At 43.0% G+C, this 143,418-nt stretch overlaps 7 protein-coding genes across 18 annotated transcripts in view; 4 read left to right on the forward strand and 3 right to left on the reverse strand.

The window, feature by feature from the left end:
• The first annotated feature begins 1,305 nt into the window (after nt 1-1,305).
• On the forward strand, nt 1,306-27,935 carry LOC110533497 (uncharacterized). 3 transcript variants are annotated; one of them, XM_036989888.2, is made up of 7 exons: nt 1,306-1,812; nt 5,211-5,439; nt 5,611-5,793; nt 5,962-6,030; nt 18,845-18,973; nt 26,979-27,089; nt 27,511-27,935. In XM_036989888.2, exons 2-7 carry the CDS (start codon nt 5,219-5,221, stop codon nt 27,560-27,562), a joined length of 765 nt encoding a protein of 254 aa, XP_036845783.1. In that variant the 5' UTR covers nt 1,306-1,812; nt 5,211-5,218; the 3' UTR covers nt 27,563-27,935. The 3 variants fall into 3 exon arrangements, with proteins under 3 accessions (XP_036845783.1, XP_036845784.1, XP_090042263.1); XM_036989889.2 differs by having other exon boundaries at nt 18,848-18,973; XM_090186137.1 differs by having other exon boundaries at nt 27,465-27,930.
• Nucleotides 27,936-28,245: 310 nt separating this feature from the next.
• hnrnpl (heterogeneous nuclear ribonucleoprotein L) lies at nt 28,246-42,222 on the forward strand. Of its 7 annotated transcripts, none has more exons than XM_036989890.2 (14): nt 28,246-29,813; nt 30,617-30,735; nt 30,881-31,118; nt 33,186-33,271; nt 33,573-33,669; nt 33,782-33,854; nt 39,268-39,303; nt 39,569-39,637; nt 39,764-40,044; nt 40,604-40,725; nt 40,811-41,012; nt 41,165-41,222; nt 41,344-41,499; nt 41,833-42,222. In XM_036989890.2, exons 1-14 carry the CDS (start codon nt 29,733-29,735, stop codon nt 41,889-41,891), a joined length of 1,677 nt encoding a protein of 558 aa, XP_036845785.1. In that variant the 5' UTR covers nt 28,246-29,732; the 3' UTR covers nt 41,892-42,222. The 7 variants fall into 7 exon arrangements, with proteins under 7 accessions (XP_036845785.1, XP_036845788.1, XP_036845786.1 ...); XM_036989893.2 differs by having other exon boundaries at nt 41,344-41,451; XM_036989891.2 differs by having other exon boundaries at nt 41,356-41,499.
• On the reverse strand, nt 42,078-79,960 carry LOC110533498 (cation channel sperm-associated auxiliary subunit gamma). Its single transcript, XM_021617763.3, has 30 exons — nt 79,847-79,960; nt 79,162-79,421; nt 79,007-79,060; nt 78,772-78,919; nt 78,491-78,614; nt 77,910-77,982; nt 77,478-77,633; nt 72,851-73,022; nt 69,720-69,857; nt 69,412-69,477; nt 68,934-69,056; nt 68,750-68,797; nt 59,925-60,054; nt 55,114-55,228; nt 54,801-54,962; nt 53,888-54,006; nt 53,569-53,782; nt 53,120-53,182; nt 52,793-52,994; nt 52,489-52,601; nt 52,088-52,168; nt 51,784-51,840; nt 51,313-51,469; nt 50,829-50,892; nt 50,572-50,670; nt 50,323-50,424; nt 43,110-43,202; nt 42,909-43,008; nt 42,584-42,710; nt 42,078-42,331 (listed from the first exon to the last, which is right to left on the reverse strand). Exons 2-30 carry the CDS (start codon nt 79,417-79,419, stop codon nt 42,240-42,242), a joined length of 3,450 nt encoding a protein of 1,149 aa, XP_021473438.3. The 5' UTR covers nt 79,420-79,421; nt 79,847-79,960; the 3' UTR covers nt 42,078-42,239.
• A 1,271-nt stretch (nt 79,961-81,231) lies between these two features.
• LOC110533499 (interferon regulatory factor 2-binding protein 1) lies at nt 81,232-84,296 on the forward strand. The gene is made up of 2 exons (XM_021617765.3): nt 81,232-83,275; nt 83,376-84,296. The coding sequence occupies exon 1, from the start codon at nt 81,479-81,481 to the stop codon at nt 83,258-83,260; it is 1,782 nt and encodes a 593-aa protein (XP_021473440.1). The 5' UTR covers nt 81,232-81,478; the 3' UTR covers nt 83,261-83,275; nt 83,376-84,296.
• Nucleotides 83,880-105,546, reverse strand: LOC110533500 (calcium uptake protein 2, mitochondrial). Its single transcript, XM_021617766.3, has 12 exons — nt 105,280-105,546; nt 96,719-96,848; nt 96,496-96,527; nt 96,281-96,356; nt 96,041-96,088; nt 93,119-93,201; nt 90,022-90,081; nt 89,664-89,761; nt 89,182-89,353; nt 88,766-88,874; nt 88,127-88,284; nt 83,880-86,831 (listed from the first exon to the last, which is right to left on the reverse strand). The coding sequence occupies exons 1-12, from the start codon at nt 105,466-105,468 to the stop codon at nt 86,730-86,732; spliced, it is 1,257 nt and encodes a 418-aa protein (XP_021473441.1). The 5' UTR covers nt 105,469-105,546; the 3' UTR covers nt 83,880-86,729.
• A 15,318-nt stretch (nt 105,547-120,864) lies between these two features.
• Nucleotides 120,865-131,088, forward strand: LOC110533501 (beta-galactosidase-1-like protein 2). Of its 2 annotated transcripts, XR_016483614.1 has the most exons (20): nt 120,886-121,104; nt 121,537-121,722; nt 122,414-122,482; nt 123,041-123,136; nt 123,637-123,745; nt 123,868-123,960; nt 124,173-124,254; nt 124,383-124,447; nt 124,624-124,708; nt 125,055-125,192; nt 125,392-125,472; nt 125,670-125,776; nt 125,999-126,145; nt 126,338-126,409; nt 126,539-126,617; nt 126,721-126,808; nt 127,043-127,154; nt 128,509-128,727; nt 129,797-129,913; nt 130,106-131,088. XR_016483614.1 is itself a non-coding variant. In XM_021617767.3 (19 exons), exons 1-19 carry the CDS (start codon nt 121,013-121,015, stop codon nt 130,190-130,192), a joined length of 1,905 nt encoding a protein of 634 aa, XP_021473442.2. In that variant the 5' UTR covers nt 120,865-121,012; the 3' UTR covers nt 130,193-131,088. The 2 variants fall into 2 exon arrangements, 1 of the variants encoding a protein (XP_021473442.2); XM_021617767.3 differs by lacking the exon at nt 128,509-128,727 and having other exon boundaries at nt 120,865-121,104.
• LOC110533502 (galactosylgalactosylxylosylprotein 3-beta-glucuronosyltransferase 1) overlaps nt 130,584-143,418 on the reverse strand; it is a 52,713-nt gene continuing 39,878 nt past the window's right edge. Inside the window, exons 3-7 of one of the 3 annotated variants that reach the window (XM_021617769.3) lie at nt 135,333-135,475; nt 133,905-134,425; nt 133,267-133,563; nt 132,392-132,495; nt 130,584-131,604 (exon numbers count right to left, since the gene is read on the reverse strand). In XM_021617769.3, the coding sequence (XP_021473444.1) occupies nt 132,409-132,495; nt 133,267-133,563; nt 133,905-134,425; nt 135,333-135,444 (1,017 nt within the window). In that variant the 5' untranslated portion in view covers nt 135,445-135,475 and the 3' untranslated portion in view covers nt 130,584-131,604; nt 132,392-132,408. Of the gene's footprint in view, nt 132,496-133,266; nt 133,564-133,904; nt 134,426-135,332; nt 135,476-143,418 lie in introns of all 3 variants that reach the window. The other 2 variants (XM_021617768.3, XM_036989898.2) reach the window with 2 other exon arrangements.

The raw sequence follows: 143,418 nt of genomic DNA on the forward strand, positions 1-143,418 counted from the left end.
TCTTGGACGGGCACTTCTATTGCAGCACCCAAGGGGATAGAATTTACAAAGTCTACCATTAAACTTGGAGGTGAGCAATGTCCCCATGAGTGACAGAACACTGAGCCAATCACGGCGCAACGCTCCATATTTTCTGCTGGCTTGCCCCACCACCACCACAGAAAGCACTGAGCTAGGTTGTGACACCTGCATTTTGGAGCTGCCTTAGTCAAGAAAACAAAAAAGAAACCATGTTTGTATGCGGCTTTATTAACTCAAATATATATATTTGTTGCAAACAGATATGTGACACATATTAATGCCAAAATAACATGCGAAACAGGCAAGTGCTAGAAATGTTGGGCTCAAAACTGGTGGGTCTCTGCCCCACCTGCCCTGAATGACGGGTCGCCACTGAATGTAATATAACTGAGAGTCTTTTTATTTAATTTTTTAGTTAACCTTCATTTAACTAGGCAAGTCAGTTAAGAACATTCGTATTTACAATGGCGGCCTACCAAACGGCAAAAGGCCTCATGCGGGGGCTGGGATTAAAAATAAATCATAAAATATAAACGTAGGACAAAACACACATCACGACAAGAGAGACAACACAACACTACATAAAGAGAGACCTAAAGACAACAACATAGCATGGTAGAAACAGAACATGGCAACAACATGGTACAAACATTATTGGGCACAGACAACAGTGCAAAGGGCAAAAAGGTAGAAACAACAATACATCACGCAAAGCAGCTACAACTGTCAGTAAGAGTGTCCATGAGTCTTTGAATTAAGAGATTGAGATAAAACTGTCCAGTTTGAGTGTTTGTTGCAGCTCATCCCAGTCGCTAGCTGCAGCGAACTGAAAAGATGTGCGACCCAGGGATGAGTGTGCTTTGGGGAACTTTAACAGAATGTGACTGGCAGAACGGGTGTTGTATGTGGAGGATGAGGGCTGTAGTAGATATCTCAGATAGGGAGGAGGGGGGCCTAAGAGGGTTTTATAAATAAGCATCAACCAGTGGGTCTTGCAACGGGTATACAGAGATGACCAGTTTACGGACGAGTATAGAGTGCAGTGATGTGTCCTATAAGGAGCATTGGTGGCAAATCTGATGGCCAAATGGTAGAGAACATCTAGGCGCTCGAGAGCATACCTGCCGATCTATAAATTATGTCTCCATGATCTAGCATGGGTAGGATGGTCAACTGAATCGGGATTAGTTTGGCAGCTGGGTGAAAGAGGTGTGATTACGATAGAGGAAACCAAGTCTAGATTTAACTTTAGCCTGTGGTTTTGATATGTGCTGCGAGAAGGACAGTGCACCTTCTAGCCATACTCCCAAGTACTTGTATGAGGTGACTACCTCAAGCTCGAGTCATGTTCAAGGGCTGGGCTGGAGCCAGACCCAATTTTGTAAAATGTTTCATTCATCCATCCACCTGTTTATTTTAATAGTCCATTTTGTTTACTTGTGGAATAGTCCATTCAACGTTAATGTATAATTGGCGTGTGACGTGTCAATAGTATTTACCATGACTAGTAGTCGTCACTCGTTCCAATTTTTTTTTTTTTCCCATAAATTTTTACACCAATTTTGAGTTTGTATCTGTATCTAGTGGAAACCGTGCATAGTGTTTGTAGGAACCAATGGGATGTTACTATTGAGGAAATCCCTCCTCCTTGAAACCGAAAGAAGAAGCGCTCTCCGGTTGGCCAGGGAAGGCTGGCGGTATTTCCTTCTCTGGGCTATCTGTAAAACGTGCTGCTGCTCTATGTGAAGAGCTAACAGCTAGGTCAATACGGGAAAGGTGGACCTGGAAAAGGTGAGTGCCCGGATTGATTTGTAACTACGCTAAGGAAATAAAGACGACATTAATTAAATGTATAAACTCTTGAAAAGTATCACATTTTCTTACTCGTGTTTTCATCTGACGTCTGAGGCCAACCGGGAAACGGTGTTCATTCACTCGCTGAGTTGAGGCGGCTAGTGTTAGCATAGCTATCTGCATCAAGTGAATATGGCAGCCATTGAATATGGTGGTCCAAGCTGCGTTTTCGACAAATTGTTTTAAATCACATTTAGGATATCAAACATGCTTGGGGTAAATATAAAGCAGTCTGTGTTTTATATCGTGATATTTATCCTACTTGTATAGCCTTATTTGGTGAACAAAGTCGTATGAAACCAATGTGCGGCCTATCATTTCTAACAAGCGCAGTACGCGCACTTTTTGTACGGCACACACTGGTGCTAGCAAGCGAGCTAATTGTGTGCATTGGTCCCGGCTTAATTACACATTTACCCATAGTAACTAATTACTGTTACTTGTAATACATTAGTTACAGTTGTTAGTTAACGTTATGTGGTTATCAAAAAGTACATGTCTGGCTGACCAGCTAGTTACTCAAAGTCCGCCCACAAGGCCTGAGAACTAGGCCAACATTTTTCGCTGCTAGAGAGGAGTTCCCACATTTATCCATAATGTGTCTCCATAATGACAATTCTAATACAACTGGTAAAATGAATTTACCTGGTTCTCAGCATTTTGCCCTTTCTGATATTGGTTCGTCACATAAATTATTTAATCTGAACGATATGAATGGTTAAGAAAACATTGTGAAATGGTGTAACAAGGCACATTGCTTTAAAATTGATTTTTAAACTGGAGTATAAAAACCGAAAAGCCCCAACAGTTTGGTTTTATTAAATAAAACATTTTACATTCATGTGGCTGCAGGCAGCTTGATTTTTATTTTTCCCCAGTCATAATCCCTCGAGCTAGGTGGCTCTCGTCCCTCTTTCCTTTCCATCGTGAGTCCAGTACATCAAGTTTTATTATACTATTATTCGGTCGCTACTACGACAATTTTATAGCCAGTAATGAAGTTAATCTGTTCCTCTCTTTCCTGGCTTCAACTTTCTAGCCAATGTTGGCTAGCTAGTGCTACATACAGGGCTTGAGGCAAACTTTTTTTTCACCATCATCCCAAAGTGCAATTTAAAACGTCCCGAACTGAAGATGACCAGTACCAGATTTAAAAAAATGTTTACTGGTAGCCTACTACTGAAATTGATAAATGGGTATGTCAACTGAGCCAACAATTGACATTAAAAGGATTGCCCCTAAAAAGACCAACATTGGAATAATACTTAAATCTATTTTGCATAATTGTACACAATTAGACTACATGTAAAAGTATAGCCTAGGTTTTATTGGCTACTTGCAGCCTCATGTCCACAGTGACGCTTACATGAGGGATATGCCAGAAATGTAACCAAACTTGAGACTTTTAATTACATACATACAGGCTAAACAGCGGTCATGTTTTAAAATTATAATGTAGGATAATTCACATTAACGTCTAAAGTCTTGGTTCTGGTGATGTCATTGAGGCACAGGTTCTTCAGATCAAATGGTCACAAGCTGAGAGAAAGGCCGGCGCACATCGCCCACTTTGCAATCTGAGCGAAGGCAGTCGGCATTCACAATCGTAGTCATTTTAGTAACCCTTGTTGCATCTGTAGATCTCCCCTCTTTCAAAAATTTGAATGGCTATTTTAAACTCTGCAACATTGAAACTACACGTGTGTGAGGTGCTTTTTGTATTTAGGAACATTTGTCCATCGCCTACTCCTGTGTGTGCATTGCTGTGCTTGTAATGTGTAGAAATAATAGTTGATATCAACATTTTAAGCTAAACTTTCTGATCTGTTGCATCAGCCTCATTGCTTTTTTAAAATGTGTTTTATGTACAGTAGGCCTAGTTGAATGAATTTTGGATCTATCGTCCCAGGGCTGTCATTGAGTCTGTTTGGACCATCCCTGACTATATAACATACCCAGAGAGAAAGAACAATATTCAATCCTCTCTGGAACTGTTGGATGATTATTTCTCATTTTATCTCCCCTGCTGTGTAGGCTCTAGTAATGATTGGTAGGACTCTGGGTGGTCAGGAAGCAACTTGTGCTGCTTTTCTCGAATACTTGACTCTGCTGCAGATCTTTCTCAACACACACAGCCCTCCGCACCACTCATTCTTAGCAACCACCTGCCTCACTTCCTGATAGTCAGTAGTAGCAGGGCACAGATAAAATAAATAATAATTTGATGCCATGATGGCCGCACTGGAATTTTGACGTAGCTCAAAAACCCGCGACCAATACATTTTCACCCACCCGCAACATACTTTTCAAAGTAGCCTAATTTGGCGGGAAAGCTGCTGATATAGCAACCCTGTTTGGGTTTGATTCAAACCTACTGGCAGCACACAAATAGTGATCAATTTGGTGTGTGTGACCTTTATTTAACTAGGCAAGTCAGTTGAGAACAAATTATTATTTACAATGACGGCCTACACCGGCCAAACCTGGACAACGCTGAGCCAATTGTGCGCCGCCCAATGGGACTCCCAATCACGGCAGTTGTGATACAGCCTGGGTTCAAACCAGGGTGCCTGAAGTGACGCCTCTAGCACTGAGATGCAGTGCCTTCGACCGCTAATCCACTCGGGAGCCTTTGCACGTGGCCCGATTTGTAATTCCTGTGGTAAATTTGGGTTGACTTTGCATATCCTTCTGGGGCTAGTTAGGGGCCATCAGTAAATTTGTGTACATGGGACAATAACATTCCAAATAGCTCCAAATTTTAATGCCTTAACCTCAAACCAACTAAATTGCAGAAATTCTTAAACAAATATTGAAAGCGTTTGAGAACTAAAAGGTGTGCAACATGAAAATATAATTTACTGTGTAATTTATTGACGGTCCCTGACTAGCCCCAGCGATTCAAAGTAAAAACCAACTTAGCCAAACCAACTTAGCCACGGTTGCACACCAGCAACTCATGCCACCTGCAAACACACACATCAAACTAACACACATCATTTCTTAATTAGCCAAATCTAAATCAAGACATCAGGCTGTCTACAGCCACACAAATTTGTTTTTTTATTTAATAAGAGGCCAAGTGCGGTTGCCTTTTAATGTTAGCTAATGTTGTAGCTAGCTAGCTCATCTTGATTTTGCCTCTTTGTAGCGTGCGCTGAAACTATTTCATTGTTGACAGGGTGTTCCCATAACATGGGCTTCTGGATAAATTCAATATTTTCATAAAATGATAAGTTGGTGATTATTTCCTACCCACTTCAAAAGGCCATGCTAGTTTTGGAGATCTGCATGGGGCTTCAATGTCTGTTTGCCACTCCTTTATCTGGTTTCAGATTTTAAGATGTCCTACTCGTCATCACGAAGCTCCTCGCGCAACACTGACTGCAAGGTGTATGTAGGTGATCTAGGCAACGGTGCTGCCAAGGGGGAGTTGGAACGGGCGTTCAGCTACTATGGACCTTTGCGCAGTGTCTGGGTGGCCAGGAACCCACCTGGTTTTGCCTTTGTCGAGTACGAAGATCCCAGAGATGCTGAGGATGCGACAAAGGGCATGGATGGCAAGTGAGTACACGTGCGGTTGAATTGCTTACAGCAGCAGCACAGTATTGATTGGATTCAAAGGGCTCAATCTATGACACTTGGTCTTCAACATTAAATATTTTTTCACATTTTTTTCCCCCCAGTTGTATGCCCCAAAATGCTGTCTATTCTTAAACCATTGTCATGTTTCAGAGTGCTCTGTGGTGCCCGCATAAGAGTGGAGTTGTCAACGGGTATGTCTCGCAAGTCACGCCACGACCGCCCCAGCCGCCGGCATTTCGACCCCAACGACCGCTGCTACCAATGTGGCGAGAATGGCCATTATGCATATGACTGCTATCGCTTTAGCAAGAGGGGTGGTGGCCGCCGCAGCAGGTAGTGTAGAGGCGGTCTTCCCCACTGTTATTGGAATGTTACTTTTGTTGAATGACATTCAACAACATGGTGGCTCCAAGAGAATGTACTTTTTTGTGGAGGCATCATACATGTCTTTAAATGCTACACCTTTCTACTGCACATATTTGATCAATGATCCTCTCGCAGGTCCCGCTCACGGTCAAGGTCCAGGGGAAGGCGTTACCGCTCACGCAGCCGAAGCAACGGCCGCGACCGGTGAGTGGTTCTGTGTGTCAAAAGGACCCCTGCAAGTTGACTCTAAGGGTCAAACTATCTTTTGAAAGACTTGGTCTCTTTATTTGATCAGTTCTTGTTCTAGCCGAACTCGAACCTGTCTGAAATTCGAAGAAACCTACCTGACTGATTCAGATCAGTCTTCTCTTAATTGCTGTTAATAGCTTTGAGTTCCCTTATCTCCTGCCACTAGGTGTTATAAATCCCCATCATACTCAAAGTGCAAAAACAGGTAAGACTTAATCTACTGCAGAAATTGGTGAACATATTTTTCTCTTTATTGTATTTTTTTCTGACTTAGTTTGTAGCTATCATCCCAACTAGAGTGCCTTCGGGAAGTGTTCACACCCCTTGATTTTTCTAGGTTGTGGGATTAAAATAGATTTGTCTTTTGTCAACGATCTACACAATAATCTGTTAAAGTGGAAGAAACTTGTCACGAGAATTATGTTCTCAATGTTCATAAACTACTTCAATTAAACTACTGTCTGCAACTCAGAATTTGTAAGATTCTGGTTGAATGAAACAGACTGAGGCTCAGCTATGATAGTCAAAATGTTTATTCACGAGAGCGCTAGTCCGTTGTACAAAACCATTCATTTTGTACTGGCTCCTTACGCACTTACATTCACACACAAACAGTAGGTATCCTATGCACATACTGTATCGCTACCCAGCCAACAAAGATTAGGGAGACCTTGAGAAGTACTCCCTGTCCTCTCCCAAATCTCTAGCTAGGTCGGCACCGAATTTTGCTCAGGCAGTCTAAGATACTATAAAGACATATTGTACAGATATATTGTTTTACCCTAATTCTGACTAAAACTACACTCGCATATATATATATATATATATATAACATTTTACTGACTAAAACTGCACTAGAACATCAGATAATAATTGTATGATTCTAATCAATTTCATACATTTAAATCACTAACAATCCACCCTTAATGACTAAATAATACACACTAATACATCAAACACTATATGGAGACATAAATGGTATCCAAGAATATTTCAAACCAATACATGTATGTATGTATATTTGATATTCATCAATGACTGTTATAGGCCTATATCAAATTAATTGTAATAAAAATCCTATCTTCATAAAAAAAAGTCTACACATTAAAAATAGTCTCATCCAACATAGGCTCCTCGTAGTTAAAATAAACAGAGCCATCTCCTAGGCCTGCAGGCCTGTATTTGTCATCCCACTGACCAGAGCTCGGAATCGGTCCGTACCTCACCATCTGTTGCGTCACTGACCTCTCCAGAGTCCTGGTGATCAAACCTCTCATACACGGAATCAACAACATCCACACAGAACCAACACACTCATACAGGTGAAAGTTGCCCACAACAGTGATGATGACATTTTTCCATTTCCCAAACATACTGTCAAACCAATTTGTAAGAGAATTATCCACCCCAGAGTTCTCTGCTAATTTGTGAGCCAATGTGGTTAAACCAGCCAGGGCCTTGGTCACTGATCCGTCTGGAGCTGTATTATCAAAAAATAAACGTACAACAATGAACCCCAATCATTCTACCTACCCGCCCTTTTCTGCCAATTAACATATCGAGAGTCAGTCTATTTTACCAGGCCATGAGGGAAGTGGCGGATAATTGGTCAGGGAACCCCTTTACTGCATCCCCAGTATCATTCATAAATCTCTGATTATAGTAGATGTCATTAATCCAATCCACATTTTTATTTATTGTCCACCACCAAAATAATGTAGTGGTAAAGCCTTCACCTATTTGCTTCATTTGGAACTTCCCTGAGGATGCCAATAGCATCCATCTAAACTCCCATCCTGGTCAAAACTCCTGTGCCTACTTTAGCCTCCTATAACTGGCCTCTGACTAACTCGAACTGGTTGGACCAATAACCCCGGGGCGCAAGTTCCTGACCACCCTTTTTGGTAGTTTCTGTCGTATGCGTCCTTTGCTGGTACGAGCAGGTGCTGTGAGGTTAAGAATTGTCTCCTGTACTTCCAAACCTAAGTCAGTCACATTAACGATTACCTTTCAGCCATTAAAATCATCTAAGTTGTCAGTGCCATTCTTGTATCTATAACACTGGTACTCATCCGGAGTTCAAGTGAACCGAGGTGGTTTGGCCGAGTACGTCAATCTGGCCAACCCAATCCCTGTAAAGTTATTTGCTTTCCTAGGGAATTGCTTAATGTTTACCTTAAATCCTACATCTTGTTCTTCTTTGACTCCTTATTCTGTAAGACACTCATCGGTGTATTATAGTTTGTCTTTTACTTTTTATCAATGACAATGGTGTCCTATAATTAATACCCGCGGTGGTGGATCTGGATGTATCGGAGAGGTTTCAAAGACTAGGATGCAGCTCAGAGACCCTACTCTTCCCAAAAACCGCCAACCCTCTCCTGCCCTTAGTTGGTCTGCTAGGTACCACCCCATACTCACACTTCTAGGATCACCCACAGTGATGAACGGTCGGGATAGGAATTCTTCGTTAAGGAGGTCACCCCCGGAACCTGTTGGTACTTGGTTCTTCTCCTAACTCTGTGTGTGTGTGTGATCATGTGTACATTCTTGCAGTGGGTAACGTGGACCCAAGTGACTCAGCTATTCTAGTGGAAAAGGCAGTGGTTTAACTTCTTGCGACTCAAACCCGGATCCGGGAGCGTAATCATCGCCTCAAACTAATTAGCATAACGCAGCGGACATAAATCTTCCTATTCATGAAAATCACAAATGAAAAATATTGCCACACAGCTTAGCCTTTTGTTAATCACACTGTCATCTCAGATTTTCATAATATGCTTTACAGCCAATGCTAGACAAGCATTTGTGTAAGTTTATCATGGCATAATGCTATGCTAGGCTCTGCTAGCAGCAGGCAACATTTTCACGAAAATAAGAAAAGCAATCAAATTAAATAATTTACCTTTGAAGAACTTCGGATGTTTTCACTCAGGAGACTCTCAGTTAGATAGCAAATGTTCCTTTTTTCCAAAAATATTATTTTTGTAGGCGAAATAGCTCCCGTTTGTTCTTCACAATTGGCTGAGAAATCGACCGGAAAATGCGGTCACCACAACGCCAAACTTTTTTCCTAATTAGCTCCATAATATCGACGGAAACATGGCAAACGTTGTTTAGAATCAATCCTCACGGTGTTTTTCACATATCTATTCGATAATATATCCGTCGGGACAATTGGTTTCTCAATTGAAGCGGTTGGAATAATGGCTACCTCAGTACTTTATGCAAGATTTTCTGCGGGAGCCATCATCCTTCAACATAAATGCGTAAAAAGACGTCACAATGCTGTAGACGCCTTGGGGAATACGTAGAAAGCGTAAGCTCATTCGTAGCCCATTCACAGCTATATAAGGAGTCATTGGTATGAAACGCTTTCAAAAAATGCGGCACTTCCTGATTGGATTTTTATCTGGGTTTCGCCTGTAACATCAGTTCTGTTGCACTCACAGACAGTATCTTCGCAGTTTTGGAAACGTCAGAGTTTTCTATCCAAAGCTGTCAATTATACGAGCATCTTGTCGTGACAAAATATCCCGTTTAAAACGGGAACGTTTTTTATCCAAATGAAAATACTGCCCCCTAGTCACAAAAGGTTAACAGAACCTGGTATGGGCCTTCCCAACGGGGCTGCATAAGTCTACCATTAATCCAAGGCTATGCCATTTCTTTCTTCTCATTGGTTCAAGTTACAAATAAACTCGTTCATAATTATCAATTACACAATTTACCTTGAAATCAGTTTTACAAATGTACAATAAATTCATTATCCAAATGGCCCTCCCATGAGGCTGATCAGACCACAAAGGAAAGCCATGATAGAGGTCAAAAGTCATACCACCTTTTTATAGTCGTGTTTCCTACTATATTATACAAATTAATGAAAAACCAAACATTTTCTACATGTATCCCAGGTTTCCAGAACATTCCCTTTATCAAAAGAATTCACGTGTTTAATTAACTCAGAAAATAAAACTTATAATATTCCATATGTGTGTGTATACCCCTTTTTAACCTTTCTGATCTCCCCATCCCGGATCCGGGTTCGTGAATACAGACTCAAGCTCATTACCATAACGCAACGTTAACTATTCATGAAAATCGCAAATGAAATGAAATAAATATGCCATCTCTCAAGCTTAGCCTTTTGTTAACAACACTGTCATCTCAGATTTTCAAAATATGCTTCTCAACCATTGCAAAACAAGCATTTGTGTAACAGTATTGATGGCTAACGTAGCATTTAGCATTAGCATTCAGCTGGCAACATTTACACAAAAAAACAGAAAAGCATTCAAAAAAATCATTTACCTTTGAAGAACTTCAGATGTTTTCAATGAGGAGACTCTCAGATAGCAAATGTTCAGTTTTTCCTGAAAGATTATTTGTTTAGGACAAATCGCTCCGTTTTCTGCGTCACGTTTAGCTATGAAAAAACCCCTGTATCCAGGATTGTGTAAATCTATCAGCAAGCTCATTAGCATAACACAACGTTAACTATTTATGAAAATCGCAAATGAAATGAAATAAATATGCCATCTCTCAAGCTTAGCCTTTTGTAAACAACACTGTCATCTCAGATTTTCAAAATATGCTTCTCAACCATAGGAAAACAATCATTTGTGTAAAAGTAGCTAGCTAGAGTTAGCATTTCGCGTTAGCATTTAGCGTTAGCATTAGCGTTAGCATCCAGCACGCAACATTAACAAAAACATAAAAGCCTTCAAATAAAATCATTTACCTTTGAAGAACTTCTGATGTTTTCAATGAGGATACTCTCAGTTAGATAGCAGATGCTCAGTTTTTCCAAAAAGATTCCTTGTGTATTAGAAATAGCTCCGTTTTATACATCACATTTGGCTACCAAAAAAAATCCATAAATTCAGTCCTCAAAACGCAAACTTTTTTCCAAATTAACTCCATAATATCGACTGAAAACATGGCAAACGTTTTTTAGAATCAAGCCTCAAGGTGTTTTTCACATATCTCTTCATTGATACATCGTTCTTGGATACATGCTTTCTCTCCTGAATCCCAGGAGAAAATGACCGCACCTGAAGATTACGCACAAATTTAGACAAAGGACACCGGGCGGACCTCTGGAAAATGTAGTCTCTTATGGCCAATCTTCCAATGATATGCCTACAAATACGTCACAATGCTGCTAAGACCTTGGGCGAACGACAGAAAGTGTAGGCTCATTCCTTGCGCAATCACAGCCATATAAGGAGAGAATGGAAAACAGAGCTTCAGAAATTCTGCTAATTCCTGGGTGATGCATCATCTTGGTTTCGCCTGTAGAATGAGTTCTGGGGCACTTACAGACAAAATCTTTGCAGATTCTGAAACTTCAGAGTGTTTTCTTTCCAAAACTGTCAAGAATATGCATAGTCGAGCATCTTTTCGTGACAAAATATCGCGCTTAAAACGGGAACGTTTTTTATCCAAAAATGAAATAGCGCCCCTAGAGCTCTAAGAGGTTAAGATAGACTATGAAAAATGGAAATCTCCTCAAACCCAAAGACAACCCCCAGGTTCTAAACAAACAAAACATTTCCAGGCCATTTCAATTTGGTAGAAATATGCCTCGATCTCATCAAAAGAAAGACAAGCACTCCTTTTCACAGAAAAAAACCCATGGTCAGCATTCATTCAGAAACGCAAACAAAACCTAATAATAGTGATATCTTCTCATTGTACTACCTCCAACCATTAGTTTTAAATTTCATCAATGGTTATATGTACTTAATTGAGCATGCTCCCTTGGATACAATACTGTACTTTAAATCTATGAAATTCCCCTACTACTTGACTAGTTTAGCCCAAGCTTGCTTTGCAACATTAAAACCCATTCAGTCTGTCTGCTAACAAGTCTCTCAAAATGCTTGACATGAATACCCTGCCATTAGACCCACACAACTGTGATTAATGTGCACTGTCCCTGTAAAATAAAATGAACTCAACCTGCAATCCACTTTACTGACCTGACATTGTTCCACGTAATGGAAACAGATTATAATGTTAGAATACCTTAACACCAGTGAAATTGAACAGGAAGTTATCAAACCAAGAATCAATAACCTAAACAAGCGAACCAATAACCAGAAACTATCACAACTTGTACGATTCAACTATTCAGACCTGAATCTCTTACAGCCAAATATTGCCCAGTGAGCGCGACTAACTCCTCTTCTAACCAACTCCAGTGGACAAAAATATAACCTCTCCTCCAACAACATTCTGCCTTACCGCTATCGTACGATTAAAACTAAACTTTACAACTGTCCCTTCTTTTTCGGCTTCACACTTATGAAATGTCCAATACTTAAAAGTAACAATTAAGTCACCAAATGTATAACCTACATCAGTCAATCCATAAGAATAATAACACAATTCGATGGGCATAACTCTATCGCAATTATCTCTCCGCTATTATTTAGAATTCATTAAATTTGGGTAACTGTCGCTTCTATGATCCAGTAATTTAAATACGACTCCATTCTCAATAGTTATTCCAGCAGATCATTTAGGCAACAGACACCGTATTACATCGCCTCGCTATTATTTAGAATGAATTCATCTCTCAATTTAACCTAAACAAGCTATTAAAACGTTCCGTTTATCTTAAACGAACATAAACAACCATATCTTTCCAGGCAAAACATGTCAATCGTTGAATTACAATCAGAAACCCAAATTGTAGTCTTGGTGCATAGGCTGAGATGTGAACCCGAGTCTCCCGTGGTGTAGGTAAGAATTCTACCGCTGGACCACCAATACTATTGACATTTTTATTTTATTTTTTATTTTACCTTTATTTAACCAGGTAGGCAAGTTGAGAACAAGTTCTCATTTACAATTGCGACCTGGCCAAGATAAAGCAAAGCAGTTCGACAGATACAACGACACAGAGTTACACATGGAGTAAAACAAACATACAGTCAATAATACAGTATAAACAAGTCTATACAATGTGAGCAAATGAGGTGAGAAGGGAGGTAAAGGCAAAAAAGGCCATGGTGGCAAGGTAAATACAATATAGCAAGTAAAACACTGGAATGGTAGTTTTGCAATGGAAGAATGTGCAAAGTAAAAATAATGGGGTGCAAAGGAGCAAAATAAATAAATTTATTAAATACAGTTGGGAAAGAGGTAGTTGTTTGGGCTAAATTATAGGTGGGCTATGTACGGGTGCAGTAATCTGTGAGCTGCTCTGACAGTTGGTGCTTAAAGCTAGTGAGGGAGATAAGTGTTTCCAGTTTCAGAGATTTTTGTAGTTCGTTCCAGTCATTGGCAGCAGAGAACTGGAAAGAGAGGCGGCCAAAGAAAGAATTGGTTTTGGGGGTGACTAGAGAGATATGCCTGCTGGAGCGTGTGCTACAGGTGGGAGATGCTATGGTGACCAGTGAGCTGAGATAAGGGGGGACTTTACCTAGCAGGGTCTTGTAGATGACATGGAGCCAGTGGGTTTGGCGACGAGTATGAAGCGAGGGCCAGCCAACGAGAGCGTACAGGTCGCAATGGTGGGTAGTATTTGGGGCTTTGGTGACAAAACGGATTGCACTGTGATAGACTGCATCCAATTTGTTGAGTAGGGTATTGGAGGCTATTTTGTAAATGACATCGCCAAATGGATGGTCCGTTTTACAAGGGTATGTTTGGCAGCATGAGTGAAGGATGCTTTGTTGCGAAATAGGAAGCCAATTCTAGATTTAACTTTGGATTGGAGATGTTTGATATGGGTCTGGAAGGAGAGTTTACAGTCTAACCAGACACCTAAGTATTTGTAGTTGTCCACGTATTCTAAGTTAGAGCCGTCCAGAGTAGTAATGTTGGACAGGCGGGTAGGTACAGGTAGCGATCGGTTGAAGAGCATGCATTTAGTTTTACTTGTATTTAAGAGCAATTGGAGGCCACGGAAGGAGAGTTGTATGGCATTGAAGCTTGCCTGGAGGGTTGTTAACACAATGTCCAAAGAAGGGCCAGAAGTATACAGAATGGTGTCGTCTGCGTAGAGGTGGATCAGAGACTCACCAGCAGCAAGAGCGACCTCATTGATGAATACAGAGAAGAGAGTCGGTCCAAGAATTGAACCCTGTGGCACCCCCATAGAGACTGCCAGAGGTCCGGACAACAGACCCTCCGATTTGACACACTGAACTCTATCAGAGAAGTAGTTGGTGAACCAGGCGAGGCAATCATTTGAGAAACCAAGGCTGTCGAGTCTGCCGATGAGGATGTGGTGATTGACAGAGTCGAAAGCCTTGGCCAGATCAATGAATACGGCTGCACAGTAATGTTTCTTATCGATGGCGGTTAAGATATCGTTTAGGACCTTGAGCGTGGCTGAGGTGCACCCATGACCAGCTCTGGAACCAGATTGCATAGCAGAAGGTATGGTGAGATTCGGAATGGTCGGTAATCTGTTTGTTGACTTGGCTTTCAAAGACCTTAGAAAGGCATGGTAGGATAGATATAGGTCTGTAGCAGTTTGGGTCAAGAGTGTCCCCCCCTTTGAAGAGGGGGATGACCGCAGCTGCTTTCCAATCTTTGGGAATCTCAGACGACACGAAAGAGAGGTTGAACAGGCTAGTAATAGGGGTGGCAACAATTTCGGCAGATAATTTTAGAAAGAAAGGGTCCAGATTGTCTAGCCCGGCTTTTGTAGGGGTCCAGATTTTGCAGCTCTTTCAGAACATCAGCTGAATGGATTTGGGAGAAGGAGAAATGGGGAAGGCTTGGGCGAGTTGCTGTTGGGGGTGCAGTGCTGTTGACAGGGGTAGGAGTAGCCAGGTGGAAAGCATGGCCAGCAGTAGAAAAATGCTTATTGAAATTTTCAATTATGGTGGATTTATCAGTGGTGACAGTGTTTCCTATCTTCAGTGCAGTGGGCAGCTGGGAGGAGGTGTTCTTATTCTCCATGGACTTTACAGTGTCCCAGAACCTTTTTGAGTTAGTGTTGCAAGAAGCAAATTTCTGCTTGAAAAAGCTAGCCTTGGCTTTTCTAACTGCCTGTGTATAATGGTTTCTAGCTTCCCTGAACAGCTGCATATCACGGGGGCTGTTCGATGCTAATGCAGAACGCCATAGGATGTTTTTGTGTTGGTTAAGGGCAGTCAGGTCTGGGGAGAACCAAGGGCTATATCTGTTCCTGGTTCTAAATTTCTTGAATGGGGCATGTTTATTTAAGATGGTTAGGAAGGCATTTAAAAAAAATATCCAGGCATCCTCTACTGACGGGATGAGGTCAATATCCTTCCAGGATACCCCGGCCAGGTCGATTAGAAAGGCCTGCTCGCTGAAGTGTTTCAGGGAGCGTTTTACAGTGATGAGAGGAGGTTGTTTGACCGCTGACCCATTACGGATGCAGGCAATGAGGCAGTGATCGCTGAGATCTTTGTTGAAGACAGCAGAGGTGTATTTAGAGGGGAAGTTGGTTAGGATGATATCTATGAGGGTGCCCGTGTTTAAGGCTTTGGGGAGGTAGCTGGTAGGTTCATTGATAATTTGTGTGAGATTGAGGGCATCAAGTTTAGATTGTAGGATGGCTGGGGTGTTAAGCATGTTCCAGTTTAGGTTGCCTAGCAGCACGAGCTCTGAAGATAGATGGGGGCAATCAGTTCACATATGGTGTCCAGAGCACAGCTGGGGGCAGAGGGTGGTCTATAGCAGGCGGCAACGGTGAGAGACTTGTTTTTAGAGAGGTGGTTTTTTAAAAGTAGAAGTTCAAATTGTTTGGGTACAGACCTGGATAGTAAGCCTGCAGAGTTCTGTCCATCTTTGCAGTAGATTGCAACACCGCCCCCTTTGGCAGTTCTATCTTGTCTGAAAATGTTGCAGTTTGGAATTAAAATTTCTGAATTTTTGGTGGTCTTCCTAAGCCAGGATTCAGACACAGCTAGAACATCTGGGTTGGCAGAGTGTGCTAAAGCAGTGAATAGAACAAACTTAGGGAGGAGGCTTCTAATGTTAACATGCATGAAACCAAGGCTATTACGGTTACAGAAGTCGTCAAAAGAGAGCGCCTGGGGAATCGGAGTGGAGCTAGGCACTGCAGGGCCTGGATTCACCTCTACATCGCCAGAGGAACATAGGAGGAGTAGAATAAGGGTGCGGCTAAAAGCAATAAGAATTGGTCGTCTAGAACGTCTGGAACAGAGTAAAAGGAGGTTTCTGGGGGCGATAAAATAGCATCACGGTATAATGTACAGACAAAGGTAAGGTAGGATGTGAATACAGTGGAGGTAAACCTAGGTACTGAGTGATGAAGAGAGAGATATTGTCTCTAGAAACATCATTGAAACCAGGAGATGTCATTGCATGTGTGGGTGGTGGAACTAATAGGTTGGATAAGGTATAGTGAGCAGGACTAGAGACTCTACAGTAAAATAAGCCAATAAACACTAACCAGAACAGCAATGGACAAGACATATGTCAATATGGAGAGTTAAGGAGAGTCATGCTTAGTCGAGTGATCAAAAGGGTCCAGTGAGTGGAGAGGTTGGTTGAGGGTCACGGCGATTTAGACAGCTGGCCAGGCCATCGGGGACGCAAATGACGGGGGAGCAAATATCCCTATTTCTACTGAGGCAATTCCCAGAATATAGCCCTAATTTAAAGGTCCAAGTGTTTCCCCAGCGAGGATTCTCCTCTCTCTCGTTGTCTCTGCCTCTTTTTCCCTGTATATCCCCTTATCTTTTCCTTTCCTCTCTTGGCCCTTGTCACTCTATCTCCTACTCAGAATTTAGGAATAATTACTATTATGACTTTTGATAAGTTATTAGGTCTCACACGCACATCATTTCCCCCCCTGCTGATATCCTTCTTGTAACTTTCTCTCACCCTCTCTACGCTTGCCTTCTTACCTTTTCCGGGATTCAGACAGCCAGGTATTTAACCCTCGACCTGCTGTTTCCCTAGACTATCTACACACGTCTTATGTATCTACCTTATCATTCATTCAAATGTTTCTACATCTCAAATTCGTACTTTCTCCATTTTGGGCATTAGATTTACCTCTCATCCCCGGTTAATTCCTGGACCTCCTTTGAGGATTTACTGCCCATCGTTAGTAAAACCTTGTAGTTACTATGCTTATTCTCACAATCTATGTATTTCTATGACCTATGTATCTGCTCTTTTCCCGTTATCCAATTACTATAGTTGCTCTCCTGCACAATCTGTGTGTCTCTTTAATCTTTTACTCAAATGCTATCGTCCTTTACTATTGTGAATTCTCTTAACCTGTGTGTTTTTCCTTTCTTGAAACTTTATCTATAGGTGTCTTTCGATCGGACATTAGGTCTCACCCGTATACTAACTATAAGCTATTTTCCAGGGATCGTAAATGCCTATTTGCCTACTGCCTATTTTCTGTTCCTTGTTATTTTGACATTAATATCTCATATCTCACGCCGCTGTATTAGGCTTCCCTCCGTCGTTGGATAACCAGATCTAGATGTGCGTAGATCTGACTCTCCCCTTCCTGCTATCTCCTTTCAGTTAGTTTACATAGGTAGTGTCCACTGATAGTCTTTGTGGTAGCCACTGATACCTCGTGTCATTATGGACCTAGTTTATATTGGTACTGCAGATACCTCGTGTCATTACGGACCTAGTTTACGTTGGTATCGTGTCATTACGGACCTTCTGTTGCCTAGGTGGCTCTACACCCAATTCCTATTTTCCAATTGCCTAAAATACTACCTACCTATATCAGGGTTCTGTACACAAAATTCTAAAAATAGGTCACCGGGTAAGAATGCCCTTTGGGAATTTTAAAATCAACTACACACCTTTTATAGTCCTCAATAGTCCTTGCCGATGACAAGCATACCCATAACATGATGCAGCCACCACTATGCTTGAAAATATGAAGTGGTACTCTGTGATGTGTTGAGTTGGATTCGTCCTGAAGATTACGCTTTGTATTCAGGACATGAAATTAGTTTCTCTGCCACGTCTTTTGCAAGTTTTACTTTAGTGCCTTATTGCTAACATGATGCATGTTTTGGAATATTTTTTTATTTTGTGTAGGCTTCCTTTTCACTGTCCATTAGGATAGTATTGTGGAGTAACTACAATGTTGATCCATCCTCAGTTTTTGCCCATCACAGCCATAAAACTCAACTGTTTGGCCTCATGGTGAAGTCCCTAAGCGGTTTCCTTCCTTTCCGGCAATTGTGTATCTTTGTAGTGACGGGGTGTATTGATACACCATCCAAAGTGTAATTAAGGACTTCTCCATGCTCAACGGGTTATTCAATGTCTGCTTTTATTTTTTTTACCCATCTACCAATAGGTGCCCTTTGCGAGGCATTGGAAAAACTCCTTGGTCTTTGTGGTTGATCTGTTTGAAATTCTACGCTATTATTGGGTGTTTTTTTTAACAGCTGAGGTAGTCATTAAAAAAAACATGGTACACACTAATTTCACAGTGAGTCCATGCAATATATTATGTGAATTGTTAACCACATTTTCTTTCTCCAGAACCTATTTAGGCTTGCCATTAACAGGGTTGAATACCTATTGACTCATACTATTATTTTTTATTAATAATAAAAACATGATTCCACTTCGACATGGGTTATTGTGTGTAGGTCAGAGATACAGCCTGAATTTAATATGGATTAAATTGCAATTGTAACACAAAGTAGATCAAGTCAAGGAGTTTAATTAAAGGCACTATAGGCACCCAACCCTTAGTTTGCTTATAGTGGATAGAGCGGCTTTGAATAGATAACATGATGAGGGTATTGTCTTTGCACAGTAGATCTGGGTCCCCAGCACGTTCCAAGTCCAGAAGTCCAGTGCGCAGGTCGTCCAGAAGTCCAGTGCGCAGGTCGTCCAGAAGTCCAGTGCGCAGGTCGTCCAGAAGTCCAGTGCGCAGAGCAGCAAGGTAAGGCTCACATACACGATAGTCAGTAATGAAGTGGTCTTTCAACATGGTAGGCCCATCGTCCAGCTCTTACTGAGACAGATTATGCAACTGAAAGTAATGACTGATAAAAAATTGATTGTAAGTACTACTTTCATTTTGTGTAGTGTCGCCACTGCCCCCTTTAAGGGGTTTTCATCAATGTTGAAAACCAACCTATATTGCACCCAAGGCTGTACTGTCATGGCAGAGGCAGCTTACTGGTGAAATCTATTCCTTGGGAGAATAATATAGGACTTTGGCACGTTTTAAAGTAGACCTAATCTACAATCTGACTAGAAGACCGGATAATTGCTATATGTTGAATGTATGCCAATAACCAAGTTTCCATTCAACAATTTTTTTGAGTAAAGTACCTGTTGGATAAACAAAACCCTGATGGAAACTAAAGTTGTTAAATGTCGGCAAAACAAAATACGCTAGACGGGGGTGGATATTTTGTTGTTGGTGATTAGATTATGCGGTGAATTGAGGCGTAAACAATTTCTTGTGCAATTGTTTCAGATTGTCTTATGGTCACGTACAGAGTTGCAGGTGTGATTGCAGGGTACAATGAAAATATTAGGCTTTGAGCTTCAACATGCAGGACTAGTGAAATAAAATAATGTAAATGGTTATAAAATGAACTATATAAATAACACTATACATAATAATAACTGAGGCAGTGATGAATGAATGTGTCCATTAGGGTGGAGGCAGAGTAAATGCTGTTGGTGGGGTGGAATGACCATAGGTGGAGCAGGAGAGAAATGTCCATGGCGGGAGAGCTGACTAGGGGTGGCTATTCAGCAGCCTGAGGGTAGAAACTATTGGCCAGTGGTTCGGTTTTTAGCATCATACTCCTGTACTGCCTGCATCTGAGTGATGAAGCGGGGAGAACAGGGCGTGGGCTGGTGTCCCTGATGGTCTTCCTGTGGCACCTGGTGTTGTAGGTGTCCTGTAGGGCACCCAATGGTGCGTTCGGCTGCACGTATCACCCTCTGAAGAGCCTTGCGGTCCACAGCGGTGGAGTTGCTGTACCAGGCTGTGATACAGTCCAACAGTATGATCTCTGGTACGCCTGTAGAAAACTGAGGGTCCTCAGGGACAGGCCGGGGGTGGCCCCTTAAGAAGTCCAGGACTCAGTGGCAAAGGGAGGAGTTCAGACCCAGGGTTTTGAGCTTTGTAACAAGTCTGGTTTGTATACTCCAGAATGTTATGAAGAGTGATCAGATGAATTGCAATTCATTGCAAAGTCCCTCTTTGCTATGCAAATGAACTAAATCCCCCAAAACATTATTTACTTTTTTAAACTAGGGAAGTCAGTTAAGAACAAATTATTATTTTCAATGATGGCCTAGGAACAGTGTGTTAACTGCCTTGTTCAGGGGCAGAATGACAGATTTGCAACCTTTCGGTTACTAGTCCAACGCTCTAATCACTAGGCTACCTGCCGCCCCATTATAGGGCACTATGGTATTGAAGACCGAGCTGTAGTCAATGAACATTTTAACATGCATTTATTTTGTCCAAGTGGGTAAGGGCAGTGTGCAGGGCAATGGCGTTGTCTGTGGAACTGTCAGGGCGGTAGGCAAATTTGAAAGGGTCGAGGAGGGAGGAAGCGATATGGTCTTTGACTAGCCTCTCGAAGCACTGATGGCGGAAGTGCGTGCTACTGGTCGGTAGTCATTCAGTTGGTTCACTTTCCTTCTCTTGTGCACAGGTATGATAGTGGACATCTTGAAGCAGGTGGGTGTAGAGGTAGACCGATTATGATTTTGTTGGTGGTTCCTTTTAACATGAGTCTTCAATATTCCCAGTTAAGAAGTTTTAGGTTGTAGTTATAGGACTATTTCTCTATATACCATTTGTATTTCATATACCTTTGACTATTGGATGTTCTTATAGGCACTATAGTATTGCCAGCCTAGTCTCGAGTTGATGGGCTAGAGGTCATAAACAGCGCAATGCTTGAAGCACAGCGAAGAGCTGCTGGCAAACGCAGGAAAGTGCTGTTTGAACGAATGCTTACGAGCCTGCTGCTACCTACCACTGATCAGACTGCTCTCAAATCATAGGCTTAATATGGTCAAATCCGGAAAACATTTCGAAAACAATGTTTATTCTTTCAGTAAAATACGGAACCGTTCCGTATTTTATCGAACTGGTGGTATCCCTAAGTCTAAATATTGCTGTTACATTGCACAACCTTCAATGCTATGTCATAATTATGTAAAATTCTGGCAAATTCATTACGGTCTTTGTTACAGTTTGCAATGAGCCAGGTGGCCCAAACTGCTGCATATACCCTGACTCTGCTTGCACAGAACAAGAGAAGTGGCACCTAGTTGGCACCTAGTTAAAATAATATTGCCTGCTAACATGAATTTAACTAAATATGCAGGTAATAAAAATATGCTTGTGTATTGATTTTAAGAAATACATTGAGGTTTGCAACGACCGTGCTTTTTTCGAATGTGCTTGTTTAATCATCACCCGTTTGGCCAAGTAGGCTGTGATTCAATAAATGAACATGCTCCGCATTGATTATATTTTATTTTACCTTTATTTAACTAGGCTAGTCAGTTAAGAACAAATTCTTATTTTCGATGACAGCCTAGGAACAGTTAACTGCCTTGTTCAGGGGCAGAATGACAGATTTGTACCATGTCAGCTCTGGGATTTGAACTTGCAACCTTTCGGTTACTTGTCCAACGCTCTAAGCACTAGGCTACACTGCCGCCCCAATGCAACGCAGGACAAGCTAGATAACTAACTACACATGGTTGATATTACTAGTTTAACTAGTGAATATGATCGTTTAAAAAAAAAAAATTAATAAGAAGTTTAATGCTAGCTTGCAACTTACCTTGGCTTCTTACTGCACTTGCATAACAGGTGGTCAGCCTGCCACGCAGTCTCCTCGTGGAGTGCAATGTAATCGGAATCCAAAAAATGCCTATTACCGATTTGTTATGAAAACTTGAAATCAGCCCTGATTAATCGGTCGATCTCTAGTATAGAGGCCTGCGCTAGGGGCAGATTGAAAATGTCAGAACATAACAGCCAGCTCATTTACACATGCTGAGGGCACGACTGGAGATGCCTTCTGGGCTGGCAGCCTGTTTTGAAAGACTTATGTCCTCAGGAGAGACTGAGTATGTAGCCCACGTTTTCAACGTGGGCTCTCCTCGGCAGCTCAGGGTCATTGTGCTCAAATCTTGAGAAAAATGTTTACCTTGTGGGTGGCATTGGTGACTGTGATTTTGCTGGCTTTCTTTTTGTAATCTGTTTGTTAGAAGTTCCTGCCACATACGCCTTGTATCCGACCCGCTGAATTGCTCCTCCACTTTGTCTCTACTTGTTTCGCCATGATCAATCTGCGTAAGTCAATTATTGCCCTGTTTTATAAGCAGCATCTGTTTCCCTACAAGGGTATCCATACATTGTTTTTTTTGGCTATCAATCAGTGGTTTTTGATTCAGGTACGTTTTGAAAGATCCTATACGTAAGCATTAACTAAGCATTTTTTTTTATGGATCCGGTGACGGAGTCTGCATATTTGTTGACATATCCAGAGGCAACCCGGAACATATTCCAGTCCACGTAATCAAAACCTTCTTGGAGCATGAATTCTGATTGGTCGGACCAACGCTGTACCAACCTGATCATCGGAACTTCCCTCTAGAATCTTTGTAAGCGGGGAGAAGCAAGATGGGGTCATGGTTGGATTTTCCGAAAGGACGGGAGAGGGCCTTATACCTGTGTCAAAAGTGTGTAGCAATGGTCAAGAGTAGAATTTCCGTGAGTTAGACAGATGTGTTGGTAATAATTTGGGAGCACGGTTCTCAAATTACTTTTATTAAAGTCCCCTGCAACAGTGTACTCTGCCTCCGGGAATGCAGTCTCCAGTTTGTTCAGGGTCCAATGAAGACCTTTCAGATCCTTTTTGGTGTCGGCTTGGGGCGAGATGTACACACCTATGGCGATTAATCCTGGTGAACTCTCTCGACGATAAAAAGGACAACATTTTATGACCAAGTATTCCAAGTCGACGGAGCATAAACTCAAGTTCCCACCAACACACCATGTGTTGGTCATAAAGCAGAGCCCACCGCTCTTGCCAGAGAGCCCGCTTCCTATCTGCTCAAAACTGTAAAACATGCTGGTTGTATATCATCTGTCTGGATGTCGGAGGAAAGCAAAGCCTCAGAAAAAAAGTGTTGCAGGATCTGATGTCCCACTGGAAGGAGATCCTTGCTCTGGGTTTGGAAAGTTTGGTCATTAATGATTGAAAATTGGTGAGTATTATAATCAAATCAAAGTTTATTTCTCACGTGCGCCGAATACAACCGGTGTAGGTAGACCTTAGTGAAATGCTTACTTACAAGCCCTAACCAACAGTTGAGTAAACAGTGAAAGGCTTTATACAGGTGGTACCGGTACAGTCTGTGGAGGGGCACCGGTTAGTCGGGCTAATTGAGGTAATATGTACATGTAGGTATAGATGATAAACAGAGTAGCAGCAGCGTAAAAGAGGGGTTGGCGGGACACAATGCAAATAGGCCGGGTAGTAATTTGATTACCTGTTCAGGAGTGTTATGGCTTGGGGGTAAAAGTTGTTGAGAAGCCTTTTGGTCTTAGACTTGGTGTTTCCGGTACCGCTTGCCATGCAGCAGCATAGAGAGCAGTATGGCTGGGATCTTTGACAATTTTTAGGGCCTTCCTCTGACACCGCCTGGAATAAAGGTCCTGGATGGCAGGCAGCTTACCCCCACTGATGTGCTGGGCCGTAAGCACTAACCTCTGTGGTGCCTTGCGGGTCAGAGGCCGAGCATTTGCCGTACCAGGCAGTGACGCAATCAGTCAGGATGCTCTCAATGGTGCAGCTGTAGAACCTTTTGAGGATCTGAATACCCATGCCAAATCTTTTCAGTCTCCTGAGGGGGAATAGGCTTTGTCGTGCCCTCTTCATGACTGTCTTGGTGTGTTTGGACCATGTTAGTTTGTTGGTGATGTGGATACCAAGGACCTTGAAGCTTTCAACCTGCTCCACTAGAGCCCCTTCGATGAGAATGGGGGCGTGTTCGGTCCTCTTTTTCCTGTAGTCCACAATCATCTCCTTTGTCTTGATTACATTGAGGGATAGGTTGTTATTCTGGCACCACCCGGCCAGGTCTCAGACCTCCCTATAGGTTCTCGTCGTTGTCGGTGATCAGGCTTACCACTGTTGTGTCGTCTGCAAACTTAATTATGGTGTTGGAGTCGTGCTTGGTCATGCAGTCGTGGGTGAACAGGGAGTACAGGAGAGGACTGAGCACGCACCCCTGAAGGGCTCTGGTGTTGTGGATCAGCGTGGCAGATGTTGTTGCTACCTACCCTCACCACCTGGGGGGCGGCCCGTCAGGAAGTCCAGGATCCAGTTGCAGAGGGAGGTGTTTAGTCCCAGGATCCTTAGCTTAGTGATGAGCTTTGAGGGCATTATGGTGTTGAATGCTGAGCTGTCGTCAATTAATCTGTAATGGAAGACTAGTTGCCCAGCATCTTAGTGAGATTAAGACCCCGCCACGTCTGCCTCGCCGTTAGGTGTCTTTTCTGCCTACTCTCTGGTAGGACTCTCAAGCACCTCAGCTCCTCGCCTCGTCGTCAGGTGGACAGTGAGTACCCAGCGATTCGTATTCCAAAAGTTCTACCTGTGTGTGTGTGTGAATAGTAATGCACGAAACAAACTAAGGAAATTTGAGAAACACTAGAAAAAAACGAAGAATCCTGAAATGTTTTATCGAAGCTCAAGGCGCCCTCTTAGCCATTGTTGATAGAATAACAATTTTGCGGTAGTGTGGCGTGGTCCTCACTTAAACTTAAAAAAGCGTGCACACTATATTAGGCTACAGTTTCAATAAATTGTGATTAACTTCACAAGGTGGATGAAAGAGAGTACATCGTGATAAGCTTGATGCTCCTTTCCAATAGATGGGTCATCTGTGTTTGGCTGCCAATTGACCACTACAAATGATCTTGCTCTTATCCATAATCTCATGTAGCCTACCCTCTGCACTGTATCTGTAAACTGTTTGCTAGAGTACATGTTAAGACAAGTGTGCATTTGTTTATCGCAGACTTTTTGTGCAAAAACCATTGACAAAGTAAAAAAAATGGAATGGATAAAAAAAAAAAAAATTCAATAAATGAAAGTTGACAGTGCACTAAAAAAGCACTGTCATTACGCACAACCTTTTATTCACAAGAAGCCAGTTTGATGACAACACCTCTGTTGGTAAAATGCCAATATTATACACTGCTCAAAAAAATAAAGGGAACACTTAAACAACACAATGTAACTCCAAGTCAATCACACTTCTGTGAAATCAAACTGTCCAATTAGGAAGCAACACGGACAATACATTTCACATGCTGTTGTGCAAATGGAATAGACAACAGGTGGACATTATAGGCAATTAGCAAGACACCCCCAATAAAGGAGTGGTTCTGCAGGTGGTGACCACAGACCACTTCTCAGTTCCTATGCTTCCTGGCTGATGTTTTGGTCACTTGAATGCTGGCGGTGCTTTCACTCTAGTGGTAGCATGAGACGGAGTCTACAACCCACACAAGTGGCTCAGGTAGTGCAGCTCATCCAGGATGGCACATCAATGCGAGCTGTGGCAAGAAGGTTTGCTGTGTCTGTCAGCGTAGTGTCCAAAGCATGGAGGCGCTACCAGGAGACAGGCCAGTACATCAGGAGACGTGGAGGAGGGCAACAACCCAGCAGCAGGACCGCTACCTCCGCCTTTGTGCAAGGAGGAGCACTGCCAGAGCCCTGAAAAATGACCTCCAGCAGGCCACAAATGCGCATGTGTCTGCTCAAACGGTCAGAAACAGACTCCATGAGGGTGGTATGAGGGCCCGACGTCCACAGGTGGGGGTTGTGCTTACAGCCCAACACCGTGCAGGACGTTTAGCATTTGCCAGAGAACACCAAGATTGGCAAATTCGCCACTGGCGCCCTATGCTCTTCACAGATTAAAGCAGGTTCACACTGAGCACGTGACAGACATGACAGTCTGGAGACGCCGTGGAGAACGTTCTACTGCCTGCAACATCCTCCAGCATGACCGGTTTGGCGGTGGGTCAGTCATAATGTGGGGTGGCATTTCTTTGGGGGGCCGCACAGCCCTCCATGTGCTCGCCAGAGGTAGCCTGACTGCCATTAGGTACTGAGATGAGATCCTCAGACCCCTTGTGAGACCATATGCTGGTGCGGTTGGCCCTGGGTTCCTCCTAATGCAAGACAATGCTAGACCTCATGTGGCTGGAGTGTGTCAGCAGTTCCTGCAAGAGGAAGGCATTGATGCTATGGACTGGCCCGCCCGTTCCCCAGACCTGAATCCAATTGAGCACATCTGGGACATCATGTCTTGCTCCAGCCACCACGTTGCACCACAGACTGTCCAGGAGTTGGCGGATGCTTTAGTCCGGGTCTGGGAGGAGATCCCTCAGGAGACCATCCGTCATCTCATCAGGAGCATGCCCAGGTGTTGTAGGGAGGTCATACAGGCTCATGGAGGCCATACACACTACTGAGCCTCATTTTGACTTGTTTTAAGGACATTACATCAACGTTGGATCAGCCTGTACTGTAGTTTTCCACTTTAATTTTGAGTGTGACTCCAAATCCAGACCTCCATGGGTTGATAAATTTGATTTCCATTGATAATGTTTGTGTGATTTTGTTGTCAGCACATTCAACTATGTAAAGAAAAAAGTATTTAATAAGAATATTTCATTCATTCAGATCTAGGATGTTATTTTAGTGTTCCCTTTATTTTTTTGAGCAGTGTATTTGTGTAAATCTGACAATTTGAGGGAAACCTAGCTATTGCTTGAAGTGGAATGAAATTGCGTGCCAGTACAAAAAATAACCAGTATTGCAATGAGGATTTAGTCCCCTCCTTGCCTACTGACCACCATGCTGTTTCCTCTGCAGTCGCTCCCGATCTCGCTCCCGCTCCCGGTCCGTGTCCCGCCCCAGGGCTCGCAGCGTCTCCAGATCTCGCTCCCGGTCCAAGTCCCGCTCAGCCACCACCAAGAGGGACAGGTATTGAACTTCAATCTTCACACCCCTACACTTTTTTTCTGTCATGTGGCACTGACGTAAGACTTTTTTATTCATGCATGTGGTACTGAAGACAGTTAAATTCAACTGGTCAAAATGGATCACCTGTCTGAACTGGTTTTCCCGTCTTCTGCATCACCAATGTAGTCTCTTTCCAGTTTTTATCCCAGATTACTCGCTATTGTGTAGTAATTGGGATTTCCAGATCGTTCAACTATCAGTTTCTACCATTTTTGTCCCCTGTATCTAAACACAATGATATATTAAATTAGGATTAGTGGTTTGAGTGCTCTCCACACTGCCTGGTGCACTATGCTGAAGGAATAGCTATGCTAATGTTCTTGCTTTGTTTTTAAGGTCGTGCTCCACTGAAAATGCTAACGGTCTTCATCCCTTGTTTCAGTCGATCCAGGTCTCCGAGCCAGAGGAAAAGCCCCACTCCTGATGCTGACTGACCATGGGGGTGAGACCGCTCCCTGCACTCTCCTGTTCCGCTGTCCCCGTTTGCCTCGGGGCTTGAAGCCATTTTACACCTTTGTCTATGTATTTGATTTCTTTCTCCTGTCATTTTTTTAAAATTTATCCCTTGCTTTTCATCCTCTGGCTTTGGCATTATTTCATCTGTATGTACAAAGGATTCCCAAACTCCTTTTTCCATCATGTACATTTCAATAGCTCGTTTTACAGTATTTTTTTAAAATATTTTTTTTGCATTCTGTGCGTTTTACTTTTTTTTTATTTTTTATTTTAAGCTAAATGATTTGGGGTTTTATTTCATTTTCAATGTAAATGGCGGGATCTTTTTAATAAAATTAATCTTTACACTAACGTTAGTGATCTAATTCATGGTCCAAGTGGTTGCAACTACTCACCATTGACTCAAAGTATTTACAAATTTGGATGTAACTTTTCAATTAAATTATCTAATTGGGATCAGAATCATTATGAATCACATTTAAACAATAGCTGATGTCAGCGTATTTAGTAGTTGGATTCAATTTTCAGGCAAACTATGCAGACAGTTCAAAAAGAGCATGTTCAAATTGAAGGCTAATTGTTTAATTGAGATGTACATGGTGGTTTATGCTTGATTTCAATGTATAGTAATTTTGTAACCTCTTTTTGAAATATATGTCTAAATCAAATATTTGTATAATTTTGGGGTGGCAGGTAGCCTAGTGGTGAGAGCATTGGGCCAGTAACTGAATGGTTGCTAGATCGAATCCCCGAGCTGACGAGGTAAAAATCTGTTCTGCCCCAGAACAAGGCAGGGCTGCCCCAGAACAACCCACTGTTCCTAGGCCGTCATTGTAAATAAGAATGTGTTCTTAACTTCTTGATGTACCCATCCCGTTAGCGGGATCATTTTCGTCAACATCCACTGAATTGCAGAGCGCCAAATTCAAATTAAATTACTAAAAATATTTAATTTTCATGAAATCACAAGTGCAATATAGAAAAACACAGTTTAGCTTGTTGTTAATCCACCTGGTGTCAGATTTCAAAAAACCTTTCCCGCGAAAGCATATCAAGCGTTTATGCAAGTGTAACGGATGTGAAACGGCTAGCTTAGTTAGCGTGGGCGCTAAATAGCGTTTCAATCAGTGACGTCACTTGCTCTGAGACCTTGAAGTAGTAGTTCCCCTTGCTCTGCAAGGGCCGCGGCTTTTGTGGAGCGATGGGTAACGATGCTTCGAGGGTGACTGTTGATGTGTGCAGAAGGTCCCTAGTTCGCGCCCGGGTATGGGCGAGGGGACGGTCTAAATTTGTACTGTTACACAAGGACATCTCTTTCAGCAGACAAAACATTAAACAGCTAGCAGACAAGTAGATTGGTCACAAATCAGAAAAGCAATTAAATTAATCGCTTACCGTTGCTCTTCGGATGTTTGCACTCACGAGACTCCCAGTTACACAAATGTTCCTTTCGTTCCATAAATATTATTTTTATATCCAAAATACCTCCATTCGGTTGGCGTGTTATGTTCAGAAATCCAATATTTTGACAGTTTTGGAAACTTTAGAGTTTTCTATCATCTGACAATTATATGCATATTCTGGGCCTGAGAAATAGGCAGTTTCATTTGGGTACGTTTTTCATCCAAACTCCTATGATCAAGGATACAACATGTACTGACCAAATAATTGCAGATAATTTTACGATTTATTAGCTACTCTGAAGAGGTTTTCACAGGGAAACCTTTGCCCATCTCCCAGACAAACTGTACATTATAGCTAAATACTTTAGCCTTTGATTTGCAATCCTAAATGTGATTTTTTTTTGTTGTTAATGGTAGTGCTTGTATCCCCAGCTAACGTTCCATAGACATTGGTAAACACAACGTATTAATTATATGATGTGATATAACTTTGGCTAGCTACACTGAATAACACACATATTCAAGAGACTAGACATGCAACTTCTCAGTGTTCACCTCTTTCTATCAATGTTTCTACCGTCCAAACACTAGGGGAGGGAAAATGTATCACACACGCACGATTGGTCTGTTGTGAAAGATTGAAGGATCACTCTCACCACTAAGTGTGCTCGAGCTCCTTTGTTTTACGTTGTAGTTTTTCACTCGGCTTCACGATTTTCCATTTGAGGGTTTTGTCTGGGACAACATGGCCGCCGCAGCAGGTCGCTACTACAACGAGGGTGGCAGAGCAACGAAAAGACAGAAAACCGAAGACGGGATGACGACGGTAAGCATTGACTCGCGACTTCGTTAGGAAGGAAAGGTGCATGCATCAGTAAAACAAAAATAGCCAGCGTTTTGGAACTTCAAGTGTACAAAATAGGAGTGCTGAACATGAGCGAGCCTAAACTAGGCGGAACTAGTTAGCTATAGTAACGTTTCTGTAATTAGCTAGCAGAACTAGCCTCACAACCGGCGTTTTTGCTTGTTCAACCAAGCTTGTATATAAAATCATAAACTATTAAACGTTAACCATGTTAACTAGTTTTTTTTGTCAGATGTGCGGTTAATGAAGCTATGTTTCTAGTAAGCTAACGTTAGCGTTGTGTGATGAAGATTCAAGTTCAGGTTTGTCATCAGGCTCACCATCAATAAAACCAAGCGGAGATACTTGGTGACCGTTTTCATAAATTTAGTGCACTTGTTTCCTAGCATGTTCAAACACCGCAATGCATTTGGGCAGAACCTTGTGATGATATCACTTGTTTGTATGGGGTAACGTAGGCTATTTTGGGCCTACGTGGAATGTACGACAAGCGTTAGCCAGCTAACAATCTAATGGCAGGCAGCCATTCCACTCACTTATGCACGGGCTTGTCTTTTCAAGAAGACCAGGCTTTATGCAAAGCCCCCCACTACTCTATAAATTCAGTTTGTGTTGTTCATTATCAACCCCATCATTGTTTAGGATTTTTTGGTACCCTGGGGTTTTTGATTGGTATCACACCCTGGGGATGTGTATATTAGCGTGGTATTGTCATCTGTAGTTTTTAAAATGTTTAAATCTAACTTTTTTGTCTTGTTTGTAAGGAGGGCTATGATGACCCCCATAAAACGCTCCCTTCCCCGGTGGTCCACATCAGGGGCCTTGTTGATGGCATCATGGAAGCAGATCTAGTGGAAGCCCTGCAGGAGTTCGGGACCATCAGGTGACTGTCCAACACACTTGAACAAGCCTTTTCTTGGACTGGATAGATTTTAGATTTTGCATCATTGATGTATTTTCTTCCTGTAGCCTATTATTCTAATTGCAGTGCACAGAAACCAAATTATTCAATCTTCCATTCTCTTCAGTTATGTGGTCATGATGCCCAAGAAGCGCCAGGCCCTGGTGGAGTATGAGGACTTGAATGGATCCTGCAATGCTGTGACTTATGCAGCTGAGAACCAGGTCTACATTGCTGGGCACCCCTCCTTCATCAACTACTCCACCAGCCAGAAGATCTCCCGGCCCGGAGACCCAGACGACTCACGCAGCGTCAATAACGTGCTTCTGCTCACCATCATGAACCCTATCTACCCCATAACCTCGGTAACACACCCACCGTTATACAAGGCAGCTGTTTCATTGCTATGACAAGGCACCATTGTTTGGCTCACTGCAACACATTGTTTTACACACTGTTAAAGGTCCAATTCAGCCATTTTTTTGTCTCAATACCCAGAAATGATTTGATAAGAATGAAGTACCTTACAGCAAAGAGCAATTTCTCAAGCAAGAATTTCGCAAGGACTGTCAGAGTGGTCTAAGTGGGGAGGTCGAAAACTAGATGTTATTGGCAGAGTCTTTCTCATTAGTCTATTAACTAATTTACCACCAGGCAGGCAGGCCCCAACTCCATCCCAATAAAACAGGCTGACATTTTTGCCAGTATTTTCAAACAGCTCTTACAATAAAATGGCATTATATTATCATTTTCACAATTTCCCAGTATTATTCCAACCTCAGTGTGGAAATACATTGTAGAATAATAGTGAAGACATCAAAACTATCAAATAACACATGGAATCATGTAGTAACCAAAAAAGTGTTAAACAAAGCAAAATAGATTTTAGATTCTTCAAAGTAGCTTGCCTTTGACAGCTTTGCACATTCTTGGCATTCTCTCAACCAGCTTCACCTGGAATGCTTTTCCAACAGTCTTGAAGGAGTTCCCACATATGCTGAGCACTTTTTGGATGCTTTTACATCCCTCTGCTGTCCAACTCATCCCAAACCATTTCAATTGGTTTGAGATCCGGTGTATCAATCCGTCACTCTCCTTCTTGGTCAAATAGCCCTTACACAACCTGGAGGTGTGTTGGGTCATTGTCCTATTGAAAAACAAATGATAATCACAGTAAGTGCAAACCAGATGGGATGGTGTATCGATGTAGAATGCTGTGGTACCCATGCTGGTTCAGTGTGCCTTCAATTCTAAATATACCACAGACCGTGTCACCAGCAAAGCACCTCACACCACCTCCATGCTTCACGTTGGGAACCACACATGCGGCGATAATCCGTTCACCTACTCTCCGTCTCACAAAGACACAGCGGTTGGAACCAAGAAGCTCAAATTTGGACTCATCAGACCAAAGGACAGTTTTCCACTGGTCCATTGCTCGTGTTTCTTGGCCCAAGCAAGTCTTTGTATTTTGGCGTCATTTTAGTAGTGATTTCTTTGCAGCAATTCAACCATGAAGTCCTGATTCACACAGTCTCCTCTGGGGCGGCAGGTAGCCTAGTGGTTAGAGCGTCGGACTTGTAACTGAAAGGTGCAAGATCAAATCCTGACAAGGTAAAAATATGTCGTTCTGCCACTGAACAAGGCAGTTAACCCACTGTTCTGAGGCCGTCATTGAAAATAAGAATTTGTTCTTAACTGATTTGCCTAGTTAAATAAAATTTCATAAAAGTAGTCTGTTAATTGAGTTTATTTGGGCTACAATCTGAGGTGCAGTTAACTCTAGTGAACTTATCCTCTGCAGCAGAGGTAACTCTGGGTCTTCCTTTTCTGTGGCGGTCCTCATGCGAGCCACTTTCAAAGTGCTTGATGGTTTTTGTGACTCTTAAAATTTTACGCATTGACTGACCATGTCTTACAGTAATGATGGACTGTCGTTTGTCTTTGCTTATTTGCGCTGTTCTTGCCATAATATGGACTTGGTCTTTTACTAAATAGGGCTACCTTCTGTATACCACACCTACCTTGTCAAAACACAACTGATTGGCTCAAATGCATTAAGGAAGAAATTCCACAAATTAACAAGGCACTCCTGTTAATTGAAATGCATTCCAGGTGACTACCTCATGAAGCTGGTTTAGAGAATGCCAAGAGTATACAAAGCTGCCATCAAGGCAACTGGTGGCTAATTTGAAGAATCTCAAATATATTTTGATTTGTTTAACACTTTTTTTGCTTACTTCATGATTCCATATGTTATTTAATAGTTTTGATGTTCTCTATTGTTCTACAATGTAGAAAATAGTAAAAAGAAAAATCCTTGAATGAGTCGGTGTGTCAACTTTTGACTGGTACTGTATATAAAACACAGGAAAATCAAGTTTGACTGTACTGGGCCTTCAATCAAACTATTTTGGTTCTCTGTTCTGCAGGATGTGCTGTATACCGTCTGTAACAACTGTGGGCCTGTGCAAAGGATCGTCATCTTCAGGAAGAATGGAGTTCAGGCCATGGTGGAATATCCTTTGCTCAAAATCTCATTGTTCAAAAATGTGTATCGGACCTGGGATCTCATCACCACACAGGTTCACATTCCCTGCAGTCCAATTCACTCCACACTTGAAGCTTCTGTCAGCACCCCTGACAAGTCGTCTGCAGGTGGCAGCTAGTAAATATGTTTATTTGTTCTTGATATAGGTCTAATTGTGTAACAAGTGCTCGTTGTTTTCGTGAGCAGAGCTTTGAATGACAAGGTGAACATGTAATGTGTAAAGTAGGCAAATGCTTTTATTATCCATAGTTTCCTTCACTTCCCATACATTTGACTCTGTGCAAAGTGCCCAGAGGGCGAAAGCCTCTCTAAATGGGGCAGACATCTACTCTGGCTGCTGCACACTGAAGATTGAGTACGCCAAGGTGAGTGGTTACATGCTTATCTCCATTTGTCCATCCAAACACCGAGCTCATTTCACTGAAGGAACACCGCGATGGGCAAAATAATGAAATGTTTGAATGTCTGTCTTCACAGCCAACCCGCCTCAATGTGTTCAAGAACGACCAGGACACCTGGGACTACACAAACCCCAACCTGAGTGGCCAAGGTAAAACACACACGGCCCCTCAAGCCGTCCCCCTACCCTTCCTCTCCTCCTTTTGCTCTAATGACACTGTGGGATGGGTAGAGTCCCAGGCCTCCGGCTGTAGTGCCTTTGAACGCCCTGCTCCACGGTAACTTTGGCCACAACCACAGCGAGCAGCGGAAGCTGTTCAGAGGCACTACGTCTGTGATGCATCACCCTGTGTCCTCATGCTCTCTCAACACCACAGACGTGCAGTAAGGGCACGAGGAGTGACCTTGAGGGGCAGCCATTTTGCAGCACATGCTCCTGCATGTTGAATCGTCTGCATTGCAGACCACTGCATGCATTCATGGGTAAACTGATTAATTCCCTGTTATGCCACAGTGAAGAACCTGGGGTCTCATTGCACAGGTTCACATTCCCTGCAGTGCATGTCACACCTCACAATCTCACTTCCACACATCAAGCTCCTGTCAGCACCCAGCACCCACTGTGTTGCACCCTAGGCGTCTCACTTGGAATGCCCATGCATCCGTTAATCTTAAACATATTGGAGATTTTGTTTGCAAAATACAGTTCTGGTTATTTCTTCCTTTTGATTAGTCAATCACAGTTAAGGTCAGGTTTTGGCATTCAAATCTGTTCCTTGGGGCTTAAGTGTCTGTAGGTTTCTATTCTAGCCAGGGGGTTAGATAACCACTGACCCTGTAGTTGTCATGGACCAGGTTTCCCTGACATTGGGAGGGATGGGGCGGTTAAGTGAAATGTATAATCGACCCCAGAAATTAAACTCCTGTCAATTTGGTGAAAGCCTATGTTCTACCGGGGTAAAATTAAAATGCTCCGTCTGTGAAATCAGGAAGGAACGTGTCATAGCTACATGGTTCTCATCACTGGAGATAACACACGATCACATTTAATAAAAATAAAAAAACATTACCTGCTCTTCAGATCATCAAATCAGCCAGTCGGTTGTATTTGTATTTATTCTGGATCCCCATTAGCTGCTGCCAGGAAGAGTATGGGCATACATCTCTGTTTATATCGTCTCATGACAAAGTATATATTTATTTTAGATGGTACACTGTTTAGATTGAGTACAAGTTATTCAGCTCAGTGTCCCCTTGCAATCCACCCTGTGTCTGGGAAACATAGCATTATACTCTGCACTTGCTCTGGGCAGAGAGGAACTGCAAGTTGAACCCAGTGAGAGTCTCCTTAATTGATAGTAGTTTTGCCAATGTTACAGCTAGCTAGCTACTTCACATGAAAATGACTTTGTTATTGTGTGTAGCTACGTTTGCTAGTTAGCCAGCCAGTCAGCCCAGAGAGTTTTGTAGTCAGATTTCCACAATGATTTTCACATTGCTAACAACCTTATGACAAAATGAAACATTTCTTCAAAGATTTTTTCACATCAAATCAAACTGTCACCTGCGCTGAATACATGTGTAGTAGACCTTACGTGAAATGCTTACTTACAAGCCCTTAACCAACAGTGCAGTTCAAGAAAGAGTTACATTTATTTGTTAAATATTGTCTTAAGTAAATTTTTATATAAAGTAACACAAATTAACAATAGAAGCTATATACAGGGGGTACAGGTTAGTTGAGGTAATTTGTACATGTAGGTAGGGGTGAGGTGACTATGCAGCGTAAAAATAAATACATGGGGGGGTGTCGATGTAAATAATCCGGTGGCCATTTGATTAATTGTTCAGCAGTCTTATGGCTTGGGGGTAGCAGCTGTTAAGGAGCCTTTTGGTCTTAGACTTTGCGCTCTGTTACCACTTGCCGTGCGGTAGATGAGAGAACAGTCTATGACTTGGGTCTTTAACCATTTCTGGGGCTTTCCTCTGTCACCGCCTAGTATATAGGTCCTGGATATATTAGTGTTAACACTGTTAATCATAAGACTTAGTGGTTTGGGGTGGATTATCCCTTAATTTTATTTCATTAGGAACATTGCAGAGACATTTGTTCAATGGTATTTCTGGAACTTTCAAGAAGTCCAATTTACGACCTGTCAGTCAGTCGTTTACTCCATTTGTGGATGGATGTTTTGTATCCAAGTAGGGTTTCTTGTGGCATTCTGTCTCCATTTGGAGATGCTGTGGTGCCATGAGTCGAAAATAAAATCATAGAATTCCAGTGATGTATGATGCTTGGTAGATACATTGTTCTTTTAGTTCAACCTCTTAAAGTGCAGAATATTTGGCATCTAATGGGACATGGTGCAACAGCAGTATGTGATTTTTCCTTGCTTTTAGCCATATGCCCTGATCCCTTTCAGTTAAAAGGGAACACAATTTTAGTTGGAGTGGTAGTCCATTTAATCACCCTGGTGAGGTTATTTATTTATTATTATTTTTTTTTTTGTAGTTCAGATTCTCATATGAGCCACAATGAATTTGTCTTAGTAGTTTCATGTCCACCATGGCCACATCTTCATTTCAGACACTTGACACTGAGGTAACAGGTGAAAAAACACCTGTCCCATGTGTTTAGATGGTCCCTGTTAATGTGCAGGTGTTAAGGTGCGGCTGGCTGCCCCGTGAGAAAGAGGTGCTCCTCATTGTGTCCTCACTGTGCACACTCATACAGACTCCACTACAGCCCCCACCCACTGGTACTCCAAACCAACCAGCTCCTCAGTAAACATCGGACACAATGGGGGCAACAGACACTGGAATTCACACAACCTCAACTCTCAATACTTCCTACTCCCAATTTTCACCACCACTCTCCACTTCTGCAAGGAAAAAACATTTTACTCTTTATCCCACTGTTGGTTTGAGGAAAGTAGCCGTCCTGTTTTGATCATGGTAAGGGCCTGAGACACTCCCAAGAGTCAATTGTGAGCAGACACCCAGCATTAACCACCACCACAGACTGATCTAATAGATTTATAGCCATCCATCCTCTTACAAGTACAGCATATCTCATCTCCAGAATGCTGAAGATCTCACGTTTTGACAAAACACATTGTGTGATGGGGGCGGGAGTCTGGTGTGTGGCCGATAAGGCCACTCCTCCCAGCCCTCAGGATCTGACTGTCAGACACAACCACTTCAGTGAGCAACAGAGGAGTTTTCTAAACACACTCTAAACAGCCTAAGAAGGGAACAGATGACACTACATACTGAGACAATATACAGAGGCAGAGAGAGACCACTCTTTTCTCAAACTACCACTATGCCATCCCATCTCTTGACTTGGGTGTGTGGGCTTCCTTTTGCTATCACTCTCCCATCTTGTGCTGAACAACACAACACACCACCGAGCTGAATATTCACGGCAACGACACACCAAGCTGAATCGCCATGACAACACACCACGCAGACAATGCCATTCCAGATGATTTTACTGCCAAGCACTAGATGCCTTTCACTTCGCCATGGGGGGACCACCTCTATTGTACAAAAAAACAAACAAGCAGCACATGTGTGCCCACTTACATGAGAAGACGCACCCCACAAACTCAAAAGGGGACCACGAAGACACAAGCATCAAACACCCGTCAAGCATAGAGGCAGACTGATAGAAACTTCAGCATTTTCCCAAAGCTCTCTCTGCATTGATGGACTCAGGTGCTGTTTTTTCCCCTTTACCTTCCCCTCCCATTTCCCCTCTTTTCCGTGCTGTTCTTGTTGATTCTACTACGTTGTTTTTTTTCTTTCTGAACTGGCCCGTAAGTGATACCTCTAACGCCTCCCGTGTGATGCAGGTTTGGCTCTGTGTGTCTGACGACAAGACACGCCTCAATCAAACGGTGCAAATGTCCTCCGGCTTTGCGTTCAAAGCACGGTAAGCTGGAAATTGGCCTCAAATGGCAACCCATAAAAACAAAGCTACAGCAACTTGAAGCCAAGCATGGAAGATTGGTGGATGCTCTTTCTCTGGTGGTGGGGAAAGGTGGAAACTGTGAGTTGAAGCTGGAGTCACAGGTTTGGCGGGTAGGATCCTTGCTGAAGAGTGCCCCCCTACCTGCCCTCTGCATCCTGTGTTCTCCGTGTTTGGTGCTGTAAGTACATGTAAAGAGACATGACTGACCTGGTAACATAATGATTGTAATGTAAATGGTTTGTTGTGATTGACTTTGTCAACCCCATATGTGAATCGTTGACTTTTATCAAACTCATGCATCAAATTCCAGGTCTGGAATTTCCTCAGATTTCTGCTAGTGCTCTTTAAGATAGAAATGTGTAGTCTCACAGCAACATGGAAATATCTAGTTTTCCACATTGAGGCAGACCACGGTTAGATGTATAAGCTGATGTAGTTTGTAAAATCACAGTAAGCTGGACATTTTAGGACATTTCTTTGTTTGTTGTTGGGTAGTCCATGATATTATCCAGTTGACATCCCTAATTGATATCACCTATTAAATCCACTTGAATCAGTGTAGACGAAGGGGAGGAGACTGGTTAAAGAGGGATTTTTATGCCTTGAGACATGGATTGTGTATGTGCCATTCAGAGGGTGAATGGGCAAAACAAAATATTGGGGTATGTTGGGCTCCTGAGTCGCGCAGTGGTCTAAGGCACTGCATCTCAGTGCAAGAGGCGACACTACAGTACCTGGTTCGAATGCAGGCTGAATCACATTCGGCCATGATTGGGAGTCCTATAGGGCAGCGCACAATTGGCCCAGCATCATCCGGGTTTGGCCAGGATAGGCTGTTATTGTAAATAAGAATTTGTTCTTAACCGACTTGCCTAGTTAAATAAAGGTAAACATTTTATTTAAAAATTGCAGGTGCCAGGCGCACCAGTTTGTATGTGTCAAGAACTGCAATGCTGCAGGGTTTTTCACGCTCAATTTCCTGTGTGTACTAGGAATGCTCCACCACCTAAAGGACATCCATCCAACTTGACACAACTGTGGTAGTCAACATTGTCCAGCATCCCTGTGGAATGCTTGACACCTTGTAGAGTACATACCGACGAACTGAGGCTGTTCAACTCAATATTAGGAAAGTGTTCCTAATATTTTGTAAACTCAGTATATTCATTCACACAAAATAGGTCCAGCATTCCAGGCAATGGCAATATGACATTCCAGGCCTGGTTTTTGTTTTTCTGTCAACTGTATTTCAGACTTTGTGGCCCATGGGTGGGGTACCATGCATTTGTTGTCAGACTAGGAAACCCAACTCATGCTAGAATCAATCAGTTGTTTTGATGTCTACATTTAATAGCTCAATAAAGAGTATAATAATTCGGAATTAAAAATGTATCTTAATTCATGTAACCCGTTAGTGTTTCAATTTGTTTTTGCCACGGTTGTGCTCTAGTCTGCTTTCTTAGAACATCCTTCACAATATAATATTTTTCTAATAAATCTATTGAGCCTTTCTTTAGGTAGAAGAATATTTGTTTGGAGTTTGTACATCATTTGTTTTGGTTTTGACTATGTGTATGTACCTGTACAGATGCTGACGCTGAAGGCAATTGGAACAATTCACAAGGTGTGTGAGTTCGAATGGGAGTGGTTAAGAGTATCCATTCCATTTGCTGTGCTAATGTTAAATCCTCCTACAAATCTCCAGTATGTTACATTTTGTAGTTATGGTAACAAATACATATGATTTTCTTAACACGCTCAATATCTCTACCCAGCTTCTTGTGCATGTTAATCACAGCACTGACCCATAGTTTGTAGATGTGCCCCTTTTGACACACTGATAGACTGTCGAGTCAGGGGCTCACTTTATTGCTGTTTCTTACCCTCAGATCCCAATGCCAACCCCAACAAGCGTGTGAGACAGCCAGCGCTACTAGGAGACCATCCTCCAGAGTATGGTAGGCAGAGACGTTCATTGTACTATGAGCGTCACAGGTCAACTCTGTTGGGATGTCTAGAATGACTCCAGTAACGGTTTGAGTCGGTTTGCCCAATCACCTCTGTATATATTTTTCTTTCACAAGGCGGCCCAACCGGTGGTTATCACGGCTACCATGATGAAAGTGGCTACGGACCTCCTCCACACTACGAGGGTGGTCGCCGCATGGGGCCTCTGATGGGAGGGCGTGGCCGCGGACGTGGCGGCAGTTACGGGGGACCTGGGTATGGACATGGCCCACCTCCCCCTGGTGACTACAGCGCCCACGCTGACTCCCCCGTTGTCATGGTGTACGGCCTGGAGCCCGCAAAGATCAACGCCGACAGGGTCTTCAACGTCTTCTGTCTCTACGGCAATGTGGAGCGGGTGAGTTCAGATGGGAACGGCGCATTACTGAGGCGGAGGTTATAGACTCTTCAGGGTTATGTTCTTGCTGGGGGTATAGACTGGTGAAAACAAGGTTCTATGGTCATGTTGGAGGTGGGTAGTAGCAGTGGTGGAGAAAGTACTCAATTGTCGTACTTGAGTAAAAGTGAAATACCTTAATAGAAAATGACTTTAGTAGTATTCTACTTGGTGACTTTCACTTACGGACAGACAGGCACACTCAATTACGAATGCTGTATTTTTGTTTAGTGAGTCTGCCAGATCAGAGGAAGTAGGGATGACAACGCATAATATTGATAGGTGCGTGAATTGGACCATATTGCTGCCCTGCCTGAGCATTCAAAATTTAATTTTGGGTGTCCGGGTAAATGTATTGGAGGAAATCACATTTTCTTTAGGAATGTAGTGGAGTAAAAGTTGTCAAATATAAATAGTAAGGTACAAATATCCCCAAAAACAACTTTAAAAGTACTTAAGTATTTTTACACCACTGGATAGTAGGATAGGTTTTCTGAGCCCTGTCCCCCTCCGTCCTCAGGTGAAGTTCATGAAGAGTAAGCCGGGGGCAGCCATGGTGGAGATGGGTGACTGCTACGCTGTGGACCGCGCCATCAGCCACCTCAACAACAACTTCCTGTTTGAACAGAAGCTCAACGTCTGGTCAGTGCTGCTTTCAAACTCTGCATACACATTGATGTCCATAGAAACTGACTAGAAACACATTGATGCAACATGTTGTCCACAGTGTGTCCAAGCAGCAGGCCATCATGCCTGGTCAGTCCTACGAGCTGGAGGATGGCTCCAGCAGCTTCAAGGACTTCCATGGCTCCCGCAACAACCGCTTCACCTCCCCGGAGCAGGCGGCCAAGAACCGCATTCAGCACCCAAGCAACGTCCTGCACTTCTTCAACGGGCAGCCCGACATCTCCGTGGAGGTCTTCAACGGGGTAAGACAACTGGAGAGGATTGGGGGCTGGAAGCTTAGAATTGGGCTGTTGGTTCTCTTGGGAGGGTTGAACTTGACAAGTTTGGCTTACTTAGTTTGTGTGTGGGTGGAAAATGCATTTCTCATGAACAAACCCTTTATCTATCCTTTCAGGTCTGTGAGGAACTTGGTGTGAAGAACCCATCTAACATCAAACTCTTCACTGGAAAGAGTGAGTATTATGAACTTTATTTGCATGAATTATGTTGCATCTGGTCTTTTAAATTGGAGTGAGTTCCCATTGGTTTGATGTTGCAGTGTCAATAAATTGGAATGTGTGTCTCTCGCCTCGGGTGGCGCGACAGGTGAGCGGAGCTCATCCGGGCTGCTGGAGTGGGAATCTATAAACGACGCCATGGAGGCTCTGGCCATGATGAACCACTACCAGATGAAGAACCCCAGTAAGTACTCAGACTGCGATAACAACACCACAGCTAATGATACCAACGGTGAGCAAACACACAGTAACTAGTCTGTCATTCAGGAGTGACTTTCCCAAAAACATGATCTTTAGTACTAAGATCAGTCTGGGATTCATTTGAAGGCCCTGCACCACCCTACTGACAATGAGCCTTTTTAAAAGGCAATTTACCAAATGTTCACAGAGATCACATTCATGGTAAACGCTGCGGATGTTGACTCATGCATAAATGGAGGAACACTGATCTTGATGCAAAAAATTATTTGTTTTTGGGAATTCACCCCAGACTAGTTAATGAGAATGTATTATTCTGGCCCGACATCTCTCCACAGTTGGCTGACCTCCCCCCCCTTTCTTCCAGGTGGTCCGTACCCCTACACACTGAAGCTGTGTTTCTCAACCGCGCAGCATGCCAACTAGGCATGCCAACTGCCCCCCCCCCCCCCCCCCCCAACTCTGTGTCCATACATAGTGTATATTGCAGTCACGTCTTCACTCCAAGTCCCCTCTATGACCCAATGAATTGTAAACAAAATGTATGAGATTGACCAGCGTTTTCCTTTAACTTAAGTGATTATATTGAGGGCAAGATTTTTTACCAGAGTGTGTATTGTTTGATTTTTATTTTAAAACATTTGAATTTGTTCAGTACATTAGACCTCAGAACAAATAACCTTTTCCTATTATGAAACAAATTAAAATTCCATGTTAACACTGCCTCTTTTTTTAATAAAGTGAATGGTGAACTATGGTGCTATTTTTCTTCTTTCAATTAGTAGATGTTAGGCTTAAGCCCTGCCTTGAATCCCTGGATCTGTGAAATCCATCCCCTATACTAGGTGCCAGTGAGACATCGGATTCTGAAACACAGATGCCACCCTCTTCAGTACATAGCATCAGATACAAAACCATGAACAATGTCAGAAGAAAGACAGTTCACTCTTAGTCACATCCAAACAGAACAATTTGATCGCTGTAGGCGGTTGATTACTAATCCCATTCTCAAGGAGCATGCACTGTATCACTAACTTTGAGGTACGACTGTTTGCAGTCAACAACTAATCACTGAATATACAGGTCATTCTCAAAGATAAGGTTTTGGGGTGGTTTACCATGCGCTGCGTGGGTCCTGTGCTTGGTGGCATGGTAGGCTGCCTTTAACAGATTCTTCAAGCCTGGACCACAGCAGTTATACACAATGAAGCAGAAGAGGATTCCTACGATGGTGGCCAGAGTCATCTGGAGGAAGAAAGACAGGTCAACCAAATGTAATACTTGACAACAGTGCAGAAAGAGTTGTGGTTCTATTCTATTTGAGTCCAGGGTTACATCCCAAATTGCACCCTATTGCCTATTTAGTGCACTACTTCTGACCAGAGAAAGTTGTGCACTATATAGGGAATAGGGTACCATGTGGGATGCACACAGGGAACACACCAGCATGTAGAAAAGGCCTCTGCTGGGGTCCAATGGGAATCCATGCACATGGAGTATAAACCGCAACGCATAGTCACAGTACGTACTCAAATCTATACCCCTAAAGAAGAACACAAGGCACTGTTAATATGCAATCAGACCTTTTGTGTGCACCCATTGACAAAAGGTACACCCTATACACAGATGTAATGCAGAACTTACTTGTTTGAGACTTCGATGACAAAGTAATAGTCTGGTGCTTCCAGGCTCTGAGCCGCCATGTTGCCACAGGGAGATTTCCCCTGACACATCCACCTGCACATCAACAAGTAGCCCAGTCAGTGATCAGTATGTAGCCTGGTCCCAGACCCGATTGTGCTGTATAGCCAACTCACATTTTACTGCACCTATCCAGTGTATGTGACTATATACAGTGCATTCAGAAATTATTCAGAACCCTTGACTTTATCCACATTTAGGTAACTGCTGTATTTTAAAATTTATTACATACAATTTTCCTCAAATCTACACACAATACCACTTAATCACAAAGCAAACATTGTTGCTAACTTATTCAAAACAAAACTAAATACCCTATTTTAAGTATTCAGACACTTTGCTATGAGACTCAATTGAGCTCCGGTACATCCTTTTTCCATTGATCTTCCCTTGAGATGTTTCTACAACTTGGGAGTCCACCTGTGGTAAATTCAATTGATTGGACATGATCTGGAAAGACACACACGTCTGTCTATATAAGGTCCCACAGTTGACAATGCATGTCAGAGCAAAAACCAAGCCATGAGGTCGAAGGAATTGTCCATAGAGCATCGAGTCGAGGCACAGATCTGGGGAAGGGTACCAAAACTGCTGCATTATAGGTCCCCAAGAACACAGTGGCCTCCATTCTTAAATGGAAGAAGTTTGGAACCAACAAGACTCCCCAGACTAAGCAGTCGTGGGAGAAGGGCCTTGGTCAGGGAGGAGACCAAGAACCCAATGGTCAATCTGACAAAAAGTTTGGGCCTGAATGTCAAGCGTCACGTCTGGAGGAAACCTGGTACCATCCCTACGGTGAAGCATGGTTGTGGCAGCATCATGCTGTGGGGATGTTTTTCAGCAGCAAGGACTGTGACACTAGTCAGGATCGAGGGAAAGATGAGCGAGATACTTGATGAAAACCTGCTCCAGGGCATTCAGGACCTCAGACTGGGATGAAGGTTCACCTTCCAACAGGACAACGACCCTAAGCACACAGCCAAGACAATGCAGGAGTGGCTTCGAGACAAGTCTCTGAATGTCCTTGAGTGCCAGAGCCCGGACATAAACCTGATCGAACATCTCTGGAGACCTGAAAATAGTTGTGCAGCAAGGCTCCCCATCCAACCTCACAGAGCTTGAGAGGATCTGCAGTGAAGAATGGGAGAAACTCCCCAAAAAATATGTGCCAAGCTTGTAGCGTCATACCCAAGAAGACTTCAGTCTGTAATCGCTGCCAAAGGTGCTTCAACTATGTACCCAGCAAAGGGTCTGAATACTTAAGTAAATCTGATTAAGTTGTTTTATTTTTAATACATTTCTAAAAACCTGTTTTGATTTGTCCTATGGGGTATTATACAAAGATTTAGAAAAAAAAACAATTTAATAAATTTTAGAATAAGGCTGTAACGTAACAATGTGGGAAAAAATCAAGGGGTCTGAATACTTTCCAAATGCACTGTGAGTATGTATTTTTTTTTATGTAACCTTTATTTAACCAGGAAGGGCTCATTGAGATTTAAAATCTAATTTTCAAGAGCGTCCTGGCCAAGATAGGCAGCACCAAGTCATTACAAAAAATACAGACAAACAACATGAAAAACTATAAGTAATCACCATAGAATTCACAAGAGTATAACAAAATCAAAAACAGCAAATTAAAAACATTGACAGGTCAAGGAATCAGTCTCAAGATCATTCATCAGTGATTTAAAAATACCAATCGGGACAAGTTCTTCCAGTTTAAAAGTATTTTGTAAGGCGTTCCACGACGATGGCGCAGAGTACATAAAAGCCCTTTTACCAAATTCAGTTCGGACATTTGGAACAGTTAGCAGGATAAAGTCCAGCGAACGAAGAGAGTACCCACCACATTTCTGAACAATAAAAATGCCCAAATAAAAAGGTAGTAAACCCAAAATGGCTTTGTAAATCAAAGTATACCAGTGCCTGAGCCTACGAGTGACTAGAGATGGCCAGCCAACCCTGGTATACAAAGTGATGCGTGTGTGTGTATATATATATATATATATATATATACACACATATATATATATATATATATATACACACACATATATATATATATACACACACACTGCTCAAAAAAAATAAAGGGAACACTTAAACAACACAATGTAACTCCAAGTTAATCACACTTAAATCACACTTCTGTGAAATCAAAATGTCCACTTAGGAAGCAACACTGATTGACAATAAATTTCACATGCTGTTGTGCAAATGGAATAGACAACAGGTGGAAATTATAGGCAATTAGCAAGACACCCCCAATAAAGGAGTGGTTCTGCAGGTGATAACCACAGACCACTTCTCAGTTCCTATGCTTCCTGGCTGATGTTTTGGTCACTTTTGAATGCTGGCGGTGCTTTCACTCTAGTGGTAGCATGAGACGGAGTCTACAACCCACACAAGTGGCTCAGGTAGTGCAGCTCATCCAGGATGGCACATCAATGCGAGCTGTGGCAAGAAGGTTTGCTGTGTCTGTCAGCGTAGTGTCCAGAGTATGGAGGCTCTACCAGGAGACAGGCCAATACATCAGGAGACGTGGAGGAGGCCGTAGAAGGGCAACAACCCAGCAGCAGGACCGCTACCTCCGCCTTTGTGCAAGGAGGAGCAGGATTAGCACTGCCAGAGCCCTGCAAAATGACCTACAGAAGGCCACAAATGTGCATGTGTCTGCTCAAACGGTCAGAAACAGACTCCATGAGGGTGGTATGAGGGCCCGACGTCCACAGGTGGGGGTTGTGCTTTACAGTCCAACACCGTGCAGGACGTTTGGCATTTGTCAGAGAACACCAAGATTGGCAAATTCGCCACTGGCACCCTGTGCTCTTCACAGATGAAAGCAGGTTCACACTGAGCACATGTGACAGACATGACAGCCTTGAGACGCCGTGGAGAACGTTCTGCTGCCTGCAACATCCTCCAGCATGACCGGTTTGGCGGTGGGTCAGTCATGGTGTGGTGTGGCATTTCTTTGGGGGGCCGCACAGCCCTCCATGTGCTCGCCAGAGGTAGCCTGACTGCCATTAGGTACCGAGATGAGATCCCCAGACCCCTTGTGAGACCATATGCTGGTGCGGTTGGCCCTGGGTTCCTCCTAATGCAAGACAATGCTAGACCTCATGTGGCTGGAGTGTGTCAGCAGTTCCTGAAAGAGGAAGGCATTGATGCTATGGACTGGCCCGCCCGTTCCCCAGACCTGAATCCAATTGAGCACATCTGGGACATCATGTCTCGCTCCATCCACCAACGCCACGTTGCACCACAGACTGTCCAGGAGTTGGCGGATGCTTTAGTCCAGGTCTGGGAGGAGATCCCTCAGGAGACCATCCGCCACCTCATCAGGAGCATGCCCAGGCGTTGTAGGGAGGTCATAGAGGCTCGTGGAGGACACACACTACTGAGCCTCATTTTGACTTGTTTTAAGGACATTACATCAAAGTTGGATCAGCCTGTAGTGTGGTTTTCCACTTTAATTTTGAGTGTGACTCCAAATCCAGACCTCCATGGGTTGATAAATTTGATTTCCATTGATAATTTTTGCGTGATTTTATATGTATATATACACATATATATGTGTATGTATGTATATATATATATATATATGTGTGTATATGTATGTATTGGTGTATATATATGTGTGTGATATATATATATGTGTATATGTATGTATTGGTGTATATATATATATATATATATATATATATATATATATATATATGTGTGTAGATGTGTGTGTGTATATATATATATATATATATATATATATATATATATATATATGTGTGTAGATGTGTGTGTGTATATATATATATATATATATATATATATATATATATATATATATACACACACACATCTACACACATATATATATATATATATATATATATATATATATATATATATATATATATATATATATATATATATATATATACAGTGCCTTGCGAAAGTATTCGGCCCCCTTGAACTTTGCGACCTTTTGCCACATTTCAGGCTTCAAACAAAGATATAAAACTGTATTTTTTTGTGAAGAATCAACAACAAGTGGGACACAATCATGAAGTGGAACGACATTTATTGGATATTTCAAACTTTTTTAACAAATCAAAAACTGAAAAATTGGGCGTGCAAAATTATTCAGCCCCCTTAAGTTAATACTTTGTAGCGCCACCTTTTGCTGCGATTACAGCTGTAAGTCGCTTGGGGTATGTCTCTATCAGTTTTGCACATCGAGAGACTGAAATTTTTTCCCATTCCTCCTTGCAAAATAGCTCGAGCTCAGTGAGGTTGGATGGAGAGCATTTGTGAACAGCAGTTTTCAGTTCTTTCCACAGATTCTCGATTGGATTCAGGTCTGGACTTTGACTTGGCCATTCTAACACCTGGATATGTTTATTTTTGAACCATTCCATTGTAGATTTTGCTTTATGTTTTGGATCATTGTCTTGTTGGAAGACAAATCTCCGTCCCAGTCTCAGGTCTTTTGCAGACTCCATCAGGTTTTCTTCCAGAATGGTCCTGTATTTGGCTCCATCCATCTTCCCATCAATTTTAACCATCTTCCCTGTCCCTGCTGAAGAAAAGCAGGCCCAAACCATGATGCTGCCACCACCATGTTTGACAGTGGGGATGGTGTGTTCAGCTGTGTTGCTTTTACGCCAAACATAACGTTTTGCATTGTTGCCAAAAAGTTCAATTTTGGTTTCATCTGACCAGAGCACCTTCTTCCACATGTTTGGTGTGTCTCCCAGGTGGCTTGTGGCAAACTTTAAACAACACTTTTTATGGATATCTTTGGCTTTCTTCTTGCCACTCTTCCATAAAGGCCAGATTTGTGCAATATACGACTGATTGTCCCATGGACAGAGTCTCCCACCTCAGCTGTAGATCTCTGCAGTTCATCCAGAGTGATCATGGGCCTCTTGGCTGCATCTCTGATCAGTCTTCTCCTTGTATGAGCTGAAAGTTTAGAGGGACGGCCAGGTCTTGGTAGATTTTCAGTGGTTTGATACTCCTTCCATTTCAATATTATCGCTTGCACAGTGCTCCTTGGGATGTTTCAAGCTTGGGAAATCTTTTTGTATCCAAACCCGGCTTTAAACTTCTTCACAACAGTATCTCGGACCTGCCTGGTGTGTTCCTTGTTCTTCATGATGCTCTCTGCGCTTTTAACGGACTTCTGAGACTATCACTGTGCAGGTGCATTTATACAGAGACTTGATTACACACAGGTGGATTGTATTATCATCATTAGTCATTTAGGTCAACATTGGATCATTCAGAGATCATCACTGAACTTCTGGAGAGAGTTTGCTGCACTGAAAGTAAAGGGGCTGAATAATTTTGCACGCCCAATATTTCAGTTTTTGATTTGTTAAAAAAGTTTGAAATATCCAATAAATGTCGTTCCACTTCATGATTGTGTCCCACTTGTTGTTGATTCTTCACAAAAAAATACAGTTTTATATCTTTATGTTTGAAGCCTGAAATGTGGCAAAAGGTCGCAAAGTTCAAGGGGGCCGAATACTTTCGCAAGGCACTGTATATATATATATATATATATATATATACATTCTTCAAATAGTATGTCTCTGTGTGTGTGTGTGTATATATATATATGTATGTATATAGGTATGTGTGTATATATACAGTTGAAGTCGAGAGTTTACATTACACTTAGGTTGGAGTCATTAAAACTAGTTTTCAACAACTCCACAAATTTCTTGCTAACAAACTATAGTTTTGGCAAGTCGGTTAGGACATCTAATTTGTGCATGACACAAGTCATTTCTCCAACAACTGTTTACAGACAGATTATTTCACATATAATTCACTCTATCAATTCCAGTGTGTCAGAAGTTTACATACACTAAGTTGACTGTGCCTTTAAACAGCTTGGAAAATTCCAGAAAATTATGTCATGGCTTTAGAAGATTCTGATAGGCTAATTGACATCATTGAGTCAATTGGAGGTGTACCTGTGGATGTGTTTCAAGGCCTACCTTCAAACTCAGTGCCTCCTTGCTTGACATCATGTGAAAATCATAAGAAATCAGCCAAGACCTCAGAAAAATAATTGTAGACCTCCACAAGTCTGGTTCATCCTTGGGAGCAATTTCCAAACGCCTGAAGGTACCACGCTCATCTGTACAAACAATAGTACGCAAGCATAAACACCATGGGACCACACAGCCATCATACCGCTCAGGAACGAGAAGTGTCCTACCTCCTTGAGATTAACGTACTTCAGTGCGAAATGTGCAAATCACTCCCAGAACCACAGCAAAGGACCTTGTGAAGATTTCTGGAGCAAATAGGTACAAAAGTATCTATATCCAGAGTAAAACGAGTCCTATATCAACATAACCTGAAAGGCCGCTCAGCAAGGAAGAAGCCACTGCTCCAAAACCGCCACACAAAAGCCAGACTACGGTTTACAACTGCCCATGGAGACAAAGATCGTACTTTTTGGAGAAATGTCCTCTGGTCTGATGAAACAAAAATAGAACTGTTTGGCCATAATGACCATCGTTATGTTTGGAGGAAAAGGGGGGGGGGGGCTTGCAAGCCGAAGAACACCATCCCAACCGTGAAGCACGGGGGTGGCAGCATCATGTTGTGGGGGTGCTTTGCTGCAGGAGGGACTCGTGCACTTCACAAAATAGATGGCTTCATGAGGAAGGACAATTATATGGATATATTGAAGCAACATCTCAAGACATCAGTCAGGTAGTTAAAGCTTGGTCGCAAATGGGTCTTCCAAATGGACAATGACCCCAAGCATACTTCCAAAGCTGTGGCAAAATGGCTTAAGGACAACAAAGTCAAGGTATTGGAGTGTCCATCACAAAGCCCTGACCTCAATCCTATAGAAGATTTGTGGGCAGAACTGAAAAAGCGTGAGTGAGCAAGGACTACAAACCTGACTCAGTTACACCAGCTCTGTCAGGAGGAATGGGCCAAAATTCACCCAACTTATTGTGGGAAGCTTGTGGAAGACTACCTGAAACGATTGACCCAAGTTAAACAATTTAAAGGCAATGCTACCCAATACTTACTGAGTGTATGTAAACTTCTGACTCACTGGGAATGTGATGAAAGTAATAAAAGCTGAAATAATGTGTATATATGTGTAGGTGAGTGTTACCGAATCTTGTTTGTATTGCCATGCATGACCACGAATCCTTCCTTAGTGATATTAACACTGCTGTCCATGTCTTCAAACATCCAGACCAGTGTCCTCTGGGAGCTGTGGGACAGAGGGAAACCAGGGTGAATCACACACATATGCATCTCTATTGGTATCGTATTTTAAACCAACCTGGTCCTAATATATTAAAACACTACATTTGGTTCCTGTGTGTTTTCCTGTGTAGCTCCAGTGCAACTCCATTACCTGTAGTTGAGGCTGTTATACATAAGCACCTCCTCTGGAGTGTAGAGCCGGATGTGATCTTTCGAGTAAGCTCCTCCGCCAACCACCTTAAAGGTATAGCTGTAGTGTAACAATTAGAGACAGTATGATATCAAGCCATGGGCTTCAACAACAGCAATTAATGTATAGAAACCACAAAGACGTTTCTTTTTATGTCTTGAGTACAAAAAGGTAGCACAAGAGGGGATGAAATTAATATGAGGGGGGGGGGGGCTTACCTCCCGAGGAATCTCTCGGACTCTCCAGAGACCATGTCCTGGATCAAGAAGAAGGGATAGAACACTGCAGACAGAGACACAATGGAGGACATGTAAATTGGGTAGGTAGTTGACGGCAGGTAGCCTAGTAGTTAGAGCGTTGGGCCAGTAACCCAAAGGTTGCTGGATCGAATCCCTGAGCTGACAAGGTAAAAACCTGTCCTTCTGCCCAAGCAAGGCAGTTAACCCACTGTTCCCCTGGCGCTGAAGACGTGGATGTCGATTATTGCAGCACCTCTCTGATTCAGAGGGGTTGGGTTAAATGCAGAAGACACATTCCCTATTTAGAGGGGGCTTACATTATACATTTTCACTGCCGTGCTCCCCGCCGCACTAATGTACAAGATGTATGTGTGCAATTTAGATTTAGGTTGAGGGTCAAAACTTATGTCTTCGCAAACGTTGACTATTTCAAATCAGGTTTAGTTCAGGGTCATAGTCTCACGGTCTTCGTAGTAAAAGCAAGGCATGATGGGGTCGGGTTTGGGGCAGTTGAAGTAGCGCTTGTTGTTGTTGGCACACTGCTCCAGGGTGGTTGTGATGTCAAACGCCAGGCGGTTCCCGGGGGGGCAGCCAATGTAGATGGGCACCCTGTGCAGCCCCTAAGTGGTGGTGCAAAACAAAACGGAATATCAGTTACAGGTGGCAGAGACATGTATGCCTGGTCACACTATAGGGCTGAGCTGAGCTGTATTGGGCTAGCCTGGTAACACATCCACCATAGTTGCTGGAATTGTGATGGAAAGGATGACATGAAAGGAAAATAATCGAGCCATGTGAATTATGCATTAGATGGCATTGAATGGCCTATAGCACCAGTATTTTCAATGCATTGGGTTGTCTTGAAGTTGACCCTACTAAGTGAGTCTAACAAAATAGGACAGCATAGATGGAGTACAGACAACATAATACTGACTCTAAGGGCTATCCCCTGGTCTTTCTGTTGGTAGCACTTCATCTCCGAGCTGCTCACCTGCATTCACACATCAGAGAGAGAGAGAGAGAGAGCGAGAGAGAGCGAGAGAGAGAGCGAGAGAGCGAGCGAGAGCGAGAGCGAGAGAGAGAGAGAGAGAGAGAGAGAGAGAGAGAGAGAGAGAGACCTGGTGGATAGAAGACTCAACAACACTACTCATAAAACATCTCCAAACATTCAGAGTTGTAGCATTCCCTGTCAAATATATGAGCCATATTGTTCCAGGCCCTCGCCGTTCGCATCTCACCCTTAGCAGGAGGTTGAAAGCCAGGAGCCCCTCACCCGCCAGCACTTGACCGGGAAACAGCCCCCTGTCTTTCACAGTCACCTGGGAACGCGGAAGAACAAAATTTTGTTCTGTTATGGTAACACTATACAGTTTGTCCTGTTTGCTCAGTTGGTAGAGCACGCTAGGGTCGTGGGCCATGGGTTCGATTGCCACTGGGGCCACCGATGTGAAAATGTATGCATGCTCTGGATAAAAGTGTCTGCTAAATGGCAAATATTATATTACACTGAGCTGTGAGCACACTTCCACTGTGATCAACTGAAAATATGTGAAAATGAAGCTGTGTGAGAAATATGTTGTAGGTTGTAAAAGTCAAGGACATACTGAGGTATCTTAGGCTTGGTTTCTGTATGTGTTACCTTATATAACACGGCCCCTCTGTTGAAGAGCTCGTTCCTGGTCACAGACACATGGATGTAGCGGTTGTTGGATACCTCAGCTGAGAGCCAGATGTAGTTGATGTCACTGAGCTCTTTAAGGTACGACAATCATTAGAGACACACAACAAATGACGTAAAACATCACAGGAACGCCAACAGAATGCTCTTAAACAGTTCATTAGTATGTTGAAATGATTTTCACTGGTGTATGACTTGAGTACAAACAGCATTCACTTTCTTTTAAATATAGCCTAATGAACATGAGCCCATTCTCTGCTCCCACCTCTGGGTTTCTCCTCCACAGAGAGGTGTTTGGCTGAGCCGCAGGCGATGTAGATGGAGAAGGAGAAGGAGGAGACCCGGTCCAGGTACACCATGTCTGGGAAGGTGATCTCCGAACTCATGTAGGCCCGGGAGTAGCCCCCAATCTCCACGTTGAAGCCTGTGGACGACACGCCGTTGCTAGCCATGTAGAAGTAGTAGTCCTGGAGAGCCAAGAGGACATGATTGGTATTAAGGGTTAAAAGGAAACTTTCATGTGGAGTGACAGATGGTGTATATATGTGTGTGTTTTCTGTGCAGGGTCAAACTCTTAGAAGAAGAATCTGACCGCATATATAACTTTGTCCTTCCACCAGCGCCAGGTTGGGTTATGGACGGGATCGCCAATGTCCTGGAAAGAGGTAAAGTCAATCAAGTCAGTATCGTTAAATCCTTCACAAAAGCAATGCCTCCTCTGGCAATCACAACAGCACTGAGGTGAGGGATTTCACCAGCCTGATGGGAGGTGGTAATTTTACACTGGAGCTTGAGGAAGGAGAATGAAGGAGTAGGACACAATCCCAAATCGGCCCCTCGATTCTTCACTCTATGCACTTGTGGAGATCTGAGGTAGATAATGGTCAAATGTTTTTTAACCCTTATTTTACCAGGTAAGTTGACGGAGATGACTTTCTCATTTGTAGGACCTGGGGAAATCCTCGCATCTCCACAAGTGAATTGGGGTCGATTTGGGATTGGGCGTGGTATGGAGCAGACAGACGGCTGATGTAGGCCTACCATGATGTAGTCCGAGTGCAGTTGGAGCAGGTGGTGCAGCAGGCCCTGGTAGGTGGCCAGGGAGGCAGTGGTCTGGAGGCCCAAGGAGGTGGGCACCAGGGGGGGCCGGGTCAGGTATTGCTGGATGCGGTTGTAGGGCTCTGGGTGGGGCAGGTCTGCCATGTGCTCCCAGAAGAAGGGGCAGGTGAGGGGAAAAGAGAAGGCACTGAACGACCTGGGGGGAGAGGGGAAAGGGCGGGAGAAAGGAAAATATAAAAGGAAAGGAAAATATATATATATATATATATGTCAGTAGAAAACCCAGATAAAGGAACAGTACTCCAAGTGGTGGACTTTGCGGGGGGTGGTCGAGAAGTGGCTATAGGAAAGTATCTCTGGCACAGGCAGCTCCCTCTTCACCACAGAACCCTTTCCCTTAGAGTCCACTGTGTAAACCACCTAATGAGAGGAAAGAGAGACGAGAGAGAGGGTTTACCGTCAACCTCCCACAGGTGGAATTATACAACATCTACACTGAGAAAACTAAACATTAGGAACACCTGCTATTTCCATTGCAAAGACTGACCAGGTGAAAGCTATGATCCCTTATTGATGTCACCTGTTAAATCTGTGTAGATGAAGGGGAGAAGACAGGTTAAAAGAAGGAGTTTTCAGCCTCCAGACAATTGAGACGTGTGCCATTCACAGGATGAATTGACAAGACAAAAGATTTAAGTGCCTTTGAAAAGGGTATGGTAGTAGGTGCCAGGTGCACCGGTTAGAGTGTCAAAAACTGCAACGCACTCAGGTTTTTCACATTCAGCAGTTTCCCGTGTGTTTCAAGAATGGTCCACCACCAAAAGGACATCCAGCAAACTTGACACAACTGTGTCAAGCATTGGAGTCAATATGGGCCAGCTTCCCTGTGGAATGCTTGATACCTTGTAGAGTCCATTCCAGACAAATTGAGGCTGTTCTGAGGGCAAAAGGGGATGCAACTCAATATTAGGAAGGTGTTCCTAATGTTCTGTACACGCAGTGTATATTCTCATGAAAACAAATAGGCGTAGTGCACACTCAGATTGTACAAGTGATGTACAACCTATTTTATATAACAACTGTGATCAAACCTTAAGACTGCCACAACTGTCTGATTCTACCACAATACACTTGTCAATCTGGTTAATCATACACATCCCTATGAGACTGATACACAATCCACGTTTATAAATTGATAATAGTTATAGGGTTACCTCCTGCAACTGTTTGTCCCAGTCGTAGAAGACAGTGAGAAGGCTGTGGGTCATGGAGTAGGAGCTGTCGCCCTTCAGAGCCTGCAGGCTAGAGAAGGCCTGCCAGCCCAGGGAGGGGCGCACTCGCATTACCTGGTCCACGCCCTCCTGCCCCCACCACAGCTGAAACACACACACGTGCACACAAACAAACATGCTCACACACACTGATTTTATATTGTCACAAATGAGTGTTTCATTTCACAAAAGTTTTTAACACAAATACACGTAATTTCACAATGAATGAGCAAAAAAGTACTACACACGGATATACCTCTTCGGTCTCTGTGACGAAGGCGAACTCTCCGTGGTAGGACAGAGTGAAGTACTTAATCATCTGATCCAGAGGGAAGCCATTAAAGAACAGGTAGCTCATCCCCTGGTCTTGACTGTTGAGAACCACAGACAAACGATAGACAAAGACTTTCTGCAAATATGACCTACCTTCATGCAAGCATCATGTACAATTGAAGTCGGAAGTTTACATACACCTTAGCCAAATACATTTAAACTCAGTTTTTCACAATTCCTGACATTTAATCCTAGTAAAAATTCCCTGTTTTAGGTCAGTTAGGATCACCACTTTATTTTAAGAATGTGAAATGTCAGAATAACAGTAGAGAGAAAAATGTATTTCAGCTTTTATTTCTTTCATCACATTTCCAGTGGGACAGAAGTTTACATACACTCAATTAGTATTTGGTAGCATTGCCTTTAAATGGTTTAACTTGAGTCAAACATTTCAGGTAGCCTTCCACAAGCTTCCCACAATATGTTGAGTGAATTTTGGCCCATTCCTCCTGACAGAGCTGGTGTAACTTAGTCAGGTTTGTATGCCTCCTTGCTCGCACACGCTTTTTCAGTTCTACCCACAAATGTTCTATAAGATTGAGGTCAGGGCTTTGTGATGGCCCCTCCAATACCTTGACTTTGTTGTCCTTAAGCCATTTTGCCACAACTTTGGAAGTATGCTTGGGGTCATTGTCCAACCAAGCTTTAACTTCCTGACTGATGTCTTGAGATGTGTTGGGGATAAATCAGAATTAGTTGGGTAACATAGATAAGATGTTTTATTTTCATTATATGCTTGTGAGTTACTTCTCATCAGAATGTATCTTGTTGTACTATATGGTGGCCATTTGCAGTTATCTGTTCTCTGTCAGGGTTCAGTTACTTGGGCCGCAGAGAGGGGAGAGGTCAAGCGTGTCGTCATGTGTAAACGTATATTTTAAACCATGTGAAGGGATGATTGAGGGGGAACCAATTATCTCTTGGCTCCACCATGTCTGTGTGCCAGTCACTCCCTACTTTTCCCATCGGGGAGAGGAGGATGGCAGTGTCTGGAACCATTCTATGTTCCCTCTCTCGTTGCCCTTATCTTGACCTAGAGGCTCACTCTCCTCTCCGTGAGCTTGTCCAGAATTGGTTGTATTTGGGATGGGAGTGTCTAAAATGACAATTGATATATATCATTGGTTGGGGGTAATGTCTTGGTACCACTTTGTACCAAGAACGAGATAAGAACTTTGTTTAGCCAATGCTGTCTGGCTATGGGATACTCCTCTCTGAAGTAAAGTCTTTCTTTGTGTAAGTTCCTAAGACCTGTGGTTTGTCATGTCGACTAGGGGGGGTGAATCTTTGCTATAAAAGATCTCAGTTGCCATTATGTTGACCACTCTCAACTTTTCATTAGAGATACTGAAATGTTGAAAGTCAAAATGCTATTGCAAAAGCTTAATTATTATTAAAGGTGAAGATTAAGCATAACTCTGACTGGTGTGTGATTTGCTCTCTCATCATTTGGTAATTAAGGAAATTTCCATGACAGATGTTGCTTCAATATATCCACAGAATTTTACTTCCTCATGATGCCAACTATTTTGTGAAGTGCTCCAGTCCCTCCTGCAGCAAAGCACCCCCACAACAAGATGCTTCCACCCCCGTGCTTCACGGTTGGGATGGTGTTCTTCGGCTTGCAAGCCTCCCCCTTTTTCCTCCAAACATAACGATGGTCATTATGGTCATCAGACCAGAGGACATTTCTCCAAAAAGTACAATCTTTTTCCCCATGTGCAGTTGCAAACCATAGTCTGGCTTTTTTTATGGCAGTTTTGGAGCAACGGCTTCTTCCTTGCTGAGCGGCCTTTCAGGTTATGTCGATATAGGAATCGTTTTACTGTGGATATAGGTACTTTTGTACCTGTTTCCTCCAGCATCTTCACAAGATGCTTTGCTGTTGTTCTGAGATTGATTTGCACTTTTCGCACCAAAGTACGTTCATCTCTAGGAGACAGAACGCGTCTCCTTCCTGAGCGGTATGACAGCTGCGTGGTCCCATGGTGTTTATACTTGTGTACTATAGTTTGTACAGATGCACGTGGTACCTTCAGGCGTTTGGAAATTGCTCCCAAGGATGAACCAGACTTGTGGAGGTCTAAAAAAAACTTCTGAGGTCTTGTATTTCTTTTGATTTTCCCATGATGTCAAGAAAATAAGCACTGAGTTGAAAGGTAGGCCTTGAAATACATCCACAGGTACACCTCCAATTGACTCAAATTATGTCAATTAGCCTATCAGAAGCTTCCAAAGCCATAACATCATTTTCTGGAATATTCCAAGCTGTTTAAAGGCACAGTCAACTTAGTGTATGTAAACTTCTTTGGAATTGTGATACAGTGAATTATAAGTGAAATAATCTGTCTGTAAACAATTGTTGGAGAAATGACTTGTGTCATGCACAAAGTAGATGACCTAACTGACTTGCCAAAACTATAGTTTGTTAACAATACATTTGTGGAGTGGTTGAAAAAGGAGTTTTAATGACTCCAACCTAAGTGTATGTAAACTTCCGACTTCAACTATACCTGCGTTTACACACACATGCACCAGGGTTTCCATTAGCCGGTAGTAGCTGGCTATTGGCAGATAAAAAATATATAAACCGAGAAATAAACTTGGCATCAGCTAATTATCCGAAAAAAAAGAAGAAAAAAAATGCCATTGCAAAATAATGCTTTTTAGCCTGTTCATTTATGAAAATACCAGTTGATGCAAATACATTTGACCGCTCATTCTTATCAGTCTATGGGTTACTTTGCATAATTTAGAGGTATTAAATGGCCAGATGTATTTTCATTAGTCGTTATGATTATTATTTATCACACGTGCACAGCATACAGATAAGAGAGTCTAGTTAAAGCTGAAAATCTGTTTCAGCTTCTGTTGCAGCTGGAGTGAAACGTGATTTTTTTTTAAAAGCCCAATCATTGCGCAAACAGTTCTAAATTAAATCGCATGTTAAAAACAGTTTTGATAGCCCCGGCTAAAAAGAGCTACTATTTTTATTTCTCAACTGTAATTGAAGCACGCTTTCCCTTTGCCATTCAAGTGCATATAACGGTAGGCAGGCTTCAGCTCGTCACACACCACTTTGCAATGAGCTGGAGGCAGTATGCATTTTGAAAACATACACTTAATTATTTGAAACCTGATCATTTTACGAAATATTATGAGGAATGTTCACCTTGCTTCAAAACGGCCTAGCCAAAACACAACCAAACATGGGAGGTAATTATTTCATAAATATGCCATTGAAACAAGTAGCCCATTTCTCTCATGTTCTATTGGTTTTCAAATCAACATTCTTTCATTGTCCAGTAGCCAAAGGCACAAACCTGCGCATTGCTCTGCTTATAATGTGAAGAAATAATGGTTTATCAACATTTTAAGCGAAACATTCTGATCTGTTGCATCAGCCTCATGGCTTATTTAGATTTTTTTTGCCTAGGCCTACTGGTTATATGAATGTGGGATATATCATCCCAGAGTCTGTTTGGAATAGGCTATTTAGAATAGGTCAACTTTTCTACTATGGGGGATAATAGATTGACATAGACTAGTGATTTTGCTGTTCATTAGGCCTTACGTTACTCGACATTTTATTCTAAAATCGGAATTGTTAAGTACGCACGCAGTTGCATCATCGAGTTGCATATTCTGTTAATAGGATTAATTAAGTTGACATTTTAGTCATTTAGCAGATGCTCTTATCTAGTTAGTGCATTCATCTAAAGACAGCTAGGTGGGACAAGCACATGACAGGCATAGACAGTAAATTCTTCCTCAAAGTAGAGTCAGAGCTAGAAGGTGAGGAGGAGGATTATTTAAGATACTGCTTGAAGAGGTAGGATTTCAGGGGTGTTCCGAAGATGGGAAGGGACTCTGCTGTCTTAGCATCAGGGGGAAGCTGGTTCCACCATTGGGGTACCAGGAAAGTGAAGAGCTTGGACTGGGCTGAGCGGGAGCTGCCCTAGGGGTGGGAGGGCAAAGAGACCTGAGGTGGCAGAACAGAGTGCTTGGGTTGGGGTGTAGGGTTTGAGCATAGCCGGAAGGTAGGGATGAGCAGTTCCTCTTGCTGTTCTGTAGGTAAGCACCATGGTCTTGTAGTGGATGCGAGCTTCAAGTGGAAGCCAGGGGAGTGTGTGGAGGAGCGGGGTGACATGAGAGAACTTGGAAAGGTTGAAAAACAGGTGGGCTGCAGTGTTCTGGATAAGTTGCAGGAGGTTGATGGTACAAGCGGGGAGCCCAACCAACAGCGAGTTGCAGTAGTGCAGACGGGAGAGGACAAGTGTCTGGATTAGGACTTTCGCCGCTTCCTGTGTGAGGTACGGTCGTACTCTACGGATGTTGTAGAGCATGAACCTGCAGGACTGAGTTACTGCTTTGATGTTTGCAGAAAATGACAGTGTGTTGTCCAGGGTCATGCCAAGGTTCTTTGCACTCTGGGAGGGCGACACTGTGGAGTTGTCAACCGTGATGGAGAGGTGATTTCTGTCATTCTGAGAACCGTGGGTGTCTGGTAAATTAAAATAATGCCAGCCAAATGTTTGGCGCCACATTTTCCTAATGGAAACCCTTACACGAACGTTATGCACACACTTCTGCTACTTTCTAGCCTTTATTTCAGAGACGGTTTCAGTTGTGTGTGCTCACAGTCCAGTCGCTCAAATCTATAGCTATACGAACCCTAAATATAAGCTAGCCGCTCTCTCTCTCTCTCACACACACACACAGCTGAATACCCACGAGCAGAGCAGAGCGTTGCCCCAGATGTAGAGGATGGCACTGATGGGGTTGAACACCATGCCCCTCAAGTGCAGAGTCACTGTGACATTTTCCTGAGTCTTGGTCACCACCGTGAACGAGTCTCCACTGCCTGCACAAACACACACCGTTACTCACCCTAATGCAAAACAAGTCAATATTTCACATAATACAGTGAGGGAAAAAAGTATTTGATCCCCTGCTGATTTTGTACGTTTGCCCACTGACAAAGAAATTATCCATCTATTATTGTAATGGTTTATTTGAACAGTGAGAGACAGAATAACAAAAAAAAACAGAAAAACGCATGTCAAAAATGTTATAAATTGATTAGCATTTTAATGGGGGAAATAAGTATTTGACCCCCTCTCAATCAGAAAGATTTCTGGCTCCCAGGTGTCTTCGATTGGAACGAACTACAAAAATCTCTGAAACTGGAAACACTTATCTCCCTCACTAGCTTTAAGCACCAGCTGTCAGAGCAGCTCACAGATTACTGCACATAACCCATCTATAGTTTAGCCCAAACAACTACCTCTTTCCCTACTGTATTTATTTTATTTATTTATTTTGCTCCCCATTATTTTTATTTCTACTTTGCACATTCTTCCACTGCAAATCTACCATTCCAGTGTTTTACTTGCTATATTGTATTTACTTTGCCACCCTGGCCTTTTTTTTTGCCTTTACCTCCCTTATCTCACCTCATTTGCTCACATAGTATATAAACTTGTTTCTACTGTATTATTGACTGTATGTTTGTTTTACTCCATGCGTAACTCTGTGTTGTTGTATGTGTCGAACTGCTTTGCTTTATCTTGGCCAGGTCGCAATTGTAAATGAGAACTTGTTCTCAACTTGCCTACCTTGTTAAATAAAGGTGAAATAAAATGTAAAAAATTATACAGGTAACGAGCTGAGATTAGGAGCACACTCTTAAAGGGAGTGCTCCTAATCTCAGCTTGTTACCTGTATAAAAGACACCTGTCCACAGAAGCAATCAATCAATCAGATTCCAAACTCTCCACCATGGCCAAGACCAAAGAGCTCTCCAAGGATGTCAGGGACAAGATTGTAGACCTACACAAGGCTGGAATTTTAACGGTTGTCTTGGGAAGAAGGAGAGGACGAAAGCGCAGCGTAGTAAGGGTTAATCTTATTTTAATGAAACTGAACACTTTCAAAAACAAAACAACAAAGTGAAAACCGAAACAGTTCTATCTGGTGCAGACACACAAAGACTGAAAATAACCACCCACAAAACACAATAGAAAACAGGCTACCTAAATATGGTTCTCAATCAGGGACAACGATTGACAGCTGCCTCTGATTGAGAACCATATCAGGCCAAACACAGAAAATCATAGAAAAACGAACATAGACAATCCACCCAACTCACGCCTTGACCATACTAAAACAAAAGACAAAACAAAGGAGCTATGGTCAGAACGTGACAGTACCCCCCCCCCCCCCCCCCCCTCAGGTGCGGACTCTGGCCGCAAAACCTGAACCTATAGGGGAGGGTCTGGGTGGACGTCTGTCCGTGGTGGCGGCTCTGGCGCGGGACGTGGACCCCACTTCACCACAGTTTTTCTCCGCCTCATTGTCCGCCTCCGTGGCCTCTTAAACACGGCGACCCTCGCCACCGACCTCGGACTGGGGACCCTAGAAATGGGCCCCGATAGGGCGGGAGACTCCAGCGGCGCCGGACAGGCGGGAGGCTCCGGCGGCCCAGGACAGGCGGGAGGCTCCGGCGGCCCAGGACAGGCGGGAGGCTCCGGCGGCCCAGGACAGGCGGGAGGCTCCGGCGGCCCAGGACAGGCGGGAGGCTCCGGCGGCCCAGGACAGACAGGAGGCTCCGGCGGCCCAGGACAGACGGGAGACTCTGGCGGCTCAGGAGAAGAGGAAGGCTCTGGAAGCGCTGGACAGGCGGGAGCACCTGTAGGGAGAAGACGGAGAGACAGCCTGGTGCGGGGTGCTGCCACCGGAGGGCTTGTGCATGGAGGTGGTACCGGATAGACCGGACCGTGCAGGCGTTCTGGCGCTCTTGAGCACCGAGCCTGCCCAACCTTACCTGGTTGAATGCTCCCCGTAGCCAGGCCAGTGCGGCGAGGTGGAATTGCCCGCACTGGGCTGTGCTGGCGAACCGGGGACACCATGCGTAAGTCTGGTGCCATGTACGCCGACCCAAGGAGACGCACTGGAGACCAGATGCGTAGAGCCGGCTTCATGGCACCTGGCTCGATGCCCACTCTAGCCCGGCCGATACGAGGAGCTGGAATGTACCGCACCGGGCTATGCACACACACCGGGGACACTGTGCGCTCCACTGCATAACACAGTGCCTGCCCGGTCCCTCTCTCTCTCCGGTAAGCACGGGGAGTTGGCACAGGTCTCCTACCTGACTTCGCCACACTCCCCCCACGCTGCTTGGTCCTTTTTTGGTGGGTGTTTCTATAACGGTTGTCTTGGGAAGAAGGAGAGGACCAAAAAGCAGCGTGGTAAGGGTTCATCTTATTTTAATGAAACTGAACACTTTCAAAAACGAGGAATGGGCTACAAGACCATCGCCAAGCAGCTTGGTGAGAAGGTGACAACAGTTAGTGTGATTATTCGCAAATGGAAGAAACACAAAAGAACTGTCAATCTCCCTCGGCCTGGGGCTCCATGCAAGATCTCACCTCGTGGGTGTCATGTATTGTCATGTTGTGTCTTGTTTCTGTCCTTTCTCTTCACCCTGTCTCCCTCTGCTGGTCGTACTAGGTTACCTTTTCTTCCCCTCTTTCCCCCAGCTGTTCCTTGTCTTCTCTGACTACCTCGTTCACCCCTTTTCCCACCTGTTCCCTTTTTCCCTCTGATTAGGTCTCTATATCTCTCTCTGTTTCTGCTCCTGTCTTTGTCGGATTCTTGTTTGTGTTATTCATGCCTGAACCAGACTATCGTCATGTTTGCTGCAACCTTGTCCTGTCCTGTCGGAATCTACCGGTCCATCTGAGCCTACGTTTGTTTTGTTATTAAAGAAGCTCTGTTTACGTTAATTCGCTTTTGGGTCCTCATTCACGCACCGTAACAGAAGAATCCGACCAAGAATGGACCCAGCGACTTCGGATCCTCTCCACTCAGCCGTCGAGATCCAGGGAGCGATGCTAGGCAGACACGAGCAGGATTTGTCTGCTGCTCGACATGCCGTTGAGACCCTGGCCACCCAAGTCTCCAACCTCACAGAACAGGTTCACCATCTCCGCCTCGATCCACCGGCCACTTCCAGGGCTTTCGAATCTCCGGAGCCCAGAATCAATAACCCGCCGTGTTACTCTGGGGAGCCCACTGAATGCCGCTCGTTCCTCACCCAGTGTGATATTGTGTTTTCTCTCCAGCCCAACACTTACTCCAGGAGCACTGCTCGTGTCGCCTACGTCATATCTCTCCTTACTGGACGGGCTCGTGAGTGGGGCACGGCAATCTGGGAGGCAAGGGCTGAGTGTACTAACCAGTATCAGGACTTTAAGGAGGAGATGATACGGGTTTTTGATCGATCTGTTTTTGGGGAGGAGGCTTCCAGGGTACTGTCTTCCCTATGTCAAGGTAATCGATCCATAACAGACTACTCTATTGAGTTTCGCACTCTTGCTGCCTCCAGTGGCTGGAACGAGCCGGCTTTGCTCGCTCGTTTTCTGGAGGGTCTCCGCGCAGAGGTAAAGGATGAGATTCTCTCCCGGGAGGTTCCTTCCAGCGTGGATTCCTTGATTGAACTCGCTATTCGCATTGAGCGACGGGTTGATCTTCGTCACCGAGCTCGTGGAAAGGAGCTCGCGTTCTCCGTTGCCCCCCTCTCCGCATCACTACCATCTTCCTCTGCCGGCTCGGGTGCTGAGCCTATGCAGCTGGGAGGTATCCGCATCTCGACTAAGGAGAGGGAACGGAGAATCACCAACCGCCTCTGTCTCTATTGCGGTTCTGCTGGTCATTTTGTCACTTCATGTCCAGTAAAAGCCAGAGCTCATCAGTAAGCGGAGGGCTACTGGTGAGCGCTACTACTCCTGTCTCTCCTTCAAGATCCTGCACTACCTTGTCGGTCCATCTACGCTGGACCGGTTCGTCAGCTTCCTGCAGTGCCTTAATAGACTCTGGGGCGGAGGGCTGTTTTATGGACGAGACCTGGGCTCGGGAACATGACATTCCTCTCAGACAGTTAAGGGAGTCCACGGCCTTGTTCGCCCTGGATGGTAGTCCTCTCCCCAGGATTCAGCTACCTTTAACCCTCACTGTTTCTGGTAATCATAGCGAAACCATTTCTTTTTTAATTTTTCGTTCACCTTTTACACCTGTTGTTTTGGGCCATCCCTGGCTAGTTTGTCATAATCCTTCCATTAATTGGTCTAGTAATTCTATCCTCTCCTGGAACGTCTCTTGTCATGTGAAATGTTTAATGTCCACTCCCCCCCGGGGTAGACTATACTCTCTGTCGGCTCCCGAACGTAAGGCTCTCGAAGATTATTTGTCTGTAGCTCTTGCCGCCGGTACCATAGTCCCCTCCTCCTCTCCCGCCGGAGCGGGGGTTTTTTTTGTTAAGAAGAAGGACGGGTCCCTGCGCCCCTGCATAGATTATCGAGGGCTGAATGACATAACAGTGAAGAATCGTTATCCGCTTCCTCTTATGTCTTCAGCCTTCGAGATCCTGCAGGGAGCCAGGTTTTTCACTAAGTTGGACCTTCGTAACGCTTACCATCTCGTGCGCATCAGGGAGGGGGACGAGTGGAAGACGGCGTTTAACACTCCGTTAGGGCACTTTGAATACCGGGTTCTTCCTTTCGGCCTCGCTAACGCTCCAGCTGTCTTTCAGGCATTAGTCAATGATGTCCTGAGAGACATGCTGAACATCTTTGTTTTCGTTTACCTTGACGATATCCTGATTTTTTCACCGTCACTCCAGATTCATGTTCAGCACGTTCGACGTGTCCTCCAGCGCCTTTTAGAGAATTGTCTTTTTGTGAAGGCTGAGAAGTGCTCTTTTCATGCCTCCTCCGTCACATTTCTCGGTTCTGTTATTTCCGCTGAAGGCATTAAGATGGATCCCGCTAAGGTCCAAGCTGTCATTGATTGGCCCGTTCCTAAGTCACGCGTCGAGCTGCAGCGCTTTCTCGGCTTCGCGAACTTCTATCGTCGTTTCATCCGTAATTTCGGTCAGGTGGCAGCTCCTCTCACAGCCCTTACTTCTGTCAAGACGTGCTTTAAGTGGTCCGTTTCCGCCCAGGGAGCTTTTGATCTCCTCAAGAATCGTTTTACATCCGCACCTATCCTTGTTACACCTGACGTCACTAGACAGTTCGTTGTCGAGGTTGACGCGTCAGAGGTGGGCGTGGGAGCCATTCTTTCTCAGCGCTCCCTCTCTGACGACAAGGTCCACCCTTGCGCGTATTTTTCTCATCGCCTGTCGCCGTCGGAACGTAACTATGATGTGGGAAACCGCGAACTGCTCGCCATCCGCTTAGCCCTAGGCGAATGGCGACAGTGGTTGGAGGGGGTGACCGTTCCTTTTGTCGTTTGGACTGACCATAGGAACCTTGAGTACATCCGTTCTGCCAAACGACTTAATGCGCGTCAGGCGCGCTGGGCGCTGTTTTTCGCTCGTTTCGAGTTCGTGATTTCTTATCGTCCGGGCTCTAAGAACACCAAGCCTGATGCTTTATCTCGTCTCTTCAGTTCTTCAGTAGCCTCCACTGACCCCGAGGGGATTCTCCCTGAGGGGCGTGTTGTCGGGTTGACTGTCTGGGGAATTGAGAGGCAGGTAAAGCAAGCACTCACTCAAACTCCGTCGCCGCGCGCTTGTCCCAGGAACCTTCTTTTCGTTCCCGTTCCTACTCGTCTGGCCGTTCTTCAGTGGGCTCACTCTGCCAAGTTAGCCGGCCACCCTGGCGTTCGGGGTACGCTTGCTTCCATTCGCCAGCGTTTTTGGTGGCCCACCCGGGAGCATGACACGCGTCGCTTCGTGGCTGCTTGTTCGGTCTGCGCGCAGACTAAGTCCGGTAACTCCCCTCCTGCCGGCCGTCTCAGGCCGCTTCCCATTCCCTCTCGACCGTGGTCTCACATCGCCTTAGATTTTGTCACCGGACTGCCTTCGTCAGCGGGGAAGACTGTTATTCTTACGGTTGTCGACAGGTTCTCTAAGGCGGCTCATTTTATTCCCCTTGCTAAGCTTCCTTCTGCTAAAGAGACGGCACAAATCATCATCGAGAATGTTTTCAGAATTCATGGCCTTCCGTCAGACGTCGTTTCGGACAGAGGTCCGCAATTCACGTCTCAATTTTGGAGGGAGTTTTGCCGTTTGATTGGGGCTTCCGTCAGTCTCTCTTCCGGCTTTCACCCCCAGTCTAACGGTCAAGCAGAACGGGCCAATCAGACTATTGGTCGCATCTTACGCAGTCTTTCTTTTCGCAACCCTGCGTCTTGGTCAGAACAGCTCCCCTGGGCAGAATACGCCCACAACTCGCTTCCTTCGTCTGCGACCGGGCTATCTCCTTTTCAGAGTAGCCTCGGGTACCAGCCTCCGCTGTTCTCATCTCAGTTCGCCGAGTCCAGCGTCCCCTCCGCTCAGGCTTTTGTCCAACGTTGCGAGCGCACCTGGAAGAGGGTCAGGTCTGCACTTTGCCGTTATAGGGCGCAGACTGTGAGGGCTGCTAATAAGCGTAGAACTAAGAGTCCTAGATATTGTCGCGGTCAGAGAGTTTGGCTCTCCACTCAGAACCTTCCCCTTAAGACCGCTTCTCGCAAGTTGACCCCGCGGTTCATTGGTCCGTTCCGTATTTCTCAGATCATTAATCCTGTCGCAGTTCGACTTCTCCTTCCGCGATATCCATGTCTCCTGTGTCAAGCCCGTTCTTCGCGCCCCCGCTCGTCTTCCCCCCCCCCCCCCCCCCCCCATCCTTGTCGAGGGCGCACCCATCTACAGGGTCCGTAGGATTTTGGACATGCGTCCTCGGGGCCGTGGTCATCAGTACCTAGTAGATTGGGAGGGGTACGGTCCTGAGGAGAGGAGTTGGGTTCCCTCTCGGGACGTGCTGGACCGTGCGCTGATCGATGATTTCCTCCGTTGCCGCCAGGTTTCCTCCTCGAGTGCGCCAGGAGGCGCTCGGTGAGTGGGGGGGTACTGTCATGTATTGTCATGTTGTGTCTTGTTTCTGTCCTTTCTCTTCACCCTGTCTCCCTCTGCTGGTCGTACTAGGTTACCTTTTCTTCCCCTCTTTCCCCCAGCTGTTCCTTGTCTTCTCTGACTACCTCGTTCACCCCTTTTCCCACCTGTTCCCTTTTTCCCTCTGATTAGGTCTCTATATCTCTCTCTGTTTCTGCTCCTGTCTTTGTCGGATTCTTGTTTGTGTTATTCATGCCTGAACCAGACTATCGTCATGTTTGCTGCAACCTTGTCCTGTCCTGTCGGAATCTACCGGTCCATCTGAGCCTACGTTTGTTTTGTTATTAAAGAAGCTCTGTTTACGTTAATTCGCTTTTGGGTCCTCATTCACGCACCGTAACAGTGGGGTTGCAATGATCAGGAGAACGGTGAGGAATCAGCCCAGAACTACACGGGAGGATCTTGTCAATGATCTCAAGGCAGCTGGGACCATAGTCACCAAGAAAATAATTGGGAACACTACGCCGTGAAGGACTGAAATCCTGCAGCGCCCGCAAGGTCCCCATGCTCAAGAAAGCACATATACATGCCCGTCTGAAGTTTGCCAATGAACATCTGAATGATTCCGAGGACAACTGGGTGAAAGTGCTGTGGTCAGATGAGACCAAAATGGAGCTCTTTGGCATCAACTCAACTCGCCGTGTTTGGAGGAGGAGGAATGCTGCCTATGACCCCAAGAACACCATCCCCACCGTCAAACATGGAGGTGGAAACATTATGCTTTGGGGGTGTTTTTCTGCTAAGGGAACAGGACAACTTCACCGCGTCAAAGGGACGATGGAAGGGGCCATGTACCGTCAAATCTTGGGTGAGAACCTTCCCTCAGCCAGGGCATTGAAAATGGGTCGTGGATGGGTATTCCAGCATGACAATGACCCAAAACACACAGCCAAGGCAACAAAGGAATGGCTCAAGAAGCACATTAAGGTCCTGGAGTGGCCTAGCCAGTCTCCAGACCTTAATCCCATAGAAAATCTACGGAGGGAGCTGAAGTTTCGATTTGCCAAACGTCAGCCTCGAAACCTTGACTTGGAGAAGATCTGCAAAGAGAAGTGGGACAAAATCCCTCCTGAAATGTGTGCAAACCTGGTGGCCAACTACAAGAAACATCTGACCTCTGATTGCCAACAAGGGTTTTGCAACCAAGTACTAAGTCATGTTTTGCAGAGGGGTCAAATACTTATTTCCCTCATTCAAATGCAAATCAATTTATACAATTTTTGACATGCGTTTTTCTGGATTTGTTTGTTGTTATTCTGTCTCTCACTGTTCAAATAAACCTATCATTAAAATTATAGACTGATCATTTCTTTGTCAGTGGGCAAATGTACAAAATCAGCAGGGGATCAAATACTTTTTTCCCTCACTGTATAATACATAATATTAATGTGGTCACGCTGTCGGTCAATAGTTTAGCTTCCTCGCTCAAGAGTTCACACTGGAACTCAATCTTGCATCCTCTGTCTTGCAAACACACGTGCCCGTCCTCTGGAGACACCTTAGCCAGCTGCACCACCGAAAAGCTAGCGGGTGGGGGTATTTCAACCTGAGGAGTGAGTTTAAACCAACTCAACTCAGTTACAAAATGCAAAACATATATAAGAGGGGCAGAAAATACCTTTTGGTATATACTTGGGCAAGGTGTCGCCAAGGTGGAAATTATTGTCTGCAAAGACCAGAAACAGTCTTATTATTACATGTCCTACTTCTCACACCACTCTGTTACATTGAAATTATAGTGTGCAGACTTTCGGGCTTCAAAGTTTCTGTAAGTCATCTGAAATAACATGTTACTACTGTACCTAATATGAGGAGGTGGTAGGAGTGGGCCTGTTTATTGTCCGGTAGCAGTTCGAGGAGAACCAAGTCAATCAGGTGGTTGTGGGAAGAATCCTGGGCTGCCCATTTGACCTGGCAGGCTTTACCTGATGATAATATACACATGAGGGGTGAATCTAAACAGTTCAGACCTGGGTTCAAATACTACTTGAATTCATTCAAATACCTCCAGCGTTTGCTTGAGCACCAAATGGGCAGGGTTAGCACCTTTGTAACTATTCTATTGGTTAATTAAGCCAGGAAAGTTCAATCAAGCACAGATACAAGTATTTCAAATAATTTAAAATACAATTTTACCCAGGTCTGCAGAAAATGAAAAATAATATATCATAACACAACCATCAGTTAGCCTACATTAGACAGTTGTGTATAGTACTTCAAAAAACCTTAATATAAAACATTCATGGTAATTCATGGAAATATAGTGGCTGGTGAACTCACTGTTCATAAACTCGCAAGCAGTGCTGCCCTTGGAGTCAAGCAACTGAGTAAACGTCACATCCCCATCTGTTGGGGAAATTGAACCGGGGAAAATAATAAGAGAAGTAAAGACTAAGAGAATTGTGTGATAAGAAAAAAACAGATAAGTTAATGCCAAATAAGAGACAGCTAAGCACATAGCCGGAGTAAAAAAATAATCATCATATCTGACAGCCAGGGATTTGGGACTGACTGGCTGACTGATTCATTGTTTGACTAATTGACTGGCTGCCTGTCTGCTTGAATAACTAACTAACTGACTGACTGACCGTAGACCTGGGCCCTGTAGAGGGTGCCCTTCTGCCAGCCTCCTCCCAGGATGTAGAAGTACTCGGTGCCGTGGTACGGGATGAACACAGGCACCATGCGGGACACGCACACTGTGCGCAGCACCTGCTGCCACGCCTCTGACACAGGTTAGAAAGAGGGGGATACGGAGAGTTTTAATGGAGCCATGTACGGTTTTGTTAGTGGATCTGATTGCTATGGCCACAAAGAGATTTTGTGTCCGAAATTTTGCCACTGTTTTTTTTTCAATGTGAGTCATCCATTGACAGTCTTTTTACATATGCAGCTTATCCAAAAATAGTTGAGTTGTTTAACTTGATGAACAGAAACATACAATTCATGAATGAATATGCAATTTCATTTGTGTTCATGAGTCTCTAGGTGCTGTAGTCTCAGTTTGAGAATCAACTTTGCAATTTCTAGGACAAAGTCTAGGACAAAAAGGCTTCTCAACAATTTTTTACCCCCAAGACTCCTGAACAGATAATCAAATGGCTATCTGGACTATTTGCATTGTGTGCCTCCCCCCAACCCTTATTTTTACGCTGCTGCTACTCTCTGTTTATCATATATGCATAGTCACTTTAACTATACATTCATGTACATACTACCTCAATTGGGCCGACAAACCAGTGCTCCCGCACATTGGCTACCCGGGCTATCTGCATTGTGTCCTGCCACCCACCACCCGCCAACCCCTCTTTTACGCTACTGCTACTCTCTGTTCATCATATATGCATAGTCACTTTAAACATATCTACATGAACATACAGTGGGGCAAAAAAGTATTTAGTCAGCCACCAATTGTGCAAGTTCTCCCACTTAAAAAGATGAGGCCTAAAATTTCCATCATAGGTACACTTCAACTATGACAGACAAAATTAGATTTTTTTTCTCCAGAAAATCACATTGTAGGATTTTTTATGAATTTATTTGCAAATTATGGTGGAAAATAAGTATTTGGTCAATAACAAAAGTTTATCTCAATAGTTTGTTATATACCCTTTGTTGGCAATGACAGAGGTCAAACGTTTTCTGTAAGTCTTCACAAGGTTTCCACACACTGTTGCTGGTATTTTGGCCCATTCCTCCATGCAGATCTCCTCTAGAGCAGTGATGTTTTGGGGCTGTTGCTGGGCAACACGGACTTTCCACTCCCTCCAAAGATGTTCTATGAGGTTGAGATCTGGAGACTGGCTAGGCCACTCCAGGACCTTGAAATGCTTCTTACGAAGCCACTCCTTCGTTGCCCGTGCGGTGTGTTTGGGATCATTGTCATGCTGAAAGACCCAGCCACGTTTCATCTTCAATGCCCTTGCTGATGGAAGGAGGTTTTCACTCAAAATCTCACAATACATGGCCCCATTCATTCTTTCCTTTACACGGATCAGTCGTCCTGGTCCTTTTGCAGAAAAACAACCCCAAAGCATGATGTTTCCACCCCCATGCTTCACAGTAGGTATGGTGTTCTTGGGATGCAATTCAGCATTCTTTGTCCTCCAAACACAACGAGTTACCAAAAAGTTATATTTTGGTTTCATCTGACCATATGACATTCTCCCAATCTTCTTCTGGATCATCCAAATGCTCTCTAGCAAACTTCAGACGGGCCTGGACATGTACTGGCTTTAGCAGGGGGACACGTCTGGCACTGCAGGATTTGAGTCCCTGGCGACGTAGTGTGTTACTGATGGTAGGCTTTGTTACTTTGGTCCCAGCTCTCTGCAGGTCATTCACTAGGTCCCCCGGTGTGGTTCTGGGATTTTTGCTCACCGTTCTTGTGATCATTTTGACCCCACGGGGTGAGATCTTGCGTGGAGCCCCAGATCGAGGGAGATTATCAGTGGTCTTGTATGTCTTCCATTTCCTAATAATTGCTCCCACAGTTGATTTCTTCAAACCAAGCTGCTTACCTATTGCAGATTCAGTCTTCCCAGCCTGGTGCAGGTCTACAATTTTGTTTCTGGTGTCCTTTGACAGCTCTTTGGTCTTGGCCATAGTGGAGTTTGGAGTGTGACTGTTTGAGGTTGTGGACAGGTGTCTTTTATACTGATAACAAGTTCAAACAGGTGACATTAATACAGGTAACGAGTGGAGGACAGAGGAGGCTCTTAAAGAAGAAGTTACAGGTCTGTGAGAGCCAGAAATCTTGCTTGTTTGTAGGTGACCAAATACTTATTTTCCACCTTAATTTGCAAATAAATTCATTAGAAATCCTACAATGTGATTTTCTGGAAATTTTTCTCATTTTGTCTGTCATAGTTGAAGTGTACCTATGATGAAAATTACAGGCCTCTCTCATCTTTTTAAAGGGGAGAACTTGCACAATTGGTGGCTGACTAAATAATTTTTTGCCCCACTGTATAAACTATCCACACTGCAAAATATTGCCGCCCCTTTAATGGACATGACCTAATTGGAGGTTTTGACACACACGCTCCTACAATGAATGAGTACTATGAACACTTGATGCTAACGCAGAGGTACTCTATGGCCAGTACCTTAAGTCTGTGCCACATGTTTGTTCCTCTGAACTAGTTTCTCCCACCTCAATTGGTTCCTTCTGTCAAAACATTGGCCTCTTCATTCTCAGTCTGAGGTATCACATTTTACAAGGCACAGAAACTAGCTTGTAAACATACTGTATCTGTTAGTTGGCTTTAGCACAATACAGTATGCATACATGGCTACAAAATGCCTGTGACTATACAATTTTGTTAGATTACAGGCCTCTCTCATCTTTTTAAGTGGGAGAACATGCACAATTGGTGGCTGACTAAATACTTTTTTGCCCCACTGTACTACCTCAATCAGCCTGACCAACCAGTGTCTGTATGTAGCGTCGCTACTTTTATAGCCTCGCTACTGTATATAGCCTGTCTTTTTACTGTTCTTTTATTTCTTTACCTACCTATTGTTCACCTAATACCTTTTTTGCACTATTGGTTAGAGCCTGTAAGTAAGCATTTCACCTGTTGTATTCGGCGCACGTGACAAGTAAACTTTGATTTGATTTATTCTGTGGACACAGGGGACAGAGATTCCCGATTTCATGTTCCAGTGTGTAAGCAGGGTGAATGGGAGCCAGCGGTGTCTTACGGTGTGCTGGTACCTGAGGGCGGGGCTCTTAGAGGCAGCAGAGAGAAGTTGCCCACGAAGCGGTGCAGCAGCTGGTTCTGGCGGATGAACAGGGAGCTCTCTGTGGAGATTGCCTCCAAGATCATGGAGGAGAACTCCACCTGGGGGCAGTTCAGGGAGCCTGCCCAACAGCTCTCGATGCCCACCTAAGTGTAAACCGCGGGGGTCAATTCCATGTAAATTCAGGTAGTAAACTGAAATTACAATGTTTTTCTTATGGAGAAGCATTCAGGAAAATTGGAATTGAAATTTACTAAAATGAAACGTTTGCTTGAGCCTGCTTGGTGTGACAGATGGGCAGAGTTTGCACTTTAGGGACTATTCCATTAGTTCCATTGCACCATGCAAGAGCAATCAAGCACAACTAAAGCTTTCAAACATTTTCATCTTTTTGTATGGTTTATTATTGGGAGTATATGAAACAAAAATATCAAAGGTAAACGTTTCTTACGTTGTAGGAGTTGCATCTATTTTGCTCTGTTCTTGGACAACGTGGACCAGCCCAATTTCCAATGCAACAACTGTTTACTTGTGGAGGACTACAGTCCCTCAGCCTCTGGGTATTCTACTGATTGGCTTGGGTCCACCATGTCCCACTTCCCGTTGGTCATCGAGGGATCTCCCAAACCTATCGAGTCGCAACAGTGGCCGAACCTCTATACTTAATCGGCTATTAAAATTTTACATGAATTATCCCAATGCGAGTTATCCAGAGTTTCACGTATTCCTGACTCAGTTAGCCATTGAACATTTCTCCTCTATTTTTATTCCCCTCGCTGTCTGAGGTCTGACAGGCCTGGGCAACTCCAGTCCTCGGGGGCCTGATTGGTGTCACACTTTCCCCCACTTTGCCCCTCCTAGCAAACACAGCTGATTTAAACTAATTGCATTGTAAACTGAAGATCATGATTAGTTGATTATTGGAGTCAGGTGTGTTGACTGGGACTGGAACAAAAGTGTGACACCAATCAGGCCCCCGAGGACTGGAGTTGCCCAGGCTGATGCCTAGCAGATAAACATGCACCTTTAAAACAATATAGAGTTAAGAACAAATCAAACTCTTGGTATTCATTTGATATTTCAGAGCTTATTCACAAGAGGAACCAAGCCTTGGCCAAAGCTAGGAAAACTGACTGTCTCTGATTGGCAATCTTTCAAACAACTCAGAAACAGTTGTACTATCTTGATTAAGAAAGTGAAATCCAACTACTTGTTAAGCTCTATTTCTGACTCTGCTGGTTATTCTTATACATTTGTGAAAAAAAATGTATTTGCTGAAGTGTGCAAATTCCTCCCCTTCCCTGCCTAAGCAAGTTCTGTCAGACTCAGGCATCATTACAAAGTTGCCAATGTCTTTGCAATTCATACAAAAAGCGACGTATAAAAAAATATGCTTCAAATTAAAACAGATGACTGCATTCAAATATAAATTGTCTACAGTAGGCTATAGGCCTATGTTCAATGAATTGAGTTCTATTTTTCTACTTGTACACTACTGTCTGTAATTTGTCTCAATATATTTCATGAAGTGTAGCCTAACATGTACATAATGATGTTCCCAAATCTTGATTTAGTGCATTATTATACGGCAGTGGTTTCCAAACTTTTTATAGTCCCGTACCCCTTTAAATATTCAACCTCCAGCTGCGTACCCCCTCTAGCACCAGAGTCAGCGCACTCTCAAATGTTGTTTTTTGCCAACATTGTGAGCCTGCCACACACTATACGATACATTTATTAAACATAAGAATGAGTGTGAGTTTTTGTCACAACCCGGCTCGTGGGAAGTGACAAAGAGCTCTTATAGGACCAGTGCACAAATAATAATATAATAATAATCAATAATTTTGCTCTTTATTTAACAATCTTACATATAAAACCTCATTTGTTCATCGAAAATTGTGAATAACTCACCACAGGTTAATGAGAAGGGTGTGCTTGAAAGGATGCACATTGCATTGTTGGGTTGTATTAGAGAGAGTCTCAATCTTAAATCATTTCCCACACACAGTCTGTGCCTGTATTTAGTTTTCATGCTAGCGAGGGCCGATAATCCACTCTCACATAGGTACGTGGTTGCAAAGGGCATCAGTGTCTTAACAGCACAACTTGCCAAGGCAGGATACTCCGAGGGCAGCCCAATCCAGAAATCTGTCGTTGGCTTCTGATTAAATTAAATTTTCACAGAACCCCTTGTTGCAGTTTCAATGAGGCTCTCTTGTTCAGATATCGGTAAGTGGACTGGAGGCAGAGCATGAAAGGGATAACGAATCCAGTTGTTAGTGTCATCCGTTTCGGGAAAGTACCTGCGTAATTGCGCACCCAACTCACTCAGGTGATATATCACATTTGACATTGTCCATTAGCTTGAGTTCATTTGCACACAAAAAATCATACAATGATGGAAAGACCTGTGTGTTGTCCTTGTTAATGCAGACAGAGAAGAGCTCCAACTTCTTAATCATAGCCTCAATTTTGTCCCGCACATTGAATATAGTTGCGGAGAGTCCCTGTAATCCTAGATTCAGATAATTCAGGCGAGAAAAAACATCACCCAGATAGGCCAGTGGTGTGAGAAACTCGTCATCATGCAAGCGGTCAGGAAAGTGAAAATGGTGGTCAGTAAAGAAAACTTTAAGCTCGTCTCTCAATTTAAAAAAATGTGTCAATACTTTGCCCCTTGATAACCAGCGCACTTCTATATGTTGTAAAAGCATTACACGGTCGCTGCCCATATCATTGCATAGTGCAGAAAATACATGAGAGTTCAGGGGCCTTGCTTTAACAAAGTTGGTAACCTGTTATAGGGTAAGCATTATAATAAGCCGTATCAATATTTGCAGCCATAGGTGATAATATCTTTCTAGGAGCTGATCCATTGTCAGTATCGTAGAATAATTATAATGTTAAGTTAAGATTTTAATGGAGAAAGCTGATCCGAGAGCAGCATTGTCTTTCTTTTGATACTATCAGTATCGACATGCCTCAACAACGTATCTGCGGGGTGTTTTGGGAAATGTACGTTACATCTTCAGCCGTTGTAGGAAAGATGCATAGTTAAAACACTTGTATACCTAGGTTCCATCACTATCGGGATACAGGGCCCTGATCAGTCAGTTTGTTCCCAGCCTCTAGCTGAAAACTCCTCAACTACTAGTGAATCTGTGTTTTCATTTCAACAAGTTACTTACTACCTGTGATGTGCTAACTGCCTTGCTTAAGATTGATGTTACATAACCTACTGGGGTTGATATGCTTGACCTGTTTTTACTGCAGGTTTCCAGCCCCTTGATTGCTGAATTATTAACCATTTTTTTGTCTGGCGTTCATATCTGGTTTTATCCCAAGCATTTGGAAGGCGACCCATGTGCTCCTTCTCCACAAAGATGGTGACCCATCGGAACGAAATAATTACCACCCTCTCTCTAAACTTTCTTGCCTAGCAAAATATTAGAAACTCTGATCAACTCTCAGCTAAGATCATTCCTATCTACAAAATGTATTTTAAGAGTTCCTCAATCTGGCTTCAGGCAGCACTATCTCTACTGCTTCATTGGTTATAAATGATATAGTTAAATGTATGGACAAAAGGCAACATTGTGCTGCCCTTTTCATTGACCTGTAAAAGTCCTTTCACACTGTTGACCACTCATTATTCATTAAAAAGGTTGTCCAAAATTGGTCTGGATGAGGCTGCATGTAATTGGTTTAAAAACGACCTGACTTGACAGGACACAATGTGTATTTTCTGATGGTGTTAAGTCAGGTTTCCTTGATATTACAAAAGGTGTCCCACAGGGGTTGATTTTAGGTGATGTACTTTTTACTATCTATATAAACAATATTGGTTTGTCTGTAAAAAAATTGTAACTGTCACTTGTATGCGGACGATATTGTTGTGAATTCTATTGCCCTTTCTGTTAACCAGGCTCTATCTGAACTTCATTGTTTTACAGAAAACATTTGACCTTAAAATAGTTTTGAAAGTGGGTAAAACTAAAACTAAGTATATGTTGTTTTCTAGAACGGATAGAGATGACGCCAATGACTTAAGCATAAGTAAGTCCACATTATCGTGTCCCAGATAACAAATGTCTGGGCATCTTGAAAGACAATAAATTGTCTTTTAAAAAGCATATTGAGGAGTAAGTAAAGAAGCTTAGAATAAAAATTGGCTTCTTCTATAGAAATAGGTCATGCCTCTTGCTTAATAGTAGAAAGCAGATAATTCAGTCGACAAGAGTTGTGTAAATCAAGTTTTAGGAGAAAAAAAATTCACCTTGTGGAATAATCTCCAAAACTCTCCAAAATTGGATGATATGGTGCCTCTATAGCAATTCAGGCAGCTGATTTTTGACGAAGAATGTGTTTGCCTTCCATGAATGTATCTCTGTTTTGCATAATGTATTGTATTGACTTTCATTTTTGTAATTACAGGGCTAATCTGCAAAATAGACCTTGGTCTCAGCGTGACTCCCTGACAAAATAGATTGACCTTTTTTCAAATGCTATTTGAACCCAGGTCTGCTGGGTACACAGTACTACACACTCACACAAACAGTCAATGAGCCTGTATCTTTATACTATGTGTCTGGTTTTACCTCGATGGGGGAGGTGTGCTGGAACTCTGTGGCGGTCATCAGAACAGCCTTGAAGCCAGGAATACCAGGGAGGATGAGGACGGGAGAACTCTGCACCACCGCCCACAGAGGGCGAGAGGGACTGCCCAAAACCATCATGTCCTCCAGTGCTGGCATCTATAGACATACGAACAGAGAGATAGAAAGAGCAGAGCACTGTATATACATTTGAAATATCATAAATCATAAATAATCTATACTTTAACAATTACTCGTGGATAATCAACTCAATAATACATTTTTGTTTACATGTCTTTAAAAATCCTTCCTTCAGAAGACACCTAGTGCAAAACATTTTCGCACAAAACCACCCACACATCTACAGAATGTCTATTAGCTTAATTTTCTCTCTCCTTCCTCCTCTCCCTCTTTGTGGATCTGTCTGTCCCTCACCTCCGTACCAAAGGAGATCTCCGTCTCCCCTCTGTCAGTGGTGCGCACATAGCCATTAACATTCACTGCAAAGCTGCTCACACAAACACAGACACAGCATGCAGTTCAGCAGTCATGTAGAGAGAGAGTCATGATCTTGGTTCTGGCCCTGAATGCTGATTGGCTGACAGCCATGGTATATCAGACCGTATACCACAGGTATGACAAAACTTTTATTTTTACTGCTCTAATTACGTTGGTAACCAGTTTATAATAGCAATAAGGCACCTCGGGGGTTTGTGGTATATGGCCAAAATATACACGGCTACGGGCTGTGTCCAGGGACTCCGCGATGCGTTGTGCATAAGAAAAACCCTTAGCCGTGGTATATTGGCCATATACCACACTCCCTCGTGCCTTATTGCTTAATAGACATACCCCAAAAAATATTTTCTAGATGAGAATTCAATAGTAAACTTTTAAGTGTGGTGATTTGACATCCTGTAAAGTGAAGCAAGTACATGACCAACGCTAGGCAGGCACTGTGTGGTATAGGCCTATGCATGCATGCACATTTAAATACACAAACAGTTGTCACTGACCTTCTCTCAGGCACCAGTTGACCCTGGCCATTTGACACCACTTGAACCCTGTATACTACCGACCCATTAAGGATGGGCATGGGAGCATACCAACCCAGCTGGCACAGGTCGCTGTCACAGGGCACTGCAGGGGGAAACACACACACTTGACGTTCCTGACCGGGAGCACAAATGAACATGAGTGAATTCCACTCTACAAACAGACCACACATGTAGCTCATAAAAACTTGGCCTAGTTCAAATCAACATGCAAGACAAAACTGACACACATGCGCACACACCACTGTCCAGCAGGGGGGCTGTGGTAAGGATGATCTGCAGTCTCTGCGATTTGAGGCGGATGGGGTGGACGGGTTCCTGGAAGGTCAGGACTACATTGGGGGTCAACCCTGTGAGAAGGGCCTCCCGAATGGCACGCTTAGAAGACTCCTGTATGTAGATGTAGATTCTTCTTCTAGTCAATGTGTTTGCATTCAAAATAAGTCATATTAAAGGATGTAAGAGGTGTTATGTTACCTTTGAACCACACAGTAGGTCTATGCGTAGGTAGTAAGGGAAGCCAAGATAACTCTGCAGAACAGAAACTGTGCACAGTTAACCAGTGAAGAATCTTCCTCTAGTTACAAGGTATACATCTCAACCACTGTACTTCGACTGGGTTGGAAACTCACAGTGGTACTCTCCTGGGTGTTGACTGGCTGGTCAGTCAGAGTCTTTATAATGTCCTGAACCTTGGTGCTGAACTGCTGCATCTCTATGCCTCCTGACAGGGTGGTCAGAGGACTTTCAAAGTTACAGGTTGAAATGCGGTTGAGGGGGTCACCGATTTCACAAAGACTGACACCCCATTCACACTCTCCTCTAGCTGCTCCTCCTAATCCTCTTCCACACAGAAAGCTCAGAATGAGGGAGACCTGGATGGTCCACATTTCTAAAATGGACAAAACCAAAAAACAATGTTGATATTTGTGTGAAATTAAATTCAACTTTGCTAGCAAGTTAACCTTTAGCTAACAAAGAGTTGACTACAAATATCTACACAGGTGGTTAGTTATATAAGATAATAAAAGTATGAGCGTAAAAGTAGCTGGCTAGCTACTTACTGCAAAAGTAATTTATTTCACCAATTTAACATTATTGTGTACTGTAACGTTAGCTAGATAACGTTAGCTAACTATGCATTGGTTAGCTAGCTCGCATTGAGTAACGTTAGATATGAACGTCACCAAAACTTTTGACAAAAGTCAAATTCAATCAAAATACTTAGCTAATTCGCGAATTTGTTTCAACATCTGAGTATATAGTTTACACCTGTAGCTAGCTTAACAGTTATGAATAGACAAAGAAAGAGCCTACTTTTCACTCAATTGGGGACAACGGACATTCCCTCATGCCATGGCCTCACCAAGCAAATCAGATAAGCACATTAAAACAGCACTGTCGTGTATGGAAGGAAGCCCAATCCAGCCACCAATTTATAAAATATATTTTATAAACACCAATTTATAAAATGTACTATCTCCATTTGAGATACGTATGTAAAGATGTTGAGATACTATCTAAAAAAATCGAGATAGCATCTCGACATTTTGAGATAGAACAAACAGGATATGTTTCTTCCTTTGTAGCATTAGGTGGAGATTTATATAGATCTATCATTGCAGGGAACAGCACAAAAGGGCCACTGGCAAACAATTGGTGAACTGGTATTTGCCCCAACACTTTAGATTAGGTTTAATAAACACAAAAGCGCTGAAAAGAGGGACCAAGTACTGTTGTTTAGTCTGTTTTGCCTCATGATTTGTCAACTCATGCACAATTAATCTGTGCTTCAGTCTGATTAAGTGTAGCCTACTGATAACAACCACAACTGTAGGTAGCCTAGAGAAGCCTATGCAGTCTTATCCCCTCTGACCAGGGGAAACGAAGCAGTAAGGCCATGTATTTATAGACCATAAGCTATGTATTTATCGACTATTTATATGTGTTAAGAGAACACGTGAATGTGATCAAATGTTGATTATATTCAAACTTCGGGAGATTAGGCTACCTAAACCTTATGAATCCAAAATTATTGACTGGAATTAATCAACACAATAGGATTTGTGTAAAGGAAGTACTTAAGTAAAAATAATTGTAAGTACTATTTAAGTAGTATCTGTACTTTACTATTTACATTTTTGACAACTTTTACTTTTGCTCCACTACATTCCTAAAGAAAATAATGTACTTTTACTCCATACATTTCCCTGACACCCAAAAGTACTCATTACATTTTGAATGCTTAAGAGGGCAGGAAAATGGACCAATTCACATACTTATCAAGAGAACATCCCTGCTCATCCCTACTGCCTCTGATTTGGCTGACTCACTAAACACAAATGCTCAGCCCTAAGAACAGCCCTTAGCTGTGGTATATTGGCTATATACCATACCCCCTCGTGCCTTATTGCTTAAATATATATGGTCTGTCTGTATCTCAAAATGTTGACTTAGTATCGCAACATTTTTAAATTGTATCTCGGAAATTCTAGATATTATCGATTTCAGTAAATATAAACTAGTCCCATCGTTTATCTTTTTGCCATCATGCGTAGAAGCATTGGTGACTGAAAATTGCATTACTCAAGTACCTAGTTAGTAGCTAATTTTTCATTGTTCAATGAGTGTGAGCTGGCTAGCTTTCTCTGGGAGCAGTTCCGACTTCAACTACAACTCCCAGAATTCAACAGCAATGCAGTAGGTGTATCCGGTGTCTTAAACTCATTTTACTTCCCCCCCAGACATAACGACACGGGCAGCCCGAGAAAGAAAACGTAGCTAACTTTTAAAAGCGGCAATCGACAAGAGCTGTTCGGACAGTTTGAAATTTTACAACAAAATCGGGGCATGTTGTTCGACGTGACTGAATATTGAAGAATCCGCGAAAAGTAAAGACTGAAACGCGTTGGCCGCTCAAGAAAGTTTGTGCGAGGGCCTGTAAACAACATGTCGTCTGCCTCACAGACATCCTCTAGGCGGCAATGGTGCTATCTCTGCGATCTGCCCAAGATGCCCTGGGCCATGCTCTGGGAATTCAGCGAAGCTGTTTGCCGGGGATGCGTTAACTACGACGGGGCAGACAGAATCGAGCTTCTAATTGAGACGGCCAGGCAGTTGAAGAGCAGCCACGGTGTTTTGGACGGAAGGTCCCCAGGCCCTCAGCAAGGAAAACCCAGCTCAGGTGGGCCAATGGAAGGAGGGAGGCAGCACGCAGAGCGTTTAGACAGGGTTAGGGGAGAGTATGGAGTTTCCCCCCGTCTCCCCAATGGTCTGCACAGAGCTGAGGATGTGAGTATGTCAGAAGGGAGCAGGCAGAGCCCCAACACCAGACGGGCTATGGCTGGGGCCATACCTGCTCTACATGGGACCATACCTCATGCTTTGATAGCCCAGGGGTTAGTGGGGCCCCCTCACGGCTTGTTGGCTCCCGTTTTAGGCACCAGGGCTGGGGGGCAACAGATTGCTGGCTCCTCTGGCCCTATAATGGGTGATGTTAGTAGGCGTCAGGTAGTGTCAGCCATGTCGCTGGGAGCTGGCGCCTCTGCTCTGGTGGGTCTGGAAGCAGGCTGGAGGAATGGGGAGGTCATGGCTGAGCTAGCGGAGAGTGCCAGGAGCCGGGCAGAGGGCTGGCCCAACCGGCCCAAAGTGGTACGAGAAGTCCTGGTGACCCTCTGTGGCTGTGCCCCCTTCAGCGTGCGCTTCAGGAAAGACCACAACTTGGTGGGGCGCATCCTCGCTTTCGAAGCCGGGGCCGGGCCAGAATTTGAGCTGAAGGTGTTTGTGGAGTACCCCAGCGGCTCTGGAATAGTGTTCTCTGGCATCACGGAGCTGGTCAGGCAGATGTTCCGTGACTCTAACAAAGACGCAGGCAAAGCAGTGAACTCTGGGCTGCGCTACGTGGAATACGAGAGGCGGCAGAGCGCTGGGGACTGGCGTGCACTCACTGAGCTCCTGAGCGATGGCGTGCGTTCATTTAAGGAGCCACCGATGCCCGATGTTCTTCCACAGTTGTATGCAGATGGCGGCATGCCAATGGTGCCTGCCGTTCGCTCTGCACCTCCAAAGGGTGCTGCACGGCGACGCAAAGCATCCCCTGGCTCAGAAAACGGAGAGAGTGAAGGAAGGCCCATGGGGGATCACCCAGCCAGGGATCCCTGGCCTCGAGGTGCCTATCCAGGCATGGAGCCCCTGGGCTCAGGCATGCCCAACCCCCAGGACGGCCCGCCCCGCTCCCACAGCCAGCCCTCACCCATCTCAGCGCTCATGGGAGTGGCCGACAGCCTGAGCTCCAACCAGATGTCCCGAGATGGCCCCGGCATGTCCTCGGCCCACTCCTCCGCATCTGGTCGCCCAACCAGTGGCAGTCCCTCTTCAGCCTCTGCTGCAGTCTCCCAGGCAGTTATGGGCCAAGGGGGGCCAAGCACCACCAGCGTTGGGGAGTCTGGAAGCGGCACCCCAAGCGCCCTGCTCTGCTGCACCCTTTGCCGAGAGCGCCTGGAGGACACTCATTTTGTCCAGTGTCCATCTGTCCCGCACCACAAGTTCTGCTTCCCATGCACGCGCGGCTCCATTCGCAGCCAGGGCCCCGGAGGAGAGGTGTACTGCCCCAGCGGCGAGCGCTGCCCTCTGGCTGGATCCACCGTGCCCTGGGCCTTCATGCAGGGAGAGATCTCCACCATCCTTGCCGGAGACGGAGACGTGACGGTAAAGAAGGAGAACGACCCCTGACCATGTCTTATTGAGGTGAGAGGCTGATGACATCACTCTTTATATTTTTCCATAGATCTATTTGAGTAGTGATTCTGTTGCTAATAAAGATTGTAATTGTCCTCTTTCTCCACAGTGGGTCAAACAACACTTTAAAAGCACTTCCCTGATCTATCTCACCCGGAAGGTTCGTCACATGTGCCTCACAACTGAATCACCACGCAAGCCAGGAGGCAACAGAACAACCTTCTAAACAAGTTAGGAGGGCACCAGAACCATCGCTCCAAGAGGGGGGCCACAAGTCTTTTCTGGGCTGGGCTCATCTGCAGGGGTTAGTAGTAACAGTATAAACAAGAGAAAATCTGGCACACATTATTCTTCATGTCCAACACAGCAGCAGAGGCTATTCAAGAGGCCTTGTTTTAAAAGCCCAGGATTAAAAGCACAGGTCTGCTCTTCAATATGACAATCTCTCAGCATTTCAGATGTTTCTATATATTATATTAAAAAAAATATTTAGTTGCATACTGTCATACAAGTGAATGATACTGATATTGAAAGTACATGGGTAGCCAGAATCATGCAATTATTTGGACAGGAAAAATATAATTGTGAAAAAATAAATGGCAAAACCAGTAGGTCCTTAAAAAAGCCATGGTTTCAACATTTTATTAACACATACAATGTCTCTATGTATGCTCCTTTATTACATGTCAAAAATGTGAATTTACTTTCAACGACTATGTAATTTCTACTTTTGATACAATACACATTTATATGTATGAGTTTATAGTGGTAAGACCAAAGACTGCTTTGTGCGCTGTAATTTTATTGTATTGTATCTATGTATGCTGTACACGCTGATAACCTCTGGCATCAGTCACTCTGTTTCATCTACCACAAAAGTAAGCTGGTTGTTTGTCTGTCTTGACTTTTCCTGAAATCCTCCCAAATATATGTACGGTTAGATAATTAGCAACACATGCTTCAATGGTTAGCCCACGTACTCAAATGTGATCGAATGGGGTCAACTCTATAATAAATTACAGAATATTCATTGCACTTGTTTTTTTTCTTGCTCCCTTTTTGGTGGTGCAATTGCAGTTCTACCAACTTGTAATGATACGCTTTGTTTACATTTATTGCTGAAAATGGTTCTGTATTTACAGCGCATTCGGAAAGTATTCAGACCATTTGACTTTTTCCAAATGTTAAGTTACAGTCTTATTCTAAAATGGATGAACTAGTTTGTTTCCCTCAATACCTCATAATGACAAAGCAAAAACTGTTTTTTAGAAGTTTTAGCAAAAAATTTAAAATCGCATTTAAATACGTATTCAGTCCCCCAACTCAGTACTTTGTTGAAGCACCTTTGTCAGTGATTACAGCCTTGAGTCTTCTTGGGACACAAGCTTAGCACACCTGTATTTGGGGAGGTTCTGCCATTCTTTGCAGATCCTCTCAAGCTCAGGTTGGACGGGGAGCATCTCTGCTTTCAGGTCTCCAGAGATGTTCGATCTGGTTCAAGTCTGGACTCTGGCTGGGCCACTCAAGTACATTGAGACTTTGAGACCACTCCTGTGTTTTCTTGGCTGTGTGCTTAGGGTTGTTGTCCTGTTGGAAAGTAAACTGTCAACCTAGTCTGAGGTTCTGAGCTCTCTGGAGCAGGTTTTCATCAAGGATCTTTCCCTCCAACCTGACTAGTCTCCCAATCCCTAAAATAAAACGTCCCCGCAGCATGATGCTGTCACCACTATGCTTCACCGTAGGGATGGTGCCAGGTTTCCTCCAGATGTGATGCTTGGCATTTAGGCCAAAGAGTTTAATCTTTGTTTCATCAGACCAGAGAATCTTGATTCTCATGGTCAGTCTTTTGGCAAACCCCAACCAGGCTGTCATGTGCCTTTTACTGAGGAGTGGCATCTATCTGGCAACGCTACCATAAAGGCCTGAATGGTGGAGTGCTGCAGCGATGGTTGTACTTCTGGAAGGTTCTCCCATGTCCACAGAAGAAGCTCTGTCAGTGACCATCAGGTTCTTCCTCCCTGCCCAAGGCCCTTCACCCCCAATTGCTCAGTTTGGCCAGCTCTAGGAAGAGTCACGGTGACTCCAAACTGCTTCCATTTAAGAATGGAGGCCACTGTGTTCTTAAGGACCTTCCATGCTGCAGAATTTGTTTGATACCCTTCCCCAGATCTGTGCCTCAACACCATCCTGTCTCAAGAGCTCTATAGACAATTCCTTAGACCTAATGGCTTGGTTTTTACTCTGACAATTGTGGGACCTTATATAGACAGGTGTGTGCCTTTCCAAATCATGTCCATTCAATTGGATTTTACCACAGGTGGACTCCAATCAAGTTGTAGAAACATTGAGGATGCACCTGAACTCAATTTGAAGTCTCATAACAAAGGGTCTGAATACTTTTGTAAATAAGGTATGTTTTTTTTTAAAGAAATTTGCTAAAAAAAAAAGTTTAGCTTTGTCATTATGGGGTGTGTGTAGATTAATGAGGGGGTAAAAAGTATTTAATCCATTTTAGTATAAGGCTGTAACGTAACAAAATGTAGAAAAAGTCAAGGGGTCTGAATCTTTCCCAAATGCACATTCCAGGAACAATGCAGCAATTCTGAATTTATTTAATCTACAAAAAAAATAAAAGTACACAGCTATGATCTAATAGATTGGCACCCTTGCACTTTACAATGGAGTGAAATGGAGCAGAATGTTCTGTTTTCAAAACGTACTGAATAGCTTTGTACCCTGTAAGCACATGTAACTAACTTACCACAGGTGAAAAATCACACCGTAAACAAGAATCTTCTTCCTTCAACCAAATTAATTGGAATTCTGAATTATTTTGTCCACGCCATTTTGACTTTGTAGTGAACCAGCTTAATTTCAGATTTTTTTTTTTTATCCTGCGCAGTTCTTAAATGCATGGGTGAACAAAAAGTTTAAATGTCAACTTATTGAAGAAATCAAAGTGAATTGTGCAAGGGTGCCAATATATTACAACAACTGTACTTAGCAATGTGTTGAAGACAAACATATTTCAAACATGACTCTTTCCACCTATATGACTCAACAGTTTAGAACTTTCAAATGATACCACAGTACACCATGTCTACCTGTAAACAAATCACTTGCATTTGAGGGAAATAGGGTAAAAAGTGCCAAGATACTTTCAATAAAATGTAAAAAGATCTCACATTTATATGCCTTGTATGCATAGACTGGTATCAAGCATCACAACAACCCATGTATATTAGAATAAACCTCACCTATAGATTATGTGCTATATCTTGCAATAATATTTTCGCAAACAAAAATCCTGAAAAACATTGATTTAGTTCATTAGGACCATGTTTATATTCCATTGACAAATATCCAGTGATAATGGTCAACTAGTGGTCAGCCATCAATGCTTTACATTGGAGTCACCCAGTGAACACTCGTAAGACGCTTCTCCATCCAATGGCCTAGCCCCTCAAAAAGGGCTTCCGGTGTCCCGGAGGGCCTCTTGGGCCCCCTTTAGGGTCTCCCTCTTCACACACTTCCAGTAATTTGTGATGCCACGCTGGGGCTGCACCTGGGGAAATACAGACATCACATAATAAACGTTAAAGGTAAAATATGCAAATATCGCTCTGCTACAATTCTAATAGTTTGCCAACAAAACAAGCAGTCATTGTTTAGATAATTAATTGTACCATCTAAAATAACTGAAGTATCTTTTCCATAACCAAAAATATTGTATTTTCCGCTGTTTGAAGCTAGTATACAAAACCGAAAGTAAAAGACAAAAAAAATCAATTTAATGGGTAGCATAGAAATAGTACACATAAAACAGATCTACCGCTTCTTAGACTTGCTTTCAATGAGAATGACATGTCTGAATTTGGTCGGGTCGCCCAAAAAGTTACATATTTCAGCTTTAATAAACTTCCCAGAGTGGCTGCATGACCTGATCACCAGGGCCCTATCCTATCAGATACGATTAAAAGCATAAAAATAGAACGGGAGTCCCCATTCAAGACTGATTTGTCCGTTCTATTAATTATATTTCTATGCATTTAATCCTATCCAATAGGCAAAATCTAGATAACTTTTGACAAACTGAGCCCAGGACTAAACAACTTTACTGCACGTGTTATTTTTTACACAATGTCTGCTGCTCCCTCCCTCCCCTTTTCTAATTCTCACTTACCTCCGGGATGAACATAATAAAATTTGGACGACATGATCAACATCCAAATAGTGATTTAATATTCCTTTCTCAGGTGGGGAGTTACAAGCAGCTATTAACTCCCCACCCCCCCCTGTAATTTAGGGTAGGCCTCCGATATGACAGCATATCTAGGATGATCACATCATTGCACAAAGCTTTTTAGTCTGTACTAGGCCCAAATAGATTACATCAATTGATGGGGGAGTTAACAGACAGCATAAAACCCCACCCATGCGTTCTAAAATAATACATGCAGGAAATATTCAAAAGCACAGGTGAAATAAATATAAAATATATTATTTTAGTTCAGAAAGGTGAGGCAGATTGTAAACCATGTTGCTGATAAGACTGGGGTTTTCATAAAGGTGAGTAGCCTAAAGTGAGGAACGTGAAGGGATGGGGAGGGAGCAGCAGCTGCATCAGGTTTTTCGGAATGTTTTTTTGTGCGTAAAGTAACATCGCAAATCGATCAGGTCATACAGCCTCAGCCTAAACTTGATTTGTACAGCACAATTCATACAGAGACCGCAACTCACATCACAATGATTATTAACGTCAATTGGAGACTTGCATGAAAGTTAGAGTTAAGCGTGGATCTCAAGAACAAATAACGCCATAAAGGACTGCTTCAACTGATAGATAAATGCCCCCTGTACCTTCAAGCCGCGCAGTACTCTGTCTTCCATCACTCCGATAAACTCCTTGTGGCTCAGACAGTTATCGCCGTCCAGGTCAAAGATCTTGAACACAGTGTCCAGCACGTTCTCAGAGAGGTCGTGCCCTGTGGCAATCTTCACAGCTCGCCTAAATTGGACTGCAGAGAATGCAAGGGAAATAAACTATCAGGATAATGTACTTGGCTAACAGGGCAATCAGCAGTTGCTACGTCTATTATTGGACAAAAAAAATAATTATGATACATATCCATGGAAAAATAGAACTTAGAAATGTCTCATGAACTGAGTTCAACTGTCGTACCCCAACAGAACCCAAAATAAGCTTGTTTTACGCCAATGTTTGTAATCAAAGTAAATGTAAATAAACACTATATAGCCTCAATACATGGTTAAAATGTTGATATCATGGATGGTCAGTCCTTCTGGATATACATTTGAGAGTGGTTACATTTCTCCAGCACCTTCCCTCAGCTTTTCACCAAAACAGGGGCAGGGAGTGCGCTTTGTTACTGTTTCAACTGCTGAATGCTGCTTTAAAGTGATTTGACTGTGTAGAATCAGAATATTTCAAACAAAATGTCCTTCCTACAAAAAACTATGTAGAGATAAGAAAATTACCCATTCCGATAGGTCGGTTGGCTTCACTTATCATTTTCACAGAGAAGGCAAAGTCCTCCAGGTTGTTGGTGAAGAGGCAGAACGCTTTGAACTCGTCAAATGTGATGCTCTACAAGAGAAGAGGGACAAATGTCCAAGTCGTACATTGATCAGTAACCCCTTGAGAGTCCCCCAAAATGTGTTATATTTCACTTCTTAGACCTGAAGGTACATTGACATTACTGCATATTATCCCTATCCGAATGTTTTGAAATTTCATCCTTCAATAAAAAGTGACCCCCATATCTGAATTTGTTGAATTGGGGAAAACATTTGGGTAGTAATTGGCAACCTCGCTTTCACCTATTACAACCCTTACTGATCTGTGATGATCTCAAGGAAACGAGGAAAGGAAGGTGGATTACTTTCCTTTTTACCTGGCCCGCAGGGATCCTCTTCCTCATGTTCTCCCAGTAGGCCTCGTTGGCTTCCTCGTTGGTGTAGTGCAGCAGCCACTCTGCAAAGTCCTCCCGCCGCATGGTGTCCATACCTTTGGAGAACTGCAGGAACTCCATCTCCTGCACCTCTGCCTGCAGGTCCTCCATGAACCTAGAAATCCAGAGTAAAGACACTGAACATGACTAGGTCGGTTCTGGGCCTGTATTCAAAAAGTGTCTAAGAGTAGGAGTGCTGATCTAGGATCAAGTTCCCTCTGTCCATGTAACCATATGAATTATGATCTAACAGGCAACAATGATCCTACATCAACACTCCTACTCTGAAGTCTATCCATAGTGTCTATATGAAGTATCGAAAACATGATTTTTACTAGGATTAGGTATACCTACAAGGAAAAGGTTGGGAGTAGCTATACCGTTTAACACCAATGATACTACATTGTAACCCACAGATATTTTACCTGCAAAATCCCTTGTACTGAAGCTTGTTTTCACCATTCCTGCCAAAGAAGAAGGCCTGCAGTGTAGTGTTCACATCATCCCCCTCTGCGACTGGTTTCTGTTTAGATGACATCAAGTTTCAACACTTCCTGCCTTTGTTATTACTGCAAGCCCCATCACTCTTGAAATACGAGTAAACAATCATTTTTTCTAGCCCGTATACATTATCATATAATGACAGTTGGCCAGCCTTAGTGCTTTCAATAGGCATTTCCCCAAAGGCCATTCAATGTCATCTATAGAAAGTATTCTAAAAAAGTGTTTCCAAAAGTCACATGAGAATTCCGCCTTAAAAATAAAAGTTCAGTGTTGACTTACCACGTCTGTGATACCTTCCTTAGGCACTGTCTCTTTTCTTTTCCCAATGATTTTCTTGAGCTTCATCATAAAACAAAGCAGCAACAATGATTCTTTGCATTATAATAATGCAGATAAAACAGAAGATTAAGCTAAAAACATGTACTACTTGTGAGAGCATTTCTTAGCTAGCTTACATGTTCTCAGAATGCGGGAAACTACTAATTCAGTTAAATTCACTAATAACACATACATACCTCTTACTCATCTGAATAATCCAAGAAATGTCAGCAATAACAGAACATTTCATTAGTCAAAAGGTTATCAACTACCCACAATGCCTCACTCTAATATTAAAACTGGAAACAGTATGAAACAGCAAACAGTGAGGGCTTGAGATTGACTACAAAGCAGTTGGACCACACAGAATCAGTAATCTACCAATCACCTTGCAGCCCAATTACTAATTATTATGTGATCAAGATTAGTGATCCTTTGCCTTGCTTTGCTCACACGGATCCCCTCAAACACTGAATTATTATCCATGCTGCTCCGCTCTACTTTGTCAGGTGTGGAACTCATCTTCTAAACCAAACGATAATCTAATTGGAGGTGCATAACACCTTTTAGACAGTGCAGTGGGTTTTAGGAACACAACAGTGGTCTGACTCTAACCCTTGTGGTTTCCAGTGTTGCCAATTTTCACAACAGCCTCAGTTCTAAATTAGGGAATCAACTTTTCACTGGTTTTGTACAAAATTGTATAGTCACAGGCATTTTTGTAGCCATGTATGCATACTGTATTGTGCTAAAGCCAACTAACAGATACAGTATGTTTACAAGCTAGTTTCTGTGCCTTGTAAAATGTGATACCTCAGACTGAGAATGAAGAGGCCAATGTTTTGACAGAAGGAACCAATTGAGGTGGGAGAAACTAGTTCAGAGGAACAAACATGTGGCACAGACTTAAGGTACTGGCCATAGAGTACCTCTGCGTTAGCATCAAGTGTTCATAGTACTCATTCATTGTAGGAGCGTGTGTCAAAACCTCCAATTACGTCATGTCCATTAAAGGGGCGGCAATATTTTGCAGTGTGGATAGTTTATACAGTGGGGCAAAAAAGTATTTAGTCAGCCACCAATTGTGCAAGTTCTCCCCTTTAAAAAGATGAGAGAGGCCTGTAATTTTCATCATAGGTACACTTCAACTATGACAGACAGAATGAGAAGAAAAAAAATCCAGAAAATCACATTGTAGGATTTTTAATGAATTTATTTGCAAATTATGGTGGAAAATAAATATTTGGTCACCTACAAACAAGCAAGATTTCTGGCTGTCACAGACCTGTAACTTCTTCTTTAAGAGGCTCCTCTGTTCTCCACTCGTTAACTGTATTAATGGCACCTGTTTGAACTTGTTATCAGTATAAAAGACACCTGTCCACAACCTAAAACAGCCACACTCCAAACTCCACTATGGCCAAGACCAAAGAGCTGTCAAAGGACACCAGAAACAAAATTGTAGACCTGCACCAGGCTGGGAAGACTGAATCTGCAATAGGTAAGCAGCTTGGTTTGAAGAAATCAACTGTGGGAGCAATTATTAGGAAATGGAAGACATACAAGACCACTGATAATCTCCCTCGATCTGGGGCTCCACGCAAGATCTCACCCCGTGGGGTCAAAATGATCATAAGAACGGTGAGCAAAAATCCCAGAACCACACAGGGGGACCTAGTGAATGACCTGCAGAGAGCTGGGACCAAAGTAACAAAGCCTACCATCAGTAACACACTACGCTGCCAGGGACTCAAATCCTGCAGTGCTAGACGTGTCCCCCTGCTTAGGCCAGTACATGTCCAGGCCCGTCTGAAGTTTGCTAGAGAGCATTTGGATGATCCAGAAGAAGATTGGGAGAATTTCATCTGACCATATGACACCAAAATATAACTTTTTGGTAAAAACTCACCGTTTGGAAGACAAAGAATGCTGAGTTGCATCCCAAGAACACCATACATACTGTGAAGCATGGGGGTGGAAACATGCTTTGGGGCTGTTTTTCTGCAAAGGGACCAGGACGACAGAGCCGTGTAAAGGAAAGAATGAATGGGGCCATGTATCATGAGATTTTGAGTGAAAACCTCCTTCCATCAGCAAGGGCTTGAAGATGAAACGTGGCTGGGTCTTTCAGCATGACAATGATCCCAAACACACCGCCCGGGCAATGAAGGAGTGGCTTCGTAAGAAGCATTTCAAGGTCCTGGAGTGGCCTAGCCAGTCTCCAGATCTCAACCCCATAGAAAATATTTGGAGGGAGTTGAAAGTCCGTGTTGCCCAGCAACAGCCCCAAAACATCACTGCTCTAAAGGAGATCTGCATGGAGGAATGGGCCAAAATACCAGCAACAGTGTGTGAAAACCTTGTGAAGACTTACAGAAAACGTTTGACCTCTGTCATTGCCAACAAAGGGTATATAACAAAGTATTGAGATAAACTTTTGTTATTGACCAAATACTTATTTTCCACCATAATTTGCAAATAAATTCATTAAAAATCCTACAATGTGATTTTCTGGATTTTTTTTCTTATTTTGTCTGTCATAGTTGAAGTGTACCTATGATGAAAATTACAGGCCTCTCTCATATTTTTAAGTGGGAGAACTTGCACAAATGGTGGCTGACTAAATACTTTTTTGCCCCACTGTATTGATATACAATACATGACACTGAATACAGAATACAATTCAATCAATTCCTTGAGAAGCATAAAATAAAACATTTAAAAGGGGCAATCTGCGATTGCTACATCCATTTTTAAAATGTAAAATTAATGATAAGCTTATATATAATATAAGTTTGAGTTACTCCATTGTTTATAAACAATGCAATTGTAAAATAACACTATAGCTTAAAAACATAGTTAAAACTATTATTTTGATCTCATGGATGGTTAATTCTTGCATCCATAGTCCTGTCTATGAAAGTGAGAGTGGTTACATTTCTCTAGTCCCACCCCAAAGCAGTTTACCTAAAACTGTGGAGTGGTACCCGTTTGCTGTTGTTTCAACTGCAGATTGGCCCTTTAAGGAACATTTTATAATATAGATTATAAAACATACCTTGAGAAACTCCTTTCTGTCCACATGCTCATTGCCATCAATATCAAGCATTTTGAAAGCTATATGAAATCCTGTGTGTGGCTCTGAAATAACAATGCATTTTCTGTTAGAAATTAACGTCACTAGGTGCTGCTTGGACAGAACAAAGCAGCGACAAGATGAGCGGTTAGTTTTCGATTGCTGTCCACGCCACAAGGTTAACAGCAGGGTCTCCTGAAATAATGATTCAAGCACAACATTGTTGGTGACTGGGCAACATTGAATGAGGAAGCTAAGTCGCCAAAACACTACCACATGGGCAGTGTGTTCAGTAAGTACGAAAACAGCAATAAAAAACTGTCAATGGAAAATTTGTGTTCTATTGGACCGTTTGAAGACATCCTTTTTTGTTTTGTGCCAACTGAACACCACCCAGGTTCAGTCAATGTGTTACAGTAAAAGGCTACACAATGTACGATCCTAAACAGGATAGATACCATAATCTAACGTACAATGTCAATAAATGAAGTTAATGTGCAGACAACTGCAGGTCCTGAGAATATCATGGGCAACGGACACTCGGCAATCCATAAGGAGCCAGCTCCTGTACAAAAATATTGCGACAATTATGGTTGTGCTGGTCCGCCAAGGCATGGTTGTGCCGTGCGTGCAGAAAAATATATGAGCGCTCACTAATGTGGCACTGCCTGGTCACGTCTTTAAGCTACAGCTGCACTAAACCAGGGTCCTGTTCATTAGGCAAAACTCAACAGAAGAAAGTGTTCCAAAACAGAGTGAAACAAGGTGGTACTATATGTACTTGTGTAACAGTTTTGCTTCAGTCCCTCTCCTTGCCCCAACCTGGGCTCGAATCAGGGACCCTCTGAACACGTCGACAACTGTCACCCATATGTTGTCTCCACTATATGTACTGAAATGCACCTGATAGATGCACACACACTACATGTTAATGCATGTAAATTATGAAGGAATGGAGTAAAAACAAAATAGAACTATTGTAAAATACTGTGTCCATAATATGTATAAGCTGGAAGTAAAGGGCTAAGCGTTGTTGTTCACTAGCTCACTCCAATCAGGAGAGGTAGGGTTAGAAAGTAAGAAAGAAAAAAGATAAGTACCAGTCAAAAGTTTGGACACACCTACTCAGTCAAGGGTTTTCTATATTTTGAAGGAGTTCCCACATATGCTGAGCACTGCTTTTCCTTCACTCTGTGGTCCAACTCATCCCAAACCATCTCAAATTGGTTTGAGGTCGGGTGATTGTGGAAGCCAGGTCATCTGATGCAGCACAAATAGCCCTAACACAGCCTGGAGGTGTGTTGGGTCATTGCCCGATTGAAAAACAAATGATCATCCCACTAAGCACAAACCAGATGGGATGGAGTATCGCTGCAGAATGCTGTGGTAGCCATGCTGGTTAAGTGTGCCTTGAATTCTAAATAAATCACAGTGTCACCAGCAAAGCCTCGACACACCTCCACGCTTCATGGGGGGAAGCACAAATGCGGAAATCATCCATTCACCTACTCTTCGTCTCACAAAGACATGGAGGTTGGAAACAAAAATCTCAAATTTGGAATTTGGACAAAAGGACAGACTTCCACTGGTCAAATGTCCATTGCTCGTGTTTCTTTACCCAAGCAAGTCTCTTCTTCTTATTGGTGTCCTTTAGTAGTTTCTTTGCAGCAAATTAACCATGAAGGCCTGATTCATGCAGTCTCCTCTGAACAGTATCCTCTGAACAGTTGATGTTGAGATGTGTATGTTACTTAAACGCTGTGAAGCATTTACTTGGGCTGCAATTCGAGGTGCAGTTAATTAGTTATCTTATCCTCTGCAGCAGAGGTACCTCTGGGTCTTCCTTTCCTGTGGTGGTCATGAGACCAGTTTCATCATAGCGCTTGGTAGTTTTTGCGACTGCACTTGAAGAAACTTTCAAAGTTCTTGAAATTTTCCAGATTGACTGACCTTCATGTCTTAAAGTAACGGACTGTCGTTTATCTTTGCTTATTTGTGTTTCTTGCCATAATATGGACTTGGTCTTTTACCAAATAGGGATGTCTTCTGTATTCCACCCCTACCTTGTCACAACACAACTGATTGGCTCAAACGCATTATGAAAGAATTTCCACAAATTAACTTTTAACATGGCACACCTGTTAATTATAATGCATTCCAGGTGAATACCTCATGAAGCTGGTTGAGAGAATGCCAAGAGTGTGCAAAGCTGTCATCAAAGCAAAGGGTGGCTACTTTGAAGAATCTCAAAAAATATATATTTTATAACACTTTTTTGGTTACTATATGATTCCAGGTGTTTCATAGTTTTGATGTCTTCACTATTATTCTAAAATGATCTCTCTCTCGCTCTCCCTCTCAAGAAAAGCAAAAAGAATTTGTCCATTAAAATAACATCAAATTGATCAGAAATACAGTGCAGACATTGTCAACTAGTCTAAAGGCCAGTTTTATTGCTTCTTTAAATCAGAACAGTTTTCAGCTGTGCTAACATAATTGCAAAAGGCTTTTCTAATGATCAATTAGCCTTTTAAAATGATAGACTTGGATTAGCTAACACAACGTGCCATTGGAACACAGGAGTGATGGTTTCTGATAAATGGGCCTCTGTACGCCTATGTAGATATTCCATAAAAAATAATACATCTGCCGTTTCCAGCTACAATAGTAATTTACAACATTAACAATGTCTACACTGTATTTCTGATCAATTTGATGTTATTTTAAATTGACAAAAAAAAATGGCTTTTCAAACAAACAAAAACAAGGACATGGACTCATAATCCACACAACCCAGATGAAGTAAAATGTGTTGTGTAAGAATTAGAGGATGCCGGTTGCAAATGCATGTCATTGAAAGGGAGGGCTGTTTCCACTGTATGTCATTCTGGGTCTATAACTTACTGGTCAGAATAGTCAACAGGAACAGGTACTCTGTGTAGGATATCAGACCTGCAAGACAAAACATGCCTTCTCCATCACACAAACATTTCAGTGAGTGTTCATTTATCCTGTTTAGATTGACACTCCCACATAGTGATCAAATACATATGTCCTGCCTGAAGTATAACTATCCCGCATCTTTTTACATTGATGAAGCACATAGCACCAGTGAGGCTGTTTGACCATGGCATGAAAACGTACCATCGTCTCCGAAGTGTCTGAACAGACTGTTACCTGCCTGGACCCGTGAGGCAGCATCCAGCATCTTATCCACCTCCTGCAAGTAACATATATTATACAAGGAGAAACAACCAATAGTATTCTCTTGCTGTAAAGCTCATGTTGATGGCATTGCACGATAGGACTAAAATCCAAAACCCGTTCTGACAATGAGTTAACCCGATCACAACACTCACCTTTTTGGTTAGAGCCTTCTTTGGTAATTTACCTAATGGCAAATGAAAGGAAAATTATGTAAAGTGCAGTTCTTGCCTGTAACAAAATTGAATACACTTACAGAGGGTGCTTATGTAGCCATATACCAATCAATTCAATACATTACATCATGAAGTATTCCCTTTTCTACCAGCTAGGCCATTTTACAACATGGACACTATCATTTGATACAACTGTACTTACGGTCGACATTCTCCAACATGATTGAGAAGAGGAAATCCCTTGGTGTCATGTAGAGTTCCTTATTGTACGTCATGGAAGCAAACTGGTTGAAGCACATCCGTCTGGCAGACAGCTGGAACACTGGAAGCAACTATAATATGGAAAGAAGCATTAGCACTAAAAGAAAGACAAGGTCTAAAATACAAGGGCAGTGCAAAGCTGAAAATTGGATAAGGTAATGACTATAGAAGAATTGTCAGTACTCCTGACCAACTATTGTGGCACATAGCATGAATGTCTGTTATTTGTCTAACAGCAACTAGTTAATACATTTCACTTGCTTCAGCTATCAATTTATCAAGGCTACTGATTGCACAATTTCCCCATAGATAGAAAATATAGGTCTAACAACTGGATTGAATAGTTTATTGTGCACTGCTCGGTGTGGTGATGTAAGGGATGCCGATTTAGTAAGAACTGTCTACCTACTATGTATATACAGTGGGGTCCCAAATTATTGACACCCTTGATAAAGATGAGCAAAAATTACTGTATAAAATAAATCATTCAAGTACTGAGCTATATTGTATGCTCCCAAAAAATTGGGAAATTATATTATTTTATACTAATAAAACTGCTCAGAGAAAAAGTAATACTTTTATTCCCTAAAAAAGGTAGGGGTCAGCGTCAACGAGCAGCGACGTCATCTGGTCATCCAAAAACAAGGAAGACATTGGATGAATATAAAGAAGTGATGAAAAAAATAATAAATAATAATAATAATAATCCACCTCAGCAACAATGATTTGAATAATTCAATGCATGTTTTGTGCACAAAGTTGATGACTAAAGTGTCTTATTAGGAATTTTCAAATCTGATTTCTGTAGTGACCGTCTATGGAAATTGTGTTTCTGGGCCGGGCGTCAGTTAAACTGCAGTACCGAATCAAAACTGTAGGAGCAGTCAAACCAGTGCTTCTAGACCAGAACGAACCCTGGCCCCTTGGCGTGTACAGAGTTGGTGATAGCTAACTTACAGAAGTCAAGAGAGGACATATGAATAAAATAAATCCCTCGTTATGTCGAGATCACAACTTATTTATCTCATGATCACTACATAAATTGTGATCACGAGAACATTTTGTCGAGATGAGATAAATCCAAAGTACCACGTATTATCCATTCATTTGTCCAGATGCACGAGAACCACCTCATCAAGGAACCCTGTGGCTGCTTTGATTGCAATGCGCTCACTCACAAGATTCGGCAAGTTAGTGGCATTGTTGCTCGCATGCGATTGGCTGTGGTCTTTTGGGTGGGGCACAGCCTAGGAGAAAAAGAGCTGGCTTACAGGCATCGTAAAGTGCTTAAATGCCCCACAAGCTCTTAGCTCAAGGTAAGAGGCAATTTGGCTTCCTAACATTCTAACTTATAAACTGATACTGAGCTCCAAAACACAAATGGAAGCATGATGTTAGCATGGAATGTACCACCCCTTAGTTTTTTTTTTTATTGATTGCTACACTATGCGCTGATCCATCATGGGCTCTGCCGCCTCAGCCATACTTTTAATCTATCGTCAATATGTCCACTCCTATATATAGAGCTTATCGTGATCTCAACAAAACAACTTTTGTTATGTCATGATCATGAAATAAATCAATTGTGATCAACATGAGATAAATGTTGTATTTATATGTCCTCTCTGGACTTTCATACTAAATAGCTAGTCTCCCTCAGCATAAGGGTTGGCTAAATCGGAGTTATTTAACAGTGTATTTAGTGAATGGGCAAGCCAACATGCTGACTAGATCATGCATTCGCGCATGTTGATTTTGTCCATCCGCACCAGACACGATCAGGACACGTAGGTTGAAATATCAAAACTAACTCTGAAGCAACTATATTACAATTATGTTAATCATTTGGGGACAAGTCGAAAAGCATTAAACATTAATGGGAATTTAACTAGCTAGCTTGCTGTTAGCTAATTTGTCCTGCGATATAAACATTGGGTTGTTATTTTTAATTAATCCACAGATAAAAGGGTAAACCGAGTTTGTTTCTAGTTATATTTCCTCCTTCAGGCTTCTTCTTCTTTGGAATTTATATGGCGGTTGGCAACCAACTTTAAGGTGCATTACCACCACCAACTGGGCTGGAGTGTGGACCTTAGTTCATCTTTCAATCACCCACATGGGAATATGTTCCTAAAAACCAATGAGGAGATGGGAGAGGCAGGACTTGCAGCTCGTCAAGCGTCACAAATAGAACCAAGTTATATCTTAGCGCCTGGCTACGCAGACGCTCGTTGACACGCGCAAGCTGTTTGGATGCAATGATCGAATAACATGTATGTTTACATTCATTTTGTAACGCGAGCGGTGTGGTCACCATGTAAGGATGTTGATCACAGGAAGTTGGTGGCACCTTAATTGGGGAGGATGGGCTCGTGGTAATGGCTAGAGCGGAATGGTATCAAATTCATTATTTCTATGTGTTTGATGCCATTCTATTCACTCCATCTCAGCCATTATTATGACCCGTCCTTCCTTCAGCAGCCTCAACTGATGTTGATATAAGTCACGATAACAGGAAAAGTGTTTATTTCCAGTGAGTGCATTTGATTGGTTTTGTTTCTGTAGCTAGCTTGGCTGGCTGGCTGGCTAGCTAGCTAGCTAGCTGAGACCAAAGAGATAAGAAACTTTTTCTGACTGAAGCACACATCTTCTGACAGTGACACAGTGCCCTCCTGTGGACTGAAGCTGAACTGTACTACAACCTTTAACCTTGTTAAAAATGAGCAATTTAGTGGTAGAACTGACTAAATGAAATGAATCAGGTGTCTTATAACCCATTCTCTACTTGGCTCATGTCTGTTAGCCTATAAAGGGATAACAGACAATAGGCTATGTAACTTTCAGCTAAGCCCCCAATGTCTTAAGAGGTGTCGCAATTTCATTTTTTTACCCCAAAAGTAGTGGGAAGGAATGGTGGGGTGTGTTGGGGATAGTGGTATATATAAGCAATAAGTCCTGAGGGGGGTGGTATAGGACCAATCTACTACAGCTAAGGGCCGTGGTATATTGGCAATATATCATAGTAGCCTTATTGCTATTATAAACTGGTTACCAACTTAACTAGAGCAGTAAAAATACTTGTGGTATACGGTCTGATATACCATGGCTGTCAGCCAATCAGCATTCCGGGCTCGAATGCTGATTGGGGCTAGTTCGCTAGCTAGCTTGTCGTTCAGTAGCATTTTGGACAGATTGCTCACGTTTGAGGTGAAGGGAGTACAGGGCTTAGCATATCTCTCTCGGCTAAAACGAGGTTGTCTTGGAAAAGTTGAATATTTTCAAAAGGAGTCGGGTAATTGGTTAAGGGAGGAGGATTGGAGGGAAAGAGAGAGGAGGTTGAAAAGACTGAGGGAGGCAGAGTATGGGTTTGAATCTGTTGAAGCTAACAATAACAAGGGAGAGGGTATGTAGAGGACGATTGGTGTCAAGTTCAAACAGAATAAGCCAGATGCCATTTTTGAGTTCTGGAGGTGAAATGGAAGGGGTAGAAGGTGTTGTGAGGAGCTCGGAGCCAGAGCCTTTCATTGCATTGACGGACATGGTTGTGATAAAGATACGATTTTTGAATAGGGTGGTACCAGGCCTTTTGGCTGATCCATGGATGGTTTCAGGTTGGGTGGAAAAGATGGTGGGTGCTGTTGAGTAGGTGAAGGTAACCCGAAGCAGACTTGTGATGTTTGTGTTTTTTCCGATCAGAGGGAGCAGGCACTCCATGCGGCAACTTGAGGAAAGACCAGTATCTTGCTTTGCACTTAGGTACAGGGCACCATTGAAGGGAGTGATTTCTGGGGTAGCATTAAGTGTGGAGGTGGAGCAATTTAAGTTCCCTGGTGTTTGCGACACCTGCCATATGGTGTAAAGTAGAGCCGGTGGGGAGCATGGTGAAACAGAGGTGACAGTCTGTTCTTTTGAGCTTTGATTCAGAGTCTTCACCTGAAAAAGTAATGTTAGGATATACAGTTGAAGTTGGAAGTTTACATATACTTAGGTTGGAGCCACAGTAAAATGAGTCTTCTTTCCGACATAACCTGAAATGCCACTCAGCAAGGAAGATGCCACTGCTCCAAAACCGCCATAAAAAAGCCAGACTACAGTTTGCAACTGCACATGGGGACAAAGATGGTACTTCTTGGAGAAATGTCCTCTGCTCTGATGAAACAAAAATAGAACTGTTTGACCATAATGACCATTGTTATGTTAGGAGGAAAACTGGGGAGGCTTGCAAGGCAAAGAACGGGATGGTGAAGCACAGGGGTGGCAGCATCATGTTGTGGGGATGCTTTGCTGCAGGAGGGACTGGTGCATTTCACAAAATAGATGACATCATGAGGATGGATAATTATGTGGATATATTGAAGCAACATCTCAAGACAAGTTAAAGATTGATCGCAAATGGGTCTTCTAACTGGACAATGACCCCAAGCATTCTTCCAAAGTTGTGGCAAAATGGCTTAAGGACAACAAAGTCAAGGTATTGGAGTGGCCATCACAAAGCCCTGACCTCAATCCTATAGAAAATGTGGGGGCAGAACTGAAAAAGCTTGTGGGAGCTTGGAGGCCGATAAATCTGACTCAGTTACACCAGCTCTGTCAGGAGGAATGGGACAAAATCCACCCATCCTATTGTGGGAAGCTTGTGGAAGGCTCCCTGAAACATTTGACCCAAGTTAAACAACTTAAAGGCAATGCTACCAAATACTAATTGAGTGTATGTAAACTTCTGACCCACAAGGAATGTGATGAAAGAAATAAAAGCTGAAATAAATAACTCTATTATTCTGACATTTCACATTCTTAAAATAAAGTGGTGATCCTAACGGACATAAAACAGGGAATTTTTACTAGTATTAAATGTCAGGAATTGTGAAAAACTGAGTTGAAATGTATTTGGCTAAGGTGTATGTAAACTTCCGACTTCAACTGTAGGAGTGATGCTGTTAAAAGATTTTGTGACGAATACACTAGTGTTATAGGCGTCATGAGCATGTCGCAGCAGTGTGTAGGAGGACATGGGACAGAGGAATGTGTAGTTCCGGTGAAAAAAAGCTGTGTGTGTCAACTGTAGGGGTGCCCACATTGCTGGGGATTGGAGGTGCCCAGTGCGAGAGACAGGTTGAGGTGGCCAGGGTCAGAGTAGTGCAGAAGATGTTGTATGGTGAGGCAGTGATGAAAGGAGGAGGTTAGATCAATGGTGAGGGATTCTGAGAGGATCCCTGTGAATAGTAAATCTGTGCAAGAACAGAGGGAGACCAATGAGTGAAATTTAAGTAAGGTTGTCCTCTAAGCGTTCATAGCAATGTTTATCAACTGTACAGCAGAGATGGAACATAAGTCACAGAAAATAGATGCATTGGCAGTTGCAGAGAAGTACTTGGAGGGAGTAGAGTTGACTTCAGGAGAGTTACAGGGTGTGTTGAGTAGTAGTGTCCTGTCCTCTCAGGTCTTTGGCCTGGAGTAGGATCAGATAGGGTTAAAGTAGTGGAATAAGGTGGTGGGTTTTAATGAGTATAGGGTTAGTTGGTAGTTTTTATTTTTCCCCATTTCCTCTTTTGTATCACAATGTGTAATGGATTTACAGTGGGGCAAAAAAGTATTTAGTCAGCCACCAATTGTGCAAGTTCTCCCACTTAAAAAGGTGAGGCCTGTAATTTTCATTATAGGTACACTTCAACTATGACAGACAAAATGAGAAAAAAATATCCAGAAAATCATATTGTAGGATTTTTAATGAATTTATTTGCAAATTATGGTGGAAAATAAGTATTTGGTCAATAACAAAAGTTTCTCAATACTTTGTTATATACCCTTTGTTGGCAATGACAGAGGTCAAACATTTTCTGTAAGTCTTCACAAGGTTTTCACACACTGTTGCTGGTATTTTGGCCCATTCCTCCATGCAGATCTCCTCTAGAGCAGTGATGTTTTGGGGCTGTTGCTGGGCAACACAGACTTTCAACTCCCTCCAAAGATGTTCTATGGGGTTGAGATCTGGAGACTGGCTAGGCCACTCCAGGACCTTGAAATGCTTCTTATGAAGCCACTCCTTCGTTGCCCGGGCGGTGTGTTTGGGATCATTGTCATGCTGGAAGACCCAGCCATGTTTCATCTTCAATGCCCTTGCTGATGGAAGGAGGTTTTCACTCAAAATCTCACGATACATGGCCCCATTCATTCTTTCCTTTACACGGATCAGTCGTCCTGGTCCCTTTGCAGAAAAACAGCCCCAAAGCATGATGTTTCCACCCCCATGCTTCACAGTAGGTATGGTGTTCTTTTGATGCAACTCAGCATTCTTTGTCCTCCAAACACGACGAGTTGAGTTTTTACCAAAAAGTTATATTTTGGTTTCATCTGACCATATGACATTCTACCAATCTTCTTCTGGATCATCCAAATGCTCCCTAGCAAACTTCAGACGGGCCGGGACATGTACTGGCTTAAGCAGGGGGACACGTCTGGCACGGCAGGATTTGAGTCCCTGGCGGCGTAGTGTGTTACTGATGGTAGGCTTTGTTACTTTGGTCCCAGCTCTCTGCAGGTCATTCACTAGGTTGTGATCATTTTGACCCCACGGGGTGAGATCGGGGTGAGATCTTGCGATCAAGGGAGATTATCAGTGGTCTTGTATGTCTTCCATTTCCGAATAATTGCTCCCATAGTTGATTTCTTCCAACCAAGCTGCTTACTTATTGCAGATTCAGTCTTCCCAGCCTGGTGCAGGTCTACAATTTTGTTCCTGGTGTCCTTTGACAGCTCTTTGGTCTTGGCCATAGTGGAGTTTGGAGTGTGGCTGTTTGAGGTTGTGGACAGGTGTCTTTTATACTGATAACAAGTTCAAACAGGTGCCATTAATACAGGTAACGAAAGGAGGACAGAAGAGCCTCTTAAAGAAGAAGTTACAGGTCTGTGAGAGCCAGAAATCTTGCTTGTTTGTAGGTGACCAAATACTTATTTTCCACAATAATTTGCAAATAAATTCATTAAAAATCCTACAATGTGATTTTCAGGATTTTTTTTCTCATTTTGTCTGTCATAGTTGAAGTGTACCTATGATGAAAATTACAGGCCTCATCTTTTTAAGTGGGAGAACTTGCACAATTGGTGGCTGACTAAATACTTTTTTGTCCCACTGTATACTATATTTCAGTTGGTGGTGGTAATGCAACATATTGGATGCCAACCGCCGGTAAACTCCACCGAATAAGTAGTTGTAGTCTCTAGCTACCTACCATATTTGTACGCAGCCTTAAATAGGCTACTTGCAGGGTTGGGTAGGTTACCCTAAATGTAATCCATTACAGTTACCTGCCCAAAATTGTAATATATTTTGGGTTCTCATGGAGTGTGACAGTTGAACTAAGCTCATGAGGCATTTATAAATTATATTCAACAATCCATGGAGATAGAAAAAAAATAAAAATAAATTATATATATATATATATATATATATATATATATATATATATATATATATATATATATATATATATGTATGTATCCAAATATGGATGTAGCAACTACACATTGTCCTTTTAAGTCTATCAAAAGTGTGCCAGTTTGAGCATTAGGCCTATGGATTTGTTGTATTTATTTATCAGAATTAATTAGATTGAGCAATAAAATACCACTTGTATTCCATAGGCTAGTTTCCGCACTGTCTACTGGCTTCAATTGATCGGCAGTTTAAGCTTCTTGAATTCAACCATTATTGGGTTCAACAGCCATCAACAACAACCTCAATCCGTAAGGCGCAAATAGCTAATGACAGCGCAACAGTATATCAATAAATTATATCCGTATCGCCGTAGGCTACACCACTGCTGCCACCCGTCCATTTATTCGAGTTGGAACATCTTTGGATGCCGACATTAGTCGAACCATTGGAAGACATGGCTTTAACTGTAGCCTGCAAAAGCCTATTCCTGCTATTTTCCCGCGATCCATCAAACACATTTGGTGTGTCATCATTGTGGCCAGACTCGCTCAGGTGGAACAAATTTAAACATGCGCCTTTTTTCAATGCTTATTTGAATGTCATTTAGTAAACAGAGAAGTGTCAAATATTGTTTTTCGCAAACATGCTTTCAGATTTCAAAAATAATCCTTTAAATAATCTAGTTTTTCAAACACTATAGGTAATCTGATTACAATATATATATTTTTAAAGGTAACGGATTACAGTTTTTAAAATGTAATCCCTTACATGTAACAGATTATATGTAATCCGTTACTCCTCAACCCTGACTAACGTTACTTGTTTACTTTAGCCCTATATAGGACTCCGCGAATCGTCCTATGTAGGGCTGTTTACTTGTGCACTGTAATATTCAGTTGTGATCATGGTAGACGAGTGTAGCGAACAAACACTGATTCACCAGGCACTGACAGGTAACTAACTAGCAAGAAAATGTCAAACATCGTGGCTGACTAACTAACTTTAGCTAGCTAACATAGATATCAATCCAGCTAACGTTAGTTACTGCTGCGCCAAATATACGTTACCTTTTCTTCCTCGGCATGAACCGTGAAGGGAAAAAACCTCTTGCTCGGTTCATAGTGATAATATATCAGTCCGCTTCCAACGAGAGACCCCAAAATGCCAGGTCCCAAGGCACAATGCAGCGCTCTGTACGACCAAGGTCTAGTCAAAAAGTTTCTCAAAACTCCAGCAACCCTTCCCCAGCTAGCCATTTTCCATAAACTGCCACACCCACTGGTCAGGTTCCAACATTCTTAATAATTTTCTTCTTCGATGAGGTTTAACGGCGTCTGACATCCAAAATGTTGCATTACCGCCACCTACTAGACTGAATTACAGCTCCCTTATACCTCGCTTGAACATAAAAAAATATAACAATATAAGCAAATACCCTACCCTTCTAACACCACACTTTTTATACAATAAAAATAATACCACCCTACTCGACTATTTAAATATATTTAGACTTTCCTCAGGCCAACAACCTGAAAGGATGGGACATCACCAATTAACACACCCTCTAACTCTTCTGATGTCAAGTCTCTCACATCCAAATACCTCTCTGCAGCAGCCACCACAACCTCAATTTTCTGCAACTTACGTTCCATCCCTGCAGTACAGTTGATAACCATTGCTATAAATGCTAAAAATCCAATACTACTCACAACACTCCTCTCAGGGTCCCTCCCGCTTGACCCATCTTCCTTTACTTTCTTCACTGCATCAACATATGACAACTTCTGCACTACTCTAACCCTGGAAACATCAACCTGCCTCTCTCGTACATTTCTGATCCCCAGCCCCATCGGCACCCCTACAATTAAACTACTTTCCTCAATGCTACACATTCCTTTGTCTCATAGCCTTATGCACACTTCTCACACCTAGGAACCTCCCTCCTACACATGCCCATAAGCTTGACACCTATAACAACGTAACGTATTCTGCACAAAAGCTCGTACAGGATAACTTATATATCCTAACATCACTTTGTTGAGCAAAGACTCAACATCAACACTCAAAAGAACAGACAATGACTCTTCTGTTTCACCACTCTCGCCACCCTGTCTGCGTTACACCAGACGACGAGCATCACAAACACCGGGAATCTTCCCCTTCAGTTGGTCAACTTTTACATTTACTGCTACCCCAGTAATCACTCCTTTCAATGTAGCCCTTTTCTTGAGAGCGAAACAATTCACATTTATTGCCTCCATTCGTTTAAAGCAGAGCACCGTCTCCCTCTGACCAGCAGAAACACAAACAATTATCACAAGACCACTTCTGGTTACCCTCACCGATTCCACAGTACCCAACTCTGTTGTCACCCCCCCTGACACCAAAAATGGATCAGCCAAAAAGCAAGGGTATACTTTTTCCAAAAACGTCACTCCTACTGTCACAGACTAATTTTTGTCCTGACCCTCGGTGCAAGCCTCAGGCTCTGAGTACTTCCCCACACCTACCACCTCCTATACTTCGCCCTCATTCACTTTCATTTCTCCTCCTGTCTTCAGCTCAATCTACTTATACTTTCTGCCATTCTTCTTTAACAAACCATCTCCATTTTTCCCTCAATTTTTAACAAACTAAAGCTCACAGTCTTCCTCTCTCTCTCTCTCTTAGACCTCCTCTGCCTCTCTTTTTCCCTCCATTCCTCCTCCGTATTCCAAGTATACTTCTCCTTATGATAATACTGCACTTCTCTTGGCATACACTACTGGTCAAAAGTTTGGACACACCCACTCATTCAAAGGTTTTTCTTTATTAATGCTATTTTCTACATTGTAGAATAATAGTGAAGACATCCAACCTATGAAATAACACATATGGAATCATGTAGTAACCAAAAAAGTGTTAAATAAATAGCCACCCTTTGCCTTGATGAAACCTTTGCACACTCTTGGCATTCTCTCAACCAGCTTCACCTGGAATGCTTTTCCAACAGTCTGCTGAGCACTTGGTGACTGCTTTTCCTTCACTCTGCGGTCCGACTCATCCTAAAATAGATTTTATTGATGTATTATATTAAGTTAAAATAAAAGTGTTCAGGGCCTCCCGGGTGGCGCCAGCTGTGCCACCAGAGACTCTGGGTTCGCGCCCAGGCTCTGTCGTAACCGGCCGCGACGAGGAGGTCCGTGGGGCGACGCACAATTGGCCTAGCGTCGTCCGGGTTAGGGAGGGTTTGTCCGGTAGGGATATCCTTGTCCCATCGCGCACCAGAGACTCCTGTGGCGGGCCGGGCGCAGTGCGCGCTAACCAAGGTGCACGGTGTTTCCTCCGATACATTGGTGCGGCTGGCTTCCGGGTTGGAAGCAGTGCTGCTTGGTTGGGTTGTGTATCGGAGGACGCATGACTTTCGACCTTTGTCTCTCCCGAGCCCATACGGGAGTTGTAGCGATGAGACAGGATAGTAGCTACTAAAACAATTGGATACCACGAAAAAGGGTGTTAAAAAATAATAAAATAAATAAAAGTGTTCATTGTTAATTCAGTATTGTTGTAATTGTCATTTTTACAAATATATATATATAAAAATCGACCTATTGAAAAATCATAATCGGTCGACCTCTAGTAACTAGTTGTCTTCCATTCCTGAGGCGGTCCTCATGAGAGCCAGTTTCATCATAGCGCTTGATGGTTTTTGTGACTGCACTTGAAGAAACTTTCAAAGTTCTTTACATTTTCCGTATTGACTGACCTTCATGTCTTAAAGCAAGGAGGGGCTGTCATTTCACTTTGCTTATTTGAGCTGTTCTTGCCCTAACATGGACTTGGTCTTTTACCAAATAGGGCCACCTGTATACCACCCCTACCTTGTCGCACACAACTGATTGGCTCAAACGCATTAAGAAAGAAAGAAATTCCACAAATAAACTTTGAACAAGGCACACCTGTTAATTGAAATGCATTCCAGGTGACTACCTCATGAAGCTGGTTGAGAGAAAGCCAAGAGGCTGCAAAGCTGTCATCAAGGCAAAGGGTGGCTATTTAGGGCTACTTAGGTGTTAGATCCCTCAGTTCAAAGGCAGTTAGTCAATGAACTAATCACTGATCATAATCTTGATGTGATTGGCATGACTGAAACAAGACTTAACCCTGATGAATTTACTGTGTTAAATGAGGCCTCACCTCCTGGTTACACTAGTGACCATATCCCCCACGCATCCCGCAAAGGAGGTGTTGCTAACATTTACGATAGCAAATTTCATTTTTTTTTGTCTTTTTAGCTTCTAGTGATGAAATCTATGCAGCCTTCTCAATCACTTTTTATAGCTACTGTTTACAGGCCTCCTGGGCCATATACAGCATTCCTCACTGAGTTCCCTGAATTCCTATCGGACCTTGTAGTTATAGCAGATAATATGAACATTTTTGGTGACTTTAATATTCACATGGAAAAGTCCACAGACCCACTACAAAAGGCTTTCGGAGCCATCATCGACTCAGTGGATTTTGTCCAACATGTCTCCAGACCTACTCACTGCCACAGTCATACTCTGGACCTAGTTTTGTCCCATGGAATAAATGTTGTGGATCTTAATGTTTTTCCTTATTATCCTGGACTATCGGACCACCATTTTATTATGTTTGCAATCGCAACAAATAATCTGCTCAGACCCCAACCAATGAGCAACAAAAGTAGTGCTATAAATTCTCAGACAACCCAAAGATTCATTGATGCCCTTCCAGACTCCCTCTGCCTACCCAAGGACGTCAGAGGACAAAAATCAGTTAACCACCCAACTGAGGATCTCGACTTAACCTTGTGCTATACCCTAGATGCAGTTGCACCCCTAAAAACTAAAAACATTTGTCATAAGAAACTAGCTCCCTGGTATACAGAAAATACCCAAACTCTGAAGCAAGCTTCCAGAAAATTGGAACTTAAGTTAAAGACAAGAAAGACAGTACTGTGCAGTATCAAAGAGCCCTCACTGCTGCTTGATCATCCTATTTCTCCAACTTAATTGAGGACAATCCTAAATTTATTTTTGATAATGTCGCAAAGCTAACTAAAAAGCAACATTCCCCAAGAGAGGATGGCTTTCACTTCAGCAGTAATACATTCCTGAACTTCTTTGAGGAAAATATAATTTTTATTTTACCAGGTAAGTTGACTGAGAACACGTTCTCATTTGCAGCAACAATCTGGGGAATAGTTACAGGGGAGAGGAGGGGGATGAATGAGCCAATTATAAATTGGGGATTATTAGGTGACCGTGATGGTTTGAGGGGCAGATTGGGAATTTAGCCAAGACACCGGGGTTAACACCCCTACTCTTACGATAAGTGCCATGGGATCTTTAATGACCTCAGAGAGTCAGGACACCCGTTTAACATCCCATCTGAAAGACAGCACCCTACACAGGGCAGTGTCCCCAATCACTGCCCTGGGGCATAGGGATATTTTTTATATATATTTTTTATACCAGAGGAGAGAGTGCCTCCTACTGGCCCTCCAACACCTCTTCCAGCAGGATCTGGTCTCCCATCCAGGAACTGACCAGGACCAATCCTGCTTAGCTTCAGAAACAAGCTAGCAGTGGTATGCAGGGTGGTATGCTGCTGGCAATCATGATCATTAGAAAGCAAATTATGGACTCCTCTTTATTCTGCGTATTCCTCCAAAGCTCAGTTGTCCTGAGTCTGCACAACTCTACCAGGACCGAGGAGCAAGGGAGACACTCAAGTGTTTTAGTACTATCTCTCTTGACACAATGATGAAAATAACCATGGCCTCTAAACCTTCAAGCTGCATACTGGACCCTATTCCAACTAAACTACTAAAAGAGCTGCTTCCTGTGCTTGACCCTCCTATGTTGAACATAATAAATGCCTCTCTATCCACCGGATGTGTACCAAACCCACTAAAAGTGGCAGTAATAAAGCCTCTCTTGAAAAATCCAAACTTGACCCAGAAAATATAAAAAACTATCGGCCTATATCGAATCTCCCATTCCTCTCAAAGATTTTAGAAAAAGCTGTTGTGCAGCAACTCACTGCCTTCCTGAAGACAAAACAATGTATACAAAATGCTTCAGTCTGGTTTTAGACCCCATCATAGCACTGAGACTGCACTTGTGAAGGTGTTAAATTATCAAGGCTCTGCATCTGTCCTCGTGCTCCTAGACTTTAGTGCTGCTTTTGATACCATCGATCACCACATTCTTTTGGAAAGATTGGAAACCCAAATTGATCTACACGGACAAGTTCTGGCCTGGTTTAGATCTTATCTGTCGAAAAGATATCAGTTTGTCTCTGTGAATGGTTTGTCCTCTGACAAATCAACTGTAAATTTCGGTGTTCCTCAAGGTTCCGTTTTAGGACCACTATTGCTTTCACTATAGATTTTACCTCTTGGGGATGTCATTTGAAAACATAATGTTAACTTTCACTGCTATGCGGATGACACACAGCTGTACATTTCAATGAAACATGGTGAAGCCCCAAAATTGCCCTCACTAGAAGCCTGTGTTTCAGACATAAGGAAGTGGATGGCTGCAAACTTTCTTCTTTTAAACTCGGACAAAACAAAGATGCTTGTTCTAGGTCCCAAGAAACAAAGAGATCTTCTGTTGAATCTGACAATTAATCTTAATGGTTGTACAGTCGTCTCAAATAAAACTGTGAAGGACCTTGGCGTTACTCTGGACCCTGATCTCTCTTTTGACGAACATATCAACACTGTTTCAAGGACAGCTTATTTCCATTTACGTAACATTGCAAAAATCAGAAATTTTCTGTTCAAAAATTATGCAGAAAAATGTATCCATGCTTTTGTTACTTCTGGGTTAGACTACTGCAATGCTCTACTTTCCGGCTACCCGGATAAAGCACTGAATAAACTTCAGTTAGTGCTAAATACGGCTGCTAGAATCCTGACTAGAACCAACAAAATTGATCATATTACTCCAGTGCTAGCCTCCCTACACTGGCTTCCTGTTAAGGCAAGGGCTGATTTTAAGGTTTTACTGCTAACCTACAAAGCATTACATGGGCTTGCTCCTACCTATCTTTCGGATTTGGTCCTGCATACCTACACGTACGCTACAGTCACAAGAAGCAGGCCTCCTAATTGTCCCTAGAATTTCTAAGCAAACAGCTGGAGGCAGGGCTTTCTCCTATAGAGCTCCATTTTTATGGAATGGTCTGCCTACCCATGTGAGAGAAGCAGACTCGGTCTCAACCTTTAATAACCTCTTTGGGCAGGTGGGCAGTATTTTCACGTGCGGATGAAAAGCGTGCCCAAAGTAAACTGCCTGCTACTCAGGCCCATAAGCTAGGATATGCATATAATTGGTAGATTTAATAAATAAATAATGCCTGTGAGTATAACAGAACTGATATAACAGGCGATAGCCTGAGAAATACCCATCCAGGATTTTTGTTTTTGTTGAGGTAACAGTGTTTTCAATGGGTGTTCTATGTGGATCTAGATTTCTAAGGCACTTGCTTGCAGTTCCTATCGCTTCCACTAGATGTCAACAGTCTTTAGAAATTGGTTGATGTTTTTCCTTTGAGAAATGAAGAAGTAGCCATTTCCTATCTGGGTGGATAGCCAAGTGTACTGTTGTGGTTGGGGCACGCGACCTGAAAGCTCACGCCACTTTGTTTTCGTCCGGTATTGAACACAGTTTATCCCGTCTTAAATTTGATAGATTAGTTACGTAAAAAATACCTAAAGTTGTATTAGGAAAGTTGTTTGAAATGTTTGGAACAAGTTTACAGGTAACTTATTAGATATTTTGTAGTCATGTTGCGTGAGTCGGAACCAGTGTTTTTCTGGATCAAACGTGCCAAATAAATGGACATTTTGGAGATATAAAGACGGAATTTATCGAACAAAAGGACTGTTTGTGATGTTTATGGGACATTTTGGGGTGCCAACAAAAGAAGATATTCAAAGGTAAGGCATGAATTATATCGTTATTTCTGAGTTTTGTGTCACGCCTGACTGGTTGAAATATTAATGTCATGTGTTTGTTTGGTGGGGTGCTATCCTCAGATAATCATATAGTTTGCTTTTGCCGTAAAGCCTTTTTGAAATCTGACACGTTGGCTGGATTAACAACAAGTGTAGCTTTAATTTGGTGTATTGCATGTGTGATTTCATGAAAGTTTAATATTTATAGTAATTCTGCCATTTCACCGGATGTTATCGAGGAGTTCCGCTAGCAGAACGTCTAGCCGTAACAGGTTTTAAGTCTTTATTGAAGACTCATATCTTCAGTAGGTCCTATGATTGAGTGTAGTCTGGCCCAGGAGTGTGAAGGTGAACGGAAAGGCACTGGAGCAATGAACCGCCCTTGCTGTCTCTGCCTGGCTGGTTCCCTTCTCTCCACTGGGATTCTCTGCCTCTATCTTATTACAGGGGCTGAGTGTCTAGCTTCTGGTGCTCTTCCATGCCGTCCCTAGGAGGGGTGCGTCACTTGAGTGGGTTGAGTTACTGACGTGGTCTTCCTGTCTGGGTTGGCACCCCCCCCCCCCCCCTTGGGTGTGCTGTGGCTGAGATCTGTGTGGGCTATACTCGGCCTTGTCTCAGGATGGTAAGTTGATGGTTAAAGATATCCCTCTAGTGGTGTGGGGGCTGTGCCATGGCAAAGTGGGTGGGGTTATATCCTGCCTGTTTGGCCCTCTCCGGGGGTATCATCGGATGGGCCCACAGTGTCTCCTGACCCCTCCTGTCTCAGCCTCCAGTATTTATGCTGCAGTAGTTTATGTGTCGGGGGCTAGGGTCAGTCTGTTATATCTGGAGTATTTCTCCTGTCTTATTCGGTGTCCTGTGTAAATTTAAGTATGCTCTCTCTAATTCTCTCTCTTTCTTTCTCTCTCTCGGAGGACCTGAGCCCTAGGACCATGCCTCAGGAATACCTTGCATGATGACTCCTTGTTGTCCCCAGTCCACCTGGCCGTGCTGCTGCTCCAGTTTCAACTGTTCTGCCTGCGGCTATGGAACCCTGACCTGTTCACTGTGATTACTATTATTTGACCATGCTGGTCATTTATGAACATTTAAACTTCTTGGTCATGTTCTGTTATAATCTTCACCCGGCACAGACAGAAGAGGACTGGCCACCCCTCATAGCCTGGTTCCTCTCTAGGTTTCTTCCTAGGTTTTGGCATAGCCACCGTGCTTCTACACCTGCTTTGCTTGCTGTTTGGGGTTTTAGGCTGGGTTTCTGTACAGCACTTTGATATATCAGCTGATGTAAGAAGATACATAAATACATTTGATTTGATTTTGATTTGATATTTGGTAAAATATTTTGATAAAATATTTGAATTTGTTTAACACTGTTTTGGTTACTACATGATTCAATATGTGTTATTTCATAGGTTTGATGTCTTCACTATTATTCTATAATGTAGAAAATAGTAAAAATAAAAGAAAAACCCTTGAATGAGTAGGTCTTCTAAAACTTTTGAACGGTCTCTTTACAAGGGTGTAACGCTCGTCGTTGGGAGATAGAGAGGAGGACCAAGGTGCAGCGTGGTAAGAATTCATATTCTCTTTTAATGAAAACGAATACTCGAACGAAAACAACAAAACACGAGAAGGAAACGAAAACAGTCCTGAACGGTGAAATACAAACACAGAACAGAAAATAAACACCCACGAACCACAAGGGGAAAAGTATGATTCTCAATCAGAGACAACTAACGACGCCTGCCTCTGATTGAGAACCATACCAGGCCAAACGCAAACACAACATAGAAAACGGAACATAGACCACTCACCCAACTCACGCCCTGATCATACTAAAACAAAGACAAAACAAAGGAACTAAGGTCAGACCGTGACAGTATCCCCCCCCCCCCCCCCCCCCCAAAGGTGCGGACTCCGGCCGCAAAACCTGAACCCATAGGGGAGGGTCTGGGTGGGTGTCTGTCCGCGGTGGCGGCTCTGGCGCGGGATGTGGACCCCACTCCACCATAGTCTTTGTCTGCCTCCTCAACCGCCTCCGTGGCCTCTTTCGCCGCCGACCTCAGACTGGGGACCCTAGCAATGGGTCCCGAATGGACAGGAGATTCCGGCAGCACCGGACAGGCGGGAGACTCCGGCTGGGCCGGAGTGAAGGACGACTCCGGCAGCACCGGAGTGACCGGCGATTCCGGCAGCTCCTGGCTGACGGACGGCTCTTGCAGCTCCTGGCTGACGGACGGCTCTGGCAGCTCCTGGCTGACGGATGGCTCTGGCAGCTCAGGACAGACGGGCGACTCTGGCAGCTCAGGACAGACGGGAGACTCTGGCAGCTCGGGACAGACGGGAGACTCTGGCAGCTCAGGACAGACGGGAGACTCTGGCAGCTCAGGACAGACGGGCGACTCTGGCAGCTCAGGACAGACGGGAGCACCTGTAGGGAGGAGACGGAGAGACAGCCTGGTGCGGGGGGCTGCCACCGGAGGGCTGGTGCCCTGGGTTGTGCTGGCGAACCGGGGACACCATGCGTAGGGCTGGTGCCGTGTACCCCGGCCCGAGGAGACGCACTGGAGACCAGATGCGCTGAGCCAGCTTCATGGCACCTTTCTCGATGCCCAACCAAGCCCGGCCGATACGAGGCGCTGCTATGTACCACACCGGGCTATGCCTGCACACCGGGGACACCGTGCGCCTCACGGCATAGCACGTTGCCTGCCCAGTCCCTCTCTCTCCACGGTAAGCACGGGGACTTGGTGCAGGTCTCCTACCTGACTTCGCCACACTCCCCATGTGCCCCCCCAAGACATTTTTGGGGCTGCCTCTCAGGCTTCCAACCGCGCTGCCGTGCTGCCTCCTCATACCACCGCCGCTCAGCTCTCGCTGCCTCCAGCTCTGCTTTGGGGCGGCGATATTCTCCAGCCTGAGCCCAGGGTCCTTCTCCGTTCAAAATCTTCTCCCATGTCCAGGAGTCCTGAGATTTCGGCCGCTGCTGCTGCTGTTGCTGCCCGTTACCACGCTGCTTGGTCCTTTAGTGGTGGGTGTTTCTGTAACGCTCGTCGTTGGGAGATAGAGAGGAGGACCAAGGTGTAGCGTGGTAGGTGTTCATATTCTCTTTTAATGAAAACGAATACTCGAACGAAAACAACAAAACACGAGAACGAAATGAAAACAGTCCAGAACGGTGAAATACAAACACAGAACAGAAAATAAACACCCACGAAACACAAGTGGAAAAAGGCTACCTAAGTATGATTCTCAAGCAGAGACAACTAATGACACCTGCCTCTGATTGAGAAACAAACCAGGCCAAACGCAAACACAACATAGAAAACGGAACATAGACCACCCACCCAACTCACGCCCTGACCATACTAAAACAAAGACAAATCAAAGGAACTAAGGTCAGAACGTGACAAATGGACGCCATTTAACCGATTGTCACAATCTCCGTACAATCAGCACGAACCCCTCGGGATGTAGTGCTCAACAGTGCATCCCACTTGTAAAGCAGCTGCTTCATCTTGATGTTATTCTTTATCAAAAGATACCCCAAAGCTTTTTCATTTCAAACAAGCGCTCTCTTCTAGCCACCATCGTCGTAGCCAACGTTCTTGTTCTTGTTGTTGTTGTTGTTCTTCTTCTTCTTCTTCTGTGGGTTTTATAGCGGACTACAACCCCAAAAGGTGTATTGCCGCCACCAACTGGACGGGTTGAAAAAAAAAAAGGTACAAAATCTAATCCATACATGATAGGGAAACTAACTTAATCCACCCAAATAAAAATAGTAAATTTGCAAAAACAAAACAAAACTCCCACTTCTCCATATCTCCTTCTCAGGCTCTAGGGCCTGAGAGTACGGCTTGTGACAATATTCCCTGTTCCTCCGCCGACAAATCTTTCACTCCCAGGAAATGCTCCGCCGCATCCACAATAATATATTTTTTCCTGCACCTTCTGGCAATGATCACCATAGCTATAAAGGCCACCTTCTTAAAAATATCAAGGTCCTGCTAGTGAAAGGCAAACCCCTGCAGCATGTAGTGAAGCCTATCCACCAGCATGGACTTTTCAGGAGCACCATTCAAACCCTCAACACTTTAAACAACTGCTGCATATGAAATGCTTTGGACAAGCCTAACTTTGGCCACCTAATTTTCTTTCACCCTTGTCGGGCATTGAAATGACGTGGCTTCATGGTTCCCACCACAATCGCAACATGTCACATTTTCATCACTTTTATAACACGTGATGTTTTCCACAACTTGAATATCTCGGTTTCTCCCGTCTGCAAACACTTGAAATAATGACCAAAAGCTTTACAGTGATCCCACTGCATTGGTCTTGAGATAAATGCTCTGACTTTGTAGTTTATATACCCCAACTGCATTTTAGTAGGGAGAAACTTCAAATCAAAAATCGAAAGAACAGAAAAGCTTGTCACTTCATCATCATTCACCACACGATTCATCCGATGTGCATCAGTCACTCCAGGAATATTTTTCATCTCTTCAACATCGACTTTCAACGTAATGTCAGATATTACCATCTTTAAGGGTGCCCTGTTCCAAAGAGACACACACAACACGTCAAACTTATCAAATCGGTTGAAACGCAGCACACGTTCCTTCTGATCCGCAGAAGTACAAAAAAATCTAAACAAGCCCGCCTCTTGTGATCCTCACAGCCTTCACTTTACCCATAACACACTCCACCAGTGTGGATAGCTCAAATGGATTCTTCAAGATTGGTATTTCGATCAGCTGCGCCTCATTAACAAACCACACTCCTACAAGATATGAAGAGACATTCTCAGTACTGTACAATACTTTGCTCTGTTTTCCATTCTTTTGGACACAACTCCAATTCTCCTTCATTCTACCACCATTAGATTCACAATCCACTTCAGCGTCCGCTTCCGCCACCTTTCCACATTGTGGCCTCTCCAGGTTCCAACAGCTGGTTCTTCTTCTTCTTCTTCTTCTTCTTCTTCTTCTTCTTCTTCTTCTTCTTCTATGCTATATTGGCGATCACACAATTTAATATGCATTCCGCCACCTACTGTGTGTGATGGGAAACATGATTCCAAAATATGGAAGAAAATAAAACAAAAAAATACCAAACTACCACAATATAAATAAATAAACTAAATCAAACAACTTTTCAAAAAAAGAAAAAAAGAAAACACAAATCTGATCCCTACACAGGCTCAAAGGGAACCTGGGAGGGCGGGCCACCTTTTTAACACCCAGGATATCAAACATTTACTGCAGGCTGTGGTGTGTACACCACCATGTCTTTACTAGCATCAATTGTTTTCTCAATTCTTTTAATCGCCTCCACATAGGAGATTCGATTGACCGCTCTAACTTTTGCCACCTCAATCTCCATCACGCTTACAGGGCACTTCAGGTAATTGGGATCATGATCCCCACCACAATTGCAACACCGTCGTCCTTCTACACACCATTCTTCAATGTACTCTGTCTGTCTGCACACACTTGAAACATGGCCAAATCCTTTACAATTCTACAACAGCAATGGTTTGAGGACAAAAGCTCTTACAGTGTATCTTGCATAACCAAGCTTCACATGCGTAGGTACTTGCTCTTTATAAAAAAAAAACAGGACATACAGCATTTCTTCTCTTTCTCCATTTAACCAGTGAGTCAGACGCCGGGCACCAACCACACCAGGAATTCTCTTCAGGGAGTTAACCTGAACATCCGTCGTCACCCCTGAGATGACTCCTTTGACCGGTGCTCTACTGCGAAGTTAAAACCACAAAACTTATTTTGTACGGATTCTTTTGAGGCTCACTGCAATCTTCCTCTGTTCTTCAGAAATACAATTAATCAAAATAAGACCCCTCCTGGTCACTCTGACAGACTCCACTTTTCCCAATGCGTACTTCACCATTTTCGACACCTAAAATGGGTCTTCCACATATGCACCCCTACTCAATAAACACATCCCAACAAGAAGTGATTAATTATAATTCATACAAGTATCATCCACTCCAATTTTAGACAATTTCCTTTTTTTTCCCAGTTTTCAAAACTACTGTTGTCCCTTCAGAACATTAATCTTCACCAACTTTGCTCAACGCTCTGCTTGATTCAAACTCTTCATCCATCTTTTCCCAACCATTATCGAACCCTGCTTCTTCTTCTTCTTCTTCTTCTTCTTCTTCTTCTTCTTCGGGATTGGGTTGGTGGATCGCATCTGACTTAAAGGTTCATACACCGCCACCTTCTGTACTAAAGTGTGAGGCCAGTCACGGCTGACCTACATTAAATTCTCTTCATTATTCCTGTTTCTAAAAGGAAAAACATGCACCACCAACTAACCCTACACCTATATACCACTATTTCTTCAAAATTTAAATCACCACCCCATTTACCCTAACCCTAATCCTAAAATTGCATACACCCAGGTACTTCTCTGCAGCTGCCACCTAAACTCATGAAAACCCCACCAACCCATTCCACTACTTTGACCCTATTAGCTCCTGCTCTATGCCAACGGCCTGGGAGGACCTGACACCACCCCTCAACACACCCTGTAACCATTCTGAAGTCAAATCTCGTATACCCAAATACTTCTCTGCAGCTGCCACCACAACATCTATTCTCTATGGTTTACGTTCCATTTCTGCGGTACAGTTAAGTAATAACCATTGCTATGAACGCTAAGAAGCCAACCTTACAGAAGCATAACTCACTTGTTGCCCTAACTGTTAGGACTTTTATGAATAAATTACTAAACAATATTCCCATTATAAATAGAACTGTAACCAAGTAAACTTATACTCTGTTTTATTATATCTGATTAACAATATGAATTCATAAGTGAGGGATTGTGGAGCCTGAAACAGGGGGTAATTAAATAAAATAAATACCATTCCAGCCAGGTTGGAGAAGATTGGAAGTTGGGGTTTTTAAGTAAGCAGAAAAGGTCATTAACCTATGGTTGAACCAACGCAACTTAGCTCTGGAAGGTTTAGATAAGGCAGTGAGTGCTTTCCCATGTTTTCCGTTAACTGGAACTGTCAGCTAAGTGGTGATGGATAATGGTGAGGAGTCAAGAGTTAATTCAGTTATATTGTGTGTCATGTGTGTGCGCTAGAGGTCGGAATGAACTTTTAGACCTGCCTTGTCTTGGTCGAGAGGAGGAGATTCATTCTAGAACCAATGACGTCATATTTTGTGTATAAATTGTTGTTCGTGGTTACATGGCAGCGCGCCCCGAGAATAAATACTATTATCTATTTTTCATAAGACTGGTCTCCGTCTATTTTATGCAAATAAGAATCTTACAAATTCTCATAAAATAGACTAAGTGAATTAAATTAATGAAAACATATTGGAATAATGAAATTATACCAACACTAACCCTCTGTGCTGGCACAAATCTACTACTATCCCTCACCCTTGACCCATCCTCCTCCACTTTCTTCATTACCTCAGCATACACCCTCTGCACTATTCTGACTCTGGCCACATCAACCTGCCTCTCTCGCACCTTACACCGCCGATCCGCCGGCAAGATGAGCACCCCTACCATTGACACACAACTTTATCCACCCAAACTATACAATCCTCTGTCCCATGCCCTCCTGCACAATTCACACATCTTGGAATCTCCTTCCTACACACTGCTGCAACATGACCATGAAACTCTAACAGGATAACTGATATATCCTAACATGACTTTGTCTGGTAGAGGCTCTGACAGGCTTTGGTTACGTAACTTGGGTTTCTTGCTTTGCTCTTCGGAACAGGGCATCATGGAAAGGAGTAGTGTTACGTTTGGAGGTGGGGAGCGTAGTAAAACTCTAAAGGGCTGACAATGACTTGTCTGTTTTACTACGCTCCCCACCGGTTCTACGTCGCACCAAACGGCGGGCATCACAAACACCAGGAATTTCAACTTAAATTGCTCCACCTCCAAACTTAACACTACTCCTTTCCATGATGCCTTGTTCCTAAGAGCAAAGCAAGAAACAGATATTGACCCAAGTTACGTAACCCAAGCCTGTTCCCTCTGTTCAGAAGAAACACAAACAAATATCACAAGTCCACTACAGGCTACCTTCACTGTTTCAACTGCCCCCAACTCCTTTCTCACCCACCCTGAAACCACAAATAGATCAGCCGAAAGGCAAGGGTCCACTTTCTCCAAAAATGTAACTCCTACTGGTCCAGATTCTTCTTTATCATGTCTGATGCTTCCTAAACATTCATCTTCCCAATTACACTTGGCTCTTCATCTTCCTCGCTATCTATAAACACATCTAACACCACGCTCTTGCTGCACCTTCATCCACTACATTGCTTGTAGAGCACGCACTGATGGCGTTCCTCCAAACCCAACTTCTGTTAATTAGCCCACTAATGGCTATCGCTGACCTCTCCATGCTTCCTTCACCTTACAAACATTTACCACACCGACGACTGACTACATTACCCCAACCATGGTTCTAATATGGAAATAATAATGTCCCATAAATACTTTAATATTTTAAATTCTTCAGCATTTTGCTTTGATAGGCTATCGATTTATGACGTGGAAATGTCTCAATGTATTTATTTTGTCTCAAAGAGTCTCTCTCTCACACCATCGCACAAACACACCCTTTCTGGGCGGTGCAATGCTTAATAGGCTATACTCTTATCTATCCTGAGGGAGTTGCAGTGATCCTCCTAGCTACATTTTCCCCAGCAGATCCGAGCAGATTAGATGTGTTTGTCATTGGAAAGGGTTTCATTTCTATACAGTAAGTACTGTCTATCAACAGATAACAGATTAACATATATATTTACTATTAACAGATGGTTGTTCTAAGAATAAGGAAAGCCCACAAAAGACGTTATGCACTTCTATGTTTGAGCATTGTTGGCTTCATCATGTACCGGTACCTGGGGTAAGTAAGATAATAATATTTGACTTATTATTCATTCTATGGCATGTTTTATGAGCATGAATTGATAGACTGAAAAAATGTTTTGTCTTCACTTCAATGATTAGCCCTACTCTGAAGTATTGGACTTTCGCACAGTGCCCTTTTCTATCCAGTATGTAAAAAGGATGAATACAACTGTGTGTGGTTTCATGCATATCATTTCTTGATAGTGGATAACACAAAAGTACCTTATTTTATCCATATTATCTATTTATATGATTGAAGGACTATGTCCCATCTGGAACTTCAGCAAACTTGGGGTCTAAAAATAAAAAAATCTCCAAGCACAAGGCTATGAATTGGAGTAGCCTAGAAAGGAGTGCTACTTGTGTGACCTGTATTGTTCAATATTTATTGACCCAAATCAACGTGACACGGACAATTCTTGCCTAGTACTGCGCCCGGAGGCAGGAGAATGAGCAGGAGAGTAGGTTTGAGTGCCAACTCGTCCCAGTTCACCTTGGAGGGAGAAACATTCCGTATTCTGGGGGGATCCGTCCACTACTTCCGGGTCCCTAGAGCCTACTGGAGAGACCGCCTGATGAAAATGAAGGCTTGTGGCATCAACACCCTCACTACGTAGGTAGCATACAATCACTAAGGCAATCACTACCTTTGACCATCTGAAATGGCATGCTATTCATAGAGCACTACTTTTGACCAGAGTCCTATGGGTCCGAGTAGTGCACTATACTAAATAGGGTTCCAATTTGGTCGTGACTTAAGCCTACAGTACAATAGTTACTAATAAAATAAAATATAATTTTATTTGTCACACGCTTTGTAAACAACATGTGTAGACTAACAGTGAAATGCTTACTTACGGGTCCTTTTCAAACAATGCAGAATTAAAGATAAAAATAAATACATTTGAAATAGTAAACCGAGGAATTGAATAACGAATAACAATAATGAGTAAAAAAAACTTTGGCTGTACACAGGGAGTACCAGTACCTAGTCGATGTGCAGGGGTACAAGGTTGTTTATGTAGCTATGAATATATACAGTAGGTAGGGGTAAAGTGACTAGGCAACAGGATAGATAATAGACAGTAACTGCAGTATATGTGGTGAGTGTGAAAGTGTTTGTGTGAGTGTGTGTGTGTGTAGCATCAGTATGCATGTGTGTGTGTGTGTTCAGTGTGCCTGTGGCATCAGTATACATGTGTGCGCATGTTATGTGTGTGTGTGTGTGTGTGTGTGTTTGTTGTAATAGTTCATGACTGGTCATTTGTTGGGCGATAATGAGGAGCATTCTGTTTATCTTGCAGATATGTACCATGGAGCTTACATCAGCCAGAGAGAGGGGTTTTCCACTTCCAAACAGAGTTGGATTTAGAGTAAGGACCCCCTGTTCCTCCTCTTCTCCATTTACAGTTGAACGTTTGCAGCTTTCCATTGCTCTATACAAACACAAACAATTGCCTTTCATCTTATTTATCCCCCCTGGCATTAATACTCAAACGACTGAAATGTATTGGCAATTTCATTCTACATCTTTTGGCATCAGGTGTTGTTATTACTCGAGCTGCCATGCTCATGGGAGTGAGTAGCAGATGCACTATCCTGACAACATCCAATGCATCTCCACAACAACAGCGCTTGCTGTGCAATTAATGGCACTGAGGTCAGGTCACATGATTCCCATGTTTCCAGGGGACTTGGGTTCACACCAATTTCATATGTCTATAGTTCACAGAATATATGCAAATCTGATGCTCAAGTGAAACTACACTCCAAAATCAGACCTCAGTCCAGAAGTGGACTTATTTTCATATCTGAAAAGAAAAGACAATCTTTGGTACAGAGTGATGTCCCTGTTTTTTCCACTGGTGTTGAGGTGACGTAACTGGTGTACCTGACTGATTATAACTCTTCATCGTGTCTTGTTTTCCAAGAGCCTACATTAACTTGGCTGCTGAGGTAGGACTCTGGGTGATCCTGCGTCCAGGGCCATACATTTGCTCTGAGCTCGACCTAGGAGGGCTGCCGAGGTCAGTCAGCTGTCGGTTTATCTATTTGTATGTTTGCCTGTCTATCTGTCTGTCTGACCTTCCATTTTTAAACCACTGCATTTGGAGTTTGGTGAAATTGAGGCCAACGGAGCCATCCATTTTGAATAGGAGACTCTGTCCTACACTACTTTACTGTTGAATTGTCTACTCTTAAGAGCCAGGACATTTCTGAGGCAACATTCCTCAGTAAATGTAATAAGGAAGTCGGAGCGTGTAAATGTGTTTTGCACAGAGGCACTTGATCTAGCAACACAAGGTACCATTTTGATTGTAATATGCGACCATGGGAACCAGGGTAAACAATTTATGCTATACCCCAGGGAGGAGTGGATTGGCTGTCTTCTACCTTTCTGTCCTCCTGGGAATATGACTCAACAGTTCATGAACAGTGAGTTTCACTGACTACAACACCCCCAATTATCTTTCTCCCTGGCAGATCTAGTAATACTTTTCCACTCTCTTTTCTTCCCTCGGTTAAGTTGGCTTCTTCGTGACGAGAGTATGAGGTTGAGGACTACTCACCCAGGATTTGCTGAGGCAGTCAATAAGTTCTTTGACAAGCTCATTCCAAAAGTGGTTCCTCTACAGGTCATTACTTGGTTCCTATTCGAATAGAACCTGGCTGTAGCCAAACTAAAGCTATAGCTAGGGAATATATTAGCGGTATAATTGTCCTATATCATTTGAACATTTATTTTTGTTTTTTTCAGTTCAAGAAAGGAGGGCCCATCATTGCTGTACAGTTGGAAAATGAATATGGATCATTTGCAATGGATAACACTTACATGCCTTTCATCAAGGAGGTAATCATACACACACACACACACACACACACACACACACACACACACACACACACACACACACACACACACACACACACACACACACACACACACACACACACACACACACACACACAATGTAATTACGGTATGTACGGCATTATCCAATTAGGTTTTATAATGTGTGGGTCATGTCCAGTATTGGTACTCACTACTGTGTTTCTTCATAGGCTCTACAGTCCAGAGGAATCAATGAGCTCTTACTGACGTCAGATAACCATGAGGGATTAAAAGAAGGGGGTGTGACGGGAGGTACAGTTTATCATTACAGTAGACGCACTTAGAGTCCTTATTTTACACCGTCCTTGTGTCCACATTCACTGATCAAAGTTCTGCTGTCATTTTACAGTATATTCCTTTCATTCCAACCTATCTTATAGTAATCAGAACAGTGAATCTACAGAAACTAAATCAGGGGGACATCAAGTATTTGAATGCTATTCAGGTACGTCTCATCCACTCCACTTGCTCCTCATCTTCATATTAGAACATTTTCAACAAATGCTTAGCAAAGGTTACTAGGAAGATCAGCAAAGTATTTATACATTGGCCACATTTTAAAATGACACAAGTCTGTATTGATCATGTGTATGTTGTGGACTGTGTATTTATGCATGGCAGCCCAATAGCCCCATGATGGTGATGGAGTGCTGGACAGGCTGGTTTGATGCATGGGGAGACCTCCACCATGTCCTCGCTCAAGAGGGTAGGGTTGTATTTTTAAGCTTACTTACTTACTTAGGCTTTGTCGTGGTCCCTCCATTTCTCCCTATCCTGAACCTCTTTCCATGTGTTTACCTTCATCTTTCCAGTATATGCAGGATTCAGCAATGATTTAAAAGTAGCAGTCAGTGAAATGACTAATATTCCTTTAGCTTATTCTGTAGTTTTTCAGACTGTGTAGTTTTTCAGACTGTGGAGTTTTTCTGAAGCTGCTATTCATGAACATATTCTTGTGCCTGTCATTTCCACATTAACATGCTTCTACAAAATGTCAGTTATTAAATTGTTTGATATCTGCGATGAAAATGAATGATCTCTTTGTTCGTCAGATATGGTTTCTGCTGTACGGGAGATTCTGAGACGCGGCATGTCCATCAACCTGTACATGTTCCACGGAGGGACTAACTTTGGCTTCATGAGTGGAGCACTGACAAACCCAATCTACAAGGCACTAATCACAAGCTATGGTATCTTATCCAGATAGTTATTACAGGTTTTAGCAGCATTCCAATTTACACTAGTGGCAATGTGTTTTGAAGTTTCCTCTCACAATTTAGTTTTGTATTGTATTATCTTGTATTACACATTGCCACCAGGGAGTGGCAGTGTGTACCAACATGTCATAAGAGATCTTCCCTGTCCTGACTGATGATTGCTGTTATCCAGATTATGATGCACCTCTGTCCGAATCGGGAGAATACACGCCAAAGTATCACCTTCTCAGGGATCTATTCAGTCAGTACCACAGTAAGTTGATCACTAAACGTAAAAATAATAATTAAACAGCCTGACTTTTGTCAACTTTAAGGGCTGGTTTCCCAGACCAATAGAGAATCCCCATTGAAAATGTGTTCAAATCCAGGGTTAGTTTTACTGTAATCTGAGTCTGGAAGACTGTGTGTGACCTCACTATCTGATGACTCCCTTGTCCTTGTGTGTCGGAGGTGAGAAGCTCCCTGATATGCCAGCCCTGCGTTGGAAGGAGACGTATGAGCCAGCCATCATGTACCAGCACCTCTCTCTGTGGGACGCCTTGACCTTCGCTGAGGAGGTATGCGTGTGCATATGTGTGTGTGTGTGTGTGTGTGTGTGTGCTGGTCCATGTGTAGGTCGGTCTGTGTGTGGGTGTGGGTCTGTTTGTGCCTCTGTGTGCATATGTGCGTATGTGTGTATGTACTGTATGCGTGTGTCTGCGTATGCATGGGTCAGATCTACACCAAACTTACGCTTCACGACTGTGTGTGTGTGTGTGTGGCTCTTTATGTCTCTCTAGCCATTTAAATCACCAACCCCAGTCAACATGGAGAATCTCCCAGTGAACAGTGGGAATGGCCAGTCCTATGGCTATACCCTCTATGAGACCATTATAACCAGTGGAGGCTCCCTCAAGTCTGGAGACAATGTACGGGACAGAGCCCTGGTGAGTCTACACATCCTATAGACACGATGTCTTGTTAAAATATAGAGTTTATGACACAGTTCTATCACATTTTTTTATTCAAATGGTCCTGTTAATGTGGAAATCTATTATGATTCTCTTATGATAAAGAAGATGGGAAAATACAGTCATGTTTGAAAGCATTTATTTGACAGATGTGAAGTTTGTTTTTAGGTGTTTGTGGACAGACACTACATTGGCATTTTCAAGCATCAGAATCTGGAGCTAGCGGTGCCTGATGGAAAGGTACTGCAAGATGAACACGAGGCCTACTGGAAGCTACTTCCAAATAGTACCTACAAGCTTTTCAAACTTTCATAATTGTCAACAACAAAAAGTATGGAGCCAAATAATGATTTAATATTCTAACTACAGGAGAAACGGACATTGAGCTTACTGGTTGAGAACTGTGGACGAGTTCACTATGGGAAAGCTCTAGATAAACAGCGCAAAGGTGCACACCTATTTTGCCTATATTATTCTACTGTAGCAGAAACCGATAACAATGTCCTTATTTTCAGCTTTGATGCCTTTTTATTGTCTGTGTTGTATTTTAGGTCTCGTAGGTGACATTCTATTGAACAACAGTCCTTTGAGGGACTTCACGATATACAGTCTGGATATGAAAACCAGCTTTATTGATAGGTTTGTATATTTTAATTTTCAACTTGTAGTACTTGTAAACAATCAAGTTCATAAAAAGTCATTTTTATGAGCTTGAGCACTACAGATACCAATCAAGTAAACCAATGTTTGCGTGTGAACATTTCATGGAACACATTTCTGTTGGTGGCCCACTCTTTGATGGTATGCATGTACATATTAAACAGTGTGGCATTAATATATTTGTGACTATACCTTGAGTAATATCTATTTCAGCCTCAACCAGGCGCCTTGGATGTCCCTTCCGCACGTTCCCAGTTTCCCTGGATTCTTCCTGGGAAGAATGTTTACCTACGGCTATCCAAGTGACACCTTCGTCAAGCTACCAGTGAGTAAATACAGTCATATTATACTGTGATACTTTGGCTGTGACACTTGTTATGGTGTGCGTGCTTCTCTCTGATGCTATTGTATGTTTGTTATCGTGGAAGTGGAGCAGGGAAGTCTTGTGATTAAGGGCCTGATTTTCAGACTTAGGAAATGCACAATGAGCTCTTTGGGAGTGTCTCCCTTATGCGGACTGAATATATTGAATTAAACCGCTGAAAAACCTCCCACTTGCTGGCAAGTAGATTTCCTCATGGAGTTTTCATTCAATGGTGTTTTCAGTACAGTTATCTAAAGCCATCCCTTTAAATACGGTGTACCATTAATGATGTACCACTACGAAATAACACATATGGAACCATGTAGTAACCAAAAAATGTGTTAAACAAATCTAAATATATTTGATATTTAAGATTCTTCAAAGTAGCCACCCTTTGCCTTGATGACAGCTTCGCACACTCTTGGCATTCACTCAACCAGCTTCATGAGGTAGTCACCTGGAATGCATTTCAATTAACAGGTGTGCCTTGTTAAAAATTAATTTGTGGAATATCTTTCCTTCTTAATGCGTTTGAGCCAATCAGTTGTGTTGTGACAAGGTAGTGGTGGAATACAGAAGATAGCCCTATTTGGTAAAAGACCAAGTCCATATTATGGCAAGAACAGCTCAAATAAGCAAAGAGAAACAACATTTTTTAATTTTAAGACATCAGGAACATTTCAAGATCTTTGACAGTTTCTTCAAGTGCAGTTGCAAAAAACCATCGCTATGATGAAACTGTCTCTCGTGAGGACCGCTACAGGAAATAAAGACCAAGAGTTACCTCTGCTGCAGAGGATAAGTTCATTAGAGTTACCCCACCTCAGAAATTGCAGCCCAAATTAATGCTTCACAGAGTTCACAGAGTTCAAGTAACAGACACATCTTAACATCAACTGTTCAGAGACTGCGTGAATCAGGCCTTCATGTTCGAATTTCTGCAAATAAACCACTACTAAAGGATACCAATAATAAGAAGATACTTGCTTTGGCCAAGAAACATGAGCAATGGACATTAGACTGGTGGAAATCTGTCCTTTGGTCTGATTAGTTCAAATTTGAGATTTTTGGTTTCAACCGCCATGTCTTTGTGAGACGCAGAGTAGGTGAACGGATGATCTTCGCATGTGTTGTTCCCATCGTGAACCATGGAGGAGGAGGTGTGATGGTGTGGGGGTGCTTTGCTGGTGACACTGTCAGTGATTTATTTAGAATTCAAGGCACACTTCACCGGTATGGCTACCACAGCATTCTGCAGCGATACGCCATTCCATCTGTTTTGCTCTTAGTGGGACTATTATTTGTTTTTCTTCAGGACAATGCCCAAAACACACCTCCAGGCTGTGTAAGGGCTATTTGACCAAGGAGAGTGATGGAGTGCTGCATCAAATGACCTGTCACCCTCCACAATCACCTGACCTCAACTCAATTAACATGGTTTGGGATGAGTTGGACTGCAGGGTGAAGGAAAAGCAGCCAACAAGTGCTCAGCATATGTGGAAACTCCTTCAAGACTTTTGGGAAAGCATTCCAGGTAAAGCTGGTTGAGAGAATGCCAAGAGTGTGCAAAGCTGTCATCAAGGTAAAGGGTGGCTACTTTGAAGAATATAAAATATATTTTAATTTGTTTAACACATTTTTGGTTTCTACTTGATTCTATATGTTATTATAGTTTTGATGTCTTCACTATTATTCTACAACGTATAAAATAGTAAAAAATAAAGAAAACAAAACCCTTGGAATGAGTAGGTGTGTCCAAACTTTTGATTGGTATTGTATATAAATGTCATTTTTCATTATTATTATTATTTTTTTAAACAGTTTTAGCTTTGTAGACTAATGAGGGGGGGGACAATTTAATCAATTTTAGAATAAGGCTGTAATGCAACAAAATGTTGAAAAAGTCAAGGGGTTTAAATACTTTCTGAATGCACTGTACATATCATGTTGAAATGTTTGCTTTCATATGACTGGTTTCACATTTGTCTCCAGCGATCATAAGTAAATATCATATCATCTAAAATAATTGCTATTTGTAATTACAATCCCCTTCTCCAAACTCAATTACCTAGCTCTTATCAATTTCTACATTATAGCGCATGGAGAATGGTGTTATTTCTATAGCAGATGTTTTTCCACTTGGAACCGACCTGTGCGGCCTTATTCATGGTTTCCTCATGCGTAAAGGTGGTGAAATTATGAGGGTATTAAATCATGGCAGAATACGGCGTATCTGTATACTCACCTCCGCCATACATTTCTATGATCTCCACCACAAACCAATAGCTGGCTGTCACACACGTTTTCTCACACACAAGTTCAAGGTCAAAATACGCATAAAGATAAAAGTGCATAAAAAGGGAATAAAGTCCCATAGCTCAAATCTGAATTCCTCCTAAGTGAATTGTAAATAGATACATTTTCTAAGAATGAACTAGAAAATCCCTTGAAAAAAATGTGTTGATGGTATTTATGGTATTGAAGTATTATGTTTGAGGTGGCTTTCAGCAAGCACATTCATTATTTATGAGGCGTAAACTAAAGGGGATGACAGTAAAGTTATGATGTTGATAATTTTGTAATGCCTATAATAATCTTTGCAGGGCTGGGGCAAAGGGGTGGTCTTCATCAATGGTTTGAACCTGGGGCGCCACTGGTATATCGGCCCCCAGCAAACACTCTACCTCCCAGGACCTTTTCTCAACAGTGGAGTAAACCAGGTAGGACTCACTACAAGCACTTAGTCAGCAACATTATGATAAAATAAGACATTAAAAGAGATCATACATGCTCTTAGGTTCTTAGTCTTAGGTTCACAAAGTTGTGTTTACTTACAGTCTCGTTCAGTTACCCTCATGTGTTTCTTCATCAACTTCATTTTCATCAACATCATAATCATCATCATCATGCAGGTCATTGTGTTTGAAGAGCAGGAAGCTGATTATAAAATCACGTTTGAAGAGACTCCTGATCTGGGCATGGCTGTGGACATTCAGTAACTGCATTCCCAAGCTACTGTACTTTTAATAAACAATAATACTGGATGGATCTTATTTTACATTTTTCTCTGGGACCCAAAATGCTGTACATTGTATGGGGATAACTCACCATACAATATTGTTCATCATTTTATTGACGTAAATATCATCCAAACTGGATTTTTATTGAATCTAGTAATGAGAACAAAATATCACAGCCTAAAAACAAAGATATTTTCAACTAGAATCATTGTGTTGGCTAAACAAGTCATCAACGTCTGTATGTGTCATGATGACAAGTATTTTGGTTATAACAAATGGCATGTCATGTTAATGATAGCATTCTGGTGACCCTTGCTTCCAAACAAAATGTTATACCTGTATCATCTGACCACTGATTGATACACTACAAGAGCTTCAGCAGTTTTATTTTAGTATTCATCATGCATCAAATTGGCAAATATGAGTTAGTGTGCTGTATGTGCTTGGCACTTCAATAATGTATCTTCCCTGAGACCAGGACTGTATAGGACTAATTAATACAAAATTAAACCAATGCTATGATTTTGAACAGAAATTACAATATCAACAAGAATAATAAACCACGTCAAACAAGGAAAGCAAAGAGATGCTGACATACTAAGTACATTTTTTTGATCGTATTTACATATAAATATTACAGTGGCAGTTTACAATGCAGAAGTATTCCTTCTGTTTACCTTTGATTATCAAATCAAAGGTCAATAAGTGGCATTTGGGGTCCAGACTGGTCAGAAAATGACATACTGTATCAAGGGAAGACTATTACTGGCATGTATCCTGTGACTGTAGTATGTGTTGTGAAATAATAATATTGCATTGACTAGCATTATAATATGTATTTTTTATTTTTAAAATAAAACGATTTCACTGGCAAATGTCCTCACCTATTTTCTGTTGGAGGTGAAACAGCATTTCACACCAAAATGAACATATGCAGCAAAGCCTGATCTTAAAGTGCTGATACAATCAGTAGTGTTATGTGATCAGTAAAACATGTGCAAATGGACAAAAAACAAACAACCAAAAGTCTGTGTGCATGTGCGTCATGCATGCGCACCCGCATGTATGTATGTGTGTGTCTGTGCACACGCATTTGTATGTCTGTACACTGTGCACGCCTATCTGTGTATGTGTATGAGACGTGTCCTAATTAGTTATTTGAGGGAGTGTAGCTGTCTGTGTCTGTTCAGTGTTTTACAGTGGAACGTGGGAAGGGTTCATGTCCTCTCCAGATCAGTCTTTCAGTCAATGCTGACTCGAGTCAGACAAGGACCCCTTTATCCAGGTCTGCTCCACACCCCAAGAACAGTCCGCTCTACGACAAAGGGAGCCCAATCACCAGCAAACAAGGGCCATTCGGGTCCCCTGATTGGTCCGGTTTGGTCCAGTACCTAGTTTTAAGGATGTTGATTGGACAGTTGGTTTGTGTCGGCTGGGTTGACAATGCTTCTTATTGGCCACTGTAAGGAACCACCGACAGTCTTTTGTCTTAAGCTGCACTTTGGCGACTGGCTAGCTCCTCGTGTACAGCTTCCATCGATGCATCAGTAAAACGCTTAGCTAGATACAGTATCACCATCTTTGAAGCTATGCTTTGATATTCTACGCCTGTATTGATACGTGGCTATGTGCTACTTGTAGTAGACAAGGTGGCTGTCTGACTCCCTGTATAGTACTATTACTGTAAATACATATTAAACTCCAATCCTGCCTGCCTTGTCTTTTGTCAGTCCATTTGGAATGAGTCATATTTATTAATAACTCAATGGTGTAAAGTATATGGGCTTAGGAGATAAAGAAAATACAGAATTAAGAAATAATTTCAGAGTTACATTTTCATTAATACCAAACATTGAGAGAATTGTTTAGGCAACTGGTTTTGAAGAGGGGTTCATAGACATTAAACCATAAAAATAGCTTTTTAGTATGGATCACTCGTCAAGTTTTTATTTTATGAAATCATAACATCCCTGTTATACAAATTCAGACAGATTCGGCAAAGCTTTACTCTGTGAATAATAAAATAATATGAAATGTTTTAATATAATAATAATAAGCTCACAGAGGCTCAGATAGACAGGTTGGCCCTCAGACATAAGGTTGCAAAATTCCGTTTGAAAAACCTGGGAACTTTGGGAGAGGTACATAATCTCAGTCAATGTAAAGCTTTCTTATTACCTGTGTTGGAAGAAGTTTCATATCTCCACGTTGGAGTCGGTAAATCCTTTCTTTCCCTCATTCACCAGAACAGGCTTCTCTGTCCTAGTGTGCCATACAAGTACCTGGTGGGTGGGGGGGTTCAAGTTAAAAGGGTGGAGAAGGTACAGCTGAAAGCATGTTTGTACCAGTTCAAAGATCCACAAATCTTTGTGCACCTTTTTTATTGTGTTTTTGAAGATGTTTGTATTGTTGTAGAGAGCGGAAGTATGATTCACTTGCTAGATTCGCACTGATATTCAAACATGGTCAACATTTGCTGAAGGTATATGGAGTGCGGAACTGTGTGTGCGAGTGTGTGAACACAGGTGAGATGCAAGGGGTCTAAAACACATGGGTTTATGAAACAACATGCATTTTCTAAAGCATTTGATCGGAAGTACATTTCATGAGGCAAAATGTAAAAATTTTTGAGGAATAAAGGCCTTAGCAACTGAAAGCCTATTGAAATCCATACAGTAAGAGCATTATTCTCCTCCATTTACAGTGGAAAAGAACAACTAAAAGACAAGTTTGCTTCAGTGACTTCCTGTGCTGTGCATACCACTATTTGTTATGACCACATTTTCAGAGCACCAAACTAGTTGAAATTAAGTCACTAAAACAAGATTATAATGTCAGTGTAATATCAGCTTGTCTTGTAATGGTCAACAGTCACAACACACCTCTTTAATATAATGATAGTATTAGCCATTTAGCAGACACTTTTATCCAAAGAAACATACAGTAGTGAGTGCATATATTTTTTTTATGGGTGGAATCAAACCCACAACCATAGCGTTGCAAGCACCATGCTCTATCAACTGAGCCACACAGAACAACTATCAGTTCCTCACCTTAGTGCAATTAGCAGCCTTGGGCTCCAGGTCATTGAGGGTGACCAACTCCCGCAGTAAGCTGCTCTCCTGGTATCCTCCCTTGACTCCCCGCAGCTTGAAGTAGGCCTGAGGTTTAAAGAGAATGAGGCGGAGGTTCACCGCAAACCCTGCCATGTCTATGGCAAAGGGTCGGTGGGGGTCAAACACAGTCTTCCATCCATACACCTTGCCAAGGGTGTTGACCTTAGGGGACTCGTAGCGCAGGCCGCCCACAAAGGCTACAGGCCACACCGACACCTTCCTCGTTGAACGCATCTACACAAGATGAAGGAGAGAGAGGGTTGTTCCCATAGAGATTTGTAATCTACATGTAAGTATATGGTTGAGTCATTGGTTGGAGAAGGATTACCATGTGATCAATAAGTATTGATTTTCCAGTATATTATATAAATGTATTTTATCATGCGCAAATAGGCAGGTGTCAAGTGATGCCTCTGTTTTTAGGCTGTGCATTTACCTAATGGAATACTGTAAGGATTCATGTTCTTTATGTCATTACACAGTTAGTGTGCACTGAAGCCAAAAATGTAGCCTATTTTGGTAACTCAAGAGGAAACAACTCTGTACTGCACAACATCTCTCCCTGTTCCACTCACCTCCTCAAACAGCTCCAGACTGTAGGTGTTGTCATCATCTGCAAAGTAGACGATACCTGGCTGGCTGTGTCTATTATTGGATCTGAACGTCTCTCGGAGCCAGCGCAGGGCCAGGTTCCTCTGCATGGTTCCCCGGGGTATCCTGGGGTCCCTCGTGTCCCCACGCAGCTTATAGTTCCTGGGTGTCTCCACGTTGAGGTGAGTGTAGTTCAGGCTTGTTTCCCGGAGAAGCCTGGTGACCAGCGGGGTTCGTCTCGGAGAGTCCTCCACCAGGATCCAGTGCAGGTTAGGCACGTGGAGGAAGGTGTTGGCCAGACGTGTCAGCTCTGCCTTCTGGACCGGCCGGCTGTAGGTTGGGGTGACGACGTGGAGGGTGGGGAGGACATCAGACCAGGGCGGCGGGCGGCTGTAGACGTATTCGGTGTGTACCACCTCCACAATGTCCTTGTTGTTCTCAGAGGAGCAGGGCTTCTTGAGGGTGAAGGTGTTCCGGGAGTCTCGTCGACTCTCATGTCTGTCATCTAGGAGAAGGGAAAGAAAGCTGGTATTGTTGGTATAATAAACTATTATAGACTGTATGTTTCCAGAAAGATGGCCTTCGTAGAGAGTAAGGCAAGATCTAGTCATGCAAATAGTTGTGCATAGTTATACAGTTGTATAGTTGGACTTACCCATATGTTATGGAGAATTTTTTTGAACAAACGTATCATTCTGAAATCTAATGCCATGCTCTTTTGTGAGACATGTATTCTCCTTGTGATAAATATAATATACTCATCACTAATTTATAAAGGAATGAAGTAGTTGTCAGACTAATATGAGTTAGTTTAAGGTGTGAATCCCCTTGCTGCTATAACAGCCTCTACTCTTGGGGAAGGCTTTCCAATAGATGTTGGAACATTTACTGCGGGATTTGCTTCAAATTCAGCCACAAGCGCATTAGTGAGGTTGGCACTGATTTTGGGCGATTAGGCCTTGTATTGTAACCAAGGACAGATTTGTATGCACTCCCATTCTGTGAGCTTGTGTGGCATACCACTTCGCGGCTGAGCCGCTGTCGCTCTTAGATTTTTCCACTTCACAATAACAGTACTTACAGTTGACCGGGGCAGCTCTAGCAGGGCAGAAATTTGACGAACTGACTTATTGGAAAGGTGGCATCCTATGATGGTGCCATGGTGGGGCTGTTCAGTAAGGCCATTCTATTGATAATGTTTGTCTATGGAGATACTTAAAATGTTAAGTGGGGGAAAATGCCCCAAAAAATCAGCTGTAAAATCAGGGACATGTGTAGACGTTGTTATTTTTAATCATGTCTCTAAAGTGTACTATATAAAGAGGAGTATCCCAAAATAAGCAAAAATGGTTTCCTTTACTAGAGAGACTAACCATGAAACCCCCCTAGGTAAATGCAGGAACGACTTTTACCCTTTCGAGCAGCTAGCAAGGGGTTGATGGCACCCTGATGCCAAACAGTGATGAGTAGCGTCCAAGGCAACACGATCAACACGATGGCCAGAATGTCTCGTCTCTTCGGCATCTCCGAGGTCAAACCTGAGCCACGTCATTACCTGCAACACATTACCTGCTTAGTCTCCTTTACACTTTTACAGTTCCCTCTGGAAATATCGTTTTGATATTGGCAACACATTAACAATCTACTTACAGACATGTTAACATGTCGTTTTCCTCTGTTTTGACATGCAATGATTATTGTTAGCCAATTGAAAAAATAAATGTCCTCTCACTGTCAACTGCGTTTATTTTGTGTATATATTTGTATGAACATTACAAGATTCAACAACCGAGACATAAACTGAACAAGTTCCACAGACATGTGACTAACAGAAATGTAATAATGTGTCCCTGAACAAAGGGGGGGGGGGGGGGGGGGGTCAAAATCAAAAGTAACAGTCAGTATCTGGTGTGGCCACCAGCTGCATTAAGAACTGCAGTGCATCTCCTCCTCATGGACTGCACCAGATTTGCCAGTTCTGTGAGCCCTCACCCTCTGATCCAACAGGTCCCAGACGTGCTCAATGGGATTAAGATCTCGGCTCTTAACTGGCCATGGCAGACACTGACATTCCTGTCTTGCAGGAAATCGCGCACAAAACGAGCAGTATGGCTGGTGGCATTGTCATTTTTTATTATTATTTTTTAAACATTTTTATTTCACCTTTATTTAATCAGGTAGGCCAGTTGAGAACAAGTTCTCATTTACAACTGCAACCTGGCCAAGATACAGCAAAGCAGTGCGACAAAAAACAACACAGTGTTACACGTGGGTTAAACAAAAGTACAGTCAATAACACAATAGAAAAATCTAAATACAGTGTGGTCAAATGGCGTAAGGAGGTAAAGCAATAAATAAGCCATAGTAGCGAAGTAATTACAATTGAGCAAATTAAGACTGGAGTGATAGATATGCAGATGATGATGTGCAAGTAGAAAAACTGGTGTGCAAAAGAGCAAAAAAAAGTAAATAAAAAAAAAATTTGGGGATGAGGTAGTTAGTTGGATGGGCTATTTACAGATGGGCTGTGTACAGATGCAGCGATCGATAAGCTGCTCAGATAGCTGATTCTTAAAGTTAGTGAGGGAGATATAAGTCTCCAACTTCAATGATTTTTGTAATTCGTTCCAGTCATTGGCAGCAGAGAACTGTAAGGAAAGGCGGCCAAAGTAGGTGTTGGCTTTGGGGATGACCAGTGAGATATACCTGCTGGAGGCGTGCTATGGGTGGGTGTTGTTATGGTGACCAGTGGGCTGAGATAAGGTGGAGCATTACCTAGCAAAGACTTATAGATGACCTGGAGCCCGTGGGTCTGGTGACGAATATGTAGCGAGGGCCAGTCGATGAGAGCATACAGGTCGCAGTGGTGGGTGGTATATGGGGCTTTGGTGACAAAACAGATGGCACTATGATAGACTGCATATAGTTTGCTGAATAGATTGTTGAAGGGTATTTTGTAAATTACATCGCCGAAGTCGAGGATCGGTAGGACAGTCAGTTTTATGAGGGTATATTTGGCAGCGTGAGTGAAGGAGGCTTTGTTGCGAAATAGGAAGCTTATTCTAAATGTAATTTTGGATTGGAGATGCTTAGTATGAGTCTGGAAGGATAGTTTACAGTCTAGCCAGACACCTAGGTATATGTAGTTGTCCACATATTCTAAGTCAGAACCGTCCAGAGTAGTGATGCTAGTCGGGCGGGCGGGTGCGGACAGCGATTGGTTCAAAAGCACGCATTTAGTTTTACTAGCGTTTAAGAGCAGTTGGAGGCCACGGAAGGAGTGTTGTATGGCACTGAAGCTTGTTTGGAGGTTTGTTAACACAGTGTCCATAGAAGAGCCAGATGTACACAGAATGGTGTCGTCTGTGTAGAGGTGGATCAAGGAATCACCAGCAGCAAGAGCGACATCGTTGATATATACAGAGAAAAGAGTCAGCCCCGAGAATTGAACCCTGTGGCACCCCCATAGGGACTGCCAGAGGTCCGGACAACAGGCCCTCCGATTTGACACACTGAACTCTACCTGAGAAGTAGTGGGTGAACCAGGCGAGGCAGTCATTTGAGAAACCAAGGCTGTTGAGTCTGCCGTCAAGAATACGGTGATTAATAACTTCTTATGGCTGGGGGTCAGTATTGAGTAGCTTGGATGAATAAGTTGCCCAAAGTAAACGGCCTGCTCCTCAGGCTCAGTTGCTAATATATGCATATTATTAGTATTGGATAGAAAACATTCTAAAGTTTCTAAAACTGTTTGAATGATGTCTGTGAGTATAACAGAACTCATATGGCAGGCAAAATCCTGAGGAGAAATCAAAACAGGAAGTGAGAAATCTGAGCTTTGTATGTATTCACCACAATCCCCAATGAAATCCCTTGAGATATTAATGATGTTGCACTGCCTAGGGGTTCCACTAGATGTCAACCATCTATAGAAATTTGAATGAGACTTCTCCTGTGTTGTGGGAGTGAATGAGAGCAGAATCTATCAGGTGTCTGGCAGTCAGCCATTTTCTGATTACGCTTATTCCTCATGGTATCCACTTGCGTTTCATTGCTCATGAAGACACAAAGGAATACTCCGGTTGGAATTTTATTGAAGCTATATGTTAAAAACATCCTAATGATTGATTTTGCACTTAGTTTGAAATGTTTCTTCGACCTGTAATATGACTTTTGGAAGTTTTTGTCCGACGCAACGCTGACCAGAATGAGCGTTTGGATATGTATACCAAACGCGCTAATAAAAGAAGGTATTTGGACATAAATAACGGACATTATAAAAACAAAACAAACATTTATTGTGCACCTGGGATTCCTGGAGTGCTTTCTGATGTAGATCAAAGGTAAGGGAATATTTATCATGTAATTTCTTGTTTATGTTGACGCCATCATTGGGGCTATTGACTTTTACTTCTGAGCGCCGTCTCAGATTATTGCATGGTTTTCTTTTTCCATAAAGTTTTTTTGAAATCTGACACAGCGGTTGCATTAAGGAGAGGCATATCTATAATCTATAATCCCATGTGTATAATTTATATTATAATTTGCAAATAAATTCATAAAAAATCCTACAATGGGATTTTCAGATTTTTTTTCTCTAATTTTGTCTGTCATAGTTGAAGTGTACCTATGATGAAAATTACAGGCCTCTCTCATCTTTTTAAGTGGGAGAACTTGCACAATTGGTGGCTGACTAAATACTTTTTTGCCCCACTGTACATGTATGTTTGAGGAATTTAAATTTTTAGATTTTTGATGTTTTGAAATTGGCGCCCTGCACTTTCACTGGCTCCCGTTAACGGGATTACAGACATAATTAACAGAGTCAAAAGCCTTGGCCAGGTCGATAAAGACGGCTGCACAACACTGTCTTTTATCGATGGCGGTTAAGATATCGTTTAGTACCTTAAACGTGGCTGAGGTACACCCGTGACCAGCTCAGAAACCGGAATGCACAGCAGAGAAGGTACGATGGGATTCGAAATGGTCAGTAATCTGTTTGTTAACTTGGCTTTTGAAGACTTTAGAAAAGCAGGGCATTATGGGTATAGGTCTGTAACAGTTTGGGTCTAGTGTCACCCCCTTTGAAGAGGGGGATGTCCGCGGCAGTTTTCCAATCTTTAGGAATCTTGGATGATACAAAAGAGAGGTAGAACAGGCTAGTAATTGGGGTTGCAACAATGGCGACGGATAATCTTAGAAAGAGAGGGTCCAGATTGTCTAGCCCAAATGAAGGTCTGTGAAGTTATTTGGATTTTTACGAATTATCTTTGAAATACAGGGTCCTGAAAAAGGGGTGTTTCTTTTTTTGCTGAGTTTATATGTACACTGCTCAAAAAAATAAAGGGAACACTTAAACAACATAATGTAACTCCAAGTCAATCACACTTCTGTGAAATCAAACTGTCCACTTAGGAAGCAACACTGATTGACAATAAATTTCACATACTGTTGTGCAAATGGAATAGACAACAGGTGGAAATTATAGGCAATTAGCAAGACACCCCCAATAAAGGAGTGGTTCTGCAGGTGGTGACCACAGACCACTTCTCAGTTCCTATGCTTCCTGGCTGATGTTTTGGTCACTTTTGAATGCTGGCGGTGCTTTCACTCTAGTGGTAGCATGAGACGGAGTCTACAAACAAACAAGCGGCTCAGGTAGTGCAGCTCATCCAGGATGGCACATCAATGCGAGCTGTGGCAAGAAGGTTTGCTGTGTCTGTCAGCGTAGTTTCCAGAGCATTGAGGCGCTACCAGGAGACAGGCCATTACATAAGGAGACGTGGAGGAGGCCGTAGGAGGGCAACAACCCAGCAGCAGGACCGCTACCTCCGCCTTTGTGCAAGGAGGAGCAGGAGGAGCACTACCAGAGCCTTGCAAAATGACCTCCAGCAGGCCACAAATGTGCATGTGTCTGCTCAAACGGTCAGAAACAGACTCTATGAGGGTGGTATGAGGGCCCGACATCCACAGGTGGGGGTTGTGCTTACAGCCCAACACCGTGCAGGACGTTTGGTATTTGCCAGAGAACACCAAGATTGGCAAATTCGCCACTGGCGCCCTGTGCTTTTCACAGATGAAAGCAGGTTCACACTGAGCACATGTGACAGACGTGACAGTCTGGAGACGCCGTGGAGAACGTTCTGCTGCCTGCAACATCCTCCAGCATGACCGGTTTGGCGGTGGGTCAGTCATGGTGTGGGGTGGCATTTCTTTGTGCTCGCCAGAGGAAGCCTGACTGCCATTAGGTACCGAGATGAGATCCTCAGACCCCTTATGAGACCATATGCTGGTGCGGTTGGCCCTGGGTTCCTCCTAATGCAAGACAATGCTAGACCTCATGTGGCTGGAGTGTGTCAGCAGTTCCTGCAAGAGGAAGGCATTGATGCTATGGACCGCCCGTTCCCCAGACATGAATCCAATTGAGCACATCTGGGACATCATGTCTCGCTCCATCCACCAATGCCACATTGCACCACAGACTGTCCAGGAGTTGGTGGATGCTTTAGTCCAGGTCTGGGAGGAGATCCCTTAGGAGACCATCCGCCACCTCATCAGGAGCATGCCCAGGCGTTGTAGGGAGGTCATACAGGCACGTGGAGGCCACACACACTACTGAGCCTCATTTTGACTTGTTTTAAGGCCATTAAATCAAAGTTGGATCAGCCTGTAGTGTGGTTTTCCACTTTAATTTTGAGTGTGATTCCAAATCCAGACCTCCATGTGTTGATAAATTTGATTTCCATTGATTATTTTTGTGTGATTTTGTTGTCAGCACATTCAACTATGTAAAGAAAAAAGTATTTAATAAGAATATTTAATTCATTCAGATCTAGGATGTGTTATTTTAGTGTTCCCTTTATTTTTTTGAGCAGTGTGTGTATATATATATATATATATAAGGCTGAAACGTAACTCTCCGAAGGCACTATATATATATATATATATATATATATATATAGTGCCTTCGGAGAGTTACGTTTCAGCCTTATTATAACATTGATTAATTGAAAAAAAATCCTCAGCAATCTACACACAATACCCCATAATGACAAAGAAAAAACAGCTTTTTAGACATTTTTGCAATTGTATTAAAAATTTAAAACAGATATACTTTATTTTCGTAAGTATTCAGATCCTTTGCTATGAGACCTGAAATTGAGCTCAGGTGCATTTTGTTTCCATTGAACATCCTTGAGGTATTTCTACAACTTTAATGAAGTCCACCTGTGGTAAAATCTATAAATTAGACATGATTTGGAAAGGCACACACTTGTCTATTTAAGGTCCCACAGTTGACAGTGCGTGTCTGAGCAAAAACCAAGCCATGAGGTCGAAGGAACTGTCCGTAGAGCTCCGAGACAGGATTGTGTTGAGGCACAGATCTGGGGAAGGGTACAAAAAAATGTCTACAGTTCCTCCAAGAACACAGTGGCCTCAATCATAATTTTTTTGTGTGTTTAAAAAAAAATGTTTACCCCCTTTTTTCTCCCCAATTCCGTGGTATCCAATTGTTAGTAGCTACTATCTTGTCTCATCGCTACAGCTCCCGTACTGGCTTGGGAGAGACGAAGGTTGAAAGTCATGCGTCCTCCGATACACAACCCAACCAAGCAGCACTTCTTAACACAGCGCGCATCCAACCCGGAAGCCAGCCGCACCAATGTGTCGGAGGAAACAACGTGCACCTGGCAACCTTGGTTAGCGTGCACAGCGCCCGGCCCGCCACAGGAGTCGCTGGTGCGCGATGAGACAAGGATATCCCTACCGGCCAAGCCCTCCCTAACCCGGACAACGCTATGCCAATTGTGCGTCGCCCCATGGACCTCCCGGTCGCAGCCAGTTACGAGACTGGGCGCGAACTGAGCGAGTCTCTGGTGGCACAGCTGGCGCTGCAGTACAGCGCCCTTAAACACTGCGCCACCCAGGAGCCCTCTCAATCATTCTTAAATGGAACAGGTTTGTAACCACCAAAACTATTTCTAAACTGAGCAATTGGGGGAGAAGGGTCTTGGTCGGGGAGGTGACCAAGACCCGATGGTCACTCTGACAGAGCTCTAGAGTTCCTCTGTGGACATGGGAGAACCTTCCAGAAGGACAACAGTCTCTGCAGCACTCCACTAATCAAGCCTTTATGGTAGGGTGGCCAGACGGAAGCCACTCCTCAGTAAAAGGCACATGACAGCCTGCTAGGAGTTTGCCAAAAGGCACCTAAAGATTCTCAGACTATGAGAAACAAGATTGTCTGGTCTGATGAAACCAAGATTAAACTCTTTGGCCTGAATACCAAGCATCACGTCTGGAGGAAACTTGGCACCATCCCTATGGTGAAGCATGGTGGTGGCAGCATCATGCTGTGGGGATGGTTTTCAGGAACTGGGAGACTAGTCCGGATCGAGGCAAAGATGAACGGAGCAAAATACAGAGAGATCCTTGATGAAAACCTGCTCCAGAGCGCTCAGGACCTCAGACTGGGGCGAAGGTTCACCTTTCAACAGGACAATGACCCTAAGCACACAGCCAAGACAATGCAGGAGTGGCTTCGGGACAAGTCTCTGACTGTCCTTGAATGGCCCAGCCAGAGCACAGTCTTGAACCCGATCGAACATCTCTTTAGAGAGACCTGAAAATAGCTGTGCAGCAACGCTCCCCATCCAACCTGACAAAGCTTGAGAGGATCTGCAAAGAAGAATGGGAGAAACTCCCCAAATACAGATGTGCCAAGAAGACTCTATGCTGTAATCACATCCAAAGGTGTTTCTAAAAAATTACCGAGTAGAGTAAAGGGTCTGAATACTTATGTAAATGTGATATTCAAAAATGTCTAAAAACCAGTTTTGCTTCGTCATTATGGGATATTGTGTGTAGAAGAATACTATTTAATTAATTTGAGAATAAGGCTGTAACTGTTATGCACGTGAGTGAGGACCCAAAAGCGGTTTAACAAAAACAGAGTCCTTTAATGTCAAAACACAGGGAAGACATAGATCCTCTTCAGATGTATATAATGGCAGAATAGACAACCCGCAGAGAGGGCGACAAATGAATCATAAAGTCCTTCTGATATTTACAGAAGAGTCCCCCTTCTTAGCAGCAGAGGAGAATAGCTGGGTTAGAGTCCCCTTCTTAGCAGCAGAGGAGAATAGCTGGGTTAGCGGCGACAGACTGCTGGTCTCTCTGGGTAGGCGCGGGTCGTAGAGGACAGAGGTACCTGATCACACGTAGCATCAGATGAACAGGCAGATTCCGACAGGACAGGACAAGGGTGAAGCAAACAAGACGATAGTTTGGTTCTGGCATGAGAAACTCAAACGAGAATCTGACAAAGACAGAAGCAGGAACAGAGAGAGAAATAGAGACCTAATCAGAGGGAAAAAAGGAACAGGTGGGAAAAGGGTGAACGAGGTAGTTAGAGAAGATGAGGAACAGCTGGGGGAAGGAGAGGAAGAGAAGGTAACCTAATACGACCAGCAGAGGGAGACGGAGTGAAGAGAAAGA

Source organism: Oncorhynchus mykiss, chromosome 10 (genome assembly GCF_057628025.1).
Source record: "Oncorhynchus mykiss isolate SJ-2025 chromosome 10, ASM5762802v1, whole genome shotgun sequence".
Classification (NCBI taxonomy): Eukaryota; Metazoa; Chordata; class Actinopteri; order Salmoniformes; family Salmonidae; genus Oncorhynchus; species Oncorhynchus mykiss.

Excerpts from the sequence above, each read along its gene's own strand:
- LOC110533497 (XM_090186137.1), top strand. The coding sequence starts at position 5,219 with ATGTCCTACTCGTCATCACGAAGCTCCTCGCGCAACACTGACTGCAAG. Across the intron at positions 5,440-5,610 it reads ACAAAGGGCATGGATGGCAA|AGTGCTCTGTGGTGCCCGCA; the intron begins GTGAGTACACGT and ends GTCATGTTTCAG. Across the intron at positions 5,794-5,961 it reads GGTGGTGGCCGCCGCAGCAG|GTCCCGCTCACGGTCAAGGT; the intron begins GTAGTGTAGAGG and ends ATCCTCTCGCAG.
- LOC110533498 (XM_021617763.3), bottom strand. The coding sequence starts at position 79,419 with ATGTGGACCATCCAGGTCTCCCTCATTCTGAGCTTTCTGTGTGGAAGA. Across the intron at positions 54,963-55,113 it reads TCGTCACAGAGACCGAAGAG|CTGTGGTGGGGGCAGGAGGG; the intron begins GTATATCCGTGT and ends TGTGTGTTTCAG. Across the intron at positions 43,203-50,322 it reads GGCAATACAAACAAGATTCG|GTGGATGTGTCAGGGGAAAT; the intron begins GTAACACTCACC and ends GTTGATGTGCAG.
- LOC110533501 (XM_021617767.3), top strand. The coding sequence starts at position 121,013 with ATGGTTGTTCTAAGAATAAGGAAAGCCCACAAAAGACGTTATGCACTT. Across the intron at positions 123,746-123,867 it reads CAAAAGTGGTTCCTCTACAG|TTCAAGAAAGGAGGGCCCAT; the intron begins GTCATTACTTGG and ends TGTTTTTTTCAG. Across the intron at positions 129,914-130,105 it reads TCAACAGTGGAGTAAACCAG|GTCATTGTGTTTGAAGAGCA; the intron begins GTAGGACTCACT and ends ATCATCATGCAG.
- LOC110533499 (XM_021617765.3), top strand. The coding sequence starts at position 81,479 with ATGTCGTCTGCCTCACAGACATCCTCTAGGCGGCAATGGTGCTATCTC.
- hnrnpl (XM_036989890.2), top strand. The coding sequence starts at position 29,733 with ATGGCCGCCGCAGCAGGTCGCTACTACAACGAGGGTGGCAGAGCAACG. Across the intron at positions 39,304-39,568 it reads CAATTGGAACAATTCACAAG|ATCCCAATGCCAACCCCAAC; the intron begins GTGTGTGAGTTC and ends TCTTACCCTCAG. Across the intron at positions 41,223-41,343 it reads CAAACTCTTCACTGGAAAGA|GTGGCGCGACAGGTGAGCGG; the intron begins GTGAGTATTATG and ends CTCTCGCCTCGG.
- LOC110533500 (XM_021617766.3), bottom strand. The coding sequence starts at position 105,468 with ATGGCTAGCTGGGGAAGGGTTGCTGGAGTTTTGAGAAACTTTTTGACT. Across the intron at positions 96,849-105,279 it reads TTCATGCCGAGGAAGAAAAG|TTGCTTCCAGTGTTCCAGCT; the intron begins GTAACGTATATT and ends TCCATATTATAG. Across the intron at positions 96,089-96,280 it reads CAGACACTTCGGAGACGATG|GTCTGATATCCTACACAGAG; the intron begins GTACGTTTTCAT and ends TTTGTCTTGCAG.